General features: G+C 46.4%; 1 protein-coding gene across 1 annotated transcript; it reads right to left on the reverse strand.

The window, feature by feature from the left end:
* Positions 1-3,035: 3,035 nt before the first annotated feature.
* On the reverse strand, positions 3,036-115,494 carry NEMP1 (nuclear envelope integral membrane protein 1). The gene is given in 11 exon segments (XM_075337053.1): positions 3,036-5,685; positions 7,183-7,217; positions 7,219-7,246; positions 36,647-36,820; positions 45,350-45,575; positions 60,382-60,496; positions 70,175-70,268; positions 88,805-88,877; positions 96,298-96,514; positions 101,843-101,964; positions 115,382-115,494. Coding segments are annotated over 11 exon segments (1,392 nt in total). The 5' UTR covers positions 115,473-115,494; the 3' UTR covers positions 3,036-5,468.
* Positions 115,495-144,179: the final 28,685 nt, after the last annotated feature.

Genomic DNA, 144,179 nt, shown 5'->3' on the forward strand with positions numbered 1-144,179 from the left:
CTTTCCATCCAGGGCACCGACACAGTTAGGAAACTCGGCTGTTTCCATAAAGCCATGGGAAATCCTCACCCAGTCCTGTGTGGTTGACTGAGGCATCATCTGGCTCTTCAGATGTTCACAAATGACATCACAGGTAGTGAGGACAATGCCAGATATGGTTGAGAAGCCAAGAAGAAACTCAAAATGAAGGGAAGAAAATGAGTTGATAATAGCAAAGACTAAAACATAGCTTTTAATAAATACATTAAAAAGGGGTACCAAAGTACTAGTGCATGAATTGTGCAAATAACAAAAGGTGATGCCAATATATAGTATCACCGTCTACCCGGGCACATAGGTCTTTTGATCCATTAGCCTGTATTGATCCCTGCCACTGCAGGTCGATCTTCTTCTCTCTCCTGCCATTGCAGGCTGATCTCTCTCCCCTGAGGAACTCTTTTTAAGAGGGAAACGCGTCGGGAGGACATATATATTTTCATTTTGTGGTTGTGGGGCAGACAACTTATTTGGGGCTGCCCTTGTCAGGGCGGAAGTCCAATCACGGGGCACGACAGGGTTTGTTATTCCATCACCCGACACATTGCCCTGATTCTTCCAGCCTGTGATCAACCCCGGACCGCTGTCTAATCTTACCCATGGAGAAGATCTGGGTGAGATTTTTCTGATTTATTGCCATTTGGCATCACCTTTTGTTATTTGCACAATTCATGCACTAGCACTTTGGTACCCCTTTTTAATGAGAAGAAAAAGAAAAAGAAAAAGAAAGAAGAAAAAAGAAGAAAAAAGAAGAAAAAAGAAGAAAAAAGAAGAAAAAAGAAGAAAAAGAAGAAAAAGAAGAAAAAGAAGAAAAAGAAGAAGAGTTGCATTTCCAAAATAATAATTGTAAAATCAACAGAGAAAAGGTTCCTTCAAACCAAATCTGCGCCAAATCTTTCTTTGGAGAAAAGGAAGAGCGATCAGACCGCTGATCGTTATAGTCCCCTAGGGGATCTAGTAAAATAAAAAAAAAAAATATAAAAAGTTTAAAAAAAAAAGTTTTAAAAAATTAAATATGACCCCTAAAAGTTCAAATCACCCCCCTATTTGGCCCATTGAACATTAAAGGGTTAAAAAATAGAAAATATACACATATTGGGTATTGCCGCGTTCAGAAACACCCGATCAAAATATAAAATCAATTATTCCGATCAGTAAATGGCATAGCGGCAAAAAAATTCCAAACGACAAAAGTATGTTTTTTGGTCACCGCAAATTTTACGCAAAATGCAATAACAGGCGATCAAAATGTAGCATCTGCTCAAAAATGGTACCATTAAAAACGTTGGCTGAAGATGTAAAAAATAAGTAATCACTGAGCCATAGGATCCCGACAAATAACACTACGAGTTTCAAAAACTGGCACAAAAAGTGCACCACTTTTTTGGACAAACTTGTGAATTTTTTTTTAACCCCTTAGATAAAATTAAAACCATACATGTTTCATGTCTACAAACTCGTACCGACCTGAGACATCACACCAACACCAGTTGTATCATATGGTGAATAAAATATCCCAAAAACTATTATGCAATCGCACTGTTTTTTTTTGCAGTTTTTCCGCATTTGAATTTTTTTTTTACTAATTTCCAGTACACTATATGGTTAAACTTATGCTTTTGTTTAAAAATTCAGCTTGTTCCGCAAAAAACAAGTCCTTATATGGCATAATTGACGGAAAAAAATAAAAAGGTTACGGCTCCTGGAAGAAGGGGAGCAAACAAAAAAAAAAAAATCAGCGGAAAATCGCCCAGGGGTGAAGGGGTTAACATAGACCTTCACGGAGCCCACAGCCAGACTTGGTTGCAATACTGTTACAAAACAGGAGGGCTGACAGTGCTACAGTGACAACTTTTTTGCTAATTGGCATATACATGTTTGACGTAAAGGATTTGGGAAAAGAAAAAAATAATTAAATCCGTAATTATTTTGAACTACACTATGTTTTAATAATGGCATTCATCTGTGTGTGTTCTACTTAGCCATAAAACAATCATGTCTATGTATTAAATACATAGTATCTTGGAAACAAAAAAAAAAAAAAAAAAAAGACATGGTCATCCAAAGTAAAACGCATGCCTTTATCACGCTTTGTACGACATGCAGGTAGCAGAAAACCCGATTTAAGGACAGCTAAACCTAATAACATAACCATCTCAACAAAATACCCAAAAAAGCTAAAAAAAAAATTATTCACATGAACAGTTGAACATAATTGCACAAAATAGGGTTTGGTCGAAAATGAAACATACCTCAATGTCACTAGCAAACGTTCTTCTGGGCTAATGCTTTACCTCATGGACGTATCTTGATGGAGAAGAGGAGGACGAAGCTGAGCAAGGAGGATGTGAAAACATGGCACTGAGACACAGAGGCAGCAAAAAGCCACAAACTTTGCTTTGCTGGATATCTGTGTAGGTCACCATATAACGTCTGAAAAAGGATAGGACTCATGTTGCATAACGAGAGGGTGAACCCATAGCCTTTGACATCTTGGTTGACCATCAGTAACCATCAAACTGCGAACTCCAAAGCGCAACGACAGGAGCCTTAAAGGGTCATTAAATATTTGTGTGATGGAGGCATATTTGGAATACACAAGAAACCAAACAGCTCCAGCAAAGACAAAATCAACCAGGATTAAAAAACAGGTGTATGCAGCCTTTTCAAGAACAATTACTAGCTTGGGCCAGGTTTTGCTAATTTATCACTTCAATTACAAAGCCATCTGGATTTCACTCACACACACACACACACACACACACACACACACACACACACACACACACACCTCATGTAGGCCTCACGCTCTGCACACGTATGTCATACGGAGGACACACGGACGTCACCCCAAGGACACACGAATGACCATACCGGTACGTGTGACTTGTACCTGTTTAAACACGGATGTCTGAAGGGGCTATAAAAGATTTAAAAAAAAAAAAAAAAAAAAAAAAAAAAATATCACACTGGTAAAATATATTTAACAAAACTTTCTCTTTAATAAAATATATTTTCCATTATTAACTCTATACAACATGGATGGTGAATTTGAAAAGATACAACCTTGAATACGATATTAAAATAAAAGAAACAAACAAAAATAACCCAATGCAGGGATAAGAGCTAGACTTACTGAAACGTTTGTGGATTATTAGGTCTGCAAGTGACCCTTGTTCTGGTTGTCCACTTCATATTACAATGTGTATATAAGCCTAACATTTTAACTCAGTGTTTTCTTGGAAAAAAAAAAGAACAAAAACAAAAAAACCCCAAAACATTGATGACGTATAAATAGACCTATTATCTACGGGAGTAGACCACAAACGTGATAAACTTGTTGGCACGGCCAGGTCCATTAGCAATCCAAGAGGTAATGTAACTCCTTCGCTCTTCTCACGGTACCAGGCGTCAAAACCCAAGCAATATGCATTAAGAGTCAATTCTAATGGTCCATCAGTGAGCCATTGATGAGTGCCAATGGACTAGAGTCGTTTAGCCCTTGTTCACAGACACTAACCCTTGAACAAAGATGAGGCTAGAACAGTTGATAATACTATCATTACGCCACCATACTGTCTCATATTGGCAACAGCAGATCTCGTTTAGCAATGTGCTGCAGATAAAAACGATCTTTTTGATTGAGCGTACACCCACCAATTATCCAATGAACAAGCGGTTTTTTTAGTTGGTCATGTGATCAACAGCATGCTTATACCGGCAGAAATTAAGAACGAGGGTTCCTACAAAGTTCATTATCACAATAATTTATTGGTATAAATGCTTCCTTAGGATCACAGACAGTTTTTGTGGTCGTGCTTGCTCCAAAAAGATGGGAAAAAATAAGTAAATTACAAATATAATCATTTATAAATATAAATGCACTTGTTTGGCTCAAAAACCCACAAAAACAGTAAGTACAATTCAACTCCTGAGTGTTTCTTCATTATGTTTTAGTTGTGCTGTCCATGGACATAAAAGTTGCTACATAACAGTATATCCAATGTGGACAGTATCATAATATTTTCACATACATAAAAAGGTAGAACTTTCCCCCCCAACGTTAGAATGAGCTCTTGCCATTAGGTTAATTTTGATTGCAATTCAGTTTTCAAAATGGATTCTTCAGTTCGAAAGGTATCCCCGCTCCTGAGAACTAAGGCTCTGAAGAGCCGTGTGTGTGAAAAGGTGGTTGATCACGTAGACCTCCCCGAAACGCACGTTCAGCTGGTCTTCAGAACTCCTATAAAGCTATGTGCGCACGTTGCGTTTTTTCATGTGCTTACGCAGTGTTTTAAACTGCAGCATAAACGCATGCGTTCTGCGTCCCCAGCAAAGTCTATGAGAATTTAGCAAATTCCATGCGCACGTTGCGTTTTAAAACGCAACGTTTTGAATGCCAAATATCTGATAAAATCGATGCGTTCTAAAAAGCAACATGTCACTTCTTTTGTGTGTTTTGGATGCTTTTCCCACTCTGTCTATGGCAGAGCAAGCATCCATTCTGCATGAATTCTGCATCCATTCTGCATTCACAATGTATACAAAACGCAGCTTTTCGGCTGCGTTTTGAAACGCACATGCAGTAACAAAACGCTGCGGAATATTTGTCATGGCAGAACGCAACGTGCGCACATAGCCTAATGAAGGACTGGAGAGTGCACATGATCAGCCTCCACTTCCTTCACATGGAGGTCTTCAGAGCCCCATTGCTCAGGATGCTTGGCGGTCTCACCAGTCAACCCTTCAGTGATGGAGAAATTATCCCCTATACCCATGGATAGATAACTTGCAAGCTTGAGAATACCCCTTTAAAAAGGACAAGTGACTGATGTGTCACAAAGTATCATACACCTAGCACAAACGTACAATAAAACAAAACGGTGAAGAAATAAAACGTAGCCAATGAGGACTGCCGGCAAAGTTACAAAGTTAGACATGAATTTGCATTAATACACGTTTGGTACTTGCATTATACATCTACTTGTCACTGAAATACTGTTTTATTACATGGGGAACTGAAATTTTAAAAGACGCTAATGAGTGAACAGAAGCATACACAAATAATACAATTAAGATGGGAAAAAAAGAAAACCAGCAGCAAAAATCTTAAATCTTTGGTATTTAAAAGCAAAACCCCCCCAAAAAACCATGTTCCGCAAATGGGAGCAGCTGTACACAATACACAGCAAAGGAGGTACCGTCTCCCTCTTCGCTTTCATCTGTAGGGTGGATCTTGCATAGCTGCATGAAAAGTGCAGAGTTTTCCCAGGATAACTTGGGACAGGGATGTAGAAAATCAGCTGTCTGGTCTTCCATTTAGCTGTGGAGAGACGTTCTGGATCCCTGACATGTGGCTGGCTCAACAGGAACAGCACCGACTGATGTGAGAAATAACTTATGGCTTTCGAATGAGGTTGTTCCTAGAAGTCTCAATTGTGGAACGGCCTAATCATGTTATTAGACAGATCTCGATGAAAATGTGGCAAAGACTCCTCATGGTCAACGTCAGTGTCTTCAATGTCTGTATCCCCTTCATCCCCAAACAACTCCTCCTCCAAGAACGACCCTCCAATGCCATACTCATGTTCATGAAGAGATGCTTCGTTAGATGACAAATGAGATGAGCCTTCCACAAAATCAGCGAACCTGAGGGCGTCACACAACCAAGAAAGCTTGTTAGCATAGGGTCAGAAGAAGTGTACAAAGCTTATGAAAGACATGTAGCCGACAGACTTTTACAAGGTGAAGTCGATGTAAATGCCAATGCCCAAAAATTACAAGTGTTCTAGGAGCGACACCTTTACTAGCTAACCAAAAAAATAATTTCTGCAGCTTTCAGAGCACAAAGGCTCCTTCATCAGGCAGATTTACAAATTAATTACTGAGGCAAAATCACAACATAAGAGATGTTACAACAGGACATCTGTGCATGAAAAAGATGGGATGATGCCTCCAAAAGTAAGCCAAGGAAGCCTATGGCCAGGAGAGGATTTATCATTTTGACAACACATGGTCTTGTCTTCATTTAAAGAGAAAAAATAGGATCGAATGAACATATTTTGCATCTCCTAACAATGCTAGTCAAAGAAAGCTGGAACAATGGCATTTAATAAAATGTATGGTTTTCTTATAGCAAATAGGCAAAAGTGTAGGTGTACGCACAGACTTAAAATCTATTCAGCCCTGTAACTCTTTCTCTGGGAAGTTCACTTGACTTTATTCTAGATCGTTTTGCATTGAAAAACAAAAAACAATATCAAATTCAGCAGTTCTGATTTCATGAGAAGTCTAATGAGTATTAAAAAGATATGTCTCCCATTCTTCTGGTTTGGAGCTGCTGTATCTTTTTACAAAGCACAAATAGCAAATATTTCGAATAGTGCATTAAAGTGGTGGTCTCATGTTCTTAAAAGGGTAAAATTGGTAAAAAAAGTGTAGTGTAAAGGGTGCTTTACACGCTTCAACATCGCTAACGATATCGCTAGCGAGCGTACCCGCCCCCGTCGTTTGTGCGACATTTGGTGATTGCTGCCATAGCGAACAATATCACTACGGCAGCGTCACACGCACATACCTTTTCAGCGACGTCGCTGTGACCGCCGAACAATCCCTCCTTCAAGGGGGAGGTGCGTTCGGCGTCATAGCAACGTCACTAAGCGGCCGCCCAATAGCAGAGGAGGGGCGGAGGTGAGCGGCCGGAACATGCCGCTCACCTCCTTCCTTCCTCATTGCCGGTCGACGGAGGTAAGGAGATGTTCGTCGTTCCTGTGGTGTCACACATAGCGATGTGTGATGCCGCAGGAACGACCAACAACCAGCAGCATGCACCACTAACGATATTATGAAAAGGAGCGACGTGTCAACGATTTTTGACGCTTTTGCGATAGTTGATCGTCGCTCCTTTGTGTCACACGCTACGATGTCGCTAACGGCGCTGGATGTGCGTCACTAACGACGTGACCCCGACGATATATCGTTAGCGATGTCTCAGCGTGTAAAGCGCCCTTAAGTCTAAAAAGGTATGTGATTGATTCTTTGCTGCAAGAGTGAAGTCTATGCTGCAGCGCACAAAGCCGCATCTATACAATGTGCTGATCTGTACAATCTAAGGGACAACAAATGTCTGAATTCAATAGTAAGTACCATGTTCTCCCTGTCTCTTCTCGCTCTCCTTTGAGGGGATATCATGGTCCTTGAATATTCTGACCTAGCGAGCAATAAGATTTTAGCATCATAAAACTCACACCTTTGTAAGGATAGTCATTAGTTCTCTTATAATACAATGATAAGTTCCAAAAAGAGAAAAAAAAGCGATTATAATATTAATAATAGTCTATATATAGACACACTCATCTCACATTTCTACACCTTTCCTTACCATCAGTCTCAATGCAGCAGATATGCAGCGTGCGTCTCAGCTGGGCTAGATGTTGCTGCAATGTCACATCTGGATTTAGACCTAATAAATTTGCATTTGATACACTGTGTGGGTCAGGATACAAGGGAGCTGCTTTAGAGAGATGGATGTGACTTTCTGGAAAGGGGGCATAGCTTTAAATTCTGCTGTAATTTGATGTACTGCTGCATTTTAAGGGAACCTGTCACCAGGTGTTTCCCTTATGAGCTGTGGCCACCACCAGTGGACCGTTGTATACACCATTGCAGAATACTGTATATAAGAGCCCAGGCCGCTCTGTAGAATGTAAAACACGCCTTTATAATACTCACCTAGGTGGCAGTCCGGTCTGATGGGTGTCACTGGTCTTACTCCGGCACCTCCTCTCTTCTTGCGATCGCCATCCTCCTGCCCAGCCCCGTATGCATGATGCGTATTGTATCATTCACATAGAGGCCTCCATTGCGCTCCTGCGCAGACACACTTGGATCTGTGCTAGTTGAGGGCAGGGCAAAGTACTGTAATGCACAGGCGCGAGAAAAGCTCAACGACTGCCCGTGCATGAGCACTACAATACATTACCCTCCCCTCAGTCCGTTAGATCAAAGTGCGCATGCGCAAAAGCACAATGGATGCCTCTCTGTAAACGATGCAGGATGCATCATGCACACGGGGTTGGGTAGGAGGACGGCAATCCCACAAGAAACGAGGAGGCGCTGGACCAAGACCAGCGACACCTATCGGACCGGACCGCCCCCCTAGGAGAGTATTATAAAGGTGTTTTTTACGTTCTACAGAGCGGCCTCCGCTCTTATATACAGTATTTTAGAATACTGTGGACTCACTGGTGGTGGCCGTAGCTCATAAGGGAAAAATCTGGGGGCAGGATCCCTTTAAGCACACAAAACAGCACAAAAAGAGGTATCGAAGGAGGTGGTGAAAAGTTGGACTAGTGTCCAAGTATGCCCCATATTTATCATGTAGCATGAGCCACTGTGAAAAATTTAGCAAATAAACGTTGGACCGAATTAGTAAATCTGTCCCAATGAAGGGAAGACAAAAACTAAATAAAAAGCTTTTGTTTTATCCCAGAGCAGAAGTAAAACTGAAGTGGATCAAAGAGGTAAAGTTTCTTCTTTGTGGAGGGCGACAATGAAAATTACTTTTCTTATAAGTCTCCTTACAACGACCTGGTGCTTTCCACAAGGAGAAACTTCACCCCTTAGTCCTCCTGACAGAAGCCTCGCAACCATCCACATAACCTCTCCTGCTTTCATTAATGAGTAGCAAACACCCCAAAACATATGTCTGCAGGAGTATCTGGTTTGGCTTCTTATCTGAAGTTATACGGCAAGACCATTTAAAAGGGACTCTGTAAGGACATTTCTACTATGTAATCTGAAGCCAGCATGCTGTAAGAGTTAACATGCAGTTTACATCCAGCCATCTCTTATCTCAGAGTGTGTTTTTGCTTGCCTGCAATGTTAGTTAAAGCCTCTTAGCTTTATCATTAGTGGGTCTGAGGAGTGCGTGAACTGTAGACCGCCTCCACCCCCCTTTATGATTAGCAGCTTCTGTCTATGGAAATGTACACTGAAAGCCTGGTGTGGGCGAGGGCAGCTCCAAGACCTCTGCTACATACAAAAAATAAAAAAACTTTCACGGTGTCAGAATGGTTGCAGCAACTAATCTAGGTAATACTTCATCAGATTCAGAATCTCTTTGCCGACATCATGCTGCTCTCAGATGAGGTAAAAAACCTGCTGATAGATTCCCTTTAAGGAGTAGATATTGACTTTTAGGACTGCTACTTCCAACAGATGGCACTAGAGGTTCCGGTCCTATTCTTTGAATAGGTTATTTTATGTCCAGAAAGTGAATATGGGATACAGTAATACTGATCACCACTAGATGTCGATATTTTACGGCAATTTATGAGAACGCTCTAAGCCTACAAGCTCTGCAACAATGAAAGCAGCCCAGCACAAGACCTAAGGAAGGTGTGCACACCTATGAGAACTAAACATTTATAGCTTACTTTTTCTGCCGCCATTAAAATAGGTTTTATGCACATGAGCTGGCTCAGAAACTCCTGGATTCATTTTATAACATTCTAGTTGCTTTTAAATAGCCGATGCCTGCAGATTTACCCTGCACATTCTTTTCACACTTTGTTCCCATAAAACTAGGCTCTGTTAGGATATGTGCACACAGACTCTTTCAGGCAGGTTCACATCGAAAAGCAGGTGAAATAAACACCTCAAACATGCTAAAGAAAAAAAAACAAAAAAAAAAAAACAACACATATGCACTGCAATGTGAAACAGACTTGCTGTCCATATATTCAGTCTTTTCAACCCCTTCACGACCAATGATGTATTAGTACGTAATTGGTCCCTCCCTCCAGTTATCATGGGTTCCGGCAGCTAACCCAGGCTAATCCCCGCATATCTGATGATCTTTGATCCACCCGCATCTGTTAACCCCTTAAATTGCACTATCAAATTGATTTGAAGTGCAATGGTGGTGATCATGCTGTTCCACATCGCAATCAGCCGCCCTGTGACGCGCTCACGGGGTGCCAATGAGTTTTCATGACAGCCAGGAGTCATATGATGACTCCTGATGCAATCATGAGTCGCTTTGCCAACTCTCACAGGAAGAGAGCATTTCTCCTGATGAGAGCGACGATCCAGCAGTGCTCTGATCAGGAGAAGCGATTGCAGTGAATAGTCATAGAGACTCTTCTGCTATGTGCCCACGCTGCGGATTTACCGCGGATTTTGCCGCGGATTTACCGCGGATTTCCCGAAAATCTGCAGCAGCGGCACTTCCAAGCCATTTCAATGGCATTTTGGAAATGCTGTGTCCATGCTGCGGATTTTTCCGCTGCGGATTTGCCGCGGATTTTGATGCGGAAAAATCTGCAGCATGTCAATTATTTGTTGCGGATTTTGGTGCAGATTTGGGTATAGAATGGGGAAGAAAAAAAAAAAATCCGCATCAAAATCCGCGGTAAATCCGCGGATTTGCCGCGAAAGTCGCGGATTTTCATGCAGAAAAATCCGCAGGTACATTCTACCGTAGACACATAGCCTTAGGGGGACTAGTTAAATATAAAAAAAAAAAAAAAAACAAAAAAAACACCCTTTCAAAAAATATGAAAACACAAAAAAAAAACCCTACACTAACAAGTTCAACTCCCCCCTCCATTTGTTCCATTGAGAATAAAAAAAAAAAAAAAAAAAATAATAATACACATTTAGTATCGCCATATTCAGAAATGCCCAATCTATGAAAATATAAAATTAATTAATCTGATCGGTACATGGTGCAGCGAGAATAAAAATTCCAAACATTACATCTGTTTGGTCGCTGCAATATTGCATTAAAATGCATTAACAGGTGACCAAAACATTGCAACTACACAAAAAGGATATCATTAAAAACATTAGCTCAAGATGCAAAAAATAAGCCATCACTGAGCCCCAGATACCAAAAAATGAGAATGCTATGGAAAAAAGCGACAAAAGGGCTACTTTTTTTTTTTTTTTTAACAAACTTCTGAATTTTATTTCACCTCTTAGATAAAAGTAAAAAGTATACATGTTTGGCATCTACGAACGCGAACTGACATGAGGCATCCTATGGACACATCAGTTTACCATATAGTGAAAATGGTGAATAAAACCCCCCGAAAAAACTAACATTATGGAATTTCACTTTTTTTTTCCCCACAATTTCTCCACATTTGGAATTTATTTTTTCCGCATTTTCCAGTACAGTATGTGGCAGAGTGAATGGTGTCATTTAGAAGTGCAACTCGTCCCACAAACAAGAAGCCCTCATTAATATATAAAGCTGAATGTGTGTGTGTGTGTATATATATATTATATATATATATATATATATACACACACATACATATATATATATATATATATATATATATATATATATATATGTGTGTGTGTGTGTGTGTGTGTGTGTGTGTGTGTGTGTGTGTGTGTGTGTGTGTGTGTGTGTGTGTGTGTGTGTGTGTGTGTGTGTGTGTGTGTGTGTGTGTGTGTGTGTGTGTGTGTGTGTGTACTTGTTTTGCTATACTTGTGGGGACATGGACCTGAATACACACCAACAGTGTGGGGACCTCTGTCTTCGTGGGGACCAAAAATCAGGTCCCCACAAGGCTGCCAATGCTAATCAATGGAGAAGACCTTGTTTATACACCTAGCATCAAAATCTCAAGTGTCCTCTTTATACACATATATAAGAGAAAGTGTGTATGAGTGTGTATGAGTGCGTGTGCTCAATGTGTGTACACTCCCTCTCTGGTGCCTTTGTGGTACTGCAAGCTGATACACACTTCAGAAAAGCCTCAAGATTCCACCTCTGGCAAACCGAGGTACTGCAGGCTCTCACACAAATTTGTTTAAAGTGTGTTGTGGGGACACAGATCCAGTCTTGGTCATATGACTTAGTGGGAGTGGTGTGCAGGGTCTTAGCAGTAAAGAGTATTCCATATTTCTGCCAGATACCCACAGAGATATTGAAATCTGAAAAAAGAGACTTCTGCTCATTGAAGGTAAGACCTGCTCACATAGGGTTCAACTCCACAGCAAACAACTCTCTATTTTATGCTGTATGTTGCTCTTTATATGTTTGGGGTGACTGCACATAGGGTTGCATACTGTGGATTATGAATATAAGTGTACACAAGGCTCGTAATGTGGAAGATGAGGGATAGATATCACACATACCCAGCTTTCCAGTAACTGTACTGAGCAAGAGACATGGGGAATGAACATGATATATGTACAGTATACAGTGTAATGGATATATCCCACATACCCAGCTTTCCAGTAACTGTACTGAGCAAGAGACATGGGGAATGAACATAATATATGTACAGTATACAGTGTAATGGATATACAGTATCCCACATACCCAGCTTTCCAGTAACTGTACTGAGCAAGAGACATGGGGAATGAACATAATATATGTACAGTATACAGTGTAATGGATATACAGTATCCCACATACCCAGCTTTCCAGTAACTGTACTGAGCAAGAGGCATGGGGAATGAACATAATATATGTACAGTATACAGTGTAATGGATATACAGTATCCCACATACTCAGCTTTCCAGTAACTGTACTGAGCAAGAGAGATGGGGAAGGGATATATGTACAGTATACAGTGTAATGGATATACAGTATCCCACATACTCAGCTTTCCAGTAACTGTACTGAGCAAGAGACATGGGGAATGAACATGATATATGTACAGTATACAGTGTAATGGATATATCCCACATACCCAGCTTTCCAGTAACTGTACTGAGCAAGAGACATGGGGAATGAACATAATATATGTTCAGTATACAGTGTAATGGATATACAGTATCCCACATACCCAGCTTTCCAGTAACTGTACTGAGCAAGAGACATGGGGAATGAACATAATATATGTACAGTATACAGTGTAATGGATATATCCCACATACCCAGCTTTCCAGTAACTGTACTGAGCAAGAGACATGGGGAATGAACATGATATATGTTCAGTATACAGTGTAATGGATATACAGTATCCCACATACCCAGCTTTCCAGTAACTGTACTGAGCAAGAGACATGGGGAATGAACATAATATATGTACAGTATACAGTGTAATGGATATACAGTATCCCACATACCCAGCTTTCCAGTAACTGTACTGAGCAAGAGAGATGGGGAATGAACATAATATATGTACAGTATACAGTGTAATGGATATATCCCACATACCCAGCTTTCCAGTAACTGTACTGAGCAAGAGAGATGGGGAATGAACATGATATATGTACAGTATACAGTGTAATGGATATATCCCACATACCCAGCTTTCCAGTAACTGTACTGAGCAAGAGACATGGGGAATGAACATAATATATGTACAGTATACAGTGTAATGGATATACAGTATCCCACATACCCAGCTTTCCAGTAACTGTACTGAGCAAGAGAGATGGGGAATGAGCATAATATATGTACAGTATACAGTGTAATAAATATATCCCACATACCCAGCTTTCCAGGAACTGTACTGAGCAAGAGACATGGGGAATGAACATAATATATGTACAGTACAGTGTAATGGATATATCCCACATACCCAGCTTTCCAGTAACTGTACTGAGCAAGAGAGATGGGGAATGAACATGATATATGTACAGTATACAGTGTAATAGATATATCCCACATACCCAGCTTTCCAGTAATTGTACTGAGCAAGAGAGATGGGGAATGAACATGATATATGTACAGTATACAGTGTAATGGATATATCCCACATACCCAGCTTTCCAGTAACTGTACTGAGCAAGAGACATGGGGAATGAACATGATATATGTACAGTATACAGTGTAATGGATATATCCCACAAACCCAGCTTTCCAGGAACTGTACTGAGCAAGAGACATGGGGAATGAACATAATATATGTACAGTATACAGTGTAATGGATATACAGTATCCCACACACCCAGCTTTCCAGTAACTGTACTGAGCAAGAAACATGGGGAATGAACATAATATATGTACAGTATACAGTGTAATGGATATACAGTATCCCACATACTCAGCTTTCCAGTAACTGTACTGAGCAAGAGACATGGGGAATGAACATGATATATGTACAGTATACAGTGTAATGGATATATCCCACATACCCAGCTTTCCAGTAACTGTACTGAGCAAGAGACATGGGGAATGAACATGATATATGTACAGTATACAGTGTAATGGATATATCCCACATACCCAGCTTTCCAGTAACTGTACTGAGCAAGAGACATGGGGAATGAACATGATATATGTTCAGTATACAGTGTAATGGATATACAGTATCCCACATACCCAGCTTTCCAGTAACTGTACTGAGCAAGAGACATGGGGAATGAACATAATATATGTACAGTATACAGTGTAATGGATATACAGTATCCCACATACCCAGCTTTCCAGTAACTGTACTGAGCAAGAGAGATGGGGAATGAACATAATATATGTACAGTATACAGTGTAATGGATATATCCCACATACCCAGCTTTCCAGTAACTGTACTGAGCAAGAGAGATGGGGAATGAACATGATATATGTACAGTATACAGTGTAATGGATATATCCCACATACCCAGCTTTCCAGTAACTGTACTGAGCAAGAGACATGGGGAATGAACATAATATATGTACAGTATACAGTGTAATGGATATACAGTATCCCACATACCCAGCTTTCCAGTAACTGTACTGAGCAAGAGAGATGGGGAATGAGCATAATATATGTACAGTATACAGTGTAATGGATATATCCCACATACCCAGCTTTCCAGGAACTGTACTGAGCAAGAGACATGGGGAATGAACATAATATATGTACAGTACAGTGTAATGGATATATCCCACATACCCAGCTTTCCAGTAACTGTACTGAGCAAGAGACATGGGGAATGAACATGATACATGTACAGTATACAGTGTAATGGATATATCCCACAAACCCAGCTTTCCAGGAACTGTACTGAGCAAGAGACATGGGGAATGAACATAATATATGTACAGTATACAGTGTAATGGATATACAGTATCCCACATACCCAGCTTTCCAGTAACTGTACTGAGCAAGAGACATGGGGAATGAACATAATATATGTACAGTATACAGTGTAATGGATATACAGTATCCCACATACTCAGCTTTCCAGTAACTGTACTGAGCAAGAGACATGGGGAATGAACATGATATATGTACAGTATACAGTGTAATGGATATATCCCACATACCCAGCTTTCCAGTAACTGTACTGAGCAAGAGACATGGGGAATGAACATAATATATGTACAGTATACAGTGTAATGGATGTACAGTATCCCACATACCCAGCTTTCCAGTAACTGTACTGAGCAAGAGACATGGGGAATGAACATGATATATGTACAGTATACAGTGTAATAGATATATCCCACATACCCAGCTTTCCAGTAACTTTCCTAAGCGATTAAATAGTTGGTGAATAAACATGATATATGTGTAATATATAAAGGATAAGGGGACCTCTTAGCGGACCTTAAATCTGAGTTAAGTCTAAGGGTACGTCCACACGCTGCGGGTGTATGGCGTCTGGAATCCGTATGGACTTTGGCCGCTAAATGCGGCGGTATTCCAGAGTATATATACCAATTGGTCGGCGTATATATGGCAGTAATAGGGTGGAATAGCGGCGGTAGTTCCTTACCACCGCTAATTCCCGCAAGAAGCCGCGGCTGATATTTAGCCACGGTTTCTGCCATTCTAGCATGTCAAATTATTGGACGGATCCTGTCCGTCAAATTGACATGATGCGGTTGAGAATAACGGCAGTCCAGATCAATTTCCGGATGAAAATAATCCGACCAATGACATCAGTACTGGTTTTGCTGGCGGCTACGGATCAGCCGCCACAAATCCGGCATGTGTGGACGAGCCATAATTCTCATCTGTTAGGTAATTCTGTCACAGACTTCATGCTTGTTATTGCAATTGGCAAAATTAATTCCACCTTTTCTGCAGGTTTTGAGGTGCTTTTTTGGCGCTCTTATGTGCAGCAAAAGCGCCAAAAAATACACTGCTAAGATGTTGCAAGAGCGGTCTGACAGCGGTTCAAGTCTAACCTATAAGCAATTTCCGTTTGTATTCCGCAAGAAATCCGAGCGGCAAATTGACAAGATGTGGTTGAAAATTGCCGCACTGCGGCCTGCTTTCCACGGTGGCAATTTTCCGCCCTGTGTGAACTGCTTTTTGCAGTTCACACAGGGTATAATGGAGGGCGTGGACGCAGTGGCATTTCCGTGCAAAACCTTGTGAAAAATCCACCACGTCTGAACGTACCCTTAAATGACTTGTCAAATTTACTATTTGCACTTCATTCACACTGCTGCTGTTTTTGTGGCCGCATTTGCGGTCCGTTCTTGCAAAAGTGGGACGCAATTGCGGCCGCTCGAAAGCGGAGTATGTGGAATATATATCCCTTACACTATATAGATATCATGTTCATTCCCCATCTAGCTTGCTCAGGAGAGCATCTCCCTCCCCCCGCACCAAGAGCAGCTCATACTGAATTGTTACATTTACTAGTAACACAGCACACAGAAATGCAGCTTAATATTCCACTGTTAACCCTTTCCTCCCAGCAGTAACACACAACTCCTCACCTTGATATCATGGTGATTTATGGTCAGAATGACTTCAATGCGATCAGTGATTTCTATTCTAGCTCTGCTCACATAGATTTTATATCCACACTCAACTATAGGCCGTTCTTCATATTTTGGGGGCTTTTAGTCAGATATACTAGCTTGTGCCTGTATAGTATTGGTGTAGATGGGAGTGTAGGGCATGAGTTACATGGCACTGTGGTGGGATACTGATGGGAGGTATTGGTGCTGTGTTTGATGCTTCTACTGGGTATTTTCCTACTAATACTGGAACAGCTCACTGCTTAGAACGATCCTTCCCAGCTCTATAATATATTCTATATACCCCACAATGCAGGCTCACACACACATTTGTCGTGTTGTAGGGACACAGATACAGTCTTGGTCATATGACTTAGCAGTAGTGGTGTGCAGGGTCTTAGCAGTAAAGAGTATTCCATATTTCTGCCAGATACCCACAGAGATATTGAAATCTGAAAAAAGAGACTTCTGCTCATTGAAGGTAAGACCTGCTCACATAGGGTTCAACTCCACAGCAAACGCGTGCTCTAGCCCTGGCATCTCAGCAGGCATATCCCCTACTTCACAGCAAACGCGTGCTGTAGCCCTGGCATCTCAGCAGGGATATCCCCTACTCCACAGCAAACGCGTGCTCTAGCCCTGGCATCTCAGCAGGCATATTCCCTACTCCACAGCAAACGCGTGCTCTAGCCCTGGCATCTCAGCAGGGACATTCCCTACTCCACAGCAAACGCGTGCTCTAGCCCTGGCATCTCAGCAGGGATATCCCCTACTGCACAGCAAACGCGTGCTCTAGCCCTGGCATCTCAGCAGGGATATCCCCTACTCCACAGCAAACGCGTGCTCTAGCCCTGGCATCTCAGCAGGCATATTCCCTACTCCACAGCAAACGCGTGCTCTAGCCCTGGCATCTCAGCAGGGACATTCCCTACTCCACAGCAAACGCGTGCTCTAGCCCTGGCATCTCAGCAGGGACATTCCCTACTCCACAGCAAACGCGTGCTCTAGCACTGGCATCTCAGCAGGCATATCCCCTACTCCACAGCAAACGCGTGCTCTAGCCCTGGCATCTCAGCAGGGATATCCCCTACTCCACAGCAAACGCGTGCTCTAGCCCTGGCATCTCAGCAGGCATATTCCCTACTCCACAGCAAACGCGTGCTCTAGCCCTGGCATCTCAGCAGGGACATTCCCTACTCCACAGCAAACGCGTGCTCTAGCCCTGGCATCTCAGCAGGGACATTCCCTACTCCACAGCAAACGCGTGCTCTAGCCCTGGCATCTCAGCAGGCATATCCCCTACTCCACAGCAAACGCGTGCTCTAGCACTGGCATCTCAGCAGGCATATCCCCTACTCCACAGCAAACGCGTGCTCTAGCCCTGGCATCTCAGCAGGGATATCCCCTACTCCACAGCAAACGCGTGCTCTAGCACTGGCATCTCAGCAGGCATATCCCCTACTCCACAGCAAACGCGTGCTCTAGCACTGGCATCTCAGCAGGCATATCCCCTACTCCACAGCAAACGCGTGCTCTAGCACTGGCATCTCAGCAGGGACATTCCCTACTCCACAGCAAACGCGTGCTCTAGCCCTGGCATCTCAGCAGGCATATCCCCTACTCCACAGCAAACGCGTGCTCTAGCATCTCAGCAGGCATATCCCCTACTCCACAGCAAACGCGTGCTCTAGCACTGGCATCTCAGCAGGGACATTCCCTACTCCACAGCAAACGCGTGCTCTAGCCCTGGCATCTCAGCAGGCATATCCCCTACTCCACAGCAAACGAGTGCTCTAGCACTGGCATCTCAGCAGGCATATCCCCTACTCCACAGCAAACGCGTGCTCTAGCCCTGGCATCTCAGCAGGCATATCCCCTACTCCACAGCAAACGCGTGCTCTAGCCCTGGCATCTCAGCAGGCATATCCCCTACTCCACAGCAAACGCGTGCTCTAGCCCTGGCATCTCAGCAGGCATATCCCCTACTCCACAGCAAACGCGTGCTCTAGCCCTGGCATCTCAGCAGGCATATCCCCTACTCCACAGCAAACGCGTGCTCTAGCCCTGGCATCTCAGCAGGGATATCCCCTACTCCACAGCAAACGCGTGCTCTAGCCCTGGCATCTCAGCAGGCATATCCCCTACTCCACAGCAAACGCGTGCTCTAGCCCTGGCATCTCAGCAGGCATATCCCCTACTCCACAGCAAACGCGTGCTCTAGCCCTGGCATCTCAGCAGGGATATTCCCTACTCCACAGCAAACGCGTGCTCTAACCCTGGCATCTCAGCAGGCATATCCCCTACTCCACAGCAAACGCGTGCTCTAGCACTGGCATCTCAGCAGGGATATCCCCTACTCCACAGCAAACGCGTGCTCTAGCCCTGGCATCTCAGCAGGCATATTCCCTACTCCACAGCAAACGCGTGCTCTAGCCCTGGCATCTCAGCAGGGACATTCCCTACTCCACAGCAAACGCGTGCTCTAGCACTGGCATCTCAGCAGGCATATCCCCTACTCCACAGCAAACGCGTGCTCTAGCACTGGCATCTCAGCAGGCATATCCCCTACTCCACAGCAAACGCGTGCTCTAGCCCTGGCATCTCAGCAGGGATATCCCCTACTCCACAGCAAACGCGTGCTCTAGCACTGGCATCTCAGCAGGCATATCCCCTACTCCACAGCAAACGCGTGCTCTAGCACTGGCATCTCAGCAGGCATATCCCCTACTCCACAGCAAACGCGTGCTCTAGCACTGGCATCTCAGCAGGGACATTCCCTACTCCACAGCAAACGCGTGCTCTAGCCCTGGCATCTCAGCAGGCATATCCCCTACTCCACAGCAAACGCGTGCTCTAGCATCTCAGCAGGCATATCCCCTACTCCACAGCAAACGCGTGCTCTAGCACTGGCATCTCAGCAGGGACATTCCCTACTCCACAGCAAACGCGTGCTCTAGCCCTGGCATCTCAGCAGGCATATCCCCTACTCCACAGCAAACGAGTGCTCTAGCACTGGCATCTCAGCAGGCATATCCCCTACTCCACAGCAAACGCGTGCTCTAGCCCTGGCATCTCAGCAGGCATATCCCCTACTCCACAGCAAACGCGTGCTCTAGCCCTGGCATCTCAGCAGGCATATCCCCTACTCCACAGCAAACGCGTGCTCTAGCCCTGGCATCTCAGCAGGCATATCCCCTACTCCACAGCAAACGCGTGCTCTAGCCCTGGCATCTCAGCAGGCATATCCCCTACTCCACAGCAAACGCGTGCTCTAGCCCTGGCATCTCAGCAGGGATATCCCCTACTCCACAGCAAACGCGTGCTCTAGCCCTGGCATCTCAGCAGGCATATCCCCTACTCCACAGCAAACGCGTGCTCTAGCCCTGGCATCTCAGCAGGCATATCCCCTACTCCACAGCAAACGCGTGCTCTAGCCCTGGCATCTCAGCAGGCATATCCCCTACTCCACAGCAAACGCGTGCTCTAGCCCTGGCATCTCAGCAGGGATATTCCCTACTCCACAGCAAACGCGTGCTCTAACCCTGGCATCTCAGCAGGCATATCCCCTACTCCACAGCAAACGCGTGCTCTAGCACTGGCATCTCAGCAGGGATATTCCCTACTCCACAGCAAACGCGTGCTCTAGCCCTGGCATCTCAGCAGGGATATTCCCTACTCCACAGCAAACGCGTGCTCTAGCCCTGGCATCTCAGCAGGCATATCCCCTACTCCACAGCAAACGCGTGCTCTAGCCCTGGCATCTCAGCAGGGATATTCCCTACTCCACAGCAAACGCGTGCTCTAGCCCTGGCATCTCAGCAGGCATATCCCCTACTCCACAGCAAACGCGTGCTCTAGCCCTGGCATCTCAGCAGGGATATTCCCTACTCCACAGCAAACGCGTGCTGTAGCCCTGGCATCTCAGCAGGGATATCCCCTACTCCACAGCAAACGCGTGCTCTAGCCCTGGCATCTCAGCAGGCATATCCCCTACTCCACAGCAAACGCGTGCTCTAGCCCTGGCATCTCAGCAGGCATATCCCCTACTGCACACATGTGTCTGGGACATGACTCTGGGCCCCCAGACAGAAGGCCGAGGGGAGCCTGAGCAGCTGAGCCTATATCTTGTGAGCATTAGAACAGGCCGGCGATTACAGGGTAACATGACAAATGTCCGGCTTGCATTATGACTAGAACATGACAATATCCCTTTAAGTACTAACCTATGATGCGTTCCTAAGCAGTTCATGTTATATGCTCTACATTTCATTTTCTGCATACTTTACAAGTAGTAGAATTTGCTTTGATATAGGCAACTGGATTTTCACAATGAAAAGGCGAAGGATAACGCCCGAAAAAGACGCCATACCTTATGTCAGTGCCATCACTGACAAACCTGGACTGACCATGAAATGCATCAATCCCCTTAAAGGTGAGTTAAAACAAGTTTTAACTAAATTGCCTTAATATTGTCATGCATTAGAATGACTGTCTTAGGTAATGATAAATATTTTCTACAGGAAGAGGAGTGTTTGCTGAAACTGAAATCGAAAAAGGGAGTTTTGTTGCAGAATATCGAGGCGAGCTCATCAATTTCGATGAGAGCCAGAAAATTTTAAGAACTTCGTGTACGAATTTCAGTGGAATGAAAAAATATGGTGGTAAGTAATCAGTTTTTTTAATGCATTTTAGAGGGTATCCATCTTTCCCCAGTTGATAGCCAGTCCTGATTATGTCCTGTCTCTGCTGATCATGTGAATCCATTGCAGTCAGTTACTGAGGCAGCACCATTTTTGAAACATCAGGTAACATAAAGAAGCACCCTTAGGGCTAAGACACACATCGAAAAAAATTTCGGATCCGAATTTCGGGTCTGAATTTGCGCAATTTCGGATCCGAAATTTTTTTTGGACATCCAAAATTCGGATGTAAATTAAATGGGAAAATGAAAAAAAATAAATAAAAATTTCGGCCTGAAATTCGGTTCCGTTTACAAGTACAACCGAATTTCGGGCCGAAATTTTTTTTCACATTTATTATAATGGGGCTGAAATTCAGTCTGAAAATGAAAATTCGGACATGCATCCGAATTTTTTTTTTTGGATCGGCCGATGCATTTCAATGGGGTCCGAATTTCGGATCCGAAATCTGAAATATTTTCAGATGTATTTGAGCCCTTAAGAGGGCAATATAGTTTGCTATTTAATAGCTATAGCAGGTAGATTAAGGCTGTGTGCACACGTTGCGTTTTTTACCGCGGAAACGCTGCGTTTAGAACCGCAGCGTTTCAGTGGCAAATTGCATGCGTTCAGCTTTCCCAGCAAAGTGTATGAGAAAGCCGAAAAATCAGTGCACACGCTGCGTTTCTAAACGTAGCGTTTTGGATGGCAAAAATCGGTGTGGAAAGAAAAGCAGCATGTCACTTCTTTTGTGCGTTGTGGCTGCGTTCTCTCCCCCATTGAATCAATGATGTGGGGTCAGAACGCAGCTACACCGCAGTGAGCTGCTTTTTTGTTGCGGTCCACGGGCTTTGTCGGCACACAGAACGCAGGCATTTACCTGGAAGTGAGGTCAAGAGGTTTCCTGTTGACCTCACTTCCTGGCAAAGTCCTGGAAAGCCCCCGGTGTCGCCAAAGTGCCCGCCCCGACCCCCGACCCCCCCCCCCCCCTCCCGAAAATCCAACATGGCCGCGCGCACAGTAGCGCACCGGCCGCCCTGCTCCTATGATTTCTGTCGCATGTGCCTTGAGACATGCGACAGAAAAATGCTCCCCAGGCCCTGCCAGGTCACCCCCTTTTCCCCCCGGTATTCCCCCTTACCTGTCCGGTCACAGCGCTGATCCCCCGCGGCCCCCTCCTCCTTCACAGCAGACGCCGGTCAGTGCGGTCACATGAGCAGAGCAGCTGACAGCCAGCACTGTGTTCAGAGAGCTGTGCTGGCTCCTCGCACTCTGCAGCTGTGACCCGGGGAGAGTGGGTGCAGATTTTTGGCACCCACTCTCCTCAAATGGAGGGTCTGCCCTCCTAGAAAATGGGGGATACGTTCCCTGAGCGTGCCCCCATATTCTAGAGGGTCCAGAGCCGACGTGGGACATCCAAATGGATTTCTGCGGACCCATTTTTTTCAAATTTTTTGATTAAATTGGAGAACAAGGGAATGATTTGGGGAGTGTTTTTTCTAATAAAAAATTTTTGTCATTTTTTTTTGCTTTTGTTAACTGTCAATTAGTTATGTCTAGTATCTGATAGACGCCGTGACATCACTAATTGCTGGGCTTGATGCTAGGTGACATTACACATCTGGTATCAACCCCTTATTACCCCGTTTGCCAACGCACCAGGGCGCGGGATGAGTTGGGGCGAAGCGCCAGGATTGGCGCATCTAATGGATGCACCACTTCTGGGGCGGCTGTGGCCTGCTATTTTTAGGCTGGGAAGAGTCCAATAACCATGGCTCTTCCCACCCTGAGAATACCAGACCCCAGCTGTCAGCTTCACCTTGGCTGGTGATCTAATTTGGGGGGACCCCACGTTATTTTTTTTTTAATTCTTTATTTATAAATAAAAAAAAAAGCCTGGGGAGCCCTCCAAATTGATCACCAGACAAGATGAAGCTGCCAGCTGTGGTTTGCAGGCTACAGCTGTCTGCTTTACCCTGACTGGCTATCAAAAATAGGGGGGACCCCACGCCATTTTTTTCATTGTTTTTTTTTTTTTTTTTTTTTTGATAAATACTAAGCTAGGCACCCTTTAGTGCCACATGAAAGGTACTAAAGGTGCCAGCTTAGAATATGCAGGCGGGGGTGGGACGTTATATATATTTGACATGCATTGACGCTTTTTAGGCTGTGTGCCCACAATCAGGTTTTGCAGTGGTTTGGGCGCTGAGTGTTTTCCCTGCGTCCATAACGCTGCGTTCGGCAGTAGAAGCACAGTGGAAGGATTTTTGGAGATCCCATGCCCACTGTGCTTCTTTTCTCCGCAGCATAAACTGACCGGTGGCGTGGCTTCCCGAGGATCAGCATGTCAATTTATGCTGCGGAGACGAGAGTGTTCTCTGAAGGTAGAATAGAGCTAAAGTCCACAGCAGCCTGAACCCAAATCGTGGGCATGGGCAGCTGCGTTCTCCCGTGGACAACACTCACATCTCTGCAGGAAGGCTGACACTGTGTACTAGACGCCGTGTCGCTGGATCATGGCCACATAGCCTTAGGCCTCTTTCACACGTCAGTGATTCTGGTACGTTTGTGCTTTTTTTTAAACGTACCAGAATCACTGACATACGCAGACCCATTATAATGAATGGGTCTGCTCACACGTCAGTGATTTTTCACTGCACGTGTCTCCGTGCGGCGTACCCGCGTGTGCGTGATTGCCGCATGGAGACATGTCCATTTTTTTCTGGCATCACTGATGTTCCATGGACCACGCAGTGGTGTGGTCCGTGAAACACGTGCCAGAAAAAAACGTGCTTTTAAAATAAAAATCATTTTTACTCACCCGGCGTCCAGCGATGTCCTCTGCAGCCCATGCAGCTTGCTGCTTCTGAGCCAGCTCATTACTGTCGCGCATATTCATGATGCGCGACACAGCCGACCCGGAAGCAGCTGCTGCGGGGGTCAGCGCCGGCCGGATGCTGCACCGCGGGAGCGATCAGCACCATGGAGAGCGGGAGCGGGCGCAGGTGAGTTGATTACTAAGTGCAATCACGGGCCACGGAGAACGGAGCCCGGATTGCACTTAGACAACCCACGTGTGCCGTGATTCACGGCACACGGAGGGACATGTGCATGTTTTACACGCCAGTGAAAAACGTCAGTGTTTTTCACTGACGTGTGAAACGGGCCTAAAAGTGAGAATATTGTTGCTACAGCAACATTTTGGGTGAAGTAGCTGTGGATTCAAAATGCTTAATATACTCCTGACTAAAATCCTTGAGGGGTGCAGATTCCAAAATGGGGTCACTTGTGGGGGTTTTCTGACATATAGGTACCCAAGGGGCTCTGCTAATGTGACATGGTGCGTGAAGTTTATTTCAACTTTTCCAAAATTCAAATGGTGCTCCTTCCATTGCAAGCCCTCCCATTTATCCAAACAGAATGTGGAGAAGAAGGAAATGACATCACAGGTTTTTTTTTCCAAAGGTCTGTGTTCAACCAACTTTATTAACACTGACAAGTCTTAAAAAACGCACCTAAAAAACGCATGAAAAACGCATGAAAAATGCATGCGTTTTCGATGCGTTTTTCTCAAAAAGCATTGTTTACAATTCTCCCCTCTGCCAGAGGGTGCGTTTTTTTCCGCGCTGAAAAAAAAGCAACGTGTGCATATAGCCTTAGGGCTTTTAAACATATTGGTATACCCAGAAATCTCTTATTACAGTGAAGATGTAGCCTCTCTGACTTTACCAGCACAACAAAGGCAGCAAAATGTCTAAATTAAAAGCAGAGATGTATACTTTCCCTTTCCATGGCCGTTGGCAGTTTAGCTAGCATCAAACTGGTGAAAAATTCCTTTAATAGATGTCAACCAGTGTCATTTCTTATGTTAAGATGACTGTAACAAGGGAATTTTGTCACCAGTTTTTCAGTGTGGAGTTCTCTCACTGTTTGGTAGGCACGGTGGTCAGACAGCAGAAACCAACTTAGGTTATTTAATTATAGAGATTTAAAGGAGTTCTGTCAGGGCAAAAAAATAAATTATATTCCCCTGCTCCTGCAGACGCTGCCAGCAGTCCATGGGTCCGTCCTCCGGTCGGCGGCGCTGTGGTGTCACTTTCCTGACACTGCCTGGCCTGGAGTGCTTCCGGGTCGGGCTGTGTGCAGCGTCTTTTTGCGTCATATGACGCGTCAGGGGCAGGCTCCAACCCCCTGATGACACACTGTTGTTCCCACCCACCAGCGCCTCACAAATGTGAGCATTGACTACTAAATTCAAAGTCCCTGTTCTTCCCACCCACTTTGACGTGCTGGTGGGTGGGAACACATGGAAACTCCATGTGCGTCAATGTGGAAAGGGACAGCCGGTAAAGCCTTCTGCAGTGATACTGTAGGAGTGTTCCCAGGCTGTCCCCGCCCACCATGTCTCCAAAGAGTGTATCCTTGGGTTTGCCTTCCATCTGGCACTTTGGTCTGTACGCCAGAGGGCAGGGATACCTTGAGGCAGGCTGTTCCCTGCTAGTAGTATTATCCGGACACCTTCCCCTCTTCTGAGCACTTTGGTGCTTGCTCATCACAATTTATATGCAAATGAGCTCCACAAGCAGGATTAGGGTACCGTCACACTTTAACCTGATGTTTACCTTAGTTACCAGTGTCCGCAGCTTCCAGACGCCGGCTCTGTGCAAGCGCAGCGTCGCTTGCACGTCGCTGCTGGCTGCGGGCTGGTCACTGGTCACTGGTGAGATATGCCTGTTTGACAGCTCACCAGCGACCATGTAGCGACGCAGCAGCGATCCTGACCAGGTCAGATCGCTGGTGGGATCGCTGCTGCGTCGCTAAAGTGTGACGGTACCCTAACTCGTGTCCGCAATTATCATTACCCTTTGCTTGCGAGCCCAATAAATCTACGCCACACAATGTCGTAGAGTTTTGGAAAAGGTTGTATTGTATAATTACAATGGACGAGGTTAAATACCTCCAATTATATCATATGGTGAGGTAACAAAACATCTGTTAATTTACAGAAGATAATTGGTTAGTATATATAAACATGGGTTATATTCGTCATGTGGGCTCCATTTCAACGAATTTCAGTTTAGTTATGAGTACACAGTACCAATGCAGCATCCTACCTTTGGAGGCAGTATTGGACAAAGAAATTACTAAGAAAATGATATGGTTACACAGAAAACTGGTTAACAAGTATACTAAGTGTTTATACTTCAACTTATCCTGGGTCTTAATGTCCAACGATAGCCACATAGGCAATATAGATAGACTACTTAGGACATTACAGAATGTGCTGAACACTTTGTGTTTAGAGAAAGCAGAGTTAAAGGTCACAGTCTTCTAGACATCTAATAAGAGACTTGACTACACATTGAACAATACTTTAGAACTATAGAACTTATCTATCTAGTGAATTCATAGATATTTCCACAACAAGGTCATGCACCAAGTGGGGACATTCACCACATCCAGACTTCATTTCCAACATTCAAAGCACCCTGCCTCTTCCTTTCAGGTCACGGTGCTCGTGGGGACATACTCACACACATTTCAGGTCATGCACCAAATGGGGACATTCACCACATCCAGACTTCATAACCAACATTCAAAGCACCCTGCCTCTTCCTTTCAGGTCACGGTGTTCGTGGGGACATACTCACACACATTTTAGGTCATGCACCAAATGGGGACATTCACCACATCCAGACTTCATAACCAACATTCAAAGCACCCTGCCTCTTCCTTTCAGGTCACGGTGCTCGTGGGGACATACTCACACACATTTCAGGTCATGCACCAAATGGGGACCATTCACCACATCCAGACTTCATAACCAACATTCAAAGCACCCTGCCTCTTCCTTTCAGGTCACGGTGCTCGTGGGGACATACTCACACACATTTCAGGTCATGCACCAAATGGGGACATTCACCACATCCAGACTTCATTGCCAACATTCAAAGCACCCTCTTCCTTTCAGGTCACGGTGCTCGCGGGGACATACTCACACACATTTCAGGTCATGCACCAAATGGGGACATTCACCACATCCAGACTTCATAACCAACATTCAAAGCACCCTGCCTCTTCCTTTCAGGTCACGGTGCTCGTGGGGACATACTCACACACATTTCAGGTCATGCACCAAATGGGGACATTCACCACATCCAGACTTCATAACCAACATTCAAAGCACCCTGCCTCTTCCTTTCAGGTCACGGTGCTCGTGGGGACATACTCACACACATTTCAGGTCATGCACCAAGTGGGGACATTCACCACATCCAGACTTCATAACCAACATTCAAAGCACCCTGCCTCTTCCTTTCAGGTCACGGTGCTCGTGGGGACATACTCACACACATTTCAGGTCATGCACCAAGTGGGGACATTCACCACATCCAAACTTAATTTCCAACATTCAAAGCACCCTGCCTCTTCCTTTCAGGTCACGGTGCTCGCGGGGACATACTCACACACATTTCAGGTCATGCACCAAATGGGGACATTCACCACATCCAGACTTCATAACCAACATTCAAAGCACCCTGCCTCTTCCTTTCAGGTCACGGTGCTCGCGGGGACATACTCACACACATTTCAGGTCATGCACCAAATGGGGACATTCACCACATCAAGACTTCATAACCAACATTCAAAGCACCCTGCCTCTTCCTTTCAGGTCACGGTGCTCGCGGGGACATACTCACACACATTTCAGGTCATGCACCAAATGGGGACATTCACCACATCCAGACTTCATAACCAACATTCAAAGCACCCTGCCTCTTCCTTTCAGGTCACGGTGCTCGCGGGGACATACTCACACACATTTCAGGTCATGCACCAAATGGGGACATTCACCACATCCAGACTTCATAACCAACATTCAAAGCACCCTGCCTCTTCCTTTCAGGTCACGGTGCTCGTGGGGACATACTCACACACATTTCAGGTCATGCACCAATCACACGATTTGTCTTTATTGTTGAAAATGCTGATTGGTGGGGTGCAGACATCTGACACTCCCACTAATCTGCTATTCATCGATGTCTCCCTGACAGAACCAGAATCAGATGGCTTTGTTCACTGTGTAATGGATCTGCCAGGTTTATTTAGCTCAGTTCAGAGTCACTAGTATGGGAGCTGAGCTGCTGCAGTCTGGCATGGCCACTGCATAGTAAATTTAGCTATCTGCTTCGGGCTCCTTTCACAATGTAGATCTTGCTATGGTGGCTCTACACCCTCTGATCAGATTCAAGCCTATCCTGACGATATTGCATTAACATGCAAAACTCAAAAACTCATTTAAAAGGAAACCTGTCAGGTGGAATATACACAATAACTTACAGATTGAGAAAAAGAAATCTTGTGTGGCATGGCGCACCAGTGAGAAGCGCTGGTGCGCCATGCCACACAAGGCATTTACATTTGCTGTACAGCTGCTATTGTTCGCTGCACAGCGAATGTAAATAGAACATGGCCGGTTCTATTGAGCTAGACGCGCCCTATTGTATTTGCAGCGGCGAATATAAATAGAACGTGGCCACGATTTTAATGGAACGCGGCCGCTTCTATTCAGCCGTCCGTGTTCTATTGTATATGCAGGACTGCCCGCGGCTAAAGTAAATTTGCCATGATTTATTTACTTTATTTACAGGTTTGTGTCCTGTCTTACTATGTAGGCGCAGAAAACAGACAGGCTGTTGCATTTCCTGGCCGACCCTGCTGGTGCTGGCTTGTTCTCAGCCGATCCAGCACATGAGGACTGTAGGAGGGCTCAGGGTATCTACAGGAGGGCATACAGGAGGTGACCTACAGGCTGGCTATAGGAGGGCGCAGAAGGGCACAGGCTGCTACATTTCCCGGCTAACCCTGCCGGTGCCGACTTGTTCTTGGCCAACCCAGCATAGGATGGCACAGGGTACCTACAGGCTGGCTACAGGAGGGTACAGGGGACTTACATACTGGTTACAGAAGAGCAGTGGGGGGCTACAGAGGGGCACAGGCTGCTGTATTTCCCACCCTCGGCTTATATGAGGGTCAAAGTTTTTTCCCACTTTTTTATGTTAAAAGTCAGGGGGGTTGGCTTATACACAAGTATATACAGTATTCATTTTATATATATAATCTTTTTCTTCTTTGGAACAAATTCAGCACCAAAGTGAGTCAGAGCTTGGGCAGGACCATAAACTAAAGAAATCAGAAGGCATGTGTTCTTTTAAATTTTATATTGTTGTATTGGAATACTATATCATGCAATTCTCATATATTGATATGAAAACCGGTATTTTAAAATATATATATTTTTTTTATTTTTCAGGCCGAAAACCTGTAAAGAAGATACCTTGGAACAGGGAGGAAGTGAAGGCTATAGAGAAACATATGATTAAATTTATTCATAAATGTAAAGTGCCTGGAAAAAATGACTGTGTGGCATGTATCGCTGCAGAACCATCTGCACTGAAAGACAGAAACTGGCTTGCTGTTAAGTTTTACATAAAGAACCGCATAACAGCTCTAAAACGCAATCCGATAGAATAAACACAACATTTTGAGCCAGGCACCGGGTTTTAAGTTTGGTTAAATTATAGGTTAGCATACTAGAAAAGAACAAAATAAATTTAATTCTACCTAAAACCTAACAGTTCTATCCCCTACTCTGAGCCTCAAACTCATGGGGCTTATAGTAGGTGGAACAGGAAATCCGGTGATGTATTTTTTATACTTGCCCCCATTCCCATACTGTGCTAGTCCACAGTCAGTAGATGCACAAGAAGAGTGACTCTTTTCATTCTATTCTCTATGGGAAAGCAGAGTGAAAAGTCACTTTTCTGTTTATGCTCAGACTTTGGAACGACACAGTGCAAGAATTTACTATAGGGGTATAAAATGACAGTTGTTACACGGATATAAAATGAAAAGTTTTTATTAACAATAATACATAATAAAACATGTCGTACATACTATAAATGAAACCGGGGTATCCTGATTCTGAATCATAAACACACAATTATGTATATACACATATACACACATGTACATATGTCGTATCTCCACTAAATAATAGTACATCATAAATCATTTGTTTGTTAAATTAGTCATAGAAAATCCATTGATACACAGATATGCATAGGCTATTACCTTAAGCAGTGTATAATACCATAATATGTCCAGTTACATTATTCTATATAGGGGAGAGAGTTAAGAAACAGGTCCCAGTGACTCCTGTACAATAATGAGTTTTCAAAGATAGTGAGAAATAGCTTACCTAGAGTGCTTTGGTTATGTGACCAACGGCCCCATAGTGTAAAGTGTAGAGCTTCAGAGCAGTTGATAGGCAACACCTAAAAGTTAGCCAGAGTATTACAGACCGTTGTAAGGCTACGGTACACCCCATGTGGATGCCGGAGCCCGCTGCACCTAAGAGGCACGGGCTCCTTTGCTGCCCACATGCACACGCTGCTGTGACTCCGCATCACCCCTCAGATAGGTAAGATCACTCTTCACCAAGGGTCTCCTGTGGGTCTAATGCTTCTATACACGTGAGGACCGTAGCCTTACAACGCCCTGTAATACTCTAGCTAACTTTTAGGTGTTGCCTATCAACTGCTCTGAAGCTCTACACTTTACACTATGGGGCCGTTGGTCACATAACCAAAGCACTCTAGGTAAGCTATTCCTCACTATCTTTGAAAACTCATTATTGTACAGAAGTCACTGGGACCTGTTTCTTAACTCTCTCCCCTATATAGAATAATGTAACTGGACATATTATGGTATTATACACTGCTTAAGTTAATAGCCTATGCATATCTGTGTATCAATGGATTTTCTATGACTAATTCAACAAACAATGATTTATGATGTACTAATATTTAGTGGAGATACGACATATGTACGTGTGTGTATATGTGTATATACATAATTGTGTGTTTATGATTCAGAATCAGGATAACCCGGTTTTATTTATATTATGTACGACATGTAAACTTTTTTATATCTTCTTATGTGTTTATTAATATTCTAATTGATTATATGTATTCTCATTCTAGACCCTGCGCATTTTATGTTACGGCTTGACAAAGGGCTTGTATCCCGAAACGTTGCCACATTACCATGGTCTAGTATTTATTGTTAATAAAAACTTTTCATTTTATATCCGTCTAACAACTGTCATGTTATACCCCTATAGTAAATTTAGACCTACAGAAGTAATGGTTCCATCGACTTGATCGTGGGTGACTTTATTGGTTCTCTTGTTGTAAACTCTACGAAAACACGTAGCAGTTTTCTGGTATACACCATGCGGTCCCACCACCAAGTGTGGGGTAGCCATTTAATTTGGCCAAGTCCTTCCAGGGGGTTATTGTGTGTATATATTTTTTACTGCTTTGGTCATCCCCAAGTGGCACCACTCTTTCCTTCCTTTTTAGTCAACTATTTTTGTTTTAGAACAGTGCAAGAATGGGTGACCATATGAGTATAAAAACCCAGACTCCTTGGTCCCCCTACTTTCAAGAGGTACTGCATTGCTGTGTTGGGCAGAGAGCATGCGCCTGGGTATTACAACCCGACACATAGCAGGCGGGCGGAGAACGGGGCCGTACGTATTGCAACCAGTACGGCATGGCCCCAGCTCTCTATCTTACTTGTCAAATGACAGTACCCCTTTAAGCCCTATATGTTACTTTATGGGATTCATAATAGCTGACAGAGCTCCTTTAATATATCCAAATAAAAGTCCATGTACCTGGGCAACATAAAAATAACTACAAAAATGAACCAATATAAATAGCAAATACACACAGTCAAGCATTGCAAGTGAGTTATTGATATGATGAGGCCAATTAATGTCCCTTTATTGAACAGCTGGCCCTACCCAGCAGCAGGACAACTGCCGCCATGATAATGAAATGTTTGTAAGTGATCAATAAAAACAAGCGACCCCACTGATGTTCGGGTCAAACCAGATTGACCTGATTTCACTTATAATCAGGATTGAGATGCCCAAATCTGATCTTTCTCTCTCCAGCATTAATTTGAAAAACATTTTTTTCCTTCAGTCTTCAAAGTCATCCCTAGTCAATAAAACAACAAAAATGTATGGCAATATACAAATGCAAGAGATGATGGGCAAGTAAAATTATAAAAGATTAAGGTGCTGGAAACAGTTATTACAGAAAACATTTGTGGCAATTGTTTTAAAAAAAACCTATAATTCCAAAAGTGTGTGTAACACATGATGATCAATATGTGCTAACAATAACTGTCGAGTTGTTGAAGGGGTTCTGTTGTCACAACTTTTTTTCTGCAATATGATATGGTAATCGGTGTGCCATAGCATGTTGCAGAAATGCGACTTCCCTCCTCCTACCGCTCCTCCAGGTCTTCTCCGGTCCTCTTTGCTGTTGTTTACTGGCAGGTATTCCAGGATGCATTGGTGCGGAGCATTTGACTGCTGTGGAGCAAATCTCACGTTTACAGTGGTCACATGCTCTGCACCACCATCCCAGGCAATGCTTCCACTGTGCATGCCTGGGATTTCGTGAAGGTGCCGCCCCATTCATGGGTTGGAACGCCATCATATGATGTTCGGATACACTGCACCTTCCGGCCTTTAGTCCTTCAGCCACAAGTGGCTAGAAATGCTCAAGAAGAGTGTTTCTAACAGAGGTGCTGGAGAGCCAGGATGCCAGAATTGCTCTGGGAACACCATTATTGTCCGGACCAGGACCTTGGGGCGCAACAATAGGCGAGTACACCTGTTTGGTTCCAGAACCCCTTTAGGTTTAATAATAAAAGACTTGTACCTGCATGTCTGAAAGTGGTATAGTACAAGCAAGTGTGCAATATAGCCGCTTGTCCTTTATTTGATATGGTACACTAGGGATATCAATAGGCCCTATTATATGAATAGCACACCTGTAAATCTTGACTGTGCGTTTTGTTTTTCACACTTATTTTCATAGTGCTGTAAGCTTATGTTGCTCAGTTACATAAGCTTTTACTTGGACATATTGAATGGTAAGTATTAGATAGAATGAAATTATTTTTGTTCTCGGTTTCTCTAAAGCATTTTACCATTGCTAACATTGTGTCTAGTTGTTTAGTCAACATGACTAAATAGTTTTGGGTTAATTTCAACTTAAATTTTAAATGGAAAGAAGGTTTCCCAAAAACCCAGGACCAACAAAGGTATTACTAAAAGAAACTCCAAGATTTTGATCTGTTTTACCAAAGGCTTTTTGTGACCTCAGTGTACTCGCCCTCCTTCGAGAACTTGTGAACTGTTCTTACTCCACTCTGTTTCAACCCTGCAACTTCAATTGTTTTACATATGTATTTTATATAAAATGTTGAATAAATTTGTTACTTTGGCATTCAATATTTGTCTGTCACATTTATTTATTAATTTACCTACACTGTAGGTCTAACTGTATTACTGTCTAACTTCAGTACTTGGATCATAGTTCGCTCCAACCCCATCCATTGTAGCAATAGCCCAGCTGTATATTAGTACTGCTTTTGTGCTCACTTCATCCAAATCATGTTACCATATGTCAATTGTAAACTAGTCTCTTAAAAACTTAAAGGAGTATTCCGGGAATAGAGAATTCTTGTCAGCCGGCAGGACACCTGTAGGGATAGGAGGTGGACTAGTACTTACCATCATCCGCGGTCTCTTGTCCTGAGCAGGGGCTCCCGTCACCGGCGCTACAAAAACCGGAAGTGTCTGTTACCACGTCATTGTACACGTGATTGCCAGCCACTCACAGGCTTCAGAAGCAGATCGAGCCTAACCAGTGAAGCGTGAGTAGCCGCTGGTAACATGAACGATAGATGCCGGCCCAACACTTTGGGACTTTGCGGCGCCGGTGATGGAGGCTGCTGCATGGCATGGAAGGCCGCCGGCGACGAGACTATAAGCACCAGTCCCCCTTCTCTCCTTACAGGTGTCCTGCCAGGTACTGGGAATTCTGTATTCCCAGAATACCCCTTTAATGTAGAGTTAGGTCATTTTGCGGGAAGGAAATAATACATGAACTTTAAGAACCTGAATGCAACATCAATGGTAAAATTGGTAAGGCTGGTGTTACACGCACCATTTTCTATAAAAATCCATTGGCCTGTACTTATCACTCTGTCTTAATCACCTATAGCAACTAATCAGAGCTTGATACCAAAGCTGTGATTGGTTATTATGGGCAAATCAAACAATTTTTGTTCTCAAACAGATTAAATGTTTATACCTGTTTTTTTTCGCAGAAAAATGCTGCTGACAGATTGGCTAGCACTGAACAGGGAAAGTATAATAACCACAAAATGAAAAGCATTGTAGATGGAGCATTTTCTCACTTTGTATTTCTTGGGTACAGCATGGTCTTGGTGTGGTGATTTTTTTTCCAACAAGTTAGGATTCTCCCATACGAATGTATTTGCCCGTCTGTGCAGTGTCCGCAATTAGGGACCAAAGCTTTGGTCCCTATTTGCGGACACTGCACAGACGGGCAAATACGCTTGTGTGGGCGAGCCTTAAATGTAATTTCTCCTATAGACCTCCATTGTTAGTGACCTAACAGCAGAAAAATATCTTAGTCCCCAGGTGGTTAAAACCCTGAGATGTGTGTATTTACAGATGTCCTCAGATGGTCATTGTTCATGAAACGGTCCTCACAAGGATAGTAAAAGTCAGGTTCCTTATTTTAAGCAATATTGATTAGCTCAAGTGATAACTGTGGTTACACATTGCACTAAAATATTCCTATATGATTGCCTTGTTAATATCACTGCAGGGAATGGTAGTCCCCACAATACATGTTCCAGTCAGGTGTCCCTCTAAACCACCAAAAACGAGTATGTGTGTGTGTGTGTGTGTGTGTGTGTGTGTGTGTGTGTGTATGGGATTGGCATCTGCACCGTCGCAGCTACAGCCACAAACTTTTGCACACTCACACGTCTGGACCCCGAGAGCGTCATAGGCTATGTTTTGAGGGGAAATTTTAACCCTGCGCTTTACAGTTATTCGCCAAAAAACCTGCCTCCATTAAAGCGAATGGAGCTGGGAGCCACAGTGCAGCAAGAACTTCAGAAGAATGTGCAGCCACGCCCTTATATGGAATGTTGGCGTGTCACAATGCAGCCAGGGAAAGAGGCAGACAGAGAGACAGACAGGGAGAGGGAAAGAGAGGGAAAGTGACAGAGATAGATAGACAGACAGGGAAAGAGATTGAGAGACAGAAAGAGACAGACAGGGAAAGAGACAGACAGGGAAAGAGACAGACAGGGAAAGAGACAGACAGGGAAAGAGACAGACAGGGAAAGAGACAGACAGGGAAAGAGACAGACAGGGAAAGAGACAGACAGGGAAAGAGACAGACAGGGAAAGAGACAGACAGGGAAAGAGACAGACAGGGAAAGAGACAGACAGGGAAAGAGACAGACAGGGAAAGAGACAGACAGGGAAAGAGACAGACAGGGAAAGAGACAGACAGGGAAAGAGACAGACAGGGAAAGAGACAGACAGGGAAAGAGACAGACAGGGAAAGAGACAGACAGGGAAAGAGACAGACAGGGAAAGAGACAGACAGGGAAAGAGACAGACAGGGAAAGAGACAGACAGGGAAAGAGACAGACAAAGAGATAGAGAGAGAGAGACACAGATATATACAGAGGGGGAGACAGACATTATAATTACATTTATATCTATTTGTTTTGTGCTTTTTGTGTGCAGAATACATTTTTGTTAATACATTCTATTTTGTTAACAGCAGTTATTAACCCGGGCAGTACAGCTAGTATGGCTATATTAACAGAAAAATAAAAGCCACTCACTATGCTATACATTAAAAGACCTTAAAAAAAAGGGACACTTTAGGAAAAACTTCGCCTGCAGTTTCATGAAACATCTTCTGATTGAACAACTTTGTGGATTCACCGGAGTTTAAAAGACCATGTGTGCACATAGCCTAACGATTGTATACACATATAGGTACATGCTGCTGCACATTATATATAACCGCTCCACCGATGCCTCCACCTTGTGCCAGTCATTACATTAGCTGCTCATTCAGGATACAATAGAAACACTATTTTAAATGTATTCATATAATATTATTTATATACACACACACACATACATACACATAATATATATATATATATATATATACACACATATATACACACACACACACACACACACACATATACGGTACAGAGAGGACCCTGCGCCCATGATGGCTCACAGTCGCATATATAAAAACATTTTCCACTGGAAATACCTTTTGGGAGATTGGATGCGTGAAATCATCTTCCATGTTTGAAAATCTGGGCTGCTGCAGTATTCCCGCAAGTCTTCCAGTGCCCTCTTTGTTTCCTCTTCCCCCTGCCGCCTATACTCTTCCTCCGACAGCAGACGCGGTGGCCCAGATTTGAGTCGGGAATTAACGAAGGCCCTAAAAATTTCCAAAGAAGATTATTTGCAAAAAAACCCCAAAAAACAGGTTTCACAGAGTCTGAGGGACTTATCAACTGGAAATAACTAGAATATAAATATACAGGGGCACGTCTATGAATAATGTCTAGTTCGATGGACAGTACAAATGGACCAGATTTTATATTGCACAGTGCGTGGTGTGATAAATCTGACTGGTCTTTAGATTACATCCCCTACTGATTGGCTTACGTTATATAACAGAAATATGCTTCAAAATCTTGACACATTAAGGCTATGTGCGCATGTTGCGTACAGTCACTGCAGAAATTTCTGCAGCGATCTGAAGAGCACATGTGCAGAAATGTCCGTAGTGAAAAAAAAAAAAAGCCGATTCCATGCGCTCTGCCTGCAGCTCCTGCCATAGAGCAGGAGCTGCCGGCAAAGCGCACGGAAGAAGTGACATGTCACTTCTTGGAACGCAGCGCTTCGGCAGTAGCCGAAGCGCTGCGCTCTAAAACGCCACGTGCGCACGGCCCCTGCACAATCTCCATAGACTGTGCAGGGGACGCAGGACGCATGCAGTTACGCTGCGCTACGCAGCGTAACTGCATGTATTTACGCAACGTGCGCACATAGCCTTATGGGGTACAGAGTTGTATGCAGGGTGGATAAAAATCAATGTTTTTTTAAAAAAAAAAAATCGGATGTTTTTTATTTAAATCGGATTTTTTTGATTTAAATCGGATTTTTTTCAATAAACTGCTTTTTGAGGAAAATATTTTACCATCCAAAGGTTCTTCCATCATGAGATAAAGCTGAGTTGTTTAACTCAGTAGAATAAAGGCTGTATATGTGTAACATTCACAATGCCATGCTCTTCCAGAGGTTTCTGTAGGATTAGTGGGCAGTTGCTCTCCTATATTATCACAGACACTCGCTTTACTTATGCAGTTCTCAAAACTGAATTTGACTCCGCAGAGGTCCCAGCCTCTTCTTCACGGCAAAAATATTACAACATGAACAGAGTTGAGAAAAAGACCTTAATCCTATTGTTCTACAAACCTATGAATACAGAATCAACCCCTTCAGTGCCAAGTCCAAGAAGTTAGACAATATGTTTCTGATTGTTTGGAGTGGAATAGATCTGCACAACATAAGAAGAATGTGAATCTAAGTGTGAGGAGGAGGAAGGGCAAGCAGACAAGAAAATGAAAGTGAAACTTTGAGCACAATACTGCAGCATAGCCAAAGACACAAGTCTGGATCTGTTTGTGTGTACGATCTGAGGTTTATTACATTCTTTCCTTATAATGGCAGCAGGCCGTAAAAGAGACCCAGTTTTGGAATATTTTAATGACGCTCCTTCGCCTATCGGTAAGGCAGGCATGCGTGCAAAATGCAAACGATGCAACAAAGAGATGCAAGGCGTGGTGGCGCGAATGAACATCATGAGAAGTGCGGTGATGAAGATGACCAAAGAAACACTTCTGAACAGGCAGGATCTTCAGGTTGGTAAACATTTTTATTGAATCCTATTTCTAAAGACTGAACTGTCATGTGTGAGAAAAATTATATTTCTTATTATTACTGCATGTTACTGTCATTTGGTACAGTTATGAAGAAAAACAAATATTCCTCTTGGGGCAGGGGCAGTGATGTGTTGTGTACAATAAGCAGAAATTGTATAATAAACAATAAAATAACAGCATTGACTTTTTTTGTTTAGGGGAATTCATGGATTCTGGAAACTATCCACCTCCAAGATCATCATCATCCTGTTCTACAGTTTCAGAGTTATCCATCCAGGATAGTGCTTCATTAGCAGCAGCATCATCATCATCAGACACCCACAGCCACATATCACCATCACCCAAAAGGAAGAAAAAACCTTTACCTCCTGGAACCACCATAGATAGGTTTGTGATAAGAACTAGCAGATTAGAAAAAGAGTTGATTGATGAAAAAATTGCCCAGTTTATTTATGCAACGAACTCTTCTTTCCGTCTGACTGAGAACCCACATTTCATTAATATGGTTCAGTCACTGAGACCAGGATACAGTCCACCCAGCAGAGCTGATGTTGCAGGGAAACTGCTGGATCAAGTGAATGAGAGAGAAATGGAGCAATGTGCAACAGCTCTGGAGGGTAAAATTGTTAACCTAAGTATTGATGGGTGGAGTAATGTCCACAATGATCCTATTGTATGTGCTTGTATAACAACAGAAGAAGGTAAAGTCTTCCTTGCACAAACAACTGATACGTCAGGAAATGCACACACAGCAGAATACTTACAAGAAGTGGCAGTAAAAGCTATAACGACATGTGAACAAAAATTCAAATGTCTAGTACGCAGTTTGGTCACTGACAATGCTGCAAACGTATCCAAGATGAGAAGAGATTTAGAAGAGCAGGGAGGGAATACAAAGCTGCTAATAACATATGGTTGCAGTGCCCATTTGCTGCACCTCTTAGCCAAAGACTTAAGTGTTCCAGAAATAAAGGCTAATGTTGTTGAAATTGCTAAATACTTCCGTAATAATCATTTTGCTGCAGCAGCTCTGAAAAGGATGGGTGGAACCAAGCTAACGCTCCCACAAGATGTTAGATGGAACTCTGTGGCGGACTGTTTTGAGCAGTATATCAAAAACTGGCCTATTCTGATGACACTTTGTGAAGAAAATCGAGATAAAATAGATGGCACTGTCACGGCCAAAATCCTCAACATTGGGCTTAAGAGAAATGTTGAACATATGCTGAGCTTCCTGAAACCCATCTCTCAAGCTTTAAACAAAATACAGAAAAATAGCTGTTTTATTGCGGATGCTGTTGAAATTTGGAAGGAACTGAGTGAACACTTAAAAACAGAACTACACATGGACAGAATTAAATTACAAGCAGTAAACAAACGAATGGGACAAGCACTGACTCCAGCTCATTTTTTGGCAAATATTGTCAATATCCAATATCAGGGTCAAAACCTAAGTGCTGAGGAAGAGGAGTTAGCTATGACATGGGTATCCAGCAATCATCCATCTTTAATGCCAACTATAATAAACTTCAGAGCTAAGGGGGAACCATTCAAGAAATATATGTTTGCTGAAGATATTTTAAGGAAGGTCACACCAGTAAACTGGTGGAAGTCACTTAAGCGCTTAGATTTAGAGACTGTTCAAGTAATGATTTCACTTTTAACAGCAGTAGCTTCTTCTGCAGGCGTTGAAAGAATATTCTCTTCCTTTGGACTCATTCATTCTAAATTGAGAAATCGGTTGGGACCCAATAAAGCAGGAAAGCTTGTTTTTCTTTTCCAGATTATGAATAGGAACAAAGAAGAAGATGATGATGAAGATGACGACAAGTGAGCTACAGAGGACAGCAGGGACAGTAGTATTTAAGTTTTTCATGTGTCGGCTGGGCTGACAGTCTAAGTTTCTTAAAATATATATATATTTTGTTTAGCCAAATTAGTTAACAAACATGGATGTTTGTTTAAGCAAATAACTTATGGTGTAATGTTGTTATTGTTTCAGTTGAATAAATCTATTTAAATTGTTATTAAGGTCAGGATTATTTTTCTCCTTCCTAAGTACAACAGAACAGTGGTGTCCAAATATGAATGATTAACCCCTTAAACTGGGGAGAAAAAAGTAATATAAAAAGTGATTCTAAAAATCTTCATCTACTTGCATGTTAAAGTAGCAAGAACTAGTTTAGGTAGAAACTTTGATTTAAAATCACTGATTTAAATCAAGCCTTACTGACTAGTGATTTAAATCGTGATTTAAATTGTGATTTAAATCAGTTAGATTTAAATCAAATCCACCCTGGTTGTATGTAAGACCCCTACCCCTTTGTCAAACAACAGACAAAGACTATAAAAAAAAGCACATTGTGGTAAAGAATAGGGTTTTGGTTTTTTGTTCAAATCGGAAGCAGAATTCTGGCCCATTCAGCTTGAAAAATCCCCTCAATACGTTACACAATTAAAAACTATTCAGGGTAAAAGATGAAAAAAATATATAGAAATCAGGAAACCCAACAGCAATTAGGGTTCAGCACAAAGATTCAGCCAAGTTGGTAATGCATACTATACAAGAATAAGGCTGCACATCAAACATAGATAATGGTATAATGCCTCAAGCATATAGAAAAATATTGGAATATACAATGAAAAATGCTACTTGCTAATTTGAACATGTGAATAATGAATTGCATACCTGCCATGAATATTAGGAAAAAGGAGATATTTAGCAATCGCATTGATCAATGTAACTGAGCCCCAAAACCTCGTCAAGGTATATCTCTATATTGGGGTCCCTAGCTTTGTGACCCTAACTGTGTGTCATCTCATTGCAATTAAAAACTGCTGTGGGTGGAGAGGGGTAACTAAGGACTTTCTTATATAGGAGATGGAAAAAACATGGCCAGTTTTTAATTGCAATGAGATGACACACAGTTAGGGTCACAAAGCTAGGGACCCCAATATAGAGATATACCTTGACGAGGTTTTGGGGCTCAGTTACATTGATCAATGCGATTACTAAATATCTCCTTTTTCCTAATATTCATGGCAGGTATGCAATTCATTATTCACATGTTCAAATTAGCAAGTAGCATTTTTCATTGTATATTCCAATATTTTTCTATATGCTTGAGGCATTATACCATTATCTATGTTTGATGTGCAGCCTTATTCTTGTATAGTATGTATTTTTTGGCTTGCACTCATAATATATATATATTAGTGCTCACTTCAGTTATCCTATTCAGTTATAAGTTGGTAATGCATGGCTGCCGGACTAGAGCCCTGAAGCCTCCGACTACTTGTTGCGTCTCTCCGAATTAGTACACTTGCCATGACATCGCACTAGGTCTTCTGATCGGATAGGGATGCAGACAAGTAGGAGGAGGTTCACATGGACCTAGTGTGGCAACCACAAACTACAGACGTGACTGCCAGACCAAGGGCCACCAGATCTCTCTGCTCAACTCTAAAAATAAAAGATCTGATTTATTATTAAAGGGAAGCAAAACGTACAGACGTAGGACAGATACATTCCCAGGACACGTGCCAGTCAGTTTTATCTTGATTAGATGAGGACAGAAATTATAGTAGTCATAGCGCACTGACACTACAACTCCAGCCCAAATCCTACAATTCTGTGAGCGGCAATAGCAGTACATGGGGCTGTGGGGAGGAACACTGGCTTTTGGGCGTGGAAATGTACACACAGCTGTGTATAGACCAGTGATTACAAGTATTTCTAATTTTTAATACACACAAGTGACATTAAAAAAAATTATATTCTTTTGGTGTTAATGGTACTTTTAAAACCCCTTCAATATAACTATTTTACAGTAATCCCAGTTAACATTTGACAAATAAATCACTTCCATGCCCCACAAAAAAAAAATCCAAAACATTATTAAAAATCTACACAAAATTTTATAATGTATCCCAAACCGGTTCCTATAAAAAGTGCCACTTTTCTGGAAAACACAAGACCTCAAAGTGCTACAGAAAAAAAAAAGACAAAAATCAACAAAAAAAACAAAAAACAAACAGTTATGACCGTGTCCTGGTACAAGATGGAGGGGAAAGAGGGATGTAGACCAACTGCTCCCAGAACCATGCTTTCCCAGGAGGTGACTAAGTGCCTACCCAGTCTTCACCAGAGCTTCTGATGGAGAGATTGGATTTAGCTGACGATAGCCATCAGGTACCACTTCAGGGAAGATCTTGGTTGTCGCACTCCAAGGGGAGAAGATAGATAAGGGTAAAGAAATGACAATTGTACAATGCACACGAGATTACAGGCAAGGAGTAAAGGGAAAGATTAGTGAAGCAAACCAAAAAGGGAATAAAGGAAGGGAAGACCCCAAACAAACTTCCAAACAACTATCTCCAGATACGGCTCCATAAACAACCTTTGTCCACAGTTCACAACTCCACTCCAGGACCAAGGTATAGCAAGCCATCACCGGCAATTACCCAAGCTGAGAGGTGGGTACTCATAGCAGAAGGAAGTGGAAAAATCAAAACAGCTGAGATAACCCAGAAGGACAGCCTAAGGCTGCTTTCACACATCGTTTTTTTGCCATCAGGCACAATCCGGCAAAAACATGAAAAAACGGATCCGGCTTCTGTTGGTGCCGGGTCCGCTTTTTTCCCTATAGACTTTCATTAGCGCCGGATTATGTCGGATGGCCTTGCGTTTCATCCGTTTTTTGCCGGATCCGTCAAAATTTACTTGTCCGGTGGCCGGATGAAACGCTGAAGTGAACGTTTTTGTGTCCGGCAAAAAAAAAGTATCACGCCGGATCTGGAGCCGTACAGCGTGTTTTATAATGAAAGTCTATGGACGCCGGACCCGGCATAATGCGGCAACAAATGGATCCGGTCGCCGGATCAGTTTTTTTAACTGAGCATGCTCAGAATCACACCAGATCTGTCAAAAAACTGAAGGAACTGATGGAAAAAACTGATGGAACTGATCCGTTTTTTCGCCGGATCCGTCGCATCAGTTTTTTCGCTGGATCGTGCCTGATGCCAAAAAACTGATGTGTGAAAGCAGCCTAAGGAGACCAAAAGGAACTGCTTAACCCTTGCAGCACCAGACCAAGGAAAATCTGCACAACTAACTGGAAAGCAAAACAGGACCAACAAGTGCAAATTGTGCATGTAGCAATGCGCAGCGATCTCTTGCACCTGGAAAATAGGAGAGTACTCTGTCATGGTACCCAAGTGACGGACTGCTGGAGGGGAAGAAATTGTCATGGTCTTTCTGACAAAAATGAGTTACACAACTAGCCACACTAAGGGGTTAAGATGCACTAGCTAAAGGAGCCCTTTAATTATGAAGCTTCACTTAATTATTTCAGCTATTTTATCCAATATATTCACCCTTCCATCTAGGAGTGATGTAAGGGGCTTCAGCGTTAAGTCTCCAACTCGTCCCAAAACCACATGATGACATGCATATCCAAAGTGGATAAGAGGAGTTGTCCTTAAACGAAGATGTGGGTAGATAAAAGTGGACAGGTTCCCATAAAACATTGAAGTAATTTTATTTATTTTTTTTTAAGCACAGCCTGTTAGGTGTAGAGCAGGGGTCTCAAACATGCGGCCCCTGAGGTTGCTTCTTGCGGCTCGCAGGCACATGGCCCCCTTGACGATCGGGCCGATGCTTGCTTCAGCGCTTTATGTTGGATGAAAGTTTTACCGGTGTGTACAAGGATGGGCACATTACTACAAGATGGGGACAAGGACTGGCGCATTACTACAAGATGGGGACAAGGATGGGCCACATTACTACAGAATGGGGACAAAAATGGGGCACATTACTACAAGGGGACAAAAATGGGGCACATTACTACAAGAGGACAAGGATGGGCACATTACTACAAGATGGTGACCAGGATGGGCACATTACCAGAAGGGGACCAGGATGAGCACATTACTACAGGATGGGGACCAGAATGGGCACATTACTAAAAGGGGATAAGGATGGCAGACATTACTACAGAATGGTGACAAGGATGGGCACCTTACTACAGAATGGGAACCAGGATGGTGCGCATTACTACAAGAAGGGGAAAATTACTACAAGTTGAGGACCAGGATAGGAACATTACTACAAGATGTTGGCCAAAATTGCTTTATGGTGCTAGTTGTAAAAAAACTATATTACTTACAAAAAGGGGATACAAAGTAAAAAAAAAAAAAAAAATTAAAAAAATTTAAAAGCATGAAAATTTTTGTTTACCATTAAAAATGTTATTATATGTATTTAAACAAAAAAAACTACACGTTTGTTACAATAAACATTAAAAATGTGAGAAAACAGTGATCCAAAAGGTGTATAGAAAAAAAAATACCAATAAAAACGTCACTTTGTCCTGCAAAGAATGAGGTCCCCAAAATTTTTTTTTTCTATGTGCGGCCCATATAGCCAGCAGAGTTTCAGACCTCTGGTCTAGAGAAAATATTTCCCCATGTAAGAAGGGCCAGATAATGATCCTCCGTAACAGGATGTCGTGATGATTGCTTTAAAAGGAAGTATGGATATAATACGTTTTCCTAGAAGGACAAGTTATCTGTACTCGATCGCTGAGATGACTGGTGCAGAGATATGCTCAAATTGTTCCTTTGGGTACTGTGTACTGAGCACCTATGTAATCATCCAAGACATCAGACGTAAGCAAATCAAAAAAGGTCCGTGGAGCCTCTGTTTGGAGTCTCGACACAGAACTAGCCAGATATCCCTCCGGGAAGAACCTAGCCTACTTCCCAGGGGGCAATGCACCTAGGATTTCACTGTGTTGAGTGCCCTCGCAGGCTGCTGGCAGTCTTTTCTCTGGCTGGTCTCCCCGAGATCAGTGATTGTTTTGTCTTGTAAGACATAAGAGGTAACATTCAAAATGACACTCATGCCATGTTAGTTACACAGAACTATACAGTACTAACATAATTAATCGCCAAAAACAACCTAATAAAAATGCAGGCTTGATGTCTGCAGAACACGGAAATTGATTTCTTTCACTTACTTGTATAAGGTGTGTATCCACCGCACCGGGTATTCAATTTGCTTGGTACAAAACGCTACAGTGATCATAACCAGCGCCACATAACGCACTTGTATGCCAATGTACATCAGCAGCAAGCCGATTATTTGTAGAGTCCAGTTCAGCAGGTTTATACTCCGCTCATTTTCTAAAGGTCCATATTTATAACACACGGCAAAGCTGACAAATCCCACAATGCCCAGATAGCCTAGGAAACAAAAGGATTGTGGAATGGAGTTAAAATTCTTTAAAAGTGGTTGTCCACTACTTTGACATTGTTGGCCTTAGGATCAGTCATCAATCTCTGATCAGCTGACACCCCGCACCCCTGCCAATGAGCAGTTTCTGGTCCTGGCGGCAGCAGCAGGCAGCTGGAAATGCTCAGTTCTGGAGCTGCTCAGTCTCCTGATAGTGGCCGCGGCCGGGTACTGCACATCCGCTTCCTATTCTAATCAATAGGAGGCTGAGGAGTAGTACCCAACCACTCTCAGAAGACACAGCAGCGCCGGAACTGAGCATTTCCGGCCACCTGCTGCTGCCGCTGGGGACCGAGAAGAGCTGATCGGAGGGGGTGCGGGGTGTCGGACCCCGGCCGATCAGACATTGATGACTTATCCTACGGATAGGCCATCAATGTAAGAGTAGTAGACAATCGTTTTAAAACATATAATTTTTATTAACATTGGACAATAACCAAAATTATCACAAAAATTTTCAATGTGGTTTTGATTACATTGTCACATAGAGGTGCTTACAATCTTTAACATTAAGCAGCAAAGGGCATATTAAAGAAGTTGTCCAGTTACCAAAACTGATTTTTTTTTTTTCTGATAAATCTTGCTAATATGTGCCCCTCAACACATCTATTATGTTTTTTCAGCAAAATTAGGTTTTATTGTGCACTAGCAGCACATGCTCATTGCTGGCTCCAGCTCTGATGGGGTTAATCTCTCCTCTGACTTCCTGTGTTCAGTTCCTACAAGTCCCAGAATTATTTGTGGCTCTAGGGCAGTGTCTAGCTTATCTAACACACCCATTGTGTCTAATACACCCACTCTGCTCCCACCCAAACCCTCCTCCCTGCCTCTTCCCAGTGGATGTGCACTCAGAGAAATCACACAGAGACAGCAGCAGCTCTACACAGCCAGGGGAAGAAAGTGTGTGTGCGCGTATATACAGTGTATGTGTATGTGTGCGCGTATATACAGTGTGTGTGCGTATATACAGTGTGTGTGTGTGTGTGTATATATACAGTGTGTGTGTATACAGTGTGTGTGTGAGTGAGTGTGTGTGTGTATGTCATACTCACCTGTCTGCAGGGTCCCGGTGCCATGCCCGCTCCCAGCCCCTGTCTCGGTCCCGCCGCTCTGGCTGTGTGCAGTCTCCCCGGGGCAGGACCTTGCTTGCAGGACCTGGCGGTGGATCACCTGATGCAGTCACCTGACGCATCAGCTGATCGTAGTCTCGCCGGCTTTTTCGCGCCCGGCCGGCTATCAGCTGATCCTGCCGTCAGGGGACTTCATCAGCTGATTACCGGCAGCTCCTGCAGCGATGGGACAGGATCAGACTCCCCTGCAGGAGCTGCCGGTAATCAGCACATAAGTGAGTATGTATTTATTTATTTTTTTTTCTACTGATGCATCAGCTGATTGTATAATCGGCTTTTATACAATCAGCTGATGTGTCATGTGATTCACGTAGTTTAACCTGACACATCATCTGATCGCTCTGCCTTCCAGCAAACCGATCAGATGATATTGGATCCGGATTGGACGGCGCGGGACCCTAACCCAGGATTACTGCGGAGGGGGGTTTATTTCAATAAAGATGGAGTCACTAATTGTGTTGTGTTTTATTTCTAATAAAAATATTTTTCTGTGTGTTGTTTTTTTTTTTTATCATTACTAGAAATTCATGGTGGCCATGTCTAATATTGGCGTGACACCATGAATTTCGGGCTTAGGGCCAGCTGATAATATACAGCTAGCCCTAACTCCATTATTACCCAGCTAGCCACCCGGCATCAGGGCAGCTGGAAGAGTTGGATACAGCGCCAGAAGATGGCGCTTCTATGAAAGCGCCATTTTCTGGGGTGGCTGCAGACTGCAATTCACAGTGGGGGTGCCCAGAAAGCTTGGGCACCCTTCACTGTGGATTCCAATCCCCAGCTGCCTAGTTGTACCCGGCTGGACACACAAAATTAGGCGAAGCTTACGACATTTTTTTTTAAAAAATTTCATGAAATTCATGAAAATAAAAAAAAAAAAAAAAAGGGCTTCTCTATATTTTTGGTTCCCAGCCGGGTACAAATAGGCAGCTGGGGGTTGGGGGCAGCCGTACCTGCCTGCTGTACCCGGCTAGCATACAAAAATATGCGAAGCCCATGTCTTTTTTTTTCTTTTTGGGTAAAAAACTGTATACAGTCCTCGATGGAGGAATGCTGAGCCTTGTAGTTCTGCAGCTGCTGTCTGCTTCTCCTGCATACACTAGTGAATGGAGGATGCTGAGCCTTGTAGTCCTGCAGCTGCTGTCTGCTCCTCCTGCATACACTAGTGAATGGAGGATGCTGAGCCTTGTAGTTCTGCAGCTGCTGTCTGCTCTCCTGCATACACTAGTGAATGGAGGATGCTGAGCCTTGTAGTTCTGCAGCTGCTGTCTGCTCTCCTGCATACACTAGTGAATGGAGGATGCTAAGCCTTGTAGTTCTGCAGCTGCTGTCTGCTCTCCTGCATACACTAGTGAATGGAGGATGCTGAGCCTTGTAGTTCTGCAGCTGCTGTCTGCTCTCCTACATACACTAGTGAATGGAGGATGCTGAGCCTTGTAGTTCTGCAGCTGCTGTCTGCTCTCCTGCATACACTAGTGAATGGAGGGATGCTGAGCCTTGTAGTTCTGCAGCTTCTGTCTGCTCTCCTGCATACAATGAACATTTTGAATAAGGAAATGACAGACCTTTTTTTTTTTTCATCAACAGATCTTTAATGGCATTGTGCACTGATTAAAAACGCAGTGAGCAAAAACGCAGCAAGAAACGCACCAAATCGCGGCAAAAACATGACATGCAGCACCACAGGTGACAGAGTAGAGCAAGTTGGTGACATGCTCTGCTCTGACACATAGTGTGCTGCATATCACTGTATCCACTCTGGGACTTGTTGTGCAGGTGACCGGATGATACATGTCACTAACTTGCTCCACTGTGACTTCTGCTGCATTGTTCCAACTGTATACACTCTCACATGAACAAGTCTCAGAGTGGGGCAGTTAGTGACATGTATCATCCGGTCACTTGCACAACAAGTCCCAGAGTGGTGAAAGACAGTGACATGCAGCACACTATGTGTCAGAGCAGAGAATGTCACTGTCTCCACTCTGGGACTTGTTGTGCAGGTGACCGGATGATACATGTCACTAACTGCCCCACTCTGTGATTTCTGCTGAATAGTACCAACTGTATACACTCTCACCTGCACAAGTCCCATAGTGGAGACAGTTAGTGACATGTAGCATCCGGTCACCTGCACAAGTACCAGAGTGGAAAAAGATAGTGACATGCAGCACACTGTGTCAGAGCAGAGCATGTCACTGTCTCCACTCCGCTGACCTCACAGCCCGTACACGCTGCGATGGATGCAGGGGGACACAGAACAAGTAATCGGCCGACACTGGAGTCATCTGATTACTTGGGATGAATGAGAAGTAAAATGCTCTGGTACTCGATGGGCGAAGCCCATGCCGATTTTTTTTTTTAAAAAAAAATTCATTAAAAATAAAAAAACAAAAAAAAAATCACATTGTTTGTGGGCTCCCGCTGCATTTTCTATTGCTAAGGGTAACCAAAGCAGCTACTGGCTGCTAGCCCCCGCTGCTTGGTGTTCCTTTTCACTGGCAATAGAAATGCAGGGAAGCATTTTTTTTTTTTTATAAAAGGTTTTTCCCTGAAAACTTTTTTAAGAAAATAACGTGGGCTTCGCCATATTTTTGTATGCTAGCCGGGTACAGCAGGCAGCTACGGGCTGCCCCCAACCCCCAGCTGCCTAGTTGTACCCGGCTGGGAGCCAAAAATATAGAGAAGCCCTTTTTTTTCATGAATTTCATGAAATAATTTAAAAAAAAAAAAAAAATGATGTGGGCTTCGCCAACTTTTTGAGTCCAGCCAGGTACAACTAGGCAGCTGGGGATTGGAATCCAGCAGGGTGCCCAAACTTTCTGGGCCCCCCACTGCGAATTGCAGTCCACAGCTGCCCCAGAAAATGTCGCTTTCATAGAAGCGCCATCTTCAGGCGCTGTATCCAACTCTTCCAGTGGCCCTGGTGGCAGGTGGCACGCTGGGTAATAAGGGGTTAATACCAGCTATGTTTTACCAGCTGGTATAAAGCCCGAGATTCTTAATGTCAGGCCAAGTTTAACCTGGCCATTAAGAATCTCCAACAAAGGGTTTAAAAAAAAAAAAAAAAAAAAAAAAAAAAAAAAAGACATCACACAGAGAAAAATACTTTATTAGAAATAAATACACAGACACAGTAGGGACTCCATGTATATTACTCCCTCTCACCCCTCCACGATTGAGAGATTTCTGTACTGACCATGCCAGGAGAGAGCGAGGAAAAAGAGCGAGCGGGGGGGGAGGAAAAGAGAGCGAGCTGGGGGGAGGAAAAGAGAGCGGGCGGGGGGGGGAAAGAGCGAGCTGGGGGGAGGAAAAGAGAGCGAGCGGGGGGGAGGAAAAGAGAGCGGCGGGGAGGAGGAAAAGAGAGCGGGCGGGGGGGGAGGAAAAGAGAGCGGGCGGGGGGGAGGAAAAGAGAGCGGGCGGGGGGGGAAAAAGCGGGCGGGGGGGGAAAGAGCGGGCGGGGGGGGAAAGAGCGGGCGGGGGGGAAAGAGCGGGCGGGGGGGAAAGAGCGGGCGGGGGGGAAAGAGCGGGCGGGGGGGGAAAGAGCGGGCGGGGGGAAAGAGCGGGCGGGGGGAAAGAGCGGGCGGGGGGGAAAGAGCGGGCGGGGGGAAAGAGCGGGCGGGGGGGAAAGAGCGGGCGGGGGGGAAAGAGCGGGCGGGGGGGAAAGAGCGGGCGGGGGGGAAAGAGCGAGCGGGGGGGAAAGAGCGAGCGGGGGGGAGGAAAAGAGAGCGGGCGGGGGGGAGGAAAAGAGAGCGGGCGGGGGGAGGAAAAGAGAGCGGGCGGGGGGGAGGAAAAGAGAGCGGGCGGGGGGAGGAAAAGAGAGCGGGCGGGGGGGAGGAAAAGAGAGCGGGCGGGGGGGAGGGAAAGAGCGGGCGGGGGGGAGGGAAAGAGCGGGCGGGGGGGAGGGAAAGAGCGAGCGGGAGGGAAAGAGCGAGCGGGGGGGAAGAGGGGGGAGAGCGAGCGGGGGGGGAAAGAGCGAGCGGGGGGGAAAGAGCGAGCGGGGGGGAAGAGCGAGCGGGGGGGAAAGAGCGAGCGGGGGGGAAAGAGCGAGCGGGGGGGAAAGAGCGAGCGGGGGGGGAAAGAGCGAGCGGGGGGGAAAGAGCGAGCGGGGGGGAAAGAGCGAGCGGGGGGGAAAGAGCGAGCGGGGGGGAAAGAGCGAGCGGGGGGGAAAGAGCGAGCGGGGGGGAAAGAGCGAGCGGGGGGGAAAGAGCGAGCGGGGGGGAAAGAGCGAGCGGGGGGGAAAGAGCGAGCGGGGGGGAAAGAGCGAGCGGGGGGGAAAGAGCGAGCGGGGGGGGAAAGAGCGAGCGGGGGGGGAAAGAGCGAGCGGGGGGGAAAGAGCGAGCGGGGGGAGAAGAGAGCGAGGGGGGAGAAGAGAGCGAGGGGGGGAGAAGAGAGCGAGGGGGGGAGAAGAGAGCGAGGGGGAGAAGAGAGCGAGGGGGGGAGAAGAGAGCGAGGGGGGGGAGAAGAGAGCGAGGGGGGGGAGAAGAGAGCGAGGGGGGGGAGAAGAGAGCGAGGGGGGAGAAGAGAGCGAGGGGGGGGAGAAGAGAGCGAGGGGGGGAGAAGAGAGCGAGGGGGGGAGAAGAGAGCGAGGGGGGGAGAAGAGAGCGAGGGGGGAGAAGAGAGCGGGGGGGAGAAGAGAGCGGGGGGGAGAAGAGAGCGGGGGGGGAGAAGAGAGCGAGGGGGGGAGAAGAGAGCGAGGGGGGGTGAAGAGAGCGAGGGGGGGTGAAGAGAGAGAGGGGGGGAGAGAAGAGAGAGAGGGGGGGAGAAGAGAGAGAGGGGGGGAGAAGAGAGAGGGGGGGAGAAGAGAGAGAGGGGGGGGGAGAGAGAGAGGGGGGGGGAGAAGAGAGAGAGGGGGGGGGAGAGGTGCTCTGTCACCAACTGTCTCCACTCTGTGACTTGTGGTGCAGGTGACAGAGTGCAGACAGTTGGTCCCATGCAGCAGGACAGATGGCAGAGCACAGCGGTGACATGCCTGTCAGTGTCTTGCTGCTGGGAGGAGCAGATGATCACACTGCCCGACACCGGCCGCTCTCCTGACATCGCAGCAGAGCGGGCGGGTGGAGAGTGTGAGCACATACTTACGTGCAGGGGGGGATTCAGCTGAAGAACCCCCCCCCCCTGTACTGCACACTGGCGCCCCGTGCCTCACCATCTGCAGGGCTCTAGCCGGCTCCACACTGACGTCCTCCGGATCCTCCCCTCGATACTGGGCTGTGACGTGCGGTAGTCACCGCCCACAGCCCTGTCACTCAATCTGAGTGGTGCCAGCCTCCTCTGACGTACCCGTCTTGTTTGAGAGCCCGGAAATGCCGGGACGTCAGAGGATGCTGGCGGCCACAGCTCCAGGGGTCATGTGACCGGCACTGAGCGTGCAGGATAGCGCCGCTCAGTGCCAGAACTGGAAATACAAGCCAATGGAGAAAATACCTAGAATTGTAAGTAGAACTTCTACAGAAAATAAAAAAAATGGGTGAACCACCCCTTTAAATCAAGTAACTTTGAATACATTCACTACAAATGATTCTAGTGCAATTCAGTATAGACGTATTCAGCAACCCCCAATGCCTTTACAACTAGCACCAATAGGTCCAATAGCTTGACTGACTAACCACCATAATCTGTTTAACTGATTATCCAAATTATCAAAAAGAGAAGAAAGGAGAAGAAAAATAACAATCAAACATAAAACAAACATAACATATCATCTTAGGCCTAAGACACACAGCAAGAAAATCGGTGCGAGTGGAGTGCGATAAAACATGGCATTCCACTCAGACCAATATTAGCCTGTGTGTCAGCCCACATGAGCGATTATTTTCTCAGCCCTAATCAGACCGAGAAAACAATTGCAGCATGCTGTGATTGTAATGCGAGAGAAAAATCGCACTGCACTCGCGGTACACTGGTGTACCGCAAGTGCAGTGCGAGAATGGCAATAGCCGGCTACGGAGGAGAGTGGGAGATAAATCCCTCCCTCCCCTCTGCAGTGCCTGCCCGCCCCCCACAGCTGAGGTCTGCTTACACAGTCTGACCTCAGTCGCAGGGACACTAGCATGACACTTGGCGCTGCTGTACTGCCAGCGTGAGCCGAGTGTCATGCGAGGGGATCGCAGTAATCCCCGTGTGGCCGCAGCCTTAAGGGGGCTTTACACGCTACGATCTCGTTAAAGTTTTATCGTCGGGGTCACGTCGTTAGTGACGCACATCCGGCGTCATTAACGGTATCGCAGCGTGTAACCCTTACCACAGACCTTAAACGTCCTCCAAAGTGGTGAAAATCATTCACCATGGAGAAGTCATCCTAAAACCAAAAATTGTTAATGGTTGTTTAAAGATGTTGTTCCTTGTTCCTGCGGCAGCACACATCGCTGTGTGTGACACAGCAGGAGCGAGGAACCTCACCTTACCTGCCTCCCGCCTGCAATGAGGATGGAAGGAGGTGGCGGGTTGTTCGTCCCGCTCATCTCCGCCCCTCCGCTTTGATTGGCCGGCTGCTTAGTGAGGTCGCGGTGACGCCAAACGCACCTCCTTCTCGAGGGAGGGATTGTTCGGCAGTCACAGCGCCGACGATGACCAGGTAAGTGCGTGTGACGCTGCCGTAGCGATAATGTTCGCTGTGGCAGTGATCCCACGATATCGCATGCACGACGGGGGCGGGTGCTTTAGTGTACGATATTGCTAGCAAATGCTAGAAATATCGTAGCGTGTAAAGCCCGCTTTACTGTCTATACGGAACATACACTCCACCACCGCCCCACTCCATGCCTAGGGTTGTTTACCTTACTTATCACTTACAGGAATACCCAGAATATGCCATCCACTGCCCCCAGGTAACTTCAAATTGTTCCAAAGTTCCCAATCTGCCCGCCACCATATGTTCCATAACACAATTTTGGTGGATTTTGGAGTGAATTTCACCCAGCGAGGGAGTTTCCACGCTTTTCCACTTATCTGCTACTCCTGCTCTTACAATTGTTCAAATATGGGTTTATATAAGCACTGCCTCTTCCGTTGAGAGTCCATCAAGCCCCAAGGACAGTAACACTATTTCTGGACCCCACGGAAACCCAGATCCTATAATAGATGTCATTAGTGATGGAATGTGTTGCCAAAAGGAGTATATTGTAGGATATTCCCACCAAATGGTACCAGAGTTCCTACTGACCCTCTACATCTCCAACACTCAGCTGAGGATTGTGAGTTTATTTTATCTATACGGTGTATAGTATCATCTATAGAGAAGCTTTCTACACATTTCTAGGTCATAGATACAACGGGAGGTTTTCCTATGCAGTTGAAAGATGTGAAGCCACTCTTCTTCTGTGAACGCGCGGCCCAGGTCCCTTTCCCATTTGATAACAAATGATAAGGATTTAAGGTTGCTTGTGTGCTGGATAGCCAGGTACGCCCTGGAAATGCCCTTATAGGTGTCCCTCATTGAGGTAAAGTAATATTCATATAAAGATTTGATGGGCGGCGCATTCTTTTTAATCCCTCCAATGACAACGTCGTGTCTGAAGATATTTAAAGAAATCCTCCCAAAGGAGCTCATTATCTCAGAGAGCGGGACTAGACCTTCGCTATTCATGATGTTACACAATTTTGTGATACCCTTGTCACACCACCCTCCCAAATTTACAAAGTGGATAACCTAATATAGAGAGATGTCAAAGGAATTTCTTCCACCCTCACGGGGATCAATGCTTTACCTACATTACGGTGTCTCCAGATTATAATCCCCGCCTTTATGGTAGGTAAATGTCAGACAAAACGGTCCTTGCTCAATCTCAGTTGCCACAGTAAGACATATCGGGGTACTCCATCATCTGGGATTCCATTTCAACCCATAATTTTAGATTGGTCATTCATCCACCAACACATCAATTGCTCCATTAGCGACACATAATAATTACGGATGTTCGGACATCCCATGCCTCCCTGATTGATTGGGAGAAATAATATGTTTGCAGCCACCTCACTCTCTTCTTGTTCCATATAAATTTCATTATTAAAGATTGTAGAATTTTCAACGTACGTGCAGACAGCAAATTGCGGAGGTAATTAATATATTAGGCAAGACTATCATTTTGGTTACAGATATACGACAGAGCCAGGAAACAGGGAACATATTAAAGCTTTTAATATCCTTGGAGATTGAATTAGTTAAATTCTGAAAATTTATGTTTTCGAGGTTGCTTAAGGGAAATGTTAGAGATATACCGAAGTAGGGAATAGCTCCTTCCGACCACACAAATGGAAATCGTTGCTGCAGTAATTACCGGGTTTCGGCCGGAATATCCATGTTTAAAATCATTGATTTGGAAGTATTTACCTTACAAAAACTACAGTCATATGAAAAAATTCGGGCACCCTTATTAATGTTAACCTTTTTTCTTTATAACAATTTGGGTTTTTGCAACAGCTATTTCAGTTTCATATATCTAATAACTGATGGACTCAGTAATTTTTCTGGATTGAAATGAGGTTTATTGTAGTAACAGAAAATGTGCAATCCGCATTTAAACAAAATTTAACCGGTGCAAAAGTATGGGCACCCTTATCAATTTCTTGATTTGAACACTCCTAACTACTTTTTACTGACTTACTAAAGCACTAAATTGGTTTTGTAACCTCACTGAGCTTTGAACTTCATAGGCAGGTGTATCCAATCATGAGAAAAGGTATTTAAGGTGGCCACTTGCAAGTTGTTCTCCTATTTGAATCTCCTATGAAGAGTGGCATCATGGGCTCCTCAAAACAACTCTCAAATGATCTGAAAACAAAGATCATTCAACATAGTTGTTCAGAGGAAGGATACAAAAAGTTGTCTCAGAGATTTAAACTGTCAGTTTCCACTGTGAGGAATATAGTAAGGAAATGGAAGAACACAGGTACAGTTCTTGTTAAGCCCAGAAGTGGCAGGCCAAGAAAAATATCAGAAAGGCAGAGAAGAAGAATGGTGAGAACAGTCAAGGACAATCCACACAGTTGCACACTGAAAAAAAAAGCCAAAAATGTACTAGGGAAAATATGGCACTGCATTACTGCAAAAGAGAGATATTTGGTTTATGTATTGGCCAATGCATGTAAGCCCGGACACCAAACGGCAAGGTATATCTCTGTAATCCGGGAACCTAACTTAAATGCCACTATCTAGGTTAAAAACATCCATATCTGGGAAAAATGCCACTATTTGGACTGAAAATTTCCATGTATGGGCAGCTAGGCTCCTGCTATAATGGTTAATGGTAATGGAAACCATTATAGCAGGAGTCTAGCTGCCCATACATGGAGGTACCCAAATCTGAATCCAAAATAAATATTTTCTATGACCGCTGTTTGTCTTCATAATGGCATCAATTATTCAAAGTACCCTAGTGTCAGTGTAGGAGTAATCACTTACACCAAATAGGTGAAAATGATCATTTCTTATGTAGATTCAAGGGCAAATCATTAAAGCATTACTCCCATCTCAAAGATTCTCTCCCAATATGTAGTAGGTGAAAAAATAATAATATTAGCAAATACCTCCAATTAGAAATAAAAAGTTCTCTTGACATAGCCATGTCTCTTACCTCATGTGCAGGGCATTTTAGCTGAGTTATCCATGGTTGCAACCATGGGCAACTAACTGTCACTATATAGATGGTCGTAACCATGGATACCTAAGCTGCAATGCCCTGCACATGATGTGAGTGACATAGCTAATCAGGAGAACTATTCTACATTTCTAATTGGAGGTATTTGCTAATATTATATTATTATTATTACAACACCTACTACATATTGGCATACAATCTTGGAGAAAAGAATACCGCTTGTAATGACCTGCGCCCCCAATGTAGTGGGGACACCCGTCTGGTAGTGGGATTGAGGCACAGATGAGCACTTTGTCATTTAAACAATCCAAGCGGTTTATTTCACTTCCAGATAAAACGTGCTGTGTGCTGTGTAAATCAAACGTAATCCATACTCTGGTTTTATACAACATAAAGGGTACACAGTCTGTTCTTTCAGTAGGTAAAATAGCATCCCATTGTCTGATACACCTACATAATTATCCGCACAGTTCATGCACTGGCCTCAGCCAGTATAGTCCCCTTTCTGGGGTGTTACCTGCCAGTAGCTTTGCAGGCTGTCAGTCTGCCTCCATCCAGTCCAGGGAGACTCTCACACTGGACTCACTCCCGGCCCGTGACATCCTTTGTTTAATGGCTCCTGCCGTTAGTCCAGAGCCGGAGTGGAATCTGCAGCTCCCTGAAGCTTCAGAGCCCCCACTAGCTCTGCATGCACAGGATCTCCTGCACATGTGCTCCAACCAAGATGGCTCCCACCAGCCCATGGCGATCACGTGACAAACGACAGCTCTGCAGCTTGCAAGCCAAACACATCCAGAGCTCCCTGCTCTGCAGAGACTTTATAAATGGAATCTGTGGCCATGTGCCACATGCAAAACCCGGCCCGGAGGCAGTGGACTGACCACTGGCCTGCACTCTAAAGGGATTAATATGTTTCCGTGCGTATTCGGGGAGATACATACCGTCCCTCACATATGATTCCCCTCACCATCACACTTTACATGAAACAGCCTTGCAGGAGGCTTAAAGAAAATCTATCATGTTCAGAAATTATATTTACCTACAGACATAGGGTTAATCTGCAGGTAGAGTAAAATTCAGCCTTACTACACTACTCTTACTACTCTGCTGGAGCAGAGGCTACAGGCAGAAAATGAGCAGATATCCTCCTGGTAGCCGCTCGCTTTCGGTTAGGCTACTTTCACACATCCGGTTTGAGCCGTGCGGCTCAATCCGGCTGTGAAACCTATGCAACGGATGCGGTGAAAACACCGCATCCTTTGCATAAGTTTTTACATGCGGCCGGTCCGGTTTTTTCCGGTTGCGGCACGCTACTGAGCATGCGCAGTGGAAAAAACCGCATGCGGCGGCCGGATGCGGTTGTTTCCGCATCGCGCCGCATCCGGCATCCATAGGCATGCATTGAAAATGCTCCGCAGCGGCCGGATGCGGCGCGATGCGGTTTTTTTTTGCCGGAGCAAAAAACGTTGCAGGGAACGTTCTATCCGGCCACCGCATTTATTTATTTTGCCGCATCCGGAAAAAAACGGATGCACCACAAAGCCATCAGGTACAATCTGGTTACAATGCAAGTCTATGGGGATAAACCGGATGCGATACCCGTTTTTTTCCGGATTGTACCTGATGGGAAAAAAACTGATGTGTGAAAGTAGCCTTATAGTGGTGTGCGTCTTATAGACACCAGTGTACCTGCATTATTTCTTTTGTAGGAGCTCCAGAAATACACCCGCAGTATTTTCTCCAAATTGTCTGGTAGCGACTTTGCCGCCGACTTAGTTTTTTTTACATTCTATATGTAAAATAGTGGCGACTTCCAAGTAGAAGAGGCCACCAGAAGAATGGACCAGTCATTAGCCTCTTCACGACTTTTAAAGCTTGACGTGACTAAGACAAGTAACAAACTGAAATGTATGCACAGCAAATCATTTTGACATTCTTTTTGAAGTTTTCTAATGCTTTTACAGGCGGGTTACAGGTGGAATCCACCTGGAAAAGAAGCTGTGTACAGATACCCATACAGACATCGCTCACTATGCTGTGAACAGCGCTGTAATCACTCGCCAGCCCTGTGATTAACAGGCTACTCTACATATGCACGCTCTGCAGAGCAGCTCCCCACCAATGATAGGTGGTACAGGCAGCTTGTTCCTGCTCCAACAGCCGCTTCTATCTAGTCCGCTCAGGCACGCTGCTGGACCTGAAGCCTCTGCATCATTACCCTGTCCAAGAGGATGTTGGACGCAGCCACTTCTACGGTAAATATGGTGGATAATAAGATCCATTTACACTGCTCAATTATAGAGAATGAGCGCTCCCAGGAACGTTCGTTTCAGGAAAATACTCATTTGAGCAAAACGCTCGTTCATTGCGTGAAATGATCTTTTGGTTTACACAAAACCTATGTGCACTAAATGACAATGGCGGACATAGCGCAAGTGCAGCTGCAGCGGAGCCCGGAGGTTCAGGAGGCCTATGCTGGCCAGTTAGTAATGCGGGCAGTCTGGCCCATTGTCCTAAGCTCAAAGCTCTGGGGGGCCCCTCGCCTGATTGCCCTCATCACATGCAGCATACCGGGCTGGGAGCGATCCTGCAGCTCCACATAACACAGGCAGCAGAACGCAGGTGTGTGTCCTCTGCTCCCTGCCTGACGCTATCTCTGTGACACAGGCGCCCGCACATTGATGACGTCAGCACGCTGCGCCCACCTGTGTCATTTGAAAAGTACCCTGCAAGGAGAAGCAGTGGCGTGGCGGGGGCCTGTACGGAGAGGTGAGGGATGACTAAAAGCCTAAGGAGGGGACATTAAGGAAGGGGAGGTGAAGGGTGACTAATAGCCTGAGGAGGGGACAATAAGGAAGGGGAGGTGAAGGGTGACTAATAGCCTGAGGAGGGGACAATAAAGAGGGGGAGGTGAGGGGTGACTAATAGCCAGAAGAGAGGACAATAAGGAGGCCGAGGATTGGGTTCAGAAGAGAGTGGAAGAGGGGCTTCAGGGCCTTATGATGAACGCAGGAGGGAGTGGGAAGGTTGGTGGGGGTGGGAGAGGACGACATTATATGTGAATTTCAAGGCAACCTGACAGGTCCCCTCTGCCCTCCAGCAGCATTCACAACTGTATGTCAAAATTCCCTACCTCACCAGCCCTGTGTAATTCTTTTCACTAAAATGAATGTTTAAAAAAAAAAAAGCATTTATAAAGTGCGCTGTTTCTATGCTAATTAGGGCCTTGAATAGTCGATAGGGCATTGTTTATCCAGTCTAGTCAGCCCTCTTTCCAGGTTATCATCTCAGAAACTTGTCCTGTTTACACCATCACATGCTGCAGACAAACAAAGGTTTTTTGAAGCTTCAAACAGCAAACGGAGCCATCAGTAACATTAAATCCTGTGTGTGTAAGCCGCCATTGTTCTCACAGTGCAAATCTAGGTTTATACAGGCTGAAGAGCTGCCGAAATCAAAGATCTTTTGTGCAAACCAAACCTCATCCGTGGGGCATTGGGGAACGAGTTCTCCTGTGAGCACTTGATCCTGATTATCGGCCTACTTCAATGGCCCCTCAGCAACTACAAGTGTGATATCAATAGGAAATACCCGGATTGTGTGGTCTGACGTATAACTACAGTTGCTAAGGCTATGGGCGCACTAGAAAATGGACTTTTCTTAAGAAAAATCCGCACCCTCTGGCAGAATACAAAACCCCCGTCAAAACCGCACCCGCGTTTTTCCAACGATTTTTTTCCGCGGGTTGGTCCCTGCGGTTTTTTTACCATTGCTCATTCTTTTTGCTGCAGCAAAACCTGTAGGGAAAAAAAAACGCAGTCTGATGACACCATTTTTTTTTTTTACCATAGGTTTTGCAGGGGAATGACTGCAGAAAAGTTATGAAGATTTTCTGCAGCAATTCATACGGCAAAAACCACAGTGTGCGCACAGGGCCTTATAGTGGTAATAAGACCAGCACATTAAAAGTTGATGCATTAAAAGAGTACAAAGTTTCCAGCTTCACAAGTAATAGAATACCAACGTACCTAGTAGATATTGCCAATGCTCTTTACAGATTTCCTGGAAGTTTTTTATCACCAGCTGGATGATATACAGCGAGAAGGACCAACCTCCGACCAGTAACATATAGAAAGGGCTTTTCTAGAGTAAAAGAGGAGAAGGCAGAGTTCAATTAGAAGATTCGTTATAACAATATAAATATACCATACGAATCGTACTCCATATACAGCCAAAATGTATACTACGATCTAAAAATGCAATAAATGGTCGCGATTGATTGACATGGCACCTTAGAATTAGAATGTGTTTATTTCAGAGGAGCAATGGACAGCGTTTCTTATTTTTACAGCAGGCTACATTTAGCTTCTCCACTAGTATGCCTGTGCTAGTTTGTAAAACATTTGTATTGGTAAAGGTGTAGAGATTCTCGCCAATCTTCAGGCCACCATGCCCGCATGTCATTCCAGTTTATACATCATTATGAAGAGGTTCTGCTCTCCGTATAGGTGCTCAGGAGAAGAAGGGAATTTTGTTTACTTACCGTAAATTCCTTTTCTTCTAGCTCCAATTGGGAGACCCAGACAATTGGGTGTATAGCTACTGCCTCCGGAGGCCACACAAAGCACTACACTTAAAAGTGTAAGGCCCCTCCCCGTCTGCCTATACACCCCCCGTGGGATCACGGGCTCCTCAGTTTTAGTGCAAAAGCAAGAAGGAGGAAAGCCAATAACTGGTTTAAAAACAAATTCAATCCGAAGAAACATCGGAGAACTGAAACCAAATCAACATGAACAACATGTGTACCCGAAAAAAACAAAAATCCCTAAGAAAACAGGGCGGGCGCTGGGTCTCCCAATTGGAGCTAGAAGAAAAGGAATTTACGGTAAGTAAACAAAATTCCCTTCTTCTTTGTCGCTCCATTGGGAGACCCAGACAATTGGGACGTCCAAAACAGTCCCTGGGTGGGTAAAATAACCCTCGTGACAGGACCGTAAAACAGCCCTTTCCTACAGGTGGGCAACCGCCGCCTGAAGGACTTGTCTACCTAGGCTGGCGTCCGCCGAAGCGTAGGTATGCACCTGATAATGCTTGGTAAAAGTGTGCAGACTCGACCAGGTAGCCGCCTGGCACACCTGCTGAGCCGTAGCCTGGTGCCGTAATGCCCAGGACGCACCCACGGCTCTGGTAGAATGGGCCTTCAGCCCTGAGGGAACCGGAAGCCCAGCGGAACGGTAGGCTTCAAGAATTGGTTCCTTGATCCACCGAGCCAAGGTGGATTTGGAAGCTTGCGACCCTTTACGCTGACCAGCGACAAGGACAAAGAGTGCATCCGATCGGCGCAGGGGCGCCGTGCGGGAAATGTAGATTCTGAGTGCTCTCACTAGATCCAACAAATGCAAATCCTTTTCACATTGATGAACTGGATGAGGACACAAAGAAGGTAAGGAGATATCCTGATCGAGATGAAAGGGGGATACCACCTTAGGGAGAAACTCCGGAATCGGGCGCAGGACCACCTTGTCCTGGTGAATCACCAGGAAGGGAGATTTGCATGACAGCGCTGCTAGCTCGGACACTCTCCGAAGAGAGGTGACCGCTACAAGAAAAGTCACTTTCTGTGAAAGGCGAGAAAGGGAAACATCCCTCATAGGCTCGAAAGGCGGCTTCTGGAGAGCAATTAGAACCCTGTTCAGATCCCAGGGCTCTAACGGCCGCTTGTAAGGAGGGACGATATGACAAACCCCTTGCAGGAACGTGCGTACCTGAGGAAGTCGTGCTAGGCGCTTCTGAAAAAATACAGATAGCGCTGAGACCTGTCCTTTAAGGGAGCCTAGCGACAAACCTTTTTCCAAACCGGATTGTAGGAAGGAAAGAAAAGTAGGCTATGCAAATGGCCAGGGAGGAAATCCCTGAGCAGAACACCAAGATAAGAATATCTTCCACGTCCTGTGGTAGATCTTGGCGGAGGTTGGTTTTCTAGCCTGTCTCATGGTGGCAATGACCTCTTGAGATAACCCTGAATACGCTAGGATCCAGGACTCAATGGCCACACAGTCAGGTTCAGGGCCGCAGAATTCCGATGGAAAAACGGCCCTTGAGACAGCAAGTCTGGTCGGTCTGGTAGCGCCCACGGTTGGCCTACCGTGAGGTGCCACAGATCCGGGTACCACGACCTCCTCGGCCAGTCTGGAGCGACGAGGATGGCGCGGCGGCAGTCGGACCTGATCTTGCGCAGCACTCTGGGCAACAGTGCCAGAGGAGGGAACACATAAGGTAGCCGGAACTGCGACCAATCTTGAACTAAGGCGTCCGCCGCCAGAGCTCGGTGGTCGTGAGACCGCGCCATGAAAGCTGGGACCTTGTTGTTGTGCCGGGACGCCATTAGGTCGACGTCCGGCATCCCCCAGCGGCGACAGATCTCCGGGTGAAGAGACCATTCCCCTGCGTCCATACCCTGGCGACTGAGAAAATCTGCTTCCCAGTTGTCCACGCCTGGGATGTGAACTGCGGATATGGTGGATGCCGTGTCTTCCACCCACGTCAGAATCCGCCGGACTTCCTGGAAGGCTTGCCGACTGCGTGTTCCTCCTTGGTGGTTAATGTATGCCACCGCTGTGGAGTTGTCCGACTGAATTCGGATCTGCTTGCCTTCCAGCCACTGCTGGAAGGCTTGTAGGGCAAGATACACTGCTCTGATTTCCAGAACATTGATCTGAAGGGTGGACTCTTGCTGAGTCCACGTACCCTGAGCCCTGTGGTGGAGAAAAACCGCTCCCCACCCTGACAGACTCGCGTCCGTCGTGACCACCGCCCAGGATGGGGGTAGGAAGGACTTTCCCTTTGACAAAGAGGTGGGAAGAAGCCACCACTGAAGAGATTCCTTGGCCGCCTGAGAAAGGGAGACGTTCCTGTCGAGGGACGTCGACTTCCCGTCCCATTGGCGGAGAATGTCCCATTGTAGTGGACGCAGATGAAACTGCGCGAAAGGGACTGCCTCCATTGCTGCTACCATCTTCCCTAGGAAGTGCATGAGGCGTCTCAAGGGGTGTGACTGGTCTTGAAGGAGAGATCGCACCCCTGTCTGTAGTGAACGCTGTTTGTCCAGCGGAAGCTTCACTATCGCTGAGAGAGTATGAAACTCCATGCCAAGATATGTTAGCGATTGGGTCGGGGTCAGATTTGACTTGGAAAAGTTGATGATCCACCCGAAACTCTGGAGAGTCTCCAGCGCAACGTTCAGGCTGTGTTGGCATGCCTCTTGAGAGGGAGCCTTGACAAGCAGATCGTCTAAGTAAGGGATCACAGAGTGTCCCTGAGAGTGCAGGACTGCTACTACTGCTGCCATGACCTTGGTGAAGGCCCGTGGGGCTGTCGCCAGACCGAAAGGCAGAGCTACGAACTGAAGGTGTTCGTCTCCTATCACGAAGCGTAGAAAACGCTGATGCTCTGGAGCAATCGGCACGTGGAGATAAGCATCCTTGATGTCTATTGATGCTAGGAAATCTCCTTGAGACATTGCGGCGATGACGGAGCGGAGGGATTCCATCCGGAACCGTCTGGTTTTCACGTACTTGTTGAGAAGTTTTAGGTCCAGAACGGGACGGAAAGATCCGTCCTTTTTTGGTACCACAAACAAATTGGAGTAAAAACCGTGACCTTGTTCCTGAAGAGGAACCGGGATCACCACTCCTTCTGCCTTTAGAGTGCACACCGCTTGCAGAAGAGCATCGGCTCGGTCGGGAGGCGGAGACGTTCTGAAGAATCGAGTTGGAGGACGAGAACTGAACTCTATCCTGTACCCGTGGGACAGAATGTCTCTCACCCAACGGTCTTGGACCTGTGGCAGCCAAACGTCGCCAAAGCGGGAGAGCCTGCCACCGACCGAGGATGCGGAGAGAGGAGGCCGAAAGTCATGAGGAAGCCGCCTTGGTAGCGGGTCTTCCGGCTGTCTTTTTTGGGCGTGACTGAGCCCGCCAAGAATCTGAGCTCCTCTGATCCTTTTGAGTCCTTTTGGACGAGGAGAATTGGGACCTGCCCGAGCCTTGAAAGGACCGAAACCCCGACTGTCCCCTCCTCTGTTGGGGTTTGGTTTGTCTGGGCTGAGGTAAGGATGAATCCTTACCCTTGGACTGCTTAATGATTTCATCCAAACGCTCACCAAACAGTCGATCACCAGAAAATGGCAGACTGGTTAAGCACTTTTTGGACGCAGAATCTGCCTTCCATTCCCTTAACCATAAGGCTCTGCGTAGAACCACGGAGTTGGCTGACGCCACTGCCGTACGGCTCGTAGAGTCCAGGACAGCATTAATCGCGTAAGACGCAAATGCAGACATTTGAGAGGTTAAGGATGCCACCTGCGGAACAGATGTACGTGTGACCGTGTCAATCTGTGTAAGACCAGCTGAAATAGCCTGGAGTGCCCATACGGCTGCGAATGCTGGAGCAAACGACGCGCCGATAGCTTCATAGATGGATTTCAACCAGAGCTCCATCTGTCTGTCAGTGGCATCTTTAAGTGCAGCCCCATCCTCCACTGCAACTATGGATCTAGCCGCAAGCCTGGAGATAGGGGGATCCACCTTGGGACACTGGGTCCAGCCTTTGACCACGTCAGGGGGAAAGGGATAACGTGTATCCTTAATCCGTTTGGAGAAACGCTTATCTGGGTAAGCGTGGTGTTTCTGGACTGCCTCTTTAAAGTCAGAATGGTCCAGAAAAGTACTTAATTTACGCTTGGGATACCTGAAATGGAATTTCTCCTGCTGTGAAGCTGACTCCTCCACCGGAGGAGCTGGGGGAGAAATATCCAACATTCTATTGATGGACGCTATAAGATCATTCACTATGGCGTCACCATCAGGCGTATCCAAATTGAGAGCGGTCTCAGGATCAGAATCCTGATCAGCTACCTCCGCCTCATCACACAGAGAGTCCTCCTGCTGGGACCCTGACCAGTGTGATGAAGTCGAGGGCCGCTCATAGCGAGCTCGCTTAGGCTGTCTGGGACTGTCGTCCGTGTCAGAGCCTTCACCCTGGGATGCATGGGACACCCCCGGAGCCCGGAGCTGTTCCAACTGAGGGGGACCAGGGAGCAATGAGTCAACAGTGCCCCTGGTCTGAGTTACTGGTCTAGACTGCAAAGTTTCTAGAATTTTAGTCATAGTCACAGACAATCTATCAGCAAAAACTGCAAACTCTGTCCCCGTCACCTGGACAGTATTCACAGGTGGTTCTCCCTGGGTCACCTCTAGCAGAGGCCCCGGCCGAGCAGTTGCCACAGGGGCCGAGCACTGCACACAGTGGGGGTCAGTGGAACCTGCAGGTAGAGTAGCCTCACATGCGGTGCAAGCAGCATAGAAAGCCTGTGCCTTGGCACCCTTGCTTTTTGCGGATGACATGCTGTTGTCTCCTCTGAGCAATATAGGAGGGTATATAGCCAAGAATCACTAGCGACCGTACAGTGCAATGTATAGCATGCAAGCATAAAAATACAAATGTACACTTCGGCACTAAGTGGGGTCAGCACCAGAGGTGCCGCTTACCGCCCGCTCAAACGCGGGTGTGTGGTCGCCAGAATCCCGTGTCTGGGTCTCTCAGAACCTGTCTCCCCTCTCCAGCTCAGACTGCACACAGGAATGGCTGCCGGCGTTCTGTGAAGAGGGGCGGACCGTGGGCGTGCCGCAGACAAAGTGCGGGAAACTGGCGTCCCACTGTGCCCAGTGTGAGGGCTGGAGTATGTAAATAGACTCCAGCCCTCTGCGCTGACATTCTGTACAGCGTCCCGCCCTTCCCCTGACTGGCAGGCCTGGGGGCGGGAACGAAACGAAACTAGGCCGCAAAAGCCGGGGACTCGATTAATAAGCGCGGCCGTCATACATGCACGGCCAGCGCGGAAGTCCCCGGCGCACCACAAGTCCCAGCCGCGCCGCAGCATTTTTTAACTAACAGCAGCGGCCGGCGCGGCAGTTCGCAATACATAGACTCACTCAGCAGAGCTGTAGTGAGTAGTGGCACAAGCGCGCGGCGCTGTTGTCCCCGGCGCACTAACACACTCAGCAATGCTGCAGTGTGACTGCGTCTGTATGGGGACACAGAGTACCTTGATGTAGCAGGGTCCTGTCCCTGACGATACTCAGCTCCATATCCAGCAGATTTCCCAGGGGCTGTGGATGGAGCACGGTCTCAGTGCCTGGAGACCGGTAAAATCCCACTTCACCCAGAGCCCTAAGGGGGATGGGGAAGGATGCAGCATGTGGGCTCCAGCCTCCGTACCCGCAATGGGTACCTTAACAAACACCGCCGACAAAAGTGGGGTGAGAAGGGAGCATGCTGGGGGCCCTAGTATGGGCCCTCTTTTCTTCCATCCGACATAGTCAGCAGCTGCTGCTGACTAAATAGTGGAGCTATGCGTGGATGTCTGACCTCCTTCGCACAAAGCATGAAAACTGAGGAGCCCGTGATCCCACGGGGGGTGTATAGGCAGAAGGGGAGGGGCCTTACACTTTTAAGTGTAGTGCTTTGTGTGGCCTCCGGAGGCAGTAGCTATACACCCAATTGTCTGGGTCTCCCAATGGAGCGACAAAAAAAAAAAAATTCATATAATGAAAAGGACTCCGGCACTCAAAATTTTGTTGAAACTCTAGTAACTTATATTTGTTCTTTTTATTCAATATAAAGCAGTCAAAAATTGACGTTTCGGCATAGGCCTTCTTCAATGACCGAGCCTAATGCGGGCGTCACACGATATGATCTATTGTGCGATTGCACGAGCGATCGTACCTGCCACCGTCGTTTGTGCGTCACAGGAAATTAGTTGCTCGTGGCGCACAAAGTCGTTAAACCGCCGTCACACGCACTTACCTGCTGAGCGACGTCGCTGTGGGCGGCGAACATCCACTTCTTGAACGGGGTGGGACGTTCGGCGTCACAGCGACGTCACACAGCGGCCGGCCAATAGAAGCGGAGGGGCGGAGATGAGCGGGACATAACATCCCGCCCACCTCCTTCCTTCCACATAGCCGGCGTGTGCCGCGGGACGCAGGTAAGCTGTGTTCATCATTCCCGGGGTGTCACACAGAGCGATGTGTGCTGCCTTGGGAACGCTGAACAACCGACGCAAAGAAAAATAAATGACTTTTTAAAAATAAACGATGTGTCAACGATACACGATTTGCGAACGTTCTGCGTCGCTTGTAGGTGTCACACGGGACGACGTCGTAAACGATGCCGGATGTGCGTCACGAAAACCGTGAACCCGACGACATATCGCACGATAGATCGTCTCGTGTGACGCCCGCTTAAAAGGAGTGTAACAAAAGATTTTTTCTTTATAAATACACCACATAATGACTTCTATGTCATGACTGGAGGTGTACTCCAAAGGATATAATTCATCTTATTCTACATATATGGTAGATATCTGTCTTGTCTAATAACATGGGCACCTCAAACTGTAAGGTATTGAAATACAGTGGAACCTTGGTTTACGAGAACAATGCGTTCTGGGAGTGTGCTTGTTAACCAAGTTACTCATCTAGCAAAGCAAGATTTCCCATAGGAAATATTTGCAATGCAGACAATTCATTCCTCAACTTGTTAAATGTCCCATCCTGGTTCCCTATTGTGCCATTCCACACATGTACAAACACGTACACACATATTATGCTCACCTTATCTTCCGTTCCATCGCCGGCCTCCTGGATCTTGCAGTTCGCCGGTACAGGATGTGTATCGGGTAACCATCGCGACCAATTCCGGAACTTCTGCTGCCAGAGCGCTGACGTCAAAGGCAGGAGTCACTTCCTCTGATTGGTCAGCGCGCTGCTTTTGAGAAGCGGCTGACAGCGGAAGTTCCTGTCTCGTCGCGATGGTTACCGATACACATCCTGTAGCAGCGAACTACAAGAACCATGAGGCCAGCGATGGAACGAAAGGTAAGGTGAGCATAATGTGTGTTTGTGCGGACTGTAAGAGCAGGTTAGAGCGTGGTCGATGTACGGAACCGGAAGGATGTGCAGTGAATATTTTGCTGGTACGGCAAAGCTTGCTCGTAAAGCGAGTTAAAAATTTACAGCAAGCTTTGCTCGTTAAGCGGAATACTGGATAACAGGGTTACTCGTTAACCAAGGTTCCATTGTACAACAAAAGGAGAATCAAGTACAAGCTTGAAGAGCCGACCTCAAAATTTAGGATCTTTGTTATATGGAAAAATAATCCTATTTTGGACTGTGATAATAGGAGGCTTCAATTATAATCCAGGAATATATCTACAGATATCCATTGAATGAACTGTAGAGTAGAGGCAGGTTCTAAAAGAAAGCCTTAGTGATAAGTGCGTGCAGCAAACTGTCAGGCCGGTGATCCTTACACTGCTTAGCCTCAGTCATTGAAGAAGGCCTATGCCGAAACGTCAATTTTTCACGGCTTTATATTGAATAAAAAGAACAAATAAAAGTCCAGTTTATATAAACTGACATCCATGATGCAAATAGATGACAAGTGTGGCATAAAGATCAAAATAGAGTGATGAATGTGGGTACCTTCTACCTCACTTGACAAAAGGATATATCTTAGTGAGAGAGCTCTAGTTTAAGGTGGACAACAGAGAGCTGTGTGGGATTAACAGGAAAAATAGCAGAAGCTTTAATGCAACAGAAGATCTGTGGTTAGTTCTCCAAGATATCTGGAACAACTTCCCCGCCGAATACCTTCAACAACTATATGTAAGTGACAAGTGTACCTGCAATGACTTAATCTGGCTTTAATGGCAAAGGGCGGTTACACCATAGACTGATTTGCTCTGGATGTTGAATTTGTTCATTCACATTACATTGTGACAATTAGTTAAAATAAGCTATTAAAAGGGAACCTGTAAGGGCCAATATGCACCCACAGCCACGAGCAGTTCTGGGTACATATTACTAATCCTTGCCTAACCATCCCTGCATCTAGTAGCATAGATAAAAGATCTATAGAATAAGTATTTCTAAAGATCCTTTATGATATGCTAATGAGCACATGGACTGGTCACAAGGGTGTTAGTCCCTGTGCTCATTCCGCCCTCTTAGCATGGCAGCACGCCCACAGGGGCATGCTAAGATGCTAGTCAATGCAGCATCACCAGCGGTGACAAGCACACCTCGGTCCGTTGATCTGAATGCCCGGCACTAACAGTCATGCGCACTAGACCTCTCTGAAGCTGGGACATTTACACCCTGCTTCATACTGCGCATGACCGGAAATAACGGCATTCCGATCAGTAGTCTCAGATACGTGCGTCACCGCTGGAGATGCTGCATTGAATAGCATGTTAGCATGCTCCTATGGGCGTGCTGCCATGCTTAGAGAGCGGAATGAGCGCAGGAACTAACACCCTTACGACTAGTCCATATGATTAGCATATTATAAAGAATGTTTAGAAATCCTTTTTCATAGATCTCTTTATCTATGCTAGTGTATACAGGGACAGTTAGGCAGGGATTAGCAATATACACCCAGAACTGCTCGTGGTACTGCATATTGCACCTGACAGGTTCCCTTTAACACTTATTTTTGTAAGTTCTTACTTTGCAGGAGACTTAAAATTTTGCACAGTGCTGCACATAAAATGGTGTAAAAAGAGTCTAAAGATGCAAAATTATATTCCAGAATGTATCATTGGAAAGTTTAGCAAATGTAGTCTAATTCTAATATATATAATACAGTATTGATAGATTGGCCATGGCGTTTCATTGTTAATACTATGCATCCTCCTCACTGTGTATGAATACATGTAGTGTCATGCACACCCACAGCATAAAGGGTCATAAATCCTACCCTAGGCAGCAGCTTGGAGAGCATGAAGACCAGTATCAGTATCGAGGCCATCATCCCCACACTCATTCCTGTGCCATAGTAAAACACTTGGCTTCTGTGGAAGAAAAGACAAAATACTGTAAAAGGCAGATGACACCAAGAACAGCAGCGCCAACACTTCTCTTTATACAGTTATATGTGAACATTGCCTACAGTCTGAGCCAAAGTGGCAGGTTTTATGCAGTTTGATGCTGCCCGTTAGGCTATGCTTTTTGTCCTAACAAATCACATGGAAGCCTATTTTGTCAATGGGGTCTGTCAGCATTATCTGTATTATGTCAGACCGAGGACCACATCTTAATTTACGCTACAAATATAAACCACAAAGCGTGACTCATCTACAGTCCATAGATATCAGACAACAGATCTGAGCAATGTGAACCCCCATTCCCTGGAGGCTGCAGTAGGGCCCGATACAAGCACACACTAAATAAGAACATGGAAGACGCGTAAATATTTCACATTACATTATTTATCCTTAATAGAGGAATATTTTCATGTCAGAAACCTATTAGTAAAGTTTAAAAAAAAAATTGAGGACCATAAAACTAGCTGGCAACATATAAAACAAAAGGTCACTGCTAAGTATAAAAACACAAAGACAACCGTCATTACCAAATATAAATATTATGTCTTAGTGATGTCCCCACGTGAGCCGACAGCCAGGAGTCTGGAGCTTCTTGTGAAAAGAATTCAGTTACTCATCATCGGCTGATGGCAGCTATTGGGGGCTTTATACTAATAACATCCAAAACCCATAGCAATTTATGGGATATTTTTCATTTCTATGTACGTACACAGTCATGGCCACAAGTGTTGGAACGCTCTAAGTTGTTCAAGAAAGAAGGGAATTTTGTTTACTTACCGTAAATTCCTTTTCTTCTAGCTCCTATTGGGAGACCCAGACAATTGGGTGTATAGCTTCTACCTCCGGAGGCCACACAAAGTATTACACTTTAAAAAGTGTAACCCCTCCCCTCTGCCTATACACCCCCCCGTGCATCACGGGCTCCTCAGTTTTGGTGCAAAAGCAGGAAGGAGGAAACTTATAAATTGGTCTAAGGTAAATTCAATCCGAAGGATGTTCGGAGAACTGAAAACCATGAACCAAAGGAACAATTCAACATGAACAACATGTGTACACAAAAGAACAACAGCCCGAAGGGAACAGGGGCGGGTGCTGGGTCTCCCAATAGGAGCTAGAAGAAAAGGAATTTACGGTAAGTAAACAAAATTCCCTTCTTCTTTGTCGCTCCATTGGGAGACCCAGACAATTGGGACGTCCAAAAGCAGTCCCTGGGTGGGTAAAAGAATACCCTGATAAAAAGAGCCAACAACGGCCCTCCTCTAGCCTACCTAGACTGGCATCCGCTGAAGCATAGGTATGCACCTGATAGTGTTTCGTGAAAGTGTGCAGACTAGACCAGGTAGCTGCCTGACACACCTGCTGAGCCGTCGCCCGGTGCCGCAATGCCCAGGACGCACCCATGGCTCTGGTAGAATGGGCTTTCAGCCCTGAAGGAATCGGAAGCCCAGAAGAACGGTAGGCTTCAAAAATCGGTTCCTTGATCCACCGAGCCAAGGTTGACTTGGAAGCCTGCGACCCCTTACGCTGGCCAGCGACAAGGACAAAGAGGGCATCAGAACGGCGCAGTGGCGCCGTGCGAGACACGTAGATCCGGAGTGCTCTCACTAGATCTAACAAATGCAAATCCTTTTCACATTGGTGAATTGGATGAGGGCAAAATGAAGGTAAGGAGATATCCTGATTGAGATGAAAAGGGGACACCACTTTGGGGAGAAAGTCCGGGACCGGACGCAGAACCACCTTATCCTGGTGAAATACCAGGAAGGGGGCTTTGCATGACAGCGCTGCAAGCTCTGACACTCTTCGGAGTGATGTGACTGCCACTAGAAATGCCACCTTCTGCGAAAGACGTGATAGAGAGACATCCTTCAGCGGCTCGAAGGGTGGTTTCTGAAGAGCCCGTAGAACCCTGTTGAGATCCCAGGGTTCCAGCGGACGCTTGTAAGGTGGAACTATGTGGCAAGCTCCCTGCAGGAACGTGCGGACCTGCGGAAGCCTGGCTAGACGCTTTTGAAAAAACACGGAAAGCGCCGAGACTTGTCCATTGAGAGAGCCGAGAGACAAACCCTTGTCCATTCCGGATTGAAGGAAGGAAAGAAACGTGGGTAAGGCAAACGGCCAGGGGGTAAACCCCTTATCAGAGCACCAGGCTAAGAAGATCCTCCAAGCCCTGTGATAGATCTTGGCTGACGTTTGTTTCCTGGCCTGTCTCATAGTGGCAATGACCTCTTGAGATAACCCTGAGGACGCTAGGAGCCAGGACTCAATGGCCACACAGTCAGGTTGAGGGCCGCAGAATTCAGATGGAAAAATGGCCCTTGAGACAGCAAGTCTGGTCGGTCTGGGAGCGCCCACGGTTGACCCACCGTGAGGTGCCACAGGTCCGGGTACCACGACCTCCTCGGCCAGTCTGGAGCGACGAGGATGGCGCGGCGGCAGTCGGACCTGATCTTGCGCAACACTCTGGGCCGCATTGCCAGAGGAGGGAATACATAAGGCAGTCGAAACTGCGACCAATCCTGAAATAAGGCGTCCGCCGCCAGAGCTCTGTGATCCTGAGACCGTGCCATGAATGCCGGGACTTTGTTGTTGTGCCGAGACGCCATGAGATCGACGTCCGGCGTTCCCCAGCGGCAACAGATCTCTTGAAACACGTCCGGGTGAAGAGACCATTCCCCTGCGTACATTGCTCTGGCGACTGAGAAAGTCTGCTTCCCAGTTTTCTACGCCTGGGATGTGAACCGCGGAGATGGTGGAGGCTGTGGCCTCCGCCCACGTCAGAATCCGCTGAACTTCTTGGAAGGCTTGACGACTGCGAGTGCCGCCCTGGTGGTTGATGTACGCGACCGCCGTGGCGTTGTCCAACTGTACGCGGATCTGCCTGCCCTCCAGCCACCGATGGAACGCTTTTAGGGCTAGATACACTGCCCTTATCTCCAGAACATTGATCTGAAGGGAGGACTCTGTCGGAGACCAGGTTCCCTGAGCCTTGTGGTGGAGAAAAACCGCTCCCCACCCTGACAGACTCGCGTCTGTCGTGACCACAGCCCAGGATGGGGGCAGGAAAGATTTTCCCTTCGACAGGGAAGTGGGAAGAAGCCACCACTGAAGAGAGGTCTTGGCTGCCAGAGAAAGAGAGACGTTCCTGTCTAAGGACGTCGACCTCTTGTCCCATTTGCGGAGAATGTCCCATTGGAGTGGACGCAGATGAAACTGCGCAAAGGGAACTGCCTCCATTGCTGCCACCATCTTCCCCAGGAAGTGCATGAGGCGCCTCAAGGGGTGTGACTGGGCCCGAAGGAGAGATTGCACCCCTGTTTGCAGCGAACGCTGTTTGTCCAGCGGTAGCTTGACTATCGCTGAGAGAGTATGAAACTCCATCCCGAGGTAAGTCAGTGATTGGGTCGGAGTCAATTGTGACTTTGGGAAATTGATGATCCACCCGAACCTCTGGAGAGTCTCCAGAGCCACGGTCAGACTGTTGACATGCCACCCTGGAGGGTGCCTTGACTAGGAGATCGTCTAAGTAAGGGATCCCCGAGTGGCCCTGAGAATGTAGGACCGCCACCACGGATGCCATGATCTTGGTGAAGACCCGTGGGGCTGTCGCCAGGCCGAAAGGCAATGCCACAAACTGAAGGTGTTCGTCCCCAATTGTGAAACGCAGGAAGCGTTGATGCTCTGGAGCGATCGGCACGTGGAGATAGGCATCCCTGATGTCGATTGATGCCAGGAAGTCTCCTTGGGACATCGAAGCGATGACAGAGCGGAGAGATTCCATGCGAAACCGCCTGGTTCTCACATGTCTGTTGAGCAATTTGAGGTCCAAAACGGGACGGAATAAACCGTCCTTTTTTGGTACCACGAACAGGTTCGAGTAAAAACCGCGACCACGTTCCTGAAGGGGAATGGGGATCACAACTCCTTCTGTCTTCAGAGTGTCCACCGCCTGAAAAAGTGCAACGGTTCGCTCGGGGGGGCGGAGATGTTCTGAAAAAACGAGTCGGAGGACGAGAGCTGAACTCTCTCCTGTAACCGTGAGACAGAATGTCCCTCACCCATCGGTCTTGGACATGTGGCCACCAGGCGTCGCAAAAGCAGGAGAGCCTGCCACCGACCGAGGATGCGGTTTGGGGAGGCCGAAAGTCATGAGGAGGCCGCCTTGGAGACTGTGCCTCCGGCGGTCTTTGGAGGACGTGACTTAGACCGCCATGCAGAAGAGTTTCTCTGGCTCTTCTGTGGCCTGTTGGACGATGAGGATTGGGACCTGGCTGAGGGCCGAAAGGACCGAAACCTCGCTTGAATTTTTCGTTGCTGAGGTCTCTTTGGTTTGGGCTGGGGTAAGGACGAGTCCTTTCCCTTGGATTGCTTAATAATTTCATCCAATTGTTCGCCAAACAATCGGTCGCCAGAAAAGGGCAAACCGGTCAAGAACTTCTTGGAAGCAGAGTCTGCCTTCCATTCGCGTAGCCACATGGCCCTGCGGACTGCCACCGAATTGGCGGATGCTACCGCTGTACGGCTAGCCGAGTCCAGGACAGCATTCATGGCGTAGGATGAAAATACCGACGCCTGAGACGTTAAAGACGCTACTTGCGGAGCAGAAGTACGGGTGACCGCATTAATCTCAGACAGACAAGCTGAGATAGCCTGGAGTGCCCACACTGCTGCAAAGGCTGGGGCAAAGGACGCGCCTATGGCTTCATAGATGGATTTCATTAGGAGCTCTATCTGCCTGTCCGTGGCATCCTTGAGCGTTGAACCGTCAGCCACTGCTACTACGGATCTAGCCGCCAGTCTTGAGCCCAACCCTTAACTACGTCAGAGGGGAAGGGGTAACGTGTGTCATTAAGGCGTTTAGTAAAGCGCTTGTGCGGGAAAGCCCTGTGCTTCTGGACAGCATCTCTGAAGTTCGAGTGATCGAAGAAAACACTCAGAGTACGTTTGGGAAACCTAAATTGGTGCTTCTCCTGCTGTGCTGCCGACTCCTCTATAGGTAGAGTTGGGGGAGAAAGATCTAGCACCTGGTTGATGGACGCTATAAGGTCATTTACTATGGCGTCCCCTTCAGGTGTATCAAGATTGAGAGCAACGTCAGGGTCAGAGTCCTGGGCTGCGACCTCCGCCTCATCCTCTAGAGAGTCCTCAAGCAGAGACCCCGAACAGCGTGATGAAGTCGGGGAAGATTCTAAGCGAGCCCGCTTAGCCGGTCTGGGACTGCGGTCCGTGCCGGAGTCCTCCACGTAATAACTAGAGGCCACCCCAGGAGCACGCTTTGTCGCAGACCGAGAGGGGCCTGGGGGCGATCCCGCAGTGCCCGGGGCCTGTGTAAGGGCCGGTCTGGGCTGCAAAGCTTCTAGTATCTTAGCAGACCATTTGTCCATAGACTGAGCCATGGATTGTGAAAGTGACTCAGAGAGTTTCTCAGCAAAAGCTGCAAACTCTGTCACTGCCGCCTGGACAGGGGAAGCCGGCGGTTCTACCTGGGCCGAGGGTCCCACCAGTGCCCCAGGCTCCGGCTGAGCGAGTGCCACAGGGCCCGAGCATTGCTCACAGTGAGGGTAGGTGGAACCTGCAGGTAGCATAGCCGCACAAGAGGTACAGGTTGCAAAATAACCCTGTGTCTTGGCACCCTTGCTCCTTGTGAACGACATGCTGTAGTCTCCCAGGAGAGTGATCACTGAGGGATATATAGCCACAAGCTAACAGTACAGCCGAACCGAGAAAATGTATACAATATATATATATATATATATATATATATATATATATATATATATATATATATATATATACACATATATACATACATACATATATACATACATACATACAGTTCAGCACTCTAGGGGGCCCAGCACCGGTGGGAAGAAGCCACCTGGCTTACCGACCGCTCAAGCAGTGTGTGGCCACCAGATTCCCTGCCTCGGGTCTCCCAGAGGTGTTGCCAGAAGTCCTCCACCGGCAGAATGTGCTTAAAACATGGCCGTCGGCGTTCACAGGGGAGGAGGGAGCCGTGGGCGTAACTACAAAAGTGCGGGAATCTGGTGCCCCAGAGTGAATAGTGAGGGGGGCGGAGGACAGCCAAGTGTGCTCCAGCCCTCACTGTCGGCGTCAGACCGACCGTCCCGCCCTTCCCCCTGACTGGCAGGCCCGGGGGCGGGAGTTTAAGGCACTAGGCCGCAAAAGCCGGGGACTAAAGTTAAAAACCGCGGCCGGCAAACAGGCGCGGTCGGCGCGGTAGTCCCGGTCTCATACCAACACCGCAGTCGCTGCAGCGTCTGAGGCCAAGGTGCTCCATGCACCGTCCCCAAGGGGACACAGAGTACCTGTAGATGCAGGGCCCTGTCCCTGATGATACTCAGTCTCCTGTCCGTCAGAATCCCACAGGGGCTGCGGAGGGAGCCCGGTCCCAGTGCCTGGATGACCGGATAGGATCCCACTTCTCCCAGAGCCCCTAAGGGATGGGGAAGGAAAACGGCATGTGGCTCCGGCCTGCGTACCCGCAATGGGTACCTCAACCTTAACAACACCGCCGACTTAGTGGGGTGAGAAGGGAGCATGCCGGGAGCCCTGTTAGGGCCCTCTTTTCTTCCATCCGATATAATCAGCAGCTGCTGCTGACTAAAAATGGGAGCATGAGTGCATGTGTGCCTCCTTCAACACAAAGCATAAAACTGAGGAGCCCGTGATGCACGGGGGGGTGTATAGGCAGAGGGGAGGGGTTACACTTTTTAAAGTGTAATACTTTGTGTGGCCTCCGGAGGCAGAAGCTATACACCCAATTGTCTGGGTCTCCCAATGGAGCGACAAAGAAATGAAGTATTTCTTCCAGAAAATTATTGCAATTACACATTTATTTCCTTTGTGTGCTTTGGAACACCTCAAAAAAACAGTGGTAAGAAAAGGAATATTGAACATAATTTCACATAACCCCAAAAATGGGCAATTGTTGGCACCTTTCCAAAATTGTGGGTAAAGAACTTTGTTTCAAGCATGTGATGTTCGTTCAAACTCACATGTGGCAAGTAACAGGCATGGGCAATATGGAAATAACACCTGAAGCCACATAAAAAGGCGAGAGGTTCACTCAATATTTGCATTGTGTGTCTGTGTGTGCAACACTAAGCATAGAGAACAGAAAAAAAGAGAAGAGAACTGTCTGAGGACTTGAGAACCAAAATTGTTGAAAAATAGCAACAATCTCAAGGTTACAAGCCCATCTCCAGAGATATTGATGTTTCTTTGTCCACGGTGCGCAACAATCAAGAAGTTTACAACCCATGCCACTGTAGCCAATCTCCCTGGATGTGGACAGCAGAAAAAAAAAAAAAAATCGATTAAAGGTTGCAACACAGGATAGTCCGGATGGTGCATATGCAGGCACAACCAAGTTCCAAAGAAATTCAAGCTGTCCTGCAGGCTCAGAATGCATCAGTGACAGCGCCAACTATCCATTAACATTTGAATGAAATGAAATTCTATGGCAGGAGCCATTATAATCGCGATTGCGTAAACTTTTACTTACCGGCCGATACCGGACGTCACGTGATGTGATCACGTGACTTCCGGAGGTTGTCATGGTAGCACAGGGTCATGTGATGACTCCTGTAGTACACATGAATTACTTTCAGTTTCACTTGGCCCGGAGCAGAGTTAAGCAGAAAGTGAGCATATCTGCTGTTTACAGCTGTGTAGCTGTGATCAGCAGATATGGCAGAGTGATCGCATTGTTGATCGCTATAGCCCCCTAGGGGGACTAGTAAAAATTTAAAAAAAAACAAAAAACAAAACCCTAAAAGTTCAAATCACCCCCCTTTCGCCCCATTGAAAATGAAAGGGTTAAAAAAATATACACGCATTTGGTATCGCCGCATTCAGAAAAGCCCGATCTATCAAAATATAAAATCAATTAATCTGATCAGTAAACGTCATAGCGGCAAAAAAATTCCAAATGCCAAAATTACGTTTGTTGCCACAACTTTTGCCCAAATTGTAATAACAAATAACAGGCGATCAAAACGTAGCATGTACGCAAAAATGGAACAGTTAAAAACTTCAGTTCGAGACGCAAAAAATAAGCAGTCACTGAGCTATAGATCCCGAAAAATGAGAACACTATGGGTCACGGAATATGGCGTAAATTGTGCGGACACTGACAGATTTTTTTTAACCCCTTATATAAAAGTAAACCTATACATGTTTGGTGTCTACAAACTCGCACTGACCTGAGGCATCACACACACACACACACACACACACACACACACACACACACACACACATTTTACCATACAGTGAATAAAACATCTCAAAAACAATATATCGCACTTTTTTTGCAATTTTTCTGCATTTGGAATTTTTTTGCTGTTTCCAGTACACTATATGGTAAAACGTATGTATTCATTTAAAAGTACAGCTCGTTCTGCAAAAAATGAGCCCTCACATTACCATACTGACTGAAAAATAAAAACGTTACGTTTCTCAGAAGAAGAATGGCGAAAAAAAAAACCAGAACAAAACAATCGGAATGGCGAAAAAAAAAAAAATCAACCGGTCGTGAAGGGGTTAATATGTAGCTGCCTCTTTTTCAAGGGACCAAAAGTAATTGGATAATTATTTCAAAAGCTCTTTAAATCGGCTGCATGGGCTATTCCCTCATTAATCCATCATTAAGTAGGTAAAAGGTCTGGAGTCGATTCCAGGTGTGGCATTTGGAAGCTACAACATGTGGTCAAAGGAGCTCTCAACGGAAGACAAATAGACCATCATTAAGGTGAAAAAGAAGGGAATTTTGTTTACTTACCGTAAATTCCTTTTCTTCTAGCTCTAATTGGGAGACCCAGACAATTGGGTGTATAGGCTATGCCTCCGGAGGCCGCACAAAGTATTACACTCAAAAGTGTTAAGCCCCTCCCCTTCTGCCTATACACCCCCCGTGCTCCCACGGGCTCCTCAGTTTTGGTGCAAAAGCAAGGAGGAGGAAAAAGAATTATAAACTGGTTTAAAGTAACTTCAATCCGAAGGAATATCGGAGAACTGAAACCATTCAACATGAACAACATGTGTACACAAAAAAACAGGGGCGGGTGCTGGGTCTCCCAATTAGAGCTAGAAGAAAAGGAATTTACGGTAAGTAAACAAAAATTCCCTTCTTCTTTGTCGCTCTATTGGGAGACCCAGACAATTGGGACGTCCAAAAGCAGTCCCTGGGTGGGTAAAATAATACCTCGTAAGAGAGCCGTAAAACGGCCCTTTCCTACAGGTGGGCAACCGCCGCCTGAAGGACTCGTCTACCTAGGCTGGCATCCGCCGAAGCATAGGTATGCACCTGATAGTGTTTCGTGAAAGTGTGCAGGCTCGACCAGGTAGCCGCCTGACACACCTGCTGAGCCGCAGCCTGGTGCCTCAAAGCCCAGGACGCGCCCACGGCTCTGGTAGAATGGGCCCTCAGCCCTGATGGAACCGGAAGCCCAGCCGAACGGTAAGCTTCGATAATTGGCTCCTTGATCCACCGAGCCAGGGTTGATTTGGAAACCTGTGACCCTTTACGCTGGCCAGCGACAAGGACAAAGAGTGCATCCGAGCGGCGCAGGGGCGCCGTACGAGAAAAGTAGAGTCTGAGTGCTCTCACCAAATCTAACAAGTGCAAATCCTTTTCACATTGGTGAACTGGATGAGGATAAAAAGAAGGTAAGGAGATATCCTGATTGAGATGAAAGGAGGATACCCCCTTAGGGAGAAAATCCGGAACCGGACGTAGAACCACCTTGTCCTGGTGAAACACCAGGAAAAGGGGCTTCGCACGACAATGCTGCTAGCTCAGACACTCGCCGAAGAGAAGTGACTGCTACTAGAAAAAACCACTTTCTGCGAAAGTTGTGAGAGGGAAATATCTCTCATTGGCTTGAATGGTGGTTTCTGAAGAACCATCAGAACCCCGTTTAGATCCCAGGGTTCTAACGGCCGCTTGTAAGGTGGAACGATGTGACAACCCCCCTGCAGGAACGTGCGTACCTGTGGAAGCCTGGCTAGGCGCTTCTGGAAAAACACAGAGAGCGCTGAGACTTGTCCCTTAAGGGAGCCGAGCGACAAACTCTTTTCCAGTCCAGATTGAAAGAAGGACAGAAAAGTGGGCAAGGCAAAAGGCCAGGGAGAAAAAACCCTGAGCAGAGCACCACGACAGGAAAATTTTCCACGTCCTGTGGTAGATCTTGGCGGACGTTGGTTTCCTAGCCTGTCTCATAGTGGCAATGACGTCTTGAGATAACCCTGAAGACGCTAGGGTCCAGGACTCAATGGCCACACAGTCAGGTTGAGGGCCGCAGAATTCAGATGGAAAAAACGGCCCTCGAGATAGCAAGTCTGTTTGGTCTGGTAGTGTCCACGGTCGGCCGACCGTGAGATGCCACAGATCCGGGTACCACGACCACCTTGGCCAGTCTGGAGCGACGAGGATGGCGCGGCGGCAGTCGGTCCTGATCTTGCGTAACACTCTGGGCAACAGTGCCAGCGGAGGAAACACATAAGGGAGCTGAAACTGCGACCAATCCTGAACTAAGGCGTCTGCCGCCAGAGCTCTGGGATCTTGAGACCATGCCATGAACATTGGTACCTTGTTGTTGTGCCGGGACGCCATGAGGTCGACGTCCGGCACCCCCCAGCAGCAACAGATCTCCTGAAACACGTCCGGGTGAAGGGACCATTCCCCTGCGTCCATGCCCTGGCAACTGAAATAATCTGCTTCACAGTTTTCCACGCCTGGGATGTGAACTGCGGATATGGTGGATGCCGTGGCTTCCACCCACATCAAAATCCGCCGGACTTCCTGGAAGGCTTGCCGGCTGCGTGTGTCGCCTTGGTGGCTGAAGTATGCCACCGCTGTGGAATTGTCCGACTGAATTCGGATCTGCTTGCCCTCCAGCCACTGCTGGAACGCTTTCTGGGCAAGATACACTGCCCGTATGTCCAGAACGTTGATCTGAAGCGAGGACTCTTGCTGGGTCCACGTACCCTGAGCCCTGTGGAGGAGAAAAACCGCTCCCCACCCTGACAGACTCGCGTCTGTCGTGACCACTTCCCAGGATGGGGGTAGGAAGGATATCCCCTTCGATAATGAAGCGGGAAGAAGCCACCACCGAAGGGAAGCTTTGGTCGCCTGAGAGAGGGAGACGGTCCTGTCGAGGGACGTCGGCTTCCTGTCCCATTTGCGTAGGATGTCCCATTGAAGGGGACGCAGGTGAAACTGCGCGAAAGGGACTGCCTCCATTGCTGCCACCATCTTCCCCAGGAAGTGCATGAGGCGCCTCAAGGGGTGTGACTGGCCTTGAAGGAGAGATTGTACCCCTTTCTGTAGTGACTACTGCTTGATCAGCGGAAGCTTCACTATCGCTGAGAGGGTATGAAACTCCATGCCAAGATATGTCAGCGATTGGGCCGGTGCCAGATTTGACTTTTTAAAATTGATGATCCACCCGACACCCTGGAGAGACTCCAGGGTAGCGTCGAGACTGTGTTGGCATGCCTCTTGAGAGGGTGCCTTGATCAGTATCCAAGTACGGAATCACCGAGTGATCCTGAGAGTGGAGGACCGCTACTACAGTAGCCATAACCTCTGGAGCAATCGGTACGTGGAGATAAGCATCTTTGATATCGATCGATGCAAGGAAATCTCTTTGGGACATTGAGGTGATGACGGAGCGGGGGGATTCCATCCTGAACCGTCTGGTTTTTACATGTTTGTTGAGCAGTTTCAGGTCCAGGACCGGGCGGAAAGACCCGTCCTCTTTTGGGACCACAAACAAGTTGGAGTAAAAACCGTGGCTCAGGTGCTGAAGAGGAACCGGGATCACCACTCCTTCTGCCTTCAGAGTGCGCAGCGCCTGCAGAAGAGCCTCGGCTCGCTAGTGAGGCGGGGATGACCTGAAGAATCGAGTCGGGGGACGAGAGGTGAACTCTATCTTGTAACCGTGAGACAGAATGTCTCTCACCCAGCGGTCTTTCATGTGTGGCAGCCAGGTGTCGCAAAAGCGGGAAAGCCTGCCACCGACCGAGGATGCTACTAGAGGAGGTCGAAAGTCATGAGGAAGCCGCTTTGTTAGCGGCGCCTCCGGTGGCCTATTAAGGACGTGACTTAGACCGCCATGCATCAGAGTTCCTTTGTTCTTTCTGAGACCTTTTGGACGAGGAGAATTGGGACCTGCCCACGCCCTGAAAGGACCGAGACCTCGACTGCCCTCTCCTCCGTTGGGGTATGTCCTGTTTGGACTGGGGTAAGGATGTATCCTTTCCCTTGGATTGTTTGATGATTTCATCCAGACGCTCGCCAAACAGCCTGTCGCCAGAAATTGGCAAACTGGTTAAGCGCTTTTTGGAAGCAGAATCTGCCTTCCATTCCCGTAGCCACAAGGCCCTGCGGAGTACCACCGAATTGGCGGCCGCGACCGCCGTACGGCTCGCAGAGTCCAGGACAGCAATAATAGCGTAAGACGCAATTGCCGAGGTCTGGGTGGTAATGGATGCCACTTGTGGCGCGGCCGTGCATGTGGCTGCTTCAATTTTTGCTTGACCTGCTGAGATAGCTTGTAGCGCCCATACAGCTGCGAATGCTGGGGCAAAAGAAGCTCCGATAGCTTCATAGATGGATTTCAACCAGAGCTCCATCTGCCTGTCAGTGGCATCCTTGAACGAGGCCCCCTCGTCCACTGCAAGTATGGATCTAGCCGCCAGTCTGGAGATTGGAGGATCCACTTTGGGACACTGAGTCCAACCTTTTAACCACGTCAGGGGGAAAAAGATAACGTGTATCCTTAAGGCGCTTAGAAAAAACGCTTATCTGGACAAGCATGATGATTCTGGACTGCCTCTCTGAAATCAGAGTGGTCTAGAAACATACTCGGTGTAAGAGAAGCTGACTCCTCCGCCGGAGGAGCTGAGGGAGAAATATCCAGCATTTGATCGATGGACGCAATAAGAACGTTCAGTATGGCGTCCCCGTCTGGAGTATTAAGATTGAGAGCGCCCTCAGGATCAGAATCCTGATCAGCTGTCTCCACAGTATCAACCAGAGATTCCCCTCGCTGAGACCCTGAACAATATGATGTCGAGGGAAATTCTAAGCGAGCCCGCTTAGTCGGTCTGGGGCTGGGGTCTAAGTCAGAACCCTCAGCCTGGGATGTATGAGATACCCCTTGGTGGTCCAACTGAGGGGGGCCAGGGAACAATGATTCAACAGAGTCCCTTTGCTGAGATACCGGCCTGGACTGCAAGGCTTCTAGTATCTTAGCCATAGTCTCAGAGAGTTTTGCAAACTCCGTCCCCGTCACTAGGACAGTGTCAACAGGTGGCTCCCCCTGGGCCCCTCTTAGCAGAGGCCCTGGCTGAAAAAGTGTCACAGGGGCCGAACATTGCACACAATGAGGGTCAATGGAACTTGCCAGCAGCTGGGTCGTACAAGCGACGCAGGCAGCATAATAAGCCTGTGTTTTTGGCACCCCTGCCTTTTGTGGGCGCCATGCTATTGTTTTCCCTGAGTAACACACTAGGGTATATAGCCAGAATGAACTGTGCTCATACAGTGTAAAATATATACTAAAAACAAATAATGTATCAGTACACTACAGCACCATGAGGCTAGCACCACAGGTGCTGCTTACCATCCGCCTAAAGCGGTTATGAGGCCACCAGAGACCGTGTCTGGGTCTCTCAGGGTTTGTCCCCCTCTGCAGCGTCGTAGGAGCTGACAGGAAATGGCTGCGGCGTCCTGACGAGAGGAGGGAGCCGTGGGCGTAGCCGAGGTGCTCACACTGTGCACAGTGAGGGGAGTGGAGTATGGAAATCATACTCCAGCCCTCAGTGCTGCTCTTCCGTGCAGCGTCCCGCCCTTCCCCTGCCTGTCAGGGCTGAGGGCGGGAGAAAGGGAAACTAGGCCGCAAGCCAAGCCGGGGACTCGAGTATAAGCGTGGCCGCCGTAAAAGCGCGGCTAACGCCGAAGTCCCCGGCGAACTACAAGTCCCAGCCGCACCGCAGTTTCCCATGGCAGCAGCGGTTAGCGCGGTAGTCCCTACATATAAACACACTCAGCGACGCTGAGTGTGTAATGGCACAGTTTAAACCGGTCCCCCGGTGCACTAGCACACCCAGCAAAGCTGAGGTGTTGCCGTGCGCGGTCCCCACAGGGATACAGAGTACCTTCACGTAGCAGGGCCATGTCCCTGAACGGTACCCGGCTCCTTCCAGCAGGCTCCATAGGAGTTGTGGATGAAGCACGGTCTCAGTGCCTGGAGACCGATAGGATCCCACTTCACCCAGAGCCCTGAGGGGGATGGGGAAGGAAAGCAGCATGTGGGCTCCAGCCTCCGTACCCGCAATGGATACCTCAACCTTAACAACACCCGACAAGAGTGGGGTGAGAAGGGAGCATGCTGGGGGCCCTATATGGGCCCACTTTTCTTCCAACCGACATAGTCAGCAGCTGCTGCTGACTAATCTGTGGAGCTGTGCTGTGCGTGTCTGACCTCCTTCGCACAAAGCAAAAAAACTGGGGAGCCCGTGGGAGCACGGGGGGTGTATAGGCAGAAGGGGAGGGGCTTAACACTTTTGAGTGTAATACTTTGTGCGGCCTCCGGAGGCATAGCCTATACACCCAATTGTCTGGGTCTCCCAATAGAGCGACAAAGAAATAATAAATAAAAATAAATCCATCAGAGATAATAGAAATGTTAGGAGTGGCCAAAAAACCCCAAAACATTGGTGAACTTGGGAACTCCAAAGTGCCTGGATGTCCACAGAAGACAACAGTGGTGGATGATTGCAGAATCCTTTCCATTGTGAAGAAAAACCCCTTCACAACATCCATCTAAGTGGATATCTATTATCCATACATACACAGTGCCTTAGAAAAGTATTCATACCCAGTGAAGTTTTCAACATGTTTTCACATTACACACAAACCTAAATGTATTTTTATAGGGATTTTATGTGACACACAAACACAAAGTAGCAGGTATTTGTGAAGTGTAAAGGAAATGATGATATAAGGTTTTCTAAGTATTTTAAAAATATAAATCTGAAAATGGTGATGTGTGTTTGTGTTCAACCCCCCTGAATCGATACTTTGTACAACCACCTTTCACAAAAATTCCTGCGGCAAGTCTCTGCTAGCTTTTCACATTTAAATGCTGACATTTTGGTCAATTCTTCTTTACAAAATAGCCCTAGCTCACTGAGATTGGATGGAGGCGTCTGTGAACAGCAATTTTCAAGTCTTGTTACAGATTCTCAATGGCATATAGGGCTGGACTGTGACTGGGCCATTCACACACATGAATACGCTTTGATCTAAACCATCCATTGTAGCTCTGGCAGTATGTTTAGGCTATGTGCGCACGCTGCGTTTTTTCCCCCCGAGTTAACGCTGTGTTTTGAACTGCAGCGTTTCAGTGCCAAATAGCATGCGTTCTGCTTCCCCAGCAAAGTCTATGAGAAATCCGAAAATTGAATGCGTACGCTGCGTTTTTAAACGCAGAGTTATCGATGCCAAAAATCGCTGTGGAAAAAAAAAAAAGCAGCATGTCACATCTTTTATGCGTTGTAGCTTTGTTCTCCATCGATTGAAATCAATGATGTGGGTCAAAACGCAACCAAAATGCACTTGGACAGCATTTTTGTTGCATTCCGCATGCTTTTTTGACAAACAAAACGCAGGTCTTTTCAGTCTCTCAGTCTGTCGGTCAGTCTCTTTCTCTGTCAGTTGGTCGCTCTGTCTGTCTATCTCTCTGTGTCGGTCGGCCTCTCCCCCCCCCTCTCATACTCACCGATGACCGGCGCGGCGCTGCACGGCTATCACAAAGCTCCGGCGTCTTTTCCGCTTTTAAAAATGCCGGACCCTCATTATTCCATCTCGTATTCAGTTTTCCCCGCCCACCGGCGCCTATGATTGGTTGCAGTCAGACACGGCCCCCACAGTGAGTGACAGCGGTCTCACTGCAACCAATCACAGCCGCCAGTAAGTCGTCCAGTAAGAAGAAAAAAAACAAAAAAAAAAAAAAAACTACGTGCGGTCCCTCCCAATTTTGATACCAGCCAGGAAAAAGCCACATGGCTGAAGGCTGGTATTCTCAGGATGAGGAGCTCCATGTTAAGCTCCCAGCCTAACAATATCAGCCAGCAGCCGCCCGGAATTGCCGGATCCATTAGATGCGACAGTCTCGGGACTGTACCCGGCTCATCCCGAATTCCCCTGGTGCGGTGGCGATCAGGGTAATAAGGAGTTAGTGGCAGCACATAGCTGCCACTAAGTCCTAGGTTAATCACGGCAGGCGTCTCCCCGAGATACTTTCCATGATTAACCTGTAAGTTAAAAAAAAATAAACACATACACCCGAAAAAATCCTTTATTTGGAATAAAAGACAAAAAAAATCCCACCCTCTTTCAACACTTTATTAATCCCCAAATTACCCCTGCAGGTCCGACGTAATCCACACGAGGTCCCGCGACGCATCCAGCTCTTCTACATGAAGCTGAAAGGTGCGGCTACAGACCACGACCGCTCTCTGTCAGCTCCACGCAGCAACTGAAGTGAGCCGCACGATTAGCGATGACATCACATGTGAGTTGCGGTCTTGGGTGGAGGACTCCAGCTGGCCGTGGGTCACCTGAGTGACTGTACCACTGATCGCGCTGCTCACTTCAGTCACTAAGGGGATTAACGGTCAACGGTGAGTCCTTCACGGGTGACCGCTAATCAGGACGCGACACACAGACAGAGCCAGGGGATGACAATTAAGTCAGGTAAAGTTCATCCGAGTTCATTCTCATCGCACGACTGTCTGTGTCTGCTGTCAGTGGGCATGTAGCAGAGATGAATTGCCGGGGGAACGCACTGTCAAAAATGCATCCAAAACGTATGCAAAACGCATGGAAAATGCATCCAAAATGCATGCGTTTTGGATGCATTTTTTTTTTCTTTTTTCTTTTTTTTACACAAACGCAGTGTTTATATTTGTCCAGTCTGCCAGAGGATGCGTTCTTTTCCGCACTGCACAAAAACGCAACGTGCGCACATAGCCTTAGGGTCGTCCTGCTGCCATGTAGGGAGAACACAGACCGCAGTGGAAGAAGGTGCTCTTATCAGAGAAGAGCAAAGTAGAACTGTTTGGGTTAAATGCTAGACGCTGTGTGGCAGAAAACCAACTCTGCATGTCACATACAATCCCAATGAAATACATTTAAGTTTGTGAAACATTGGGGTATCAATACTTCAATGCAATATATAATACATATAACATTTTTCTTTTTATAAGACGCACCCCAAGTTTAGTGGAGGAAAATAGGAAAAAAAAATATTTTTAATATGAAAATGAGGGTCAGTCTTATAATAATAGTGCATCTTAATCCTAATGCTCACCAGGGTGGAGCGGCGGTGGTAGAGCGGCTCAGGAAGGTCACAGGAGGCACGGTCAGCGATGTTACAGGGTCAGAGGAGAGAGTGTTGCGGCTCAGGAGGGTCGGCGATACTACAGGCTCGGGGGTGTGGAGGGGGTTTCAGCGCCATTGATCTGCCAGCGGGCTCCGTTGAATCGCCCACGGCTGACAAGAGGGACTTTAAGAAAAGGCGATGTGTGCCCAGATAGGACTCCGTGGCCACTTTCGTGAAGTCCATCATGTCAACTATGGGTGATTCAACGTAGCCCAGTCAGATCAATGCACCCACTGCTAAGACACCCCATCCTGCGACCCTCCTGAGCCCCTCCACTGCTCCTCTGAGTCCTCAGTATCGCCGATCCTGTCTCCTATTCTCCTATGACCCCGCTCCGAGACTATATCCAGATTGTAAGACGCACTCCCACTGGGGGGAAAAAGTGTGTCTTATAATCCAGAAATTACAGCAGAGCTATAGATAGATGGTGGCTCAGTGGTTAGCATTGCAATATTGCAGCGCTGGGGTCCTCGGTTCAAATCCCACGAAGGACACCATCTGCAAGGAGGTCGTATGTTCTCCCCGTGTTTGCGTGGGTTACCCCCGGGTTCTCCGGTTTCCTCCCACACTTCAAAAATATACTGATAGGGACCTTAGATTGTGAGCCCTAGTGGGGACAGTATTGCTGTTGTATGTAATGCCAATGTATGTAAAGCGCTGTGGAATTAATAGCGCTATATAAATGAATAAAATTATTATTATTATTATTAAAGCGCTGTGGAATAGCGCTATATAAATGAATAAATATTATTATATTATATACATATATCTGTCTGTCTGTCTAAACACACACACACACACACACACACACACACACACACACAAACACACACACTGTCAACACCAGAGAATCCTGACAGTTTGTGGGTGCACACACAGAGGATTCAGAAGTCTGTTACATATAGTGACTGCAGACTTATGAAAATACAGGGCAGACCCTTTAACAAAGTCTTCTTTCATGGACAAATCATAATACACAATGGAAATAATCATTATTATTACATTATTGTACCAAAAACCTACCGACTGAGAGAGTCTCCATAGAAAAACAAGAACAGTCCAATACAGAAGACAGCAACCAGTTTGGGATCAAAGTCTGTAAGATAGAAAGACAAAGGAAGGTCAATGAAATTTGTGAAAACCGTAACACAATATGAAAACAGTCTGAAATCTGTAAAGGGGGGGTACAGAGGGTTTATCAATCATCGGTTCTCAGGAGCAGTGCACAGCCGCTCTGTATTATGCTGTGATTGGGCGCCTGACTTTCCGTATAACTCAAGAATCTTAGGACACAATGTACACGGATACAAATTTACTTGCCCCTCCTAAATTTTAAAAGGTAAGTAACAAAGCTAATGCCTCGCTATGTGAACAGTCCAGTATTAGCGATTTGCTTACCGAAGACCCTCTCTGTGCCACCCATATGCCAAAGAGGGACACCCAGGAAAAAGAGGGAGGTTTCTGAAGACCACTTTTAAAGGAACTAAACTAGTGACATGTATGTAAGAATTAAATGTTGAGTGTACAAAACCAATGCAAAGTTTTAGAGAAATTCAAAGTTGAAATTGTATGCCAAAGAGCTGCAAGTGCAGCGGAGTGGGACAATGCACTTGCAGCTCTCCTGCCTCTCTCCCTAGTCGCTGCCCGCCTCCTATATCTGACTGACAGGTCAATCATGTCTCAGCGACTGGCTTTTCTTACAGGAGATCTCTTCCCTACATTATCAGTGCTGGGGCAGCACATACACAAATCTACTAACTGCGTCTAGTGAGGTTATGAGGACTTTACTGTGCATACACTGCACCAAGACTATATGGGGTTCATACTGTATACAGAGAGGCTATGTGGGGGCTTATACTGTATATAGCAGACTACATGAGGGTTCATACTGTATAGACTGGCCATGTGGAGGCTCATACTGTATACAGAGAGGCTATGTGAAGGCTTATACTGTATATAGCAGACTACGTGAGGGTTCATACTGTATAGACTGGCCATGTGGAGGCTCATACTGTATACAGAGAGGCTATGTGGGGGCTTATACTGTATCTAGTAGACTACGTGAGGGTTCATACTGTATAGACTGGCCATGTGGAGGCTCATACTGTATACAGAGAGGCTATGTGGGGGCTTATACTGTATATAGTAGACTACGTGAGGGTTCATACTGTATAGACTGGCCATGTGGAGGCTCATACTGTATACTGGAGGGCTATGTGAGGACTCATACTGTACTCGCACTCTTGTAGTAAACAGGAGGGAAGAGCACGTCTATCTCCCTGATGGGTGCGAGTCCTACAAAGGGGAATCCGCACTTATTGGATATTTATGTTGTAATGTTTATATTTTATTGCGACCTCTGAGGTTGGATCTGGTAATGTGGCTCTTGAACCAAAAAAACAAAAAACTGTGCACCCCTTGTCCTGCATTAAAAGGGGTATTTCCCAGCTCCAAGATCCTATCCCAACAATATGTAGCAGGAGTAATAATAATAATAATAATGATAATAATAATAGCAAATACCTCCAATTAGAAATGTAGAATAGTTTGTTTTTGATTAGACCTGTCTCTTACCTCATGTTCAGGGCATTGCATTAGCTTAGGTATCCATAGTTACGACCATGAGCAACTAAATGTCACTACATGAGTGGTTGTAACCATGAATTTCTAAACTACAATGCCCTGCACATGAGGCAAGAGACATAGCTAATCAGGAGAACTATACTACATTTCTAATTGGAGGTATTTACTAACATTATTATTATAGCCATTACATATTGGGATGGGAAGAAGGGAATTTTGTTTACTTACCGTAAATTCCTTTTCTTCTAGCTCCAATTGGGAGACCCAGACAATTGGGTGTATAGCTATGCCTCCGGAGGCCACACAAAGTATTACACTAAAAGTGTAAAGCCCCTCCCCTTCAGCCTATACACCCCCCCGTACTGCTACGGGCTCATCCGTTTTGGTGCAAAAGCCAGAAGGAGGAAAAAATTATAAACTGGTTTAAAGTAAATTCAATCCGAAGGAATATCGGAGAACTGAAACCATTTAACATGAACAACATGTGTATACAAAAACAGGGGCGGGTGCTGGGTCTCCCAATTGGAGCTAGAAGAAAAGGAATTTACGGTAAGTAAACAAAATTCCCTTCTTCTTTGTCGCTCCTAATTGGGAGACCCAGATAATTGGGACGTCCAAAAGCAGTCCCTGGGTGGGTAAATAATACCTCATAATAGAGCCGTAACGGCTCCGTCCTACAGGTGGGCAACTGCCGCCTGAAGGACTCGCCTACCTAGGCTGGCATCTGCCGAAGCATAGGTATGCACCTGATAGTGTTTCGTGAAAGTGTGCAGGCTCGACCAGGTAGCTGCCTGACAAACCTGCTGAGCCGTAGCCTGGTGTCGCAAGGCCCAGGACGCTCCCACGGCCCTGGTAGAATGGGCCTTCAGTCCTGAGGGAACCGGAAGCCCCGAGGAACGGTAAGCTTCGAGAATTGGTTCCTTGATCCACCGAGCCAGGGTTGATTTGGAAGCTTGTGTCCCTTTACGCTGGCCAGCGACAAGGACAAAGAGTGCATCCGAGCGGCGCAGGGGCGCCGTACGAGAAATGTAGAGTCTGAGTGCTCTCACCAGATCTAACAAGTGCAAATCCTTTTCACATTGGTGAACTGGATGAGGACAAAACGAGGGTAAGGAGATGCCTGATTGAGATGAAAAGGGGATACCACCTTAGGGAGGAAATCTTGGCGGACGTTGGTTTCCTAGCCTGTCTCATAGTGGCAATGACCTCTTGAGATAATCCTGAAGACGCTAGGATCCAGGACTCAATGGCCACACAGTCAGGTTGAGGGCCGCAGAATTCAGATGGAAAAACGGCCCTTGAGATAGCAAATCTGGTCGGTCTGGCAGTGCCCACGGTTGGCCGACCGTGAGATGCCACAGATCCGGGTACCACGACCTCCTCGGCCAGTCTGGAGCGACGAGGATGGCGCGGCGGCAGTCGGCCCTTATCTTGCGTAAAACTCTGGGCAACAGAGCCAGAGGAGGAAACACATAAGGAAGCTGAAACTGCGACCAATCCTGAACTAAGGCGTCTGCCGCCAGAGCTCTGTGATCTTGAGATCGAGCCATGAATGTTGGGACCTTGTTGTTGTGCCGTGACGCCATTAGGTCGACGTCCGGCATCCCCCAGCGGCAACAGATCTCCTGAAACACGTCCGGGTGAAGGGACCATTCCCCTGCGTCCATGCCCTGGCGACTGAGAAAGTCTGCTTCCCAGTTTTCTACGCCCGGGATGTGAACTGCGGATATGGTGGATGCTGTGGCTTCCACCCACAGCAGAATCCTCCGGACTTCCTGGAAGGCTTGCCGACTGCGTGTCCCACCTTGGTGGTTGATGTAAGCCACCGCTGTGGAGTTGTCCGACTGAATTCGGATCTGCTTGCCTTCCAGCCACTGCTGGAACGCTTTTAGGGCAAGATACACTGCCCTGATCTCCAGAACATTGATCTGAAGTGAGGACTCTTGCTGAGTCCACGTACCCTGAGCCCTGTGGTGGAGAAAAACTGCTCCCCACCCTGACAGGCTCGCGTCCGTCGTGACCACCGCCCAGGATGGGGGTAGGAAGGATTTTCCTTTCGATAATGAGGTGGGAAGAAGCCACCACCGAAGGGAAGCTTTGGTTGCTTGAGAGAGGGAGACGTTCCTGTCTAGGGACGTCGGCCTCCTGTCCCACTTGCGTAGGATGTCCCATTGAAGAGGACGCAGGTGAAACTGCGCGAAAGGAACTGCTTCCATTGCTGCCACCATCTTCCCCAGGAAGTGCATGAGGCGCCTCAAGGGGTGTGACCGACCTTGAAGGAGAGATTGTACCCCTGTCTGTAGTGAACGCTGTTTGTCCAGCGGAAGCTTCACTATCGCTGGAAGAGTATGAAACTCCATGCCAAGATATGTCAGTGATTGGACCGGTGTCAGATTTGACTTTGGAAAATTGATGATCCACCCGAAACTCTGGAGAATCTCCAGAGTAACGTTGAGGCTGTGTTGGCATGCCTCTTGAGAGGGTGCCTTGACCAGCAGATCGTCTAAGTAAGGTATCACTGAGTGACCCTGAGAGTGGAGGACCGCAACTACTGTAGCCATGACCTTGGTGAAAACCCTTGGGGCTGTCGCCAGGCCGAACGGCAGTGCCGCGAACTGAAGGTGTTCGTCTCCTATGGCGAAGCGCAAGAAGCGCTGATGCTCTGGAGCAATTGGTACGTGGAGATAAGCATCCTTGATATCGATCGATGCTAGGAAATCTCCTTGGGACATTGAGGCGATGACGGAGCGGAGGGATTCCATCCGGAACCGCCTGGTCCTTACGTGCTTGTTGAGCAGTTTTAGGTCCAAAACAGGACGGAAGGACCCGTCCTTCTTTGGAACCACAAACAGGTTGGAGTAGAAACCGTGACCCTGTTGCTGAAGAGGAACCGGGACCACCACTCCTTCTGCCTTCAGAATGCCCACCGCCTGCAGAAGAGCCTCAGCTCGCTCGGGAGGCGGAGATGTTCTGAAGAATCGAGTCGGAGGACGAGAGCTGAACTCTATCCTGTAACCGTGAGACAAAATGTCTCTCACCCAACGGTCTTTTACTTGTGGCAGCCAGGTGTCGCAAAAGCGGGAGAGCCTGCCACCGACCGAGGATGCGGTGTGAGGAGGCCGTAAGTCATGAGGAAGCCGCCTTGGTAGCGGCACCTCCGGCGGTCTTTTTAGGGCGTGATTTAGACCGCCATGCGTCGGAGTTCCTCTGATCCTTCTGAGGCCTTTTGGACGAGGAGAATTGGGACCTGCCCGTACCCCGAAAGGACCGAAACCTCAACTGTCCCCTCCTCTGTTGGGGTGTTTTTGGTTTGGCCTGGGGTAAGGATGTTTCCTTTCCCTTGGATTGTTTGATGATTTCATCCAATCTCTCACCAAACAAACGGTCGCCAGAAAATGGCAATCCAGTTAAGCACTTTTTGGAAGCCGAATCTGCCTTCCATTCCCGCAGCCACAAGGCCCTGCGTATTGCCACCGAATTGACGGCTGCAACCGCCGTACGGGTCGCAGAGTCCAGGACAGCATTAATAGCGTAGGACGCAAATGCCGACGTTTGAGAGGTTATGGACGCCACCTGCGGCGCAGACGTACGTGTGAGTGCGTCAATTTGCGCCTGACCAGCTGAGATAGCTTGGAGTGCCCATACGGCTGCGAATGCTGGAGCAAAAGACGCGCCGATAGCTTCATAGATGGATTTCAACCAGAGCTCCATCTGTCTGTCAGTGGCATCCTTGAGTGAAGCTCCATCTTCCACTGCAACTATGGATCTAGCCGCCAGTCTGGAGATTGGAGGATCCACCTTGGGACACTGAGTCCAGCCCTTGACCACGTCAGGGGGGAAAGGGTAACGTGTATCCTTAAGGCGCTTGGAAAAACGCTTATCTGGACAAGCTCGGTGTTTCTGGACTGCCTCTCTGAAGTCAGAGTGGTCCAGAAACATACTCCTTGTACGCTTGGGAAACCTGAAACGGAATTTCTCCTGCTGAGAGGCTGACTCCTCCACTGGAGGAGCCGAGGGAGAAAAATCCAACATTTGATGTATGGATGCGATAAGATCATTCACTATGGCGTCACCATCAGGAGTATCAAGGTTGAGAGCGGCCTCAGGATCAGAATCCTGATCAGCTACCTCCGCTTCATCTTCTGAGACCCTGAACAATGTGATGAGGTCGAGGGGATTTCCCAGCGAGCTCGCTTAGTCGGTCTGGAGCTGCGGTCCGTGTCAGAGACCTCACCCTGGGATCCATGGGACACCCCGGGAAGACATTGCTGTTCCCACTGAGGGGAACCAGGGGACAATGATTCCACAGTGCCCCTGGCTTGAGATGCCGGCCTGGACTGCAAGGCTTCTAATATCTTAGCCATAGTCTCAGAAAGTCTTTCAGTAAAAACTGCAAACTCCGTCCCTGTCACCTGGACAGTGTCAACAGGTGGTTCTCCCTGGGCCACCCTTAGCAGAGGCTCTGGCTGAGAAAGTGCCACAGGGGCCGAGCATTGCACACAATGAGGGTCAGTGGAACCTGCCGGCAGTATAGCTGTACATGCTGCACAGGCAGCATAGTAAGTCTGTGCTTTGGCACCCTTGCTATTTGTGGACGACATGCTGTTGTCTCCTCTGAGCAATACAGGAGGGTATATAGCCACAAATCAACAGTGCACCATACAGTGTAAAGTATAGACTATAATCATATAAACTATAAATACACTTCTGCACTAGTGGGGCCAGCACCACAGGTGCTGCTTACCGCCTGCGCAAAGCGGTTGTGTGGGCACCAGAAATCCTGCCTGGGTCTCCCTGAGCTTGTCTCTCCTCTCCAGCGTTAGCAGAGCTGAGAGGAATGGCTGCCAGCGTCCTGGGGAGAGGAGGGAGCCATGGGCGTGACACAGAAAAGTGCGGGAACTGGTGCCCCACTGTGCAGAGTGAGGGGGGTGGAGTATGCAAAGCATGTTCCAGCCCTCAGTGCTGCCGTCCTGTACAGCGTCCCGCCCTTCCCCTGACTGGCAGGGCTGGGGGCGGGAAGAAAGACACAAACACACTCAGCGACGCTGAAGTGTATAGTGGCACAAATGCAGCCAGCGCTGCTGTCCCCGGTGCACTAGCACACCCAGCAATGCTGGAGTGTTGCTGTGCGCGGTCCCCACGGGGACACAGAGTACCTCCAAGTAGCAGGGCCATGTCCCTGAACGATACTCGGCTCCTATCCAGCAGGGTCCTCAGGAGCTGTGGATGGAGCACGGTCTCCTGTGCCTGGAGACCGATGGGATCCCACTTCACCCAGAGCCCTAATTGAGGGATGGGGAAGGAAAGCAGCATGTGGGCTCCAGCCTCCGTACCCGCAATGGATACCTCAACCTTAACAACACCGCCGACAAGAGTGGGGTGAGAAGGGAGCATGCTGGGGGCCCTGTTATGGGCCCTCTTTTCTTCCATCCGACATAGTCAGCAGCTGCTGCTGACTAAGCTGTGGAGCTATGCGTGGATGTCTGACCTCCTTCGCACAAAGCATAAAAACTGATGAGCCCGTAGCAGTACGGGGGGTGTATAGGCTGAAGGGGAGGGGCTTTACACTTTTAGTGTAATACTTTGTGTGGCCTCCGGAGGCAGTAGCTATACACCCAATTGTCTGGGTCTCCCAATTAGGAGCGACAAAGAAAAGCCCTTTAAGGTAAAACCTTTTGATTTAAAAAAAATTGGAAGGGTTTACTTTAGTCACAGAGCCACTGGGGAGGAAATGGTCACTTAACCCTATGATACCAGCTAATGTCAAGCAGAAGGCCAATAACCACTAAGCCTATAATGGAACAAGCTTAAAGATTTCTGGGGTTAAACTTTAAGCAGGTAAAGCATTGGCGATCATCAGGGATAATCTGCAAGATATAAGGACTGTTTGCTACAGACAATTCTCTTATACAAAATGGCCAAGTGCACCCTACCTTTAGACAGTGTGACAGTATAGCGGGTTTCTGCTTCATTCACATGCACTTTAATGCAGGTCTTATTGCTCTGGAGATCCACATTTATGTAGGTATCATTTAATTTCTCCTTAAAGAACGAGAAGAAGTCGAACACAGTAAAGCCTTCCAATTCCTTCAGCCTCTCCTCACTGTCCACCTGCGTCACTCTGATCATCCTGCTGCTATTCACCCGAATCTACAGGAAAGACATACAATAATATAGATCTCCTAAGAACACCGCTGCCAGGAAAGAGCGATCGCAGACCACACGTATCACAGCACAACATTACACCTTCTCACAGTAGCAACAAATAAAAAATATATATATATATATATCACAGATATCACAATGTAAACGGCATGTAATATTAACCCCTTCACGACCGGCCGATTTTTCGCTTTCCGTTTTTTTTCCCCATTCTTTTTCTGAGAGACGTAACTTTTTTATTTTTCAGTCAATATGGTCATGTGAGGGCTCATTTTTTGTGGAACGAGCTGTACTTTTAAATGAAACCATGAGTTTTACCATATAGTGTACTGGAAAACGGCAAAAAAATTCGAAATGCAGAAAAATTGTAAAAAAAGTGCGATAGCACTATTGTTTTTGAGAGATTTTATTCACTGTGTTCACTATATGGTAAAACTGATGTGTGGGTGTGATGCCTCAGGTCAGTGCGAGTTCGTAGACACCAAACATGTATAGGTTTACTTTTAAATAAGGGGTTAAAAAAAAAAATCGGAGGTTTGTCTGAAAAAAGTGGCGCACGTTTTATGCCATATTCCGTGACCCGTAGCGTTCTCATTTTTCAGGATCTGAGGCTCAGTGACTGCTTATTTTTTGCGTCTCGAGCTGACGCTTTTAACGGTACCATTTTTGCGCAGATGCTACGTTTTGATCGCCTCTTATAGCATTTTGCGCAAAAGTTGTGGCGACAAAAAACACGTCGTTTTGGCGTTTGGAATTTTTTTGTCGTTACGCCGTATACTGATCAGATTAATTTATTTTATATCTTGATAGATCGGGCGTTTCTGAACGCGGCGATACCAAATGTGTGTATATTTTTTTATTTTTTTAACCCTTTAATTTTCAATGGGGCGAATGGGGGGTGATTTGAACTTTTAGTTTTTTTTTTTTTAAAACTTTTTTTTATTTTACTAGTCCCCCTAGGGGGCTTTTGTGATCAGCATTCCGATCGCTCTGCACTATCTGCTGATCACAGCTACACAGCTGTAAACAGCAGATACGCTCTCTTTTTTCACTGTGCCGTGGGCACAGCGAAAGTGAAAGCAATTCATGTGTAGTACAGGAGTCATCACATGACCCTGTGCTACCATGACAACTACCGGAAGTCACGTGATCGCGTCACATGACTTCCGGTATCGGGCGGTAAGTAAAAGTTTACCGCGATCGCGCTTATAATGGCGCTGTCACATATTGACAGCGCAATTTAAGGGGTTAAACGGCACGAGCAGATAACGATTCTGCTCGTGCCTAGCAGGCACACATCTCAGCTGTGAAAATCAGCTGAGATGTGTGCCGATCGCAGCATGCTGCTGCCGGAAGACCGCGGGCAGTAACGTTATGACCGCTAGGACGTATTTTTACGGCCCGTGGTCCTTAAGGGGTTAAATGGATCTCTCAGACCTGATTCGACTTGTGTAGTTACTTTCAAAATCCATGTCAGATTGGCTATAGGATATGGATATCAAGAGCATTTTATTAGTGCAGCTATAGAATAAAATAACCCACGAGTCCAAATGTGTTCAGTCTCCATTCACCCATCCTGACGGACAGCCGCAGCTTGTACTGAGCAGTGTAAGATCTCAGCAGCAGGAGGGACTCTGAGGATCAGTCAGGCTAGGGGGGCAGGGATTGAGTTTAAACTTTTATGAAGTATTGTACAGCGATTCTGACATGGATTTTTACAGTACATATACCAGTCCCATCAGGTCTATGAGATGTGGTAATGTATGTAGTTTGCATTGTAAAATCTGGTGAAAGGTATCACAATACAACCTACAACCTAACAGGGTGAGGGGGGGAACTATGAATATATTTTCTGCTCCAGTGCAACCGTCACTCAAGCAGCTGCTCATTTTACAAACTTTACTTTCTTGGATTTCAAAACCTAAACATCCGAGCTGCCACTACAGGTATGTATAGAATCAGTCTGATAGTGCCAGTATAGCACTGGCTTTAGGTTATATACGAAAATCCTGGAAAATCCTGGTGATTGGTTCCCTTTAAGTATTTGCTGGAGAAATGTCGACATCTCTTGTTTTTTACATGCGTTTTTGTTGCAGATTTTACCTAATCATTAGTATGGGTGAAATCCTCAGTGAAAATGGTGAAACAATTGACATGCAGCAGATTAAACTCTTCGAGAAAAAAATAAGCAACATGTGCATGAGACTTTATGATTCTCATTCACTTTGCTGACACTAGGAAATACTTCAGCTTTTGTGAGAAAACGGAGCAGAAAAAAAAAATGTGACAAAATTACATGTGACTCTAAAAGGGTTACAAAGTATCTCCCTGCTGTGTCACCCGGTACCCCACTATTTCCTAAGGCTGCTTTCACATTTGTGTTGTTTTGCATCCGTCACAATCAATTGTGTGACTGATGCAACGGATGTGTTGCAGATAGTGGCACAACTGATGTGACTGATGCTGCAAAACAAAAAAAAACAATCTTTTTTTTTTTTTTTTTTTTTTTTACCGGTGGCCGGCTTTTGTGAACGATCAGCTGCTGGAACTGAATTTACAGTCCATCATGGTTTTTTACTGTGCGCATGCTCACAGTAAAAAAAAAAACGATGTGCCGCACACAAAAAGCGTTACAGCGTGCGTTCCTACCGCCTGACGGTCAGTGAGTATACGACTGATCTGTCACAAGGTGGATGCAACGCAGGGCCATCAGTCACAATCCGTCGCAAATAGAAGTCTATGGGGAAAAAAAATGGATTCCTGCAAAATATTTTCCAGGATACCATAATTCCTCAAGGCGACGGATTGTGGCTGATGCAAAACAGCGCAAGTGTGAGAGCAGCCTTACAGCGGTTGTTGGGTCTTCTGAGGAAAATCTGCAGTTACTTTAGGTCATTGCAGACATCTGGACCCTCACAGTGTCAACAGATGTTGTCAGGATTCTCTAGTATTACCAATGAGAGCGCAAGAGCAAGTGACAAGTAAGCAACTCCCATTACTGAGATAGGAGGTGGCAGGTGTTATTGATGAGATTCTATGTAGATATAAGAGGGAGGCGGCCGAGCTCCGCCTCCCCATCCTCCCTCTGAAATCTTCGATCTACATAAAATCTCATCAGTAAGGCTATGTGCGCACTAGAAAAGTGATTTTTCTCAAGAAAATTTCTTGAGAAACTTCTGGGAGTTAAAGATTACCGCACCTGCGGTAAAAAAAAACCTCACCGAAACCGTGGGAAAAAAACGCATGCGTTTTTGCCACAGGTTGGTCCCTGCGGTTTTTTATGCCCTAACTGCAATAAATAATATAGATAATAGATGGATAGAGGGAAAGATGGATAGATAGATAATAGATAGAGGAGAAAGACCTATATATGTCCCACCTCCCTGCATATTCTAAGCTGGCACCCTTTAGTGACTTTCATGTGGCACTAAAGGGTGCCTAGCCTTGTAATTAGCCAAAAAATAACTAAATAATTAAAAAAAAAAAACTACGTGAGGTCCCCCATATCTTTTGTAGCCAACTAGGGTAAAGCAGACGGCTGCAGACCACAGCTGGCAGCTTTACCTTGGCTGGTAATCCAAAACAGAGGGCACCCCAAGCGGTTATTTTACAATAAATAATTTAAAATAAAAAACGTGGGGTATCCCCCAAATTGGATCACCAGCCAAGGTAAACCGGAAAGCTGTGGTCTGGTATTCTCAGGCTAGGGAGGTCCACAGTTATTGGACTCTCCCCAGCCTAAAAATAGCAGGCCACAGCCGCCCCAGAAGTGGCGCAACCATTAGACGTGTCAATCCTGGCGCTGCGCCCCAACTCATCCCAATGCCCTGGTGCGGTGGCAAACGGGGTAATATATGGGGTTGATGCCAGATGTGTAATGTCACCTGGCATCAGGCCCTGGGGTTCGTGATGTCAAGCGTCTATCAAATACCCGACATCACAAACCCAGTCAGTAAGAAATAAAATATAGACAAAAAAAGTTTTATTTGAAAAAACACTCCCCAAAACATTCCCTCTTTCACCTATTTATTGAAAAGAACAATCAAATTCGGGTCCGGATTAATGCAATAAGGGGGTCCCACGATGATCCATACCATAGTCACTGTCCCAGTCAATGAAGAACAAAATGTTCCCCATTGGCTGGGAGAGTAGTGCAGTGACCTGAGCTAACATCAATAGGTCAGCAGAGGTCACGGCAGGGGATGAGGAGTGCTGCCATAAGGAGGTTAGATGAGATCATTACCTGCAGTGATGATCTCCTGCACTCCTGACGTCAGCGCTGTCACTGACTTCTATGCTCGCCGCGTTTTCAGCGAAGAATTGCGGAAGCCCGTGACGTCACCGCTAGTGACTGCCTCAGGCCGCCGGCGAGACGTGATGTGAGAACGTGGCGGGCACAGAAGGCAGTGGCAGCGCTGACGTCAGTAGAGGAGATCGTCACAGCAGGTAATGATCTCATCTAACCTTCTGACAGCAGGGCTCGTCATCCCCACGGCTGCCTGCACCGCAGTGTGAGAAGCTGCTGATACTGCAGTACGGGCAGACACTGACACACAGCAGTGCCGGCAGCCGTGGGGCTGGAGTGGGACACAGACTGCACGGGCACCCGACGGAGGTCACACGGAAGTGATTCCGTGCGGCGTCCAGGGAGTGTGATGTGTGTGTGTTTACTCTCTGCTCTGCTTTCTCTTCCTGTCATAATGACATCACTTCCCTGCAAAACGCAGGCAGTGATGAACATTACCGCAGGTAAACCGCGGCTATACCGCACATCATTTGCTACCTGCGGTATATCCACGGTATTTTGCGATTACATTACAGTGAAATACCGGGGGTATGCCGCAGGTACCTGCGGAAAAGAAGTGGCATGCACATTTTCTCAAGAAATTTTCTCAAGAAATTCTGCAGAAAGAATTTTCTTGAGAAAAAAAAACGCAGTGTGCGCACAGCTATTTTTTTTCCCCATAGGTTTTGCTGGGAAATGTCTGCAGAAAGATTACAAACATTTCTCCAGAAATTTCTGCAGCAAAACCGCGGGTAAAAACGCAGTATGTGCACAAGGCCTAACAGCTGCCATCTCCTATCTCAGTAATGGGAAAGTCTTCACTGATCAGTTCTGGGAGAGAAAGACGCAAACTTGTCTGATAAGATATATTACAAAGTTAGTTATATTCATGTGTACTATTCATTTATGAAATAAAAAATAAAAATGACAATTATGCTAACGCCACCGGTTGGTTCAAAGAACATATACTTTTAGCACAATATGAAGGATGCGATGAAGATGGTCAGATAAAGCACAGCGTCAGCTCCTACCTGCACTTTAGTCCAGACATCGAACCACTTTGGCTCGGACACTTTATTGTAGCAGAAATTCTGGGATATATTATATGTGGTAGACTTCCCTTCCACCAGTTTTATCACTTTTACTTGTGTTTCTAAAATAAAAAAAATGATATAAAAATAATTTACATAGTAATAAATGACAATTATAATGATATCTGAAAAATTAAAGCACCATTGCCGCGTTTTGCTTTTGTTTATTCAGCGCAGGAGTGGGGCTTTAAACCTAATCTCTCTGCCCCGCGTTGTATACTCACCCTCCGGTATCGTCACCTCTTTTTGTGTTGCTCAGGGTATAAGGCGCCATCTTGTGCCTGTAACCTCTGACTTGCTGGAAGTCAGAAGTTATATCACAAGTGGTCAGTACAACTCTATGAGAGCCAGAACGAGGCTCTTATAGATTTGTATTGATATGTGACCTCCATGAAACACTGGAGCTGGCAGCAGGTCATAAATCACCGGAGAACGACGCTGGAAACAGATGAAGACGGCGGTAGGTGAGTATAAGAGCAGGGGGCAAGGGACATAGTGGTTTACATATACTGACAATGCTGAGAGGGGAAGCTGCTCTATTACTAATATGTCGTGAGGGGCGCTCAATACTAAATGATGCTGTGAGAGAAACGCGTCACCGAAAGTGTCAGATGGATAAAATATAACCCCATGCCAAGCAATCTGTGTCAGATATATCAACCACGTTCACCATTCGTTATATTTCACAAGGACTATAGCTTTATTAGTAATTAGAAATCCTATTTTAGCTACTAGTCGAGGTACATATCAATATAATGGTGATTAAATACAATCTGATATTATTGTTGTAACCTCATATTGGACAAAATAGATAAAGGTCAAAGCAATAGATAAAAGAACGTACAGCAAGAAAGCGCACATAGAACAATTATTAAAAGCTTCAAATTGTATTGGTATATTTCATACATATTGTTTTCTTTCCATATATAAAGGCTATAAGTTCAGTCTGATGCCCACAATCCCCCAGCAGTAAAGCAATACCAGAGATCCCTTATTCAATGTTAGCATTTTAGAGTGCAGCTGTATGTGTTTTGTAGTGATATTGCGTTTTTAGCTGGCACCTGTTCACACCTATTGGATATGTGGGTCAGTGCAGTGCATTTCTTTCTGACTGAGCACACCGCCCTATAACCAAGGTGTGCCCTTCCCCCTTTATAGCGGGATCCTTTCTGCCCAGACATATAGGTCTTTAACCCAGATAGTATTTCAAGTTAGGTTCCTGGTATAGAGATCACCTTGTCATGGTAGCCGGGCACACATGCATTGGCCAATATAAAAGCTAAATACAGTGGAACCTTGGTTAACGAGAACAATCCGTTCTGGGAGTGTACTTGTTAACCAAGTTACTCGTTCAGAAAAGCAAGATTTCCCATAGGAAACCATTGCAATGCAGACAATTCCTTCCACAACTTGTTAAATGTCCCATCCTGGTCCCCTATTGTGCCAACACACACACACACACACACACACACACACACACACACACACAATGCTCACCTTACCTTCCGTTCCATGGCCGGTCTCCTGGGACTTGCTGTTCACTGGTACGGGCTGTGTATCGGTAACCATCACGACGAGGGAAAACTTCCACTGCCAAAGCGCTGACGTCAAAGGCAGGAGCCACTTGCCTCTGATTGGTCAGCGCGCTGCCTTTGAGTAGCGGGAAAGGGGAAATTCCTGCCTCGTCGCTATGCTTGCCGATACACATCCTGGAGCGGCGAACTACAAGACCCTGGAGGCCGGCGATGGAACGGAAGGAACACATTATGCTCACCTTAACTTCCGCTCCATTGCCGGCCTCCTGGGTCTTGTAGTTCGCCACGAGGATTCCTCCTTCGTCGCGATGTACCGGCGAACTACAAGAACCATGAGGCCGGCGATGGAACGGAAGGTAAGGTGAGCCTAATACTCTATGTGTGTGCGTGTTTGTTTGTGCGTGCTTGTGTGTGTTTGTGTGGACTGCAAGAGCGGGTCAGAGCACGGTGGATGTATGGAACCGGAAGTGTGTGCGGTGAGTATTTTGCTCGTACAGCAAAGCTTTCTCGTAAGCAGAGTTACAAATTTACAGAAAGCTTTGCTCGTTAAGCGAAATTCTCGTTAACTGGGTTACTCGTTAAGCGAGGTACCACTGTATATATTTTTTTTTCAAATCTTCCTATAGCAGTAATGCAATAACAGAGCTTTTTATTCATTGTTAGCATTTTAGAGTGCAGCTGTATGTATTTTTGTAATCCCTCAGAAGAAACGGTGCCCGCTGAAACACGTGTCAGTAAAACGACATTGCTTCATAGCCAGGTACATTTCATGCTCCCTTTATTCCTAACATGTATTATTACATTTTAGTTCCTTCCATGTTGCAAATGTATCTCCGATATAACTTTCCCCACTTGGCACTCATATGGTCGTACACCTCAGACATCAGCTGTGGATTCACGCGTATTCATGCTTTTACCTCACTATCTTGGCCATTTTGCAGTGCGTTACCATCGTCCACTTTTTTTTTTATCAATCACGTTATTTCTCAATAACATTTGAAGCTTTTAATAACAGTTCTGCACTTTCTTTCCATTTGCTCTTCTTATTAGTACATAAACTGGACATAGACAAGGGAAGTCACTAATCTTTCAAAAATGTGATGATTGTGCATACCGGTCATGAGATTATGTAAAGGAGGCGCGTGCCTTGTTTCTCCAAGTATGAGGCATTTTTTCCTAAAGATCACTTTGATATTCAGCGCTAATGTGGGAAACAATCATTAGAGGAGTTTTCCCATGAATAAAGTTAATTTTAAAGTTGATTTTAATCAAAAGATATTAAAATAATAATTTCTACAATTGCATGTGTAGGAAAAACATGTTCCTGTACGGAGATAATCTTATATATATGTCCCTGCTGTGTACTGTGTAATGGCTGTGTCTGACTGTTCAGGGACATGATCTTATCAGACCACAGCTCCTGGGCAGGGGAGGAAGTAAAAGAAAGTATACAGACATTACAGATCGGGATCACAAATAATTCTTTCTTTGAGGTAAAGCATTTTTTAAAAAACAGGCAGAAAAATGTTTCACCTCACAGAAAGAATCAGCTAAAAAAGTATAGACTTTACAGCATGGGGTTATAGCTGATTCTTACTTTGAGGTAAAGCATTTTCCTGCCTATTTTTTTTTTATGGGGGGGGGGGGGGGGAGACTATTCTCCTTACGAAGACCTGACAAACCAGTCTGGCTGTCAGTGGTGAGGGGACTTATAGCGAAGACTATTCTCCTTACGGTGGCGCTAGAGTTTGTCTCCTTTCCTGGAGAGACAATTTGAACCCCGTGATCCCCACAAGCTTCTCATAAGCCAGATCAGTTACCCACACTTTGCAATGACAAGGGGCAATCACCCCGAAACACCGTGTCTGCAAATTGGGATTCTGATCTGGCATATATCCTAGGTCATATGAAAAGGCTTGTTAAAAATCCACTTGTGACTTTTAGGATCGCTACTTCCAATAGGTGGCGCTAGAGTTTGTCTCCTTTCCTGCAGAGACAGTTTGAATATTTTTTTTTAAAAAAACGATTCCTTCTCCCAGCAAAGTCTGTGAGAATTCAGAAATGCCGTGCCCACGCTGCTTCTTTGTTCCTTGCAGTTTTGAGTGCAGAAAAGAGAAAAAGCATGTCAATTCTAAGGCTATGTTCACACTAGAAAAATGATTTTTCTTAAGAAATTTCTTAAGAGTGAAGGATTAGTGCACCTGCGTTAAAAAACGCATCAAAAACACACCTGCGTTTTTGCCGCGTTTTCGGTGCGTTTTCGGTGCGTTTTCGGTGCGTTTTTACCGCTGGTTGCTCCCTGCGTTATTGTGCCAATTATCTATGGCAAAAAACGCAGTTAGCTGCAGAAAAGAAGTGACATGCTCATTCTTTTTCTTAAGAAAATCTACTGAAAGAATTTTCTTAAGAAAAAAACGCAGTGTGTGCACAGCTAATTTTTTTTGCCATAGGTTTTGCTGGGGAATGTCTGCAGAAAGGTTACAAGAATTTCTCAAGAAATTTCTGCAGCAAAAACGGACCCAAAACGCAGGTAAAAAACGCAGTGTGTGAACATAGCCTTAGTGTGTTTTTGTTCTGTTTCTTAAGCCCGTCCAGCCATTGAATACACTAACGTATGCGGTTTTTGCTGCGTTTTTCAGCCACAATGTGTAGTTTTCAGGTGCAGAAGAAGGGAATTTTGTTTACTTACCGTAAATTCCTTTTCTTCTAGCTCCAATTGGGAGACCCAGACAGTGGGTGTATAGCTACTGCCCTCTGGAGGCCGCACAAAGAACTACACTTAAAAGTGTAAGGCCCCTCCCCTTCTGGCTATACACCCTCCCGTAGGAGTACAGATTCCTCAGTTTTAGTACCAAAGCAAGAAGGAGGAAAGCCAATAACAGTTTCAAAAACAAATTCAATCCGATAACACGATCGGAGAACTTAAGAAACAACATGAACAACATGTGCACCCGAAAAAACGAAACCCTAAGAACAAATAGGGCGGGTGCTGGGTCTCCCAATTGGAGCTAGAAGAAAAGGAATTTACGGTAAGTAAACAAAATTCCCTTCTTCTTTTTCGCTCCTAATTGGGAGACCCAGACAGTGGGACGTCCAAAAGCAGTCCCTGGGTGGGTAAAAAGATACCACATGAACGGGCTGTCAGACAGCCTCTTCCTACAGGTGGGCCACCGCCGCCTGAAGGACCTGTCTACCTAGGCTGGCATCTGCCGAAGCGTAGGTATGCACTTGATAGTGTTTGGTAAACGTGTGCAGACTCGACCAGGTAGCCGCCTGGCACACTTGCTGAGCCGTAGCCTGATGCCGCAATGCCCAGGACGCACCCACGGCTCTGGTAGAATGGGCCTTCAGTCCAGATGGAATCGGAAGCCCAGCAGAACGGTATGTGTGAAGAATTGGTTCCTTGATCCACCGCGCCAGGGTGGATTTGGAAGCTTGCGATCCCTTATGCTGACCAGCGACTAGGACAAAGAGTGCATCCGAACGGCGTAGAGGCGCCGTGCGAGAAATGTAAATCCTGAGTGCTCTCACCAGGTCCAACAGATGTAAACCCTTTTCAAATTGGTGAACTGGATGCGGACACAAAGATGGCAAAGTGATATCCTGATTGAGATGAAAGGAAGAAACCACCTTGGGAGAAAACTCTGGAATTGGACGCAGTACTACCTTGTCTCGGTGAAACACCAGGAAGGGAGATTTGCAAGATAACGCCGCTAGCTCGGACACTCTTCGAAGAGACGTGACCGCCACAAGAAAAACTACCTTTTGTGAAAGCCGAGAAAGGGGAACCTCTTTCAAAGGCTCGAAAGGCGGCTTCTGGAGAGCAATGAGAACCTTGTTCTGATAGATCTTAGCTGAGGATGGTTTTCTAGCCTGTCTCATTGTGGCAACAACCTCATGAGATAAACCTGAGGCCACTAGGATCCAGGACTCAATGGCCACACAGTCAGGTTCAGGGCCGCAGAATTCAGATGGAAAAACGGCCCTTGAGACAGCAAATCTGGACGGTCTGGTAGTGTCCACGGTTGGCCTACCGTGAGATGCCACAGATCCGGGTACCACGACCTTCTTGGCCAATCTGGAGTGACGAGTATGGCTCGATGGCAGTCGGACCTGATTTTCCGGAGAACTCTGGGTAACAATGCTAGAGGTGGGAACACATAGGGGAGTCGGAATTGCGACCAATCCTGAACCAAGGCGTCTGCCGCCAGTGCTCGGTGATCGTGAGACCGTGCCATGAAAACTGGGACCTTGTTGTTGTGCCGTGACGCCATCAGATCGACGTCCGGCGTCCCCCAGCGGCAACAGATCTGCTGAAACACGTCCGGGTGAAGGGACCATTCTCCTGCGTCCATGCCCTGGCGACTGAGAAAGTCTGCTTCCCAGTTTTCCACGCCTGGGATGTGAACTGCGGATATGGTGGACGCTCTGCTTTCCACCCACGTCAAAATCCGTTGGACTTCTTGAAAAGCTTGGCGACTGCGTGTTCCCCCTTGGTGGTTGATGTACGCCACCGCCGTGGAATTGTCCGACTGAATCCGAATCTGCTTGCCTTCCAGCCATTGTTGGAAGGCTCGCAGGGCAAGATAGATTGCTCTGATTTCCAGAACATTGATCTGCAGGGTGGACTCTTCCAGAGTCCACATCCCCTGAGCCCTGTGGTGGAGATACACCGCTCCCCACCCTAATAGGCTCTCCCATTGTAGAGGGCGCAGATGAAACTGCGCGAACGGGACTGCCTCCATTGCTGCTACCATCTTTCCTAGGAAATGCATGAGGCGCCTCAGTGAGTGCGACTGGCTCTGAAGGAGAGATTGCACTCCAGTCCGTAGCGAGCACTGCTTGTCCAGTGGAAGCTTCACTATCGCTGAGAGAGTATGAAACTCCATGCCAAGATAAGTCAGAGATTGGGTCGGGGTTAGATGAGACTTTGGAAAGTTGATAATCCACCCGAAACTCTGGAGAGTGTCTAGTGCCACCTTCAGACTGTGTTGGCATGCCTCTTGAGAGGGTGCCTTTATAAGCAGGTCGTCTAGATACGGGATGACCGAGTGACCCTGCGAGTGCAGAACAGCTACTACTGCTGCCATGACTTTGGTGAAGACCCGGGGGGCTGTTGCCAGACCGAAAGGTAACGCTACGAACTGCAGGTGTTCGTCGTGTATGACGAAGCGTAGGAAACGCTGATGCTCTGGTGCGATCGGCACGTGGAGATACGCATCTTTGATATCTATTGATGCTAGAAAATCTCCTTGAGACATTGAGGCTATGACGGAGCGTAGGGATTCCATCCGGAACCTTCTGACTTTTACGTGTCTGTTGAGCAACTTTAGATCCAGGACGGGCCGATACGATCCGTCCTTTTTTGGGACCACAAACAGATTGGAGTAAAAACCGTGACCTTGTTCCTGAAGAGGGACGGAGGTCACCACTCCTTCCGCCTTTAGAGCGGCCACCGCCTGCAACAGAGCATCGGCTCGGTCTGGTGGTGGAGAAGTTCTGAAGAAACGAGTTGGCGGACGAGAACTGAACTCTATCCTGTACCCGTGAGACAGAATATCCCTCACCCAACGGTCTTTGACGTGTGACAGCCAGATGTCGCCAAAGTGGGAAGCCTCCCACCGACCGCGGGTGTGGGAATCGGAGACCGCAAGTCAGGAGGACGCCGTCTTGGCAACGGTTCCTCCGGCTGTCCTTTTTGGGCGTGACTGAGACCTCCAAGAATCTGAGCGTCTCTGGTCTTTTTGAGTCTTTTTTGACGAGGCGAATTGGGACCTGCCCGGTCCTCGAAAGGACCGATAACCAGACTGACCCTTCCTCTGTTGGGGTCTGTTTTGTCTGTGTTGCGGTAAGGATGAGTCCTTACCCTTGGAGTGTTTGATGATTTCATCCAAACGCTCTCCAAACAATCGGTCACGAGAAAAAGGCAAATTGGTTAAGCACTTCTTGGAATGAGAATCTGCTTTCCAATGTCTCAACCACAGGGCCCTACGCAAAACAACGGAGTTGGCTGACGCCACTGCCGTGCTGCTTGTAGCGTCAAGAACAGCATTAATCGCGTACGACGCGAATGCCGCCATTTGCTAGGTCAATGGTGCTACCTGCGGGGCAAATGCACGTGTGACGGAGTCAACTCGCGCAAGCCCGGCTGAGATAGCTTGGAGTGCCCATACGGCTGCAAAAGAAGGCGCTAATGACGCTCCAATCGCTTCATAGATGGATTTCAGCCAGAGCTCCATCTGCCTGTCAGTGGCATCTTTAAGTGCCGCTCCATCTTCAACTGCAACCAAGGATCTAGCTGCAAGCCTGGAAATTGGAGGATCCACTTTTGGACACTGGGTCCAACCCTTGACCACCTCAGGGGGAAAAGGATAGCGTGTATCTTTAAGCCGTTTAGGAAAACGCCTTTCAGGATAAGCGTGGGGTTTCTGGATTGCGTCTCTAAAGTCAGCGTGGTCCAGAAAAGTGCTTAAAGTACGCTTAGGGTATCTGAAATGGATTCTCTCGTGCTGCGAAGCTGACTCCTCCACAAGAGGAGCTGGTGGGGAAATATTTAACATCTTATTGATGTTAAATATAAGATCATTAACTACGGCGTCACCATCTGGTGTATCTAGATTGAGAGCGGTCCCAGGATCAGAATCCTGATCAGTTACGTCCGCCTCATCACCCATAGATTCATCTCGCTGGGATCCTGACCATTGAGATGAATGTGAAGGCCCATCATAGCGAGCCCGCTTAGGCTGCCCGGGGCCATCGTCCGAGTCAGAGTCTTCACCCTGAGGTGTATATGCCCGTCCCGGAGCTTGGAGCTGAGGGGGACCAGGGGGCAATGATTGCACAGTGTCCGTGGCCTGAAGTACAGGCCTAGCTCGCAATGTGTCAAGAATTTGTGACATAGTGAGAGACATTCTGTCAGCAAAAGCTGCAAACTCAGTTCCTGTCACCTGGACAGCATTCACAGGTGGTACACCCTGGGTCACGTCCAGCAGAGGTCCCGACTGTGCAAGCGCCGCAGGGGCCGAGCACTGCACACAATGGGGGTCCGTGGAGCCTGCCGGTAGAAAAGTCCCACATGCGGTGCAGGAAGCATATAATGTCTGTGCCTTGGCACCCTTGCGTTTTACGGACGACATGCTGCTGGCTCTCTGCAATGTGAGAGAGTCTATAGCCAAAGGGCGACCAGCGCTATGCAATACAAAGTATTTGTAGAAACAAAATACTAAGAATACTACTGGCACAAGAGGGGGTGAGCCCTGAGGGCTGCTTACCGCCCGCTGAACAGCGGGTAAGAGGCTGCAGAATTCCTTGTCTGGGTCTCCCCGGCTCCCCTCTGCAGCTCAGCGTGTCAGCAGGAATGGCTGCCGGCGTCTGTGGAGAGGGGCGGTCCGTGGGAGTTCCCAAACAAAAGTGCGGGAAACAGTGTCCCCTCTGTGCCGATTGTGAGGGCTGGAGTATGTAAAAACGACTCCAGCCCTCGGCGCTGATGCACTGACCAGCGTCCCGCCCCTCTCCTGACTGGCAGGTCTGGGGGCGGGAACGAACGGAAGCAGGCCGCAAAAGCCGGGGACTCGAGTTATCAGCGCGGCCGCCGTAAAAGCGCGGGCCGCGCTGAAGTCCCCGGCGCACCACAAGTGCCAGCCGCGCCGCAGTCCCAGCGGCCGGTGCGACCGATTCCTAGACGTGGCCAGCGTCCCGCCCCTCTCCTGACTGGCAGGTCTGGGGGCGGGAACGAACGGAAGCAGGCCGCAAAAGCCGGGGACTCGAGTTATCAGCGCGGCCGCCGTAAAAGCGCGGGCCGCGCTGGAGTCCCCGGCGCACCAAAAGTGCCAGCCGCGCCGCAGTCCCAGCGGCCGGCGTGACCGATTCCTAGACGTGGCCAGCGTCCCGCCCCTCTCCTGACTGGCAGGTCCGGGGGCGGGAACGAACGGAAGCAGGCCGCAAAAGCCGGGGACTCGAGTTATCAGCGCGGCCGCCGTAAAAGCGCGGGCCGCGCTGAAGTCCCCGGCGCACCACAAGTGCCAGCCGCGCCGCAGTCCCAGCGGCCGGCGCGACCGATTCCTATAAGTGTGCCTGCTTCAGCGAAGCTGAATGAGGCCATGGCACAAGCGCCGTAGCGCTGATGTCCCCCGGCGCACTACAACACCCAGCATGCTGCGGTGTGAGCGCCAAAAGCACGGGGACACAGAGTACCTTGAGGAAGCAGGGCCATGTCCCTGATGTACTCCGCTCCATCCAGCATCTTCTCCAGGGGCTGTAGATGGAGCACGGTCTCAGTGCCTGGAGACCAGTAAATCCCACTTCACCCAGAGCCCTGTAAAAAGGGATGGGGAAGGAATCAGCATGTGGGCTCCTGCCGCCGTACCCGCAATGGGTACCTCAACCTTACAAACACCTCCGACATACAGTGGGGTGAGAAGGGAGCATGCTGGGAGCCCTGTATGGGCCCTCTTTTCTTCCATCCGACATAGTCAGCAGCTGCTGCTGACTAAAAACAATGGAGCTATGCGTGCGTGTCTGACCTCCTTGCGCACAAAGCTAAAACTGAGGAATCTGTACTCCTACGGGAGGGTGTATAGCCAGAAGGGGAGGGGCCTTACACTTTTAAGTGTAGTTCTTTGTGCGGCCTCCAGAGGGCAGTAGCTATACACCCACTGTCTGGGTCTCCCAATTAGGAGCGAAAAAGAAATTTTCTGCAGCATGCACACAATCCCTTAATCAGGATTTATTTTTTTTAATAAATTGCATTATCTGAAAGGGAACAAGTTTTCTAACAGAGTACCTGTTAACAAAAATCAACTTTTAGAAAAAGAAAAAAAAAAAGTCATCAAAAAGAAAACTTGAATTGTAAATGCATTTGCTTGATTTAGTTGGATTCTGATTGCTTTGGATCAATATCTAACTACTTTCCAATGGAGGTATACCGCCATCGTGCTTTTGCAGGGCAGTGTTGAAAGTGCGTACGGCACATCCATGTTGGTGATTTTAGCACGTGTGCTGTCCCTGTGCTGTGTGACATCCAGATAGCAGACGGACAGCAGGAACGTCTATACTTACCTGTCCCCGGGGCTGCTGTCACTCTGGCTTCCGGGTCCGTGCTGAGTGCAGTGAATATGCAATGAGCGGGGTCAGAAGCAAGTGACAGCAGCGCCGAAGATAGGCGAGTATAGAAAATCATTTTATTTCAAAGACCCGTGTTTTCTGAAGTACGTGTCACACTGATGTCACGGAGATCACATCAGTGTGTGGTTCGTGTGACATCAGTGCTGCCGGAGAGAAACAAACATGTCTCCGTGCGGAACCGACAGACACGCGTGTGCTCCATACAGACACATAGTCCTTGTGAAAACACTGATGTGTGTGCAGACCTATTCATTTTATGGGTCTGCGTATGTCCGTGTCTGCGGTATGTAAGAGGGGCAATCCAAAAGTAATGATAATCGGTTATTTCTATTGCACACAGAAATTAAAATTAAATGTTTTCTTCTCTCTTAGGTACCCACTAGTCCAGGAAAGAAAAAAAAAAAAAAAAATCAGTTAAATAGGCCACGATTCCCGGGAACTACATTCATGTGAATATGAACTGCCGAGGAGTGAACATCAAAATGGAAAAAAACGAGCTCAGAGCTGTCATCAAATACCTCTGCTTGAAAAAATGACTACCAAAGACATACACAGCGACTTGGTGGAAACAGTGGGGGCTCTTCTCCTCCATATTACACAGTTGCACGCTGGGCCAAGGAATTTAAGCTGGGAAGAACATCGACGGAAGATGAACATCGTGAAGGACGCCCATCCACGTCCCTCAATGAAGAAAACGTGAAAAAAGTTGAAGAAGTTGTGTTGGCAGATCGAAGAGTGACTATCAGGCATGTAGCTGAGCTCACCGGGATCTGATATGGCAGTATTCAAAGAATCCTTGCAAAAGAATTGCATATGAGAAAGGTCTCCGTGCGTTGGGTGCCAAAAATGTTAACCGACGAGCAAAAGAAGAAACGAGTTGACATTTCAATAGCAAATCTCGAAAAGTTCCAAGCAGACAAGGAGGATTTTTTGTCACGTTTTTTGACCATGGACGAGACCTGGATCCACCACTTTGATCCCGAAACAACAATCAATGACATGGAAACGAGCCAACGCCGAAAAAATTCAAAGTGTCAAGCTCAGCAGGGAAGGTTATGGCGTCTTTTTTAGGACGCTGAAGGAATTATTATGGTGGACTATTTGGAGAAGGGAGCCACTATTACGGGCTCCTACTACGCAGAACAAATAAGACTGCGGAAGGATATCAAGGAGAAAAGGCGCGGCAAACTGCAGGCTGGAGTGCTGTTTCACCAAGATAACGCGCCAACTCACAAAGCTGCAGTTGCCATGGCAACCATTTAAGAAGCGGGCTTTGAACTGGTGGAACACCCCCCCTATTCGCCAGATCTAGCCCCCAGTGACTTCTTTCTCTTTCCTCGCCTCAAGGAACACCTCCGGGGCAAGAAACTTGACGACAATAGCGACGTGATAACCGCTGTTGGGGATTTTTTTGAGGGTCAAGATCAAGAATTTTTTTTTCGAAGGGAATTCTAAGTTTAGAAAAGAGATGGACTAAATGTATAGACTTGTTAGGAGACTATGTAGAAAAATATATATATTTTTTAATACATTCATTGTGTTTATTATTGATTATCATTACTTTTGGATCGCCCCTCGTATGAAAACGGACGTCATATGTATCGGAATCACTGACATGTATAGGGGGCCTTAGTAGGGTTTTCACTGATAAACATGACAATCACACTGCTCTCACACAGTTTACAGCACAACGTGATGCGACAGTGAAAATAAAGTAAAACTACGGCCCCAGCAGCCGCACACCTCTCGCCCTCCATGTCAGTGAGCAGAGAGAATTCCCCGAGATGTCGTCGCTCAGGGCAGACATATCTCTCCTGGTGCAGCGCTACCGACGGATCCACTGAATGGGAAGCCGGCAATTTGCGCACCGTGCTCCTCACATTGGACCTCTTTACTTAATGAGTCTTTAATTCTATTTTTTCAGGTGTATTAATATAAAAAGAAAATCTCAGGAGTCAGGAGAGCCCTGGTGCTGGGGGCCATACCTGACGCCCAGCAATAGAAATAGTGAAAAATAAAGCCAAGTTCACACATCCAGTAATCGTCCGTTAGAACAGATCCAAAAACAATACATTGGCAAAAAACCAACAAATGTCCGCTTCTAGAAATGCGTGAACCCATACAGGGGGAGAAGAGAAAGGAGAGACGGATCACCATTCTACAACACAGAAGTTTAGGTTCCCATTGACGTTTATGGGGTTCGGAGTGAAGCTCCAGGGACGTCTGAGTTCCGAACCCAACTTTTAACTAAAGTCCGGCTCGACCCAGTGAACCAGAACTCCCACGGGTCCGCTCAGCTCTATCCGGTTTGAAAAAAATTGATTTTTGCAGGATCCAATCTTTAACATCAGAGTCTATAGAAAACGGATCCATGAACTGATCGCTATTTAACCATCCATTCTCCTTTCATTTGTAAAGGATCCATTTTTCTTACTGGATCAGTTTCAAATGTAAGATGAATAGTAATTAGTTAAGGGATCTGATTTCCATAGACTCTAAAGTAAAAAAAAAAAAAACAAAAAAGGATCCAGCTGAAATCAATTTTTTCACAACGGACGAGAAAGTTTTCTCTGCAGAACTTTTTCCCACCAGATCTCTGCAGGATCCGATCTAATGGACGATTACTGGCCGTGTAGCCTCAGAAAAGCAGAAGACGCTGGAGCCAGCTAATGACTGAGGCCATGTCAGGCGCACAGGGAGCCCGCACACCTGCCAAAACGTATGGGGGCAGCCATTTTCCGGGAGGTCTCCTACTCCCTGCCCTGAGCAGCAATGCACAGCCTTCCGCAGAGTGTACAGGACCGGGCGGACTCCTCGTTACCTGCCACCGCAGCACACAGTGTCGGGACCAGCAATATCAGCACAATCACCGCCGCCCTCATCACTCCACATCCAGACACTTCTCCCGCCATAACCACGGACTCAAAAGAGTCTTCGAACCGAGACCTGGAACGCAAACACTTCCGCAGCGTGTCACCAGGCCATAACAATTTCGACGCAGTTAGATGACGTCGGGGGTCATGTGATCGGGTTTACTCAGCACGTGACCGGGCAGATGGCGAGGCGGAGAGGACAACGGCCCGTCCTGTCACGTGATTGGCTTGCACAGCTTTGCACGTGGTCACTGCAGCATTCTGGGCAGTTTAGCTTGTGTGACCGGTAGCTGAAAACCGAACCTGTAGTCACAGCCGTCCATTACGCTGGTCACACCTCTGTATGGAGGATTCATAATAAGACTGGTCACACCTCTGTATGGAGGTTTCATAGTAAGACGCTGGTCACACCTCTGTATGGAGGTTTTATAATAAGACGCTGGTCACACCTCTGTATGGAGGTTTCATAATAAGACGCTGGTCACACCTCTGTATGGAGGTTTCATAGTAAGACGCTGGTCACACCTCTGTATGGAGGTTTCATAGTAAGACGCTGGTCACACCTCTGTATGGAGGTTTCATAGTAAGACGCTGGTCACACCTCTGTATGGAGGTTTCATAGTAAGACGCTGGTCACACCTCTGTATGGAGGTTTTATAATAAGACGCTGGTCACACCTCTGTATGGAGGTTTCATAATAAGACGCTGGTCACACCTCTGTATGGAGGTTTTATAATAAGACGCTGGTCACACCTCTGTATGGAGGTTTCATAATAAGACGCTGGTCACACCTCTGTATGGAGGTTTCATAGTAAGACGCTGGTCACACCTCTGTATGGAGGATTCATAATAAGACTGGTCACACCTCTGTATGGAGGTTTCATAATAAGACGCTGGTCACACCTCTGTATGGAGGTTTTATAATAAGACGCTGGTCACACCTCTGTATGGAGGTTTCATAATAAGACGCTGGTCACACCTCTGTATGGAGGTTTTATAATAAGACGCTGGTCACACCTCTGTATGGAGGTTTCATAATAAGACGCTGGTCACGCCTCTGTATGGAGGTTTCATAATAAGACGCTGGTCACACCTCTGTATGGAGGTTTCATAGTAAGACGCTGGTCACACCTCTGTATGGAGGATTCATAATAATGCATTTTTGCTGATCAGAGCGATGTTGCTCTAATCAAGAGAAATGTACAGCCGTAAAGACTACTGATCCATAAAGTCCCCTAGAGAACAAGTAAAAATAAATTAAAAAATTAAAAAAAAGTTTTAAAAAATATAAAAACCTAAAAGTTCAAATCACCCCCCATTCGCCCCATTGAAAATTAAACAATAATAAAAAAAAATATATCTGCACACATTTGGTATCACAGCGTTCAGAAACGCCCGATCTATCAAAATATAACATCTACTAATCTGATTGATACATGGCGTAGCGCCCAAAAAATTCCAAACGACAAAATTATGTTTTTTTGATCACAGCAACATTGCATTAAAATGCAATAACAGGCGATCAAAAGGGCGCATCTGTGCAAAAATGATATAATTAAAAATGTCTGTTTTTGGACACACTTCTGAATTTTTTTTGCCACTTACACCAGGGGTCTCAAACACACGGCCCATGGGCTGCATGTTGCCCCTCAGGCTGCTTTTTCTGGCCCGCAGACACGTGCTCCCTTTTATCGCGGCCAGAGCAGGGGCAACTGTCAGTGCTTTATCTGAAATTCAGATGAATGTTTTGCTGGCGCTGCGCAGAGTCAAACTCTCTGCAAAGCTATTCCACTGGCAGCCGCTGGCCAATCAGAGGCAAGCGGCTGCCATTGGAATAGTTGGGCAAAGAGAGTTTGACTCTGTACAGTGACGCCAAAACATTCAGCTGAATTGCAGATGAAGCGCTGACAGCTGCAGCCCCTGCACCGAATGCGATTGTTACAGGGTCCACGTGCCTGCTGGCCACAAGAAGCAGAGAAGAGGATGCCGAAGGAATGGAGGACAGCTGAGAAGAATGGTTTGGTTTGGGGTGTGTGTGTGTGTGTGTATGTGTGTATGTATATGTGTGTGTGTGTGTGTGTGTCTGTGTGTGTGTGTGTGTGTGTGTGTGTGTATATGTGTGTGTGTGTGTGTGTGTATGTGTGTGTGAAGAATGGAGCGTCTTATTATGAAACCTCCATACAGAGGTGTGACCAGCGTCTTATTATGAATCCTCCATACAGAGGTGTGACCAGCGTCTTACTATGAAACCTCCATACAGAGGTGTGACCAGTCTTATTATGAAACCTCCATACAGAGGTGTGACCAGCGTCTTATTATGAAACCTCCATACAGAGGTGTGACCAGCGTCTTATTATGAAACCTCCATACAGAGGTGTGACCAGTCTTATTATGAAACCTCCATACAGAGGTGTGACCAGCGTCTTATTATGAAACCTCCATACAGAGGTGTGACCAGTGTCTTATTATGAAACCTCCATACAGAGGTGTGACCAGCGTCTTATTATGAAACCTCCATACAGAGGTGTGACCAGTCTTATTATGAAACCTCCATACAGAGGTGTGACCAGCGTCTTATTATGAATCCTCCATACAGAGGTGTGACCAGCGTCTTACTATGAAACCTCCATACAGAGGTGTGACCAGCGTCTTATTATGAAACCTCCATACAGAGGTGTGACCAGTCTTATTATGAAACCTCCATACAGAGGTGTGACCAGCGTCTTATTGTGAAACCTCCATACAGAGGTGTGACCAGCGTCTTATTATGAAACCTCCATACAGAGGTGTGACCAGTCTTATTATGAATCCTCCATACAGAGGTGTGAACAGCGTCTTATTGTGAAACCTCCATACAGAGGTGTGACCAGCGTCTTATTATGAATCCTCCATACAGAGGTGTATGGAGGTTTCATAATAAGACGCTGTTCACACCTCTGTATGGAGGTTTTATAATAAGACGCTGGTCACACCTCTGTATGGAGGTTTTATAATAAGACGCTGGTCACACCTCTGTATGGAGGTTTTATAATAATACACTGGTCATATCTCAGTATGGAGGTTTCATAGTAAGACGCTGGTCACACCTCTGTATGGAGGTTTCATAGTAAGACGCTGGTCACACCTCTGTATGGAGGTTTCATAATAAGACACTGGTCATATCTCAGTATGGAGGTTTCATAGTAAGACGCTGTTCACACCTCTGTATGAAGGTTTCACAATAAGACGCTGTTCACACCTCTGTATGGAGGTTTCATAATAAGACGCTGTTCACACCTCTGTATGGAGGTTTTATAATAAGACGCTGGTCACACCTCTGTATGGAGGTTTTATAATAATACACTGGTCATATCTCAGTATGGAGGTTTCATAGTAAGACGCTGGTCACACCTCTGTATGGAGGTTTCATAGTAAGACGCTGGTCACACCTCTGTATGGAGGTTTCATAAGACGCTGGTCACACCTCTGTATGGAGGTTTCATAAGACGCTGGTCACACCTCTGTATGGAGGTTTCATAACAAGACACCGTTCACACCTCTATGGAGGTTTCATAGTAAAACACTGTTCACACCTCTGTACACTGGCGTACAGTCGATAGAGGCAGACCATGCCACTGCTATGGGGCCTGTGAGCTGCAGGGGCCCGGGGGCGGCTGCCTGCAGTGTCAGCACCGGCAACGCCCACCCCAGGATCGCACTTTCAAATGTATCGGCATCGCAGTTCAGCAGCGGTGACATCACTAGTAAGTGCAAGCCGCCACCGTGCTGAGATGTGCAGAGCACAGACAGCTGGCAAACAAGGAGTAGCAGCGGGGAACTAAGGTGAGGTGAGTATGCAGGGTCGGTCTGGGACAGCGGGGTATCCACCAGAGGGCCCCGGTCCTCAGTGCGCCCCCCCCTTCCTCCATGCTTCATATAGGGGTGGTTAACCTTGGGCTGCTATCGGCTGGCTGGGCTAGGGCAGGAGGCCCCATGTGGCTCCACAAGCGGCTGGTCCGGGGTCGCCTGTTTCTATTTCGGCCAGGGCTGTGCTGCGCCTTCAGATGTTCTTGTGCAGCCCCGGCAGTGTCACAGTTAACAGACGCTGCCCTGTCTGCTAACTGTGACGTCACGCTGTGCGCCCTTGATCATTTCACACAAAACAGAAAAGTATTGGCACCCTCAGCCTAATACTTCCTTGCACAACCTTTAGCCAAAATGACTGCAAACAACCGCTTCCGGTAACCATCAATGAGTTTCTTACAATGCTCTGCTGGAATTTTAGACCATTCTTCTTTGGCAAACTGCTTCAGGTCCCTGAGATTTGAAGGGTGCCTTCTCCAAACTGCCATTTTGAGATCTCTCCACAGGTGTTCTATGGGGTTCAGGTCTGGACTCATTGCTGGCCACTTTAGTAGTCTCCAGTGCTTTCTATCAAACCATTTTCTAGTGCTTTTTGAAGTGTGTTTTGGGTCATTGTCCTGCTGGAAGACCCATGACCTCTGAGGAAGACCCAGCTTTCTCACACTGGGCCCTACATTATGATGCAAAATTTGTTGGTAGTCTTCAGACTTCATAATGCCATACACACGGTCAAGCAGTCCAGTGCCAGAGGCAGCAAAGCAACCCCAAAACATCAGGGAACCTCCGCCATGTTTGACTGTAGGGACCGTGTTCTTTTCTTTGAATGCCTCTTTTTTTCCCTGTAAACTCTATGTTGATGGCTTTTCCCAAAAAGCTCTACCTTTGTCTCATCTGACCAGAGAGCATTCTTCCAAAACATTTTAGGCTTTCTCAGGTAAGTTTTGGCAAACTCCAGCCTGGCTATTTTATGTCTCGGGGTAAGAAGTGGGGTCTTCCTGGGTATCCTACCATACAGTCCCTTTTCATTCAGACACAGACTGATAGTATGAGTTGACACTGTTGTACCCTCGGACTGCAGGGCAGCTTGAACTTGTTTGGATGTTAGTTGAGGTTCTTTATCCACCATCCGCACAATCTTGCGTTAAAATCTCTCGTCAATTTTTCATTTCCTTCCACATCTAGGGAGGTTAGCCACAGTGCCATGGGCTTTACACTTCTTGATGACACTGCGCACCGTAGACACAGGAACTTTCAGGTCTTTGGAGATGGACTTATAGCCTTGAGATTGCTCATGCTTCCTCACAATTTGGATTCTCAAGTCCTCAGACAGTTCTTTGGTCTTCTTTCTTTTCTCCATGCTCAATGTGATACACACAAGGACACAGGACAGAGGTTGAGTCAACTTTAATCCATGTCAACTGGCTGCAAGTGTGATTTAGTTATTGCCAGCACCTGTTAGGTGCCACAGGTAAGTTACAGGGGCTGTTAATTACACAAATTACAGAAGCATCACATGATTTTTCAAACAGTGCCAATACTTTTGTCCAACTCTTTTTTATGTTTGATGTGAAATTATATCCAATTTGACTTTGACAAATTTTTTTCTTTTTTTTTTTTCATTGAAGACAAATTAAATGAAGATAATAATACAAAAGAATTTGTATTGCAATCATTTTCAGGAAGAAAAGAGTATTATCTGACAGAATTGCAGGGGTGCCAATTCTTTTGGCCACACTGTATGCATGTGTGTGTGTGTGTGTATTCGTTCAGTATGTATGTATGTATATATATATATATATATATATATATATACTGTATATACGAACTCCTGTGTGTGTGTGTGTGTGTGTGTGTGTGTATATATATATATATATATATACATGTATATATATATATATATGTATAAATTGCCTTATTCTGTCTGTCTGTCTGTCTTGCTCCAAAATTTTGTCCTTACGGTGACAAACAGTGGATTGGCCGCTCGCCTCGGCTCCGCCCCCCCGCACGGATTGGCCGTTCGCCTCGGCTCCGCCCCCGCACGGATTGGCCGCTCGCCCAGTCTCCGCCCCCCACACGGATTGGCCTTTCGCCCCGGCCCCCTGCACGCATTAGCAACTCAGCTACGCCCCGCCCCCCTCACGCATTGCACGCTCGCCCTGGCCCCGCCCCCTGCACGCATTCCCCGAAACGACACGGAGCCCCGACTCCTAGGTGAGTGCTGTACCCCCGGGAGCCCACATCAGCGTACGCCAGTGTACGCTGGTGTGGGCTCCCGTGCGAGCGGGGGGCGGGGTACGCTGGTAAACATGTAATATTGTGTTGCATGGTTACCAGCGTACACCGGCTCCCAGGTGAGCGCATCCAGGTCCTGCAGCGGCGGAACACACGCACACACATAAGAACAGACACACACACACATCAGATCACACTCACACACACCTCACACACATCAGATCACACTCACTCTCACACACACATCAGATCGCATCCACACACAACATCCCGTGATATCGCTTGCTTCTCGGCGGCGATCCTGTGAGTGCAGTGACCTTCCAGGACCTGCCGGAGGATCACATGGCCAGAAGCATGTGGTATCTCCGGATGTTGTGAGTGTGAGCGCGTATGTGCGATATCGTCAGTGTGTGCGTGTATGCGATAGGATGTGTGCGTGTATGCGATAGGATGTGTGCGTGTATGCGATAGGATGTGTGCGTGTCGGTAGAAGGCAGAGGAGCACGGCGTGCAGCACAGCTGCTGGGACCGCCCACCGGAGGGCACAGGCAGAAGTGGGGTGTGAGTGTATGCGATCAGATGTGTGCGTGTATACTGTCTGATGTGTGACTGTGGAGCACGATGGGGGGTGCACAGCATGGGGAATGGAGCACGATGGGGGGTGCACAGCATGGGGGATGGAGCACGATGGGGAGTGCGCAGCATTGGGGATGGAGCACGATGGGGGGTGCGCAGCATGGGGGATGGAGCACGATGGGGAATGCGCAGCATGGGGGATGGAGCACGATGGGGAATGCGCAGCATGGGGGATGGAGCACGTTTGGGAATGCGCAGCATGGGGGATGGAGCACGTTTGGGAGTGCGCAGCATGGGGGATGGAGCACATTTGGGAGTGCGCAGCAAGGGGGATGGAGCACGATGGGGAATGCGCGGCATGGGGGATGGAGCACGATGGGGAGTGCGCAGCATGGGGGATGGAGCACGTTTGGGAGTGCGCAGCATGGGGGATGGAGCACGATGGGGAATGCGCGGCATGGGGGATGAAGCACGATGGGGAGTGCGCAGCATGGGGGATGGAGCACGTTTGGGAGTGCGCAGCATGGGGGATGGAGCACGATGGGGAATGCGCAGCATGAGGGATGGAGCACGATGGGGAATGCGCAGCATGAGGGATGGAGCACGATTGGGAGTGCGCAGAATGGAGGATGGAGCACAATGGGGAGTGTGCAGCATGGGGGATGGAGCACAATGGGGAGTGCGCAGCATGAGGGATGGAGCACGATCGGGAATGCGCAGCATGAGGGATGAAGCACGATTGGGAGTGCGCAGCATGGAGGATGGAGCACAATGGGGAGTGTGCAGCATGGGGGATGGAGCACAATGGGGAGTGCGCTGCATGGAGGATGGAGCACGATGGGGGGTGCGCAGCATGGGGGATGGAGCACGATGGGGAATGCGCAGCATGGGGAATGGAGCACGATGGGGGGTGCACAGCATGGGGGTTGGAGCACGATGGGGAGTGCGCAGCAAGGGGGATGGAGCACGATGGGGGGTGCGCAGCATGGGGGATGGAGCACGATGGGGAGGTGCGCAACATGGGGGATGGAGCACGATGGGGAGTGCGCAGCATAGGGGATGGAGCACGATGGGGGGTGCGCAGCATGGGGGATGGAGCACGATGGGGGGTGCACAGCATGGGGGATGGAGCATGTTTGGGAGTGCGCAGCATGGGGGATAGAGCACGATGGGGAGTGCGCAGCATGGGGGATGGAGCACGATGGGGAGTGCGCAGCATGGGGGATGGAGCACGTTTGGGAGTGCGCAGCATGGGGGATGGAGCACGATGGGGAATGCGCAGCATGGGGGATGGAGCACGATAGGGGGTGCGCAGCATGGGGGATGGAGCATGATGGGGGGTGCACACCTCCCCCCAAAACACACACACCGCCACACACGCACTGCAGAACACACCACACACACACTGGGAACCACAAACACCGCCCTACACAGATACCCACACACACAGACAACGCCGCACACACACAACACCCAACACACAAACACCGCAGCACACACAAATATACGCACATGCCGCACAACACACACATTGCACAAAACATACCTCCCACCAAAACACACACACCCCACACCCACACAAACCGGGCAACACACAACACTACAGACACACAGCGCTCCACAAACAACGCAACACACACAATGCAACACACAAACAACACCGCTCTCACCCCCCGCCACACCCAGACAACACCCAGTACATGTACAGCGCCTTACACAAACACTTGGTAACTACACACAACTAGTGAGGAGCGAGTATGCTTGTTACTACTCGGTACTCGCACGAGTATCACTGTACTCGGGCTACTCGGCGGGTACCGAGTAATTTTGCAATACTCGTGCTTTACTCGTGGTCTTCATTTCTGCATGTTGGCGCTCTTTTGAGAGCCAGCCCTCATGCAGGGATTGGCTGGCAGACCACTGCAATGCCACAGCCCTGTTAGTTGTGGAATTGCAGTGATTGGCCGGCCTGCACAGCGTGACCGAGCCTTTATACCGGCCGGCGCGCTGTGCTCTGTACACAGCCATCTCATATTCCCTGCTTTCCACGCCCACAGGCGCCTATGATTGGTTGCAGTGAGACACGCCCCCATGCTGAGTGACAGGTGTCACACTGCACCCAATCACAGCAGCCGGTGGGCGGGTCTATACTGTGCAGTAAAATAAATAAATAATTAAAAAAAACGGCGTGCGGTCCCCCCAATTTTAATACCAGCCAGATAAAGCCATACAGCTGAAGGCTGGTATTCTCAGGATGGGGAGCTCCACGTTATGGGGAGCCCCCCACCCTAACAATATCAGTCAGCAGCTGCCCAGAATTGCCGCATACATTATATGCGACAGTTCTGGGACTGTACCCGGCTCTTCCCGATTTACCCTAGTGCGTTGGCAAATCGGGGTAATAAGGAGTTAATGGCAGCCCATAGCTGCCACTAAATCCTAGATTAATCATGTCAGGCATCTCCCCGAGATTCCTTCCATGATTAATCTGTAAATTACAGTTAAAAAACACACACACCCGAAAAATCCTTTATTAGAAATAAAAAACACTAACAAAGTCCCTTATTACCAATTTATTAACCCCGACAAACCCTCCATGTCCGGCGTACTCCACGGACTCCGGCGTCGCGTCCAGCTCTGCTGCATGGAAGTGACAGGAGCTGCAAAAGACACCGCCGCTCCGGTCACCTCCACGCAGCTAATGAAGGGAATAGCGCGATCAGCTGCTGTCAGTCAGGTAACTCCCGGCCACCGCTGGATCCAGCGGTGGCCGCGATTAACCTCAGTGACAGCAGCTGATCGCTATACTCACCTCAGTTGGTGCATGGAGCTGACTGGAGCGGCGGTGAGTAGCGCGATCAGCTGAGCTGTCACTGAGGTTACCCGCGGCCACCGCTGCATCCACCGCTGGATCCAGGTAACCTCAGTGACAGCTCAGCTGATCGCTATACTCATCTCATTAGCTGCGTGGAGGTGACCGGAGCGGCGGTGTATTCTGCAGCTCCTGTCACTTCCATGCAGCAGAGCTGGACGCGACGCTGGAGGACTGTGGAGTACGCCGGACATGGAGGGTTTGTCGGGGTTAATAAATTGGTAATGAGGGACTTTGTTAGTGTTTTTTATTTCTAATAAAGGATTTTTCGGGTGTGTGTGTTTTTTAACTGTAATTTACAGATTAATCATGGAAGGAATCTCGGGGAGACACCTGACATGATTAATCTAGGATTTAGTGGCAGCTATGGGCTGCCACTAACTCCTTATTACCCCGATTTGCCAACGCACTAGGGTAAATCGGGAAGAGCCGGGTACAGCCCCAGAACTGTCGCATCTAATGTATGCGGCAATTCTGGGCGGCTGCTGACTGATATTGTTAGGGTGGGGGGCTCCCCATAACGTGGAGCTCCCCATCCTGAGAATACCAGCCTTCAGCCGTATGGCTTTATCTGGCTGGTATTAAAATTGGGGGGACCGCACGCCGTTTTTTTTAATTATTTATTTATTTATTTTACTGCACAGTATACACACACCGGCTGCTGTGATTGGGTGCAGTGAGACAGCTGTCACTCAGCGTGGGGGCGTGTCTCACTGCAACCAATCATAGGCGCCGAAAAGCAGGAAAGCAGGGAATAGGAGATTGATTAATGAGCGGCCGGCTTTTTCAAAAGAGGAAAAGCCACCGGAGTTTGAACAGCTGTGCAGCGCCGCGGCAGTGATCGGGGAACGGTAAGTAAGAGAGAGGGGGGGGAACTGACCGACAGACTGTGAGAGGGGGACAGACAAGACAGAGAGAGACAGACCGACGGACTGAGGGAGATAGAATAAAAAAAAAAAAATGACCGACATCGCTAGTAAAAAGCACAAAACGTGCGTTTTGGACATCGGAGTGCCACACAAGGTTTTCATGTAAAATCTTTCATGTATTAATCTCAAAAAGTAACATACACCAGCTCTATCTCACTATTGGGTATGTGCCCTTAACATTTCCGCCATGAAAATTCATTTTGGTGTCATTTTGGAAGGTTTTCTGGTGAGTCCGTAAAAATGGCGTAAAACGCGGACAAAATTGTTCACAGCTGTGACTTTTGAGTGATAAATGCTTCAAGGGGTCTTCCCCATGCTGTTGCCATGTCATTTGAGCACTCTTCTGAGACTTTTGTGACATTTTTAGGGTTTCTCCATGCTGCCGGGGGGTCATTTCACAAAAATACTCGGGTCTCCCATAGGATAACATTGGGCTCGTTGCTCGGCCCGAGTACACGAGTATCTTGGGAGGCTCGGCCCGAGCTTCGAGCACCCGAGCTTTTTAGTACTCGCTCATCACTACACACAACAACATCTATATATATATATATATTCTACGCATCGGGTATTCTAGAATTTACGTATTGTGTAGTTAATGTATGATTTTTGTTATATATATATATATATATATATAACAAAAATCATACATTAACTACACAATACGTAAATTCTAGAATACCCGATGCGTAGAATCGGGCCACCTTGTAGTATATATATATACAGACCAAAAGTTTGGACACGCCTCATTCAGAGAGTTTTCTTTATTTTTAGGACTCTGAAAATTGTAGATTCACATTGAAGGCATCAAGACTATGAATTAACACATGCGGAATGAAATACTTAAAAAAGTGTGAAACAACTGAAAATATGTCTTATATTCTAGGTTCTTCAAAGTAGCCACCTTTTGCTTTGATTACTGCTTTGCACACTGTTGGCATTCTTTTGATGAGCTTCAAGAGGTAGTCACCGGAAATGATCTTTCAACAGTCTTGAAGGAGTTCCCAGAGATGCTTGGCACTTGTTGGCCCTTTTGCCTTCACTCTGTGGTCCAGCTCACCCCAAACCATCTCGATTGGGTTCAGGTCTGGTGACTGGAGGCCAGGGCATCTGGCGTAGCACCCCATCACTCTCCTTCTTAGTCAATAGCCCTTACACAGCCTGGAGGTGTGTTTGGGGTCATTGTCCTGTTGAAAAATAAATGATGGTCCAACTAATCACAAACCGGATGGAATAGCATGCCGCTGCAAGATGCTGTGGTAGCCATGCTGGTTCAGTATGCCTTCAATTTTGAATAAATCCCTAACAGTGTCACCAGCAAAGCACCCCCACACCATCACACCTCTTCCTCCATGCTTCATGGTGGGAACCAGGCATGTAGAGTCCATCCGTTCACCTTTTCTGCGTCGCACAAAGACTCGGTGGTTGGATCCAAAGATCTCAAATTTGGACTCATCAGTCCAAAGCACAAATTTCCACTGGTCTAATGTCCATTCCTTGTGTTCTTTAGCCCAAACAAGTCTCTTCTGCTTGTTGCCTGTTCTTAAGAGTGGTTTTCTAGCAGCTATTTTACCATGAAGGCCTGCTGCACAATGTCTCCTCTTAACAGTTGTTCTAGAGATGTGTCTGCTGCTACAACTTTGTGTGGCATTGACCTGGTCTCTTATCTGAGCTGCTGTTAAACTGTGATTTCTGAGGCTGGTGACTCGGATAAACTTATCCTCCGCAGCAGAGGTGACTCTTGGTCTTCCTTTCCCGGGGCGGTCCTCATATGAGCCAGTTGCTTTGTAGCGTTTGATGGTTTTTGCCACTGCACTTGGGGACACTTTCAAAGTTTTCCCTATTTTTCGGACTGACTGACCTTCATTTCTTAAAGTAATGATGGCCACTCGTTTTTCTTTACTTAGCTGCTTTTTTCTTGCCATAATACAAATTCTATTTGTATTTTATTCAGTAGCACTATCAGCTGTGCATCCACCAGACTTCTGCACAACACAACTGATGGTCCCAACCCCATTTACAAGGCAAGAAATTCCACTTATTAAACCTGACAGGGCACACCTGTGAAGTGAAAACCATTTCCGGTGACTACCTCTTGAAGCTCATCAAGAGAATGCCAATAGTGTGCAAAGCAGTAATCAAAGCAAAAGGTGGCTACATTGAAGAACCTAGAATATGACATATTTTCACACTTTTTTGTTAAGTATTTCATTCCACATGTGGTAATTCATAGTTTTGATGCCTTCAATGTGAATCTACAATTTTCAGAGTCATGAAAATAAAGAAAACTCTCTGAATGAGGTGTGTCCAAACTTTTGATCTGGGACCAATTAGAAATTCTGCTTTGTACCCCATGATTTCTATGTACGCCCCTGTATAGAGATAAGACTCCTTATAAAGAAGCCTCTGCTCCAGCTCCATACAGAGGTGTACTGTGTGTATGATCCCTTCATTAAACAGTTACAAGGGCCGTCCACAAGATGGCCGCCTCTTCACTCATGAGCTCAGTTACTGTGGTGTCATGGTGACCTCCACTTGCCAGTATGTGATAAGCCTGAATACTGAGTAGACTGAATAATAAGTCTCGCTATAGGGCAGATTCATACACAATAGTTTTTCTTAAAAAAAAAAATTAAAGTTTTATGATAAAATTATTTTTTTTTCCTGCCTGATCACACAATATAAAATACACTGTGCACAATGGGAGCCATGTGTAAAGGCGTTTTCGACATTCACCACAATAATTGTTTAAAAATTGTGAAATATTTAGCGATTTTTCCGCCGCTCTCACCATTCTGGCCCGGTTAGCCATGCAAATAAGTTTTAAGCCCTTCACCACCTGGCGATTTTCTGCTTTTCATTTTTGTTTTTTTCCTCCCCTTCTTCCAAGAGCCAAAACATTTATTTTTTCCAACAACATAGCTGTATTTAAGTTTTATTTGTTTCTTCACATTTTTTAAAAACTTTTTTTTTCACCTTTTACTGTTTTTACTAATCTCCTTAGGGAACTTGAAGCTGCGATATTCCGATACATTGTTCTGTACGGCAGAAGTTATCAGCACTGCTCTGGACTGCTGAAATGATCATCTCCTATGAACGCCGGATTCAGACATGCTCCACACCGGTATGTGTTTACAGTCAGATCTCTGATTTACCTGCTGCTGTTAGAGGCAAGCACTACCATGCTCGGTACTCGTAACTAGTGATGAGTGATCACTACCATGCTCAGGTGCTCAGTACTCGTAACTAGTGATGAGTCAGCACTACCATGCTCGGGTGCTCAGTACTCGTAACTAGTGATGAGTGAGCACTACCATGCTCGGGTGCTCGGTACTCATAACTAGTGATGAGCGAGCACTACCATGCTCGGGTGCTCCGTTCTCGTTAAGAGCAGTTGGAAGCTTGGATGGGCGAGACTCGAGCACCCTTGTATTATGAAAATTAATGCGGGACTCAAGCATTTTTCTGGGAAATATTCATGAAAAATGCTTGAGTTCCCCATTCACTGCCGTTATATTTCAGCTCTTGAATCGTGCCCATCCGAACATTCAACTGCTCTTAACGAGTTCCAAGCATTGTAGTGCCCGCTCATCAATAGTTACCAGCAAATTCTCTATGTCCTGTGTGCTTTCCCCATCACATTTTCAGACATTTTGAACCCACATTGCTCCCTGAAAATGTTAGCCAAAGTGCCCATTATCCTGATAATCTCCAATACCCTTAGACTATGTCAGCCACGATGCCCCAGACCATGCTAGCCACAGAGAATCATGGCATTACTAGTCACAGTGTGACGTCCACACACTGCCCTGCCGGGACCTTATTCTCAGGGGTCTCTTGCTTCTCCTGCATCAGAACATTGCAGCCTGGTCTACAGAAAAAAGCACATCCAATAGTGCAATAGATTTGGTAATTAGCTTGTCTTGAGGGTCCCAAACCAGTGGCCTGTGTATGACTGCTCAGGTGAGTTCCACTCTCGCTGTTATTGGTATCTCTAGGGGCTTTTTACTTGTTGAGGAGGGCACTCATGGCCATTATTAATTTATTGAGGCACCATATTAAAAAAGACTAACTGCACCAAAAATGAAAAGACCCCAATAATGAGAATGTGACCCCAACCACCTTCCACAAGATGGGAAGAAAACCTGTTTGTTTTATTTAATAAATGATGGACAGGATATTGGATCTGGAACGTGGATGATGGACAGCGGGACTGGATCTGGAACGTAGATGATGGACAGAAGACTGGATCTGGAAAGTGGATGATGGACAGGGGACTGGATCTGGAAAATGAAGTATCATCGGTGTGTCCTGGTAAATGTGTGATATAATAATTGCCGAGAAGAAAACACTGAGACCGATTCTTGTTTTAAATTTATTTATTAGCAATAGGCAGTGAACCAAAAATTATAAGTAATCAATAATAATAATTTAATTGTACTAAAATTTATCAAAAAGAGTTGTTCAGTATTAGAAAAGTATGGTTGACTTCTTCCCTTGTCTATAGGTTATATCAGAAATGGCAGATCTGTACCATTCTCTTTTAGGCTGAGTTCACACTTTGCTTACTTGGTACGGATTTTACAACTGGATTAACAAAATTAAATCTGCAGTGTTGATGCATGGGGGAAAAAAATGTATCCATATTTTATGCCAGGCCGGCAATTTAACATGCAAATTTAAAGATCCACACTGAAATGAATATGTAAAATCTACTAAAGAAATTGACAAGCTGCAAATAAAAAAAAGCATTAAAAAAGCCAATTTCCATATGGATTCTGCCCTACACAGACTGGAATGGGGATGAGATTAAGAGATACTCACCCACTTTCCTGGGGCTGAAAAATAAATTGTGTATTAAATCCACATCAAACATGCAAGGTATGAACTTAGAGACAGAGGCGGGGAAAGAGACAGAGGCGGGGAAAGAGACAGAGGCGGGGAAAGAGACAGGGACAGATGGGGAACAAGACAGACCTGGAACGAGAAACGAGGAAAGAGACTGACAGACAGAGAGAGACAGACACAGAGATAGAGAGAGACATACAGAGAGACTGATACAGAGACAGACAGAAAAGGGTGCTTTACACGCTGCAACATCGCTAGCACACGCCCCCGTCATAGGTGCGATATGTGGTGATCGCTGCCGTAGCGAACATTATCGCTATGGCAGCGTCACACGCACATACCTGTGCAGCGACGTCGCTAGAGACACCGAACAATCCCTCCTTCAAGGGGGAGGTGCGTTCGGCGTCATAGCGACGTCACCGCGACATCACTAAGTGGCCGTCCAATAGAAGCAGAGGGGCGGAGATGAACGGGACGTAACATCCCGCCCAACTCCTTCCATCCGCATTGCCGGGGGACGCAGGTAAGGAGATGTTTGTCGTTCCTGCGGTGTCACACATAGCGATATGTGCTGCCGCAGGAACGACAAACAACATTGTACCTGCAGCAGCAACGATATTAAGGAAAGGAGTGACGTGTCAACGATCACCGTTTTTGTACGATCTTGCGATCGTTGATCGTCGCTCCTTGGTATCACACGCTGCGATGTCGCTACCGGCGCCGGATGTGCGTCACTAACGACGTGACCCCGACGATATAATGGTAGCGATGTCGCAGCGTGTAAAGCACCCTAAAGACTGATACAAAAACAGACAAAGAGACTGATACAGACAGAGAAACAGAGACAGACATTAGAGACAGACAGACAGAGACTGGGAGAGAGACAGAGAGACAGTTACTATCCGGGGCAACGCCAGGGTACTACAGCTAGTAAATAAATAAATAAATGACAACAATCTTTTTCCAATACTGATCGCCCCTTTTGTTGTATATCTTTGGAGTGTGGGAGGAAACCGGAGACCCCGGAGGAAACCCACGCAAACACGGGGAAAACATACAAACTCCTTGCAGATGTTGTCCAAGGACCCCAGCGCTGCAAAGCACCAGTGCTGATCACTGAGCCACCGTGCCGCCCATACTGCCTGCCTGATGCTGCTTCACATGCAATACAATTTACAATCCAGGAATATTGTCCTTACCTCTTAATGACTTTATGACAAAAACAGAACAAATAAATATGAAAATAAAAAATCTATCTGCGGAGAAGCATCTCTACGAGAAAAAGGGAAACATATTGCAATTGGATGATAAACGGAAAAACTGTCTGGTCATTAAGAGGTTAAGACTCACAATCGACATAATATACAAATATACATTTAACTACTAATTGTCTGTAGTGAACCAGCTCTGTCCGTGTATGAGCGCCCATGTTGTGTGACGTCAGTCTGTAAGCGTCCATGTCGTGTGACGTCAGTCTGTGAGCGTCCATGTCGTGTGACGTCAGTCTGTGAGCGTCCATGTCGTGTGACGTCAGTCTGTGAGCGCCCATGTCGTGTGACGTCAGTCTGTGAGCGTCCATGTCGTGTGACGTCAGTCTGTGAGCGTCCATGTCGTGTGACGCCCGTCTGCGTCTGTTCTGTAATGTTTCAGGAATGTTCACACTGTGTCTTTGTTTTCCCGCTTTTAAAACCGTTGGGGATAAAGCACTCGGGAATATTTTATTTTTGCTTTTTATTAGCACTTTCCCGTTTTATCCATTGGATTAAAAAGAAGTCAGAAAAATGCTAATAAAAAGCAAAAAAAAACCCCGGAAAAACAGGGATAAAATTTACACTGAAAGATTCTCGTGAACAAGCGAGCGTTCGCTCACGACATCTTTGCATGCACACTGGCGATCATTCGATGATCAACCAAGACGCTCATTTGTAGGGTGAAACGATTTTGTGCAGCAAAAAAGCTCTTCATTGTTCACGGTGGTGCATCGTCCTGTGTAAACAGGAGTCGCACTGCCGAGAACAATGGCGGCTTGTGCGCCCTAAGCAATTACCAATCATTCAGGGTGCATTGTCCTAATCTTGAAATATGGTAAGGTTTGTTACACTGCGCCTCGTAATGAAACTGGTGTAACTCCATCATGCCCCTCATCAGAACAGGCATAAACAATGCTGGTCTTGATGAATCTGGGCCCCACTACAAAAACTCTATATACTGTATACACAATAGGATAAAAAAAAAAATACGCCCCGATGATGCTTTTTTCGCTCGTTTTGTGTTTTCGGATGAAAAATGCCTGTAAAAAGTGGTCAAGAAATTATTAAAAAAATGTTACTCAAAAACGGAAAAAGCGTCGTCAAAACGCTTCAGGAAACGAACAAAAAAAATGTTCAGACGCCGAGAAAACGCTAGAAATAAGTGATTGTCCATTTGAAAAACGGATGATCACATAAGGGCAAAGACACAATGTGATCACCCATGTAGTGTTGTGCTTCTTTTTGTGATGGTCTTGAGGCTTCAGATGGAGACTCTTCGTGGCCCACTCACTAACGGGAACTGAAAACAGAGAATATTTATTAGGAGAAATTAAAAAATAGTTTTATTAGCACAAAAAGTCCCTGAACATGCCCTAAGAATAGTAATTGAGACCCCTCCATACATACCTGCTGGTGTCATCCTCATTGCTTTGTGAGTTTTATACGAGAATGGAAAGGTCCAAAAACCAAATCGACGCGTCTATAAGAAAAGATTACTTATCTCAAAACAAGATCACAGATTCAGTGAAAAAGTGATTGGAGGAGAGAGATGGAGGAGGAATGATGGTACAACCGGGAGAGATGGAGGAGGAATGATCGTACAACCGGGAGAGATGGAGGAGGAACGATGGTACAACCGGGAGATATAAAACACTACAAAGACATTGTATTGCCCCTCACATTTAATGTAATCCTAGCCTTGCTGAAACATCCCCAGATCATCACTGATCCTCCACCAAATTTCACAGTGGGTGGAAGACACTGTGGCTTGTACGCCTTTTCAGGTCTCCATCTAACCATTAGACGACCAGGTGTTGGGCAAAGCTGAAAATTAGACTCATCAGAGAAGATTACCTTACTCTAGAAATTGGGCAGGAATTGGGCAGATTAAATTTTGCGAAGGACGTATGAATCAAGCCTCATACAAGGTTATCCTGGAAAAACAGTTGCTTCCTTCTGCTCAGGCAATGTTCCCCAACTCTGAGGACTGTTTTTTCCAGCAGGACAATGTGCCATGCCACACAGCTAGGTCAATCAATGTGTGGATGAAGGGCAACCACAATAAAACCCTGTCATGGCCAGCCCAATCTCCAGACCTGAACCCCCATTGAAAACCTCTGGAGTGTAATCAAGAGGAAGATGGATAGTTACAAGCCATTAAACAAAGAAGATCTCATTACATTTTTGCACCATGCGTGGCATAAGGTCACCCAAAATCATTGTGAAAGACTGGTGGAAAGCATGCCAAGACGCACGAAAGCTGTTATTAAAAATCATGGTTATTCCACAAAATATTGATTTCTGAACTCTTCCTGAGTTAAAACATTATTAGTATTGTTGTTTCTAAATGATTATGAACTTGCTTTTTTGCATTATCTGAGGTCTGGAAGCAATGCATTTTTTTGTTATTCTGACCATTTCTCATTTTCAGAAAATAAGTACAACATTTTTTCCTTGGAAATTCGGAGACATGTTGTCAGTAGTTTATAGAATAAAAGAACAATTTACATTTTACTCAAAAATATACCTATAAAAAGAAAAATCAGAAACACTGACAATTTTGCAGTGGTCTCTTAATTTTTGCCAGAGCTGTACAGTATATGAGGATGGTGGGGATGTCGCTGTCGTACATACCTTTTAGGAGCCTTTTAGGCTAGAGACACACTAGCATATGGCATCCAATGCAATACCATCCGATACGATATGCCAATGACCGAGTGTCATGTAAGTGTGTTCTGATCTTGTGATCAGCTCACAGCTGCGGAGGAGCTTCTCCATAGGCAGCCTGTACGTAAATCGCACTGCACCGGACATAATCCATGTGCAGTCCGATGTTTCTGACGCACTCACATTGTGACTCTAACCTTACCACGAATCGTGTCCATCTTCGGCTTCTGTGTCAGTGTGAATGTGCAGATCTGACTGCGTGTGACGTTCTTATGGAACTATGTCATTGTGATGTCGTTGTATAGAGCTGTGGAAAAAGAAGCGCAAATAGGGTATTACCCCAATAATATGGGGTGAGGAGGGGGGAGTGAATACTCACCAGATGGAGTTGTGCAAGTCACAACCCCTTTAACAGCATGTAAATTATTGATCCAGGCAGCAGCCACCCGATGGCAGATAACAGAGAATAGTAGAGATAGGTGATAATGCCGCGCCACAGATCACTTCTGGAACCGTAAGATTAATGTATCTTTATTGGCATAGGTCTACGCGTTTCAGGAGCACCGCTCCCTTCCTCAGGACCGTGAAGAACCAAGAGACATCAAATCTAAAATGGCATCCACTGACATACATTAAATAACCCCATTGACGTCATAAGGACCATCCCTCATGAAAAAAACGAGCGGGAAGAACACGTTGCATTAAAAACATGACATCATATAAACATTTGCATATACAAATTACTGAACACTGTGTGCAAAAACATTAGAAACATGAACTGTGTAAACAGTTAAAAAAATATATATAAGAAAAATGATTATAAGAACCTCTACCGATCCAGAATATATGTACAAAAAATGTGTTAAAAGATTGAGCAAAAATACCCAGGAATAAAATCAATAAAAGTATGTTGTACAAATCAAAATGTGTGTTAAATTTGTGTAATGATGGTATACACCACCCATGGAACTAGGGGCTAGAACCCCCTCACTTAAGCAAAAAGCAGAAAAGAACATGGAAGTAGCCACCGAGATCCATTGGAGCCACCGCGGCATATGTGAAAAGTATATTATACACCAAGTGCTATCAGCGTGTAAGAAAATGTGGACGGGGGTAGAATAACCCTTGAAGGGCTGTGAAAAAACCGGTGTATGCATACTGTGGTAGCAGCCGAGGGAGTGATAAGTGAAAACACTGCAGGCATTCCCCTACTGACTGCAGTTCACGGGAGTTCAATAGCGTAGGAAAAAAAGCCACTGCGCCTGCGCCAGAAGGCTGGCAGGTCAAAGAAGTTCAAAACCGTGGGAAAAAAACCCAGAGCGCATGCGTCCCTTCCAAATCAAGAATCCAGTGTTAGTGCTATTGTAACTAAGCCTCCGTACGGCTAAAAAGTGAAGTGAAAAGCAAAGGGTATATTGAAAAGCGAAAAATTATATATCTTAATAAACAATGATGTCCTATATTAAGCCCTTATTGGTGGGCAAGAACCGATAGATAAAAAATATATATATGTGCATGCGGTTACTATGCTGGACCCGACCACGGACAATACCGCTAGTCCAAGGGGCCAGAACTTAAAATAGACATACAAATCCCGTCCGTAAGAAAAAATATATACATATATAAAGGGTATTCAAAGACACAGATAATAAAATATAAATAAAGGGACATAAATATAACAAATATAAATATATAAGAATTAGAAATAGCCTATGCATTGTCAATCATAATTAATTAAAAACCCAATAGGGAATAAATAAATATAAAAAAACAATATAAATACATAAATATACCATAAAAAATACATATAAAAACCTAATGCATCCCAATCAATGAAACAAATCTGTAATTTCATTGAGCCCCCGTGGTTTGAGAGTGTTAAGTCTATATATCCAGAATGTCTCTTTCTTATTCAGTACCCTCAATCTGTCAGGAACATGTGGAGGTATTTGTTCAATGGGAGTCACTTTGAGTCTTATTTTCTTCCCATGTATTAGGGTAGTGTGCCGTGACAGACCATGGAGCATAAAACCCACCTTAATGTTGTGTCTGTGGGAGTTTATACGATTGTGTAAAGATTGTGTCGTCCTCCCTATATAACGTTTTCCACAGTCACATTCGATTAAATAAATAACAAAGTCAGACTGGCAGGTGAGGCGCCCCTTTATCGTACAGTCTGTGTCATTCGGGGTAGGGCCAAAAAACACCCTTCCATGCTGAATATTGCTGCAACACATACAATTCTTAATACCACATCTAAAAGCTCCTATATTCTTATTGTTAATAGCTGGAAAAAACTGGTTTTTAAGTCTACTGGGGGCCAATTGATTCCTCAGATTGGAAGCTCTGCGGAACGTAATCCCCGGGTGTAAAGGCAATACTTCCTTAAGATAGGGATCATTAAGTAATATAGGCCAGTGTTTCCTTAGGATCCTCCTAACCAACTCACCATCACAACTGAAAGTAGTGAGAAAATTTGCATTAAATCTGTCATTGCATTGATCATCCCTTTTCTGCAAGGAACCTATCCTCCCAATCAGATCAGTCTGTCTGAGATCCTTATTACCCCGATAAGCTCTCTTAATTGTGGCCAGGGGATATTTCTTTTCCAGAAATCTCTCTCTCAAGATAGAAGCTTGGCTATGGGTACCTTCACACTTAGCGATGCAGCAGCGATCCGACCAGCGATCTGACCTGGTCAGGATCGCTGCTGCATCGCTACATGGTCGCTGGTGAGCTGTCAAACAGGCAGATCTCACCAGCGACCAGTGAACAGCCCCCAGCCAGCAGCGACGTGCAAGCGACGCTGCGCTTGCACGGAGCTGCCGTCTGGAAGCTGCGGAGACTGGTAACTAAGGTAAACATCGGGTATGGTTACCCGATGTTTACATTAGTTACCAGCGCACAGCTGTGTGTGCAGGGAGCAGGGAGCCGCGCACACTGAGCGCTGGCTCCTTGCTCTCCTACCATAGCTACAGTACACATCGGGTTAATTAACCCGATGTGTAATGCAGCTACATGTGCAGAGAGCAGGGAGCCGCGCACACTGCTTAGCGCTGGCTCCTTGCTCTCCTAGCTGCTGTACACATCGGGTTAATTAACCCGATGTGTACAGCAGCTACATGTGCAGAGAGCCGGAGCCGGCAGCACAGGCAGCGTGAGAGCTGCAGAGGCTGGTAACTAAGGTAAATATCGGGTAACCACCTTGGTTACCCGATGTTTATCTTGGATACAGCTTACCTCAGCTGTCAGACGCCGGCTCCTGCTCCCTGCTCGCTTCATTTGTCGCTCTCTTGCTTTCACACACAGCGATCTGTGTGTCACAGCAGGAGAGCGGCTTTGAAGAAAACGAACCAGGACTGTGTGTAACGAGCAGCGATCTCGCAGCAGGGGCCAGATCGCTGCTCAGTGTCACACACAGCGAGATCGCTAATGAGGTCACTGCTGCGTCACAAAAAGCGTGACTCAGCAGCGATCTCGGCAGCGAGCTCGCTGTGTGTGAAGCACCCCTATTAAAATCCTTATCCAAAGTGCAATTTCTTCTAATCCTTTGGTACTGATTATAGGGTATATTTCGTAGCCATTTATCATAATGATTGCTAGCAAAATTGATATAACCATTGCTATCAACTTTTTTAAAAAAAGTCTTGGTGAAGATGGCATCATTATTATGCATAATAGACAGGTCAAGAAAATCAATAGAAATGCGATCTACCGTGGGTGAAAAACTCAAGCCCCAGGAATTATTTCCTATATCCTCCAAAAACAGTGAATAATTGTTATCCACGTCATCCCAAATGATAAATAGATCATCTATGTATCTTTTGTAGATGATCACATGCTTATAGAATTTTGAAGAATATATATAATGCAACTCAAAAAGCCCCATCACCAGATTGGCAAAGGTGGGTGCAGCTTTAGAGCCCATCGCTACTCCACAGCACTGGCGGTATATACGATCTTGGAAAGTAAAAAAGTTGTTCTCTAGAATAAACGACATACTGTCGAATAGAAAATCCTTCTGTATCGGTGGCAAACGTTCATCAATCTCTAAAAATTGCTTGAAGCATTCCAATCCTAAACGATGTGAGATATTAGTGTACAATGATGCGATATCTAAAGTGATAAAAAGGAAAGATTCTTTCCAAACAACATCTTTCAGGATCTCTATGAGGTGGGGGGAGTCCCTGAGGTAACTCCTTAGATTGGTAACATGTAACCTCATCGTATAGTCGACATATGCTGATAAATTTTCTGTAAGGGAACCTATTCCCGAAATAATAGGTCTACCTGGGGGGTTGACTAAACATTTGTGAATCTTTGGGAGGTGATAATAAAATGCCATTGTGGGATTCTTTCTTTCCAGAAATTTATATTCATTTTTGTTAAGAATCCCATTATCTGATGCCTTTTTAATAAGTGTATGATACTCTGCAATGGAGTTATGGTACTCACTAACATCAACGATTTTATAGTGTTCAGTATTGGAAAGCATTCTCATCGCTTCTTTAATATAGCTGTCTCTATCTTGTATAACAATCCCCCCGCCTTTATCAGCATTGCGAATGATGAGGTTACAATTATTCTTTAGGGAAAGGAGTGCCTCTTTCTCTTCCCTAGTCAGATTATTCCTGTAAGGATTTGTATTTTTATTTTTAATAAGCTGCTTAAAATCCTCCAGGACTAAGTCACTGAAAGTCCGCACATGGTGTCCAGCGCTATGTGTAGGGTAGAAATTAGATTTCACTTTATACTCTGTATGAAAGAAATTATCCGATGCTACATCAGTATTGGCAGGGATAAATTTGTTTACTTGAAAATGTCTGGTAAGAGTCAATTTTCTAATAAATTTCTGAAAATCAAGAAATAACTCGAAATCATTAGAAGATTTTGCTGGGCAAAAAGAGAGCCCCTTCTTCAATAACTTGATCTCGTTCTTCGAGAGGGTGTAGCTGGATAAATTAAAAATGCCACTGGTGTCCTCAGTATCTACATGTTTCTTTTCCCTTTTTTGTTTGAGCTGTTGTCCAGCTCTAGTACCCCTATAACGCTTTTTCTTTCCCCCCCCCTGGGCGTGAGGAAATTCGTTATGGGTACCTGAACATTCCTTGCCTGGGGCAAAAAAGGAACACAGGAATTATTCTCATGGGTATTGTCAATAGTAATCGTCCCTAGGTTAGAACAAACCGTAGGTATGACTAAAGGGGGTACGGAATCATTGGGTTCCTCAGAATCTGAAGAGCCAGGAAGAGGTATGTATTCCTCATGTACTGAAATCCCCATGAGATCGATAAAGTCTTCATCAGGAAGATCATTATTGGTAGTGGGAGTGTCGTATGTTTCAAATGTCAACTGAGACTCTCTATTTTTGCGTATCCTCTCAATCTGAGATTTCAGAGCCTCTAGTTGTTTCCTGGTTTCCTCAAAATCCAATGAGGGTTTGTTGGAGACCAGAGGTAGAGGGATCTGTTCACTGGACAAAATCTCCATCAGACAAGCTGTAGAGGGAGCAGGGATTTCACTAAACACCTCATCTGTAGTATTCAACGCAGATGGGGGTAGGGGTGAAGATATCACCTGCGGCTGGATCACAGGAGTATTCTTGGGAGGATCCCTCGTCTCATCACCTCTCAATGAGGGGCCAATGTGCTTTTTGTGAAACTTAGTGTTCACAAAACTCCTGTAACTACCCCGAGACCTGGGTCGCTGATTGCGAGGGTTTCTGGGCGGATCAGTAACGACTGGCTCCATAATCTTATTAGGGATCATATCCGATCTATCCCTTTGAAGTTTTTTTGATTTCCGAAAAATCATATCCTGCTCCAACTGGATTAATTTAGTATTAACGTCTGAATTCAGGATTTTAAATTCTGGGTGTAGATCAAACCTGTTAAGTTCTTTATACAGTTCAGTAATATTATTAGAAGCAATCGTAGCAATAGTATTCCGTTTTTTGTATAAACATTGCAACATCTCCTGCATGCATCTGGACAAAATGTTATTCCATTCACTAGAGAAAATGGGATCTGCAGGAAAGGAGAATCATGTTTGATCCTAAGACCTCTAGGACAAAGTTTTTCTTCCATATAGATCTGTAGGAACCGGGCATCAAGCCCAAATCGTAGCTCCTCTTTCAACAGGTCTTCCAATTTTAAAAAAAGTTTTTTCATGGTGCTAGTGTCCTCCTCTGAGTAAATATTAGGTAGATCATAGTCAAAGTCCTGAATATCAGGAGTACCTACAGTTTGTAGAATAAGTTTCTCCCTCGATGAGAGCCGATTGTTAAAATAGTCCATGTCCTGAAGAAAATTACCCTCTGCAGCTAAATCCACCGATAAGGGAATCAGGTCCAGCCAGATCCGATAAGTCACTGTATAGAGCTGTGGAAAAAGAAGCGCAAATAGGGTATTACCCCAATAATATGGGGTGAGGAGGGGGGAGTGAATACTCACCAGATGGAGTTGTGCAAGTCACAACCCCTTTAACAGCATGTAAATTATTGATCCAGGCAGCAGCCACCCGATGGCAGATAACAGAGAATAGTAGAGATAGGTGATAATGCCGCGCCACAGATCACTTCTGGAACCGTAAGATTAACGTATCTTTATTGGCATAGGTCTACGCGTTTCAGGAGCACCGCTCCCTTCCTCAGGACCGTGAAGAACCAAGAGACATCAAATCTAAAATGGCATCCACTGACATACATTAAATAACCCCATTGACGTCATAAGGACCATCCCTCATGAAAAAAACGAGCGGGAAGAACACGTTGCATTAAAAACATGACATCATATAAACATTTGCATATACAAATTACTGAACACTGTGTGCAAAAACATTAGAAACATGAACTGTGTAAACAGTTAAAAAAATATATATAAGAAAAATGATTATAAGAACCTCTACCGATCCAGAATATATGTACAAAAAATATACCCTTTGCTTTTCACTTCACTTTTTAGCCGTACGGAGGCTTAGTTACAATAGCACTAACACTGGATTCTTGATTTGGAAGGGACGCATGCGCTCTGGGTTTTTTTCCCACGGTTTTGAACTTCTTTGACCTGCCAGCCTTCTGGCGCAGGCGCAGTGGCTTTTTTTCCCACGCTATTGAACTCCCGTGAACTGCAGTCAGTAGGGGAATGCCTGCAGTGTTTTCACTTATCACTCCCTCGGCTGCTACCACAGTATGCATACACCGTTTTTTTCACAGCCCTTCAAGGGTTATTCTACCCCCGTCCACATTTTCTTACACGCTGATAGCACTTTGTGTATAATATACTTTTCACATATGCCGCGGTGGCTCCAATGGATCTCGGTGGCTACTTCTATGTTCTTTTCTGCTTTTTGCTTAAGTGAGGGGGTTCTAGCCCCTAGTTCCATGGGTGGTATATACCATCATTACACAAATTTAACACACATTTTGATTTGTACAACATACTTTTATTGATTTTATTCCTGGGTATTTTTGCTCAATCTTTTAACACATTTTTTGTACATATATTCTGGATCGGTAGAGGTTCTTATAATCATTTTTCTTATATATATTTTTTTAACTGTTTACACAGTTCATGTTTCTAATGTTTTTGCACACAGTGTTCAGTAATTTGTATATGCAAATGTTTATATGATGTCATGTTTTTAATGCAACGTGTTCTTCCCGCTCGTTTTTTTCATGAGGGATGGTCCTTATGACGTCAATGGGGTTATTTAACCCCTTCAGCCCCCGGGCACTTTCCGTTTTTGCGTTTTTGTTTTTTGCTCCCCTTCTTCCCAGAGGCGTAACTTTTTTATTTTTCCATCAATCTTGCCATATGAGGGCTTGTTTTTTGCGGGACGAGTTGTACTTTTAAATGAAACCATAAGTTTTACCATATAGTGTACTGGAAAATGGCAAAAAAATTCCAAGTGCGGAAAAATTGCAAAAAAAGTGGGATTGTACAATAGTTTTTGGGATATTTAATTCACCGTGTTCACTATATGGTAAAACTGATGTGTGAGTATGATGCCTCAGGTCCGTGCGAGTTTATAGACACCAAACATGTATAGGTTTACTTGTATCTAAGGGGTTAAAAAAAATTCACAAGCTTGTCCGAAAAACGTGGCGCACGTTTTGCGCCATTTTCCAAAACCCGTAGCGTTCTCATTTTTCAGGATCTGAGGCTCATTGATGGCTTATTTTTTGCGTCTTGACCTGACGTTCTTAACGGTACCATTTTTGCGCAGATGCTACGTTTTGATCGTCTGTTATTGCATTTTGCGCAAAATTTGCGGCGACCAAAAAACGTAATTTTGGCGTTTGGAATTTTTTTGTCGCTACGCCGTTTACTGATCAGATTCATTGATTTTATATTTTGATAGATCGGGCATTTCTGAACGCGGCGATACCAAATATGTGTGTATTTTTTATTTTTTTAACCCTTTAATTTTCAATGGGGTGAAAGGGGGGTGATTTGAACTTTTAGGTTTTTTTATTTTTTTTTAATTTTTTAAAACTTTTTTTTTTACTTTTTTTTTTTATTTTACTAGTCCCCCTAGGGGGCTATTGCGATCAGCAATCCGATCGCTTTGCACAATCTGCAGATCTCAGCTACAGAGCTGAGAACTGCAGATTTGCTGCTTCACTTTCAATGCCGGCTGTATTCCGGCATTGAGAGGAAGTGACTCATGTTAGCCACAGGCGTCATCACATGACCCTGTGCTACCATGGCAACCGCCGAAAGTCACATGATCATGTCACGTGACTTCCGGCGGGGGCGGGGTAAGTCACTGTCATGGCGGCGCCCATATACATATCGCTGCCAAGACTTTGGCAGCGAAATGTAAGGGGTTAATGGCCGCGGGTGGAAGCGATTCCACCCGCGGCTAGCAGGCACACATATCAGCTGTTGATAACAGCTGATATGTGCGCCGATCGCCGCCGCCCGCCGGCGGCAGGGGGCGGGGCTTACCGGAACACGATCCATGACGTATCTAGTACGTCATGGGTCGTTAAGGGGTTAATGTATGTCAGTGGATGCCATTTTAGATTTGATGTCTCTTGGTTCTTCACGGTCCTGAGGAAGGGAGCGGTGCTCCTGAAACGCGTAGACCTATGCCAATAAAGATACGTTAATCTTACGGTTCCAGAAGTGATCTGTGGCGCGGCATTATCACCTATCTCTACTATTCTCTGTTATCTGCCATCGGGTGGCTGCTGCCTGGATCAATAATTTACATGCTGTTAAAGGGGTTGTGACTTGCACAACTCCATCTGGTGAGTATTCACTCCCCCCCTCCTCACCCCATATTATTGGGGTAATACCCTATTTGCGCTTCTTTTTCCACAGCTCTATACAGTGACTTATCGGATCTGGCTGGACCTGATTCCCTTATCGGTGGATTTAGCTGCAGAGGGTAATTTTCTTCAGGACATGGACTATTTTAACAATCGGCTCTCATCGAGGGAGAAACTTATTCTACAAACTGTAGGTACTCCTGATATTCAGGACTTTGACTATGATCTACCTAATATTTACTCAGAGGAGGACAC

Source organism: Anomaloglossus baeobatrachus, chromosome 2, assembly GCF_048569485.1.
Source record: "Anomaloglossus baeobatrachus isolate aAnoBae1 chromosome 2, aAnoBae1.hap1, whole genome shotgun sequence".
Taxonomy (NCBI): Eukaryota; Metazoa; Chordata; class Amphibia; order Anura; family Aromobatidae; genus Anomaloglossus; species Anomaloglossus baeobatrachus.